We start from the raw sequence: 135,527 nt of genomic DNA, 5'->3' as shown, positions 1-135,527 counted from the left end.
TTGTATCCTTGTGGTTCGTTGGGATAAGAGTCCTGGATCCGGAGGGGAGGCATGACCTCTGTAGAGAAGAAGCTGCCTCCTGATTCCAGCACTTTCCCCTTTATGGGCCCATCCTGACACCTTCTCTGTGGAGCTAGGGGACTGTCAGGATCGGCTAGTGCAAACCCAACACAGAGCTTAGGGCTTTCCTTATTTACAGGCAGGATAACCTGTGCTTTGAATGGCATGGAGCTGTTGAAAGCCGTCTAGTGTGGCTCCCAGAGGTAGGCGTTTGGGGGATGCCACTCTCCTGCGTGCCACCGTTTAGCCTTTGCTTGTGGGAATGTTCTTGTTCCCATTACCTGTAAGAATGAGACAAGGCTCTCGAAGGTGTGAGCTCCTCTTGGACATGCCATGCCCCTTGAAGGTGAGAACCCAGGTAGTTTGCTTTTGCTGTGTTTTGCCATTTTGTGCCATTCTTCCTTCCTGGTGAAGTTCAGTTCCTTTGGACGAGAATAAGAGGACAATGGAAGGCTGGCCAGGCACAGTGGCTCACGCCTGTAATCCCAACACTTTGGGAAGCTAAGGTGGGTGGATCACCTGAGGTCAGGAGTTCAAGACCAGCCTGGCCAACATGGCAAAACTCTGTCTCTACTAAAAATTAGCTGGGTGTGGTGGTGGGCGCCTGTAATCCCAGCTACTTGGGAGGCTGAGGCAGGAGAATCGCTTGAATCCAGGAGGTGGAGGCTGCAGTGAGCCGAGATCATGCCACTGCACTCCAACCTGGGTGACAGAGCGAGACTCTGTCTCCAAAAAAAAAAAAATGAGGAAAGTGGAGGGCTTGCCTTCTCCCCAGCTTGTGTTGCTCCTTAATATTTGCAAAGATCTTTTGGAGAAATCTCGTGCTATCCGCCAAGCCAAGGAAGAACGGACCTTCCACATCTTCTATTATCTCCTGTCTGGGGCTGGAGAGCACCTGAAGAGTGAGTAGTTGGCCTGCAGCCTGACACCGGGGCTGCCGGGCTCTGGGCCTCTTGCCAGAATTGGACCGTAGACATCATTTGGGAAATGAAAACTTTTGGCCTTGGGTTTAACGGGGAGAAGTGAGAGTGACTCCTGTTCTCTGCGCCATCCTAAGGACTTGGTCTTCTGTTTCTGACCATGCCAGAGAAAAGCTAGGGTGGGTTGCACATGTAGCTGCAAATCACAGGACCTGGCGCTCTCCTGGGCCAGGAGACGGGAGTGTCAGAGTCTCAGACACTGAGGAAAGCTGAACGTCACTGGCTACTCTGCGGTTTCCAGGGTGCGTCAGGGCTCAGGGTCTGTCCCAGTCTCTCCAACCTTTGAGGTCACAGCGCTGATGGAGCCTCCACTTTCAGCACCTCGCTGAGGCGCCCTTGCCCTCCACCCCTTACAGCCGATCTCCTGTTGGAGCCGTACAACAAATACCGCTTCCTGTCCAATGGACACGTCACCATCCCCGGGCAGCAGGACAAGGACATGTTCCAGGAGACCATGGAGGCCATGAGGATTATGGGCATCCCAGAAGAGGAGCAAATGGGTACAGGGCTGGCCCTCCTATGGTCGAGTGTGGGGCAGAGGAAGGCTGGTACCCACGGCCTCGGGGCATCAGGGTAGCCGATGGGCCTGGGGAGCCTGCTAGAGGCCAGGGGAAGGGGAAGGCCTTCAGTGTATGGGAAAATGATTCCTCAGATTTGAGGTTCAAGGTTATTTGTTCCTGGTGGTACCACAGGCATTCAGAAAGGGTGCAAAGGACATGTTCTTAACTGCCCAGGACTCGGGTCCACTGCACAGCCCTTGCCATTTGCTGAAAGTAGAATATTCACGTCCTGTCTCGGGGAGTGTGGAAGAAGCTGGGGATAGATGGGTGCTTTGTGCTGGTGAAGCCCAGCATGAATGGCAGTGCGGACAGGCCATGTCGGCCAGGAGGGGGTGAGCCCTCTAGGGTGGCTGGGCCCACCGCACACCGTTAGACGCAGACCTGGCGCCCCTGTGGCCCCAGGGAGTTGGGGGGTGTCCCTGCTTGGCTTGTCTGGCTTGAGGATCCCTAGATGAGTGGCCCCCACCCCCGGGAATCACCATGACCCATGTCTGCTTCTGAGCTGCCTCTGATTGCACCCAAAGGCCTGCTGCGGGTCATCTCAGGGGTTCTTCAGCTCGGCAACATCGTCTTCAAGAAGGAGCGGAACACTGACCAGGCGTCCATGCCCGACAACACAGGTAACACCCGGGGCCTCTCGCTGGAAATAATGGGGCAGGTGCTTGGCCATGGATTTGCTCAGGAGGGAAGGTCTTGCGGAAATTCCGGACACTATTCTTTTTAATGTTAGTATCTGTCGGTATTTTCTATACAGATGTAAAACACACGTAAACATGACCCTGCTTTTTTTTCTCACCAAGTAAGCATTTCAGAATAACTTAAACTTGTGATCATGTGGACCAGGGCTTCCCTTATTCATTCCTGAGACCAAACCATTCGTCAGGACACCAATGATTTCTGCCGTAGCTCCTCCTTAATGGGAGCCTTGCCTGTGACTATGTCGAGATCTTGAAATTATGTCCTTGCCACACCCGATTCAGCCCCTTTGTTAGGGTTGCTGCAAATGACCCCATGCAAGTTATTCAGTCTTAATGTGCCCTCCTTAGGGTCTCTCTAAAGATGTAACGCATGGGTGTGTGGATTGTAAAAGACACTCCTGACCGGGCGTGGTGGCTCACATCTGTAATCCCAGCAGTTTGGGAGGCTGAGGCGGGCAGATCACGAGGTCAGGAGTTCGAGACCAGCCTGGCCAACATTGTGAAACCCCATCTCTATTAAAAATACAAAAATTAGCCGGGCATGGTGGCGTGCGCCTGTAATCCCAGCTACTTGGGAGGTTGAGGCAGGAGAATTGCTTGAAGCCAGGAGGTAGGGGTTGCAGTGAGCCGAAATCGCGCCACTGCACTCCAGCCTGGGCAACAAGAGCAAGACGCCGTCTCAAAAAAAAAAAAAGACATTCCTGTGGGATCCTGTGCTGTTCCGTGCCCCAGCACCAGGTTGGCCTGCTCCTCTCAGCCCCATTGGTGGGTAGGGACCTGCTTTTACACTCTGAGGAGTGCGGCTGAGAGTGGACAGAGGAACCACTGCTGCCGCTGTGGCCTCCAGCCAGGACGCCTTCCTCTCTGCCCCGTGGGGCTCAGGGGAGGTACAGCTGCCCTGCCCACTGACCTGTATGTGGCTGCTGAGTCTGGGGGGTGCTAGGTGTCTGTGGCCCTGCTAAAGAAGGGCCCAGATGCGGTTGTCCTGGTAATGATTGCTCATTCACCCCGTGGCTTTCTTCCTCTCTGCTCCCAAGTCAAGCAGAGGGACTTATTCTCTTGGGTCTAATTAGAACTTTCTCTCTTGGGTCTAATTAGGACTTTTTGTCCCTCTCTTATTCTCTGAAAAATCTTAGCTGCCCAAAAGGTGTCCCATCTCTTGGGTATCAATGTGACCGATTTCACCAGAGGAATCCTCACCCCGCGCATCAAGGTGGGACGGGATTACGTCCAGAAGGCGCAGACTAAAGAGCAGGTATGTCCTCTGGGGCCAGGGCAGCTGGCTGCCTCCTGGGTGAATGTCCCTGCAGCAGCACAGTTGAGGCTGTTGTGGGCCATCCTGGGGTGTCCGTGTCAGGCACTTTCACATGATTCCATGATGCAGTCCTCACAGCAACCCGGAGAGAGGTGGCATAACGCCATCTAGAGCACTGGAGAAGCTTCATGGCACACTCAAGGCTTCACGCCCAGGAAGTGCCATCCTGAGACTGCATTGTGCCTCTTTACATTGAGATGGTATTTTGGCTGATTGGTCATCAAGGATATAGGCATGTCCTGTCTGGTATAAAAGCAGGAACTTGATGCCACTGTAGCTGAACTCCTTCTGGTGCCAGGGTGGCGGCTCCCGCCATCCTCGAGCCTGTGCCAAGCGGCTGTTTCTCTACCACCTGCTGCCTTGGGCTTGCCACGTGTGCTGAGAGACGAGCAGCAGCGCTTGCTCCTTCCTGCCAGACTGATGTGCCTGCCTGCCCCTGGAGTGGAGGTCCCGCCCAGTGCGGACCGCTTTCTGCCTCTCTCCGGGGTTTCTAGTTTCTTTTATGGTGCTGGCCATGGGGGTTTTTAGGGTGCCAAACCCATCTCTCAAAAATACTTGGAAGCTCATTTTGTTAGTCTTTCTCCCATTCACTGTACACTGACAGCTCACGGCTGTTTCTGTGCAGAAGCATTGCATGAAAGACAAGACTGTTGTTTTCAAAAGACATCGCGTATTATTCCTGCCACCTGTTCGTTTCCCTGACCATTAAGGAGAAACCTCCATTTTCTATTACAAAAATACTACATGACTCTTAATACAGAAAAATCGAGAGAAGGAAAACAATTCCCAGTGATGAATATCATTGGGCAGCTCTTTCCTACAAGACTTAAAAAAAAAAAAGAATTAAACTTAGTTCTCCTTCTGGCTTTTAATTACAGAGCTTTGCAAATGTGCAAAACAAAGAAGAGGGGAGAGTGTAAAGAGCCCCACGTGCCCATCACGTAGGCGGCTTCAGCAGTTACTAACTCACGGCGAGTCTTGGCTCATCGTTTGTCTTATCTCCCCCTGCCCCTCTGCCCACTGCCTTATTTTGATGAGATCGGGCGCGTTTAGGGTGGTATGGCCGTAGACTGCTGCCTTATTTTGATGAGATTGGGCGCGTTTAGGGTGGTATGGCCGTAGACTGCTGCCTTATTTTGATGAGATCGGGTGCATTTAGGGTGGTACGGCCGTAGACCACTGCCTTATTTTGAAGCATCACTTTTTCTGTAAATCCTTTAGTGTGTCCTCATTTTATTTCAAAAGATCTAAGTTTATTGTCCCCATATTGTTAGATATTAGGTTGTTTCTACTTTTCATCATTTTAAATAACACCACAGTGAACATATTTGTGTACGAAGATTTTTTTTTTTCCCCCACATACTTAGGGCTGTTCCTCTAGGGGGAGGACTCTAAAAGTGAAATTACTGGGGCATAGGGTATGAGGGTTTTCAGATCCTTTGTATCTGACACCACGCTCCCCGGGTGTGCCCCGCAGGCTGACTTTGCCATCGAGGCCTTGGCCAAGGCGACCTATGAGCGGATGTTCCGCTGGCTGGTGCTGCGCATCAACAAGGCTCTGGACAAGACCAAGAGGCAGGGCGCCTCCTTCATCGGGATCCTGGACATTGCCGGCTTCGAGATCTTTGATGTGAGCCTTGCCCTTCATTACCCACCCTGCTGCCTCCTTGGCCTGTTGGTTGCCTTATCCTTGGTTAAGAACCCTGCTTCTCATGGTCCTGCATCGATCTGAGTTGGCCATCTCCTTTGCATGAAGACTTTGGTTGGGTGTGGGGTTGTTTTTTTTTTTTTCTTTTTTAAAAGATAGGGTCTCGGCTGGGCACGGTAGCTCATGCCTGTAATCCCAGCACTTTGGGAGGCCAAGGCCGGCAGATTGCTTGAGGTCAGGAGTTTGAGACCAGCCTGACCAACATGGAGAAACCCCGTCTCTACTAAAAATACATTAGCCGGGCGTGGTGGCGCATGCCTGTAATCCCAGCTACTCAGGAGGCTGAGGCAGGAGAATTGCTTGAACCCGGGAGGCAGAGGTTGCAGTGAGCCGAGATCACGCCATTGCACTCCAGCCTGGGCAACAAGTGTGAAACTCTGTCTCAAAAAAAAAAAAAAAAAAAGTCAGGGTCTCGCTTTGTCACTCAGGCTGGAGTACAGAGGTGCAGTCATAGCTCACTGCAGCCTTTGCCTCCTGGGCTTAACTGATCCTCGCACCTCAGCCCCCTTAGTAGCTGGAACTATAGGCACGCACCACCACTCCCAGCTAATTTTTAAATTTTTTGTAGAGATGGGGCCTCAGGTGTGGCCCAGGCTCAGTTAGATGTGTTTTAAGCTAAACAGAAGGGCTCATTTTCAACCAGAAATGCTGGAGAAAATGAGACCTTTTGTTTGTTTGTTATTTTTTTTTTGAGGCAGGGTCTTGCTCTGTCACCCAGGCTGGAGTGCAGTGGTGTGAACATGGCTCACTGCAGCTTCGACCTCCCGGGCATAAGCCATTCTCCCACCTCAGCTTCCCGAGTAGCTGGTACTACAGGCATGTGGCATGACACCTGGCTAATTTTTGTATTTTTTGTACGGATGGGGTTTTGCCATGTTGTCCAGGCTGGGAGGATGGGACCTTTTAGGTCACATTCTTGGAGGCTTCCTGGGCAGGTGCTTCCTGTTTATTCTTCCAGCAAATATTCCCTGAGCATCGGGATAAGACATCTCCCTTGCCCATGACAACTTTGAGGTCTAGTAGGGAAACCGATACTTACAGTAGATTAGAGGTTCTTAACCTGGAGTCCACGGGAGGTTTGAGAGGAGCCATGAGCTGGGATGAGAAAATTACATCTTTATTTTTTACTAACCTCTCATTGAAATCATGTATTTTTTCCAGTTGCGAACTGAACAAACTATACAAACCACAGTTGTATTAGCAGTACTTGTGATCTGTCACCAATAGAAATCAGATGTTTTCGTGTTACATTCCGGTTGTTGCAGAGATCTGGTAGTGTCATTTATGCATCGCTACCTCAAAATTTTGGAAGTTATTAAGCCCATGGCTAGTTCTTGTTAATAAGGAAGCACAGAGGCCGGGTGCGGTGGCTCACTCCTGTAATCCCAGCACTTTGGAAGGCTGAGGCAAGAGAATCATTTGAAGTCAGGAGTTTGAGACCAGCCTGGGCAACAAAGCAAGGCCCCATCTCTTCAATAAAAAAATAGAAGGGCCTGGTGCAGTGGCTCACACCTGTAGTCCCAGCACTTCGAGAGGTTGAGGCAGAAGAATTGCTTGAGCTCAGGGGTTCAAGACCAGCCTGAGCAGCATGGTGAAACCCCATTTCTACAAAAAATACCAATATTAGCCATGTACCATAGTGTGTGCCTGGGGTCCCAGCTACTAGGGAGGCTAAGCTGGGAGGATCACTTGAGCCCAGGAAGCGGAGGCTGCAGTGAGCTGAGATTGCGCCATTGTACTCCAGCCTGGGTGACAGAATGAGACTCTGTCTCAAAAAATAAAAAATAAAAAAAAAAAACAATGTATTACTCGATCACAATATTTTGATGATTATATTTCAAAATAACTACTTTCTTTGTAATCTATTGGATGCAATTTAAAGCACTATTCTGAAAAGGCTTTACCAGACTGCCCGCGGTCACTGGCTCCAAAGAGTAAATGTTGCCCACTGCTGGGTGGATAAAGGGAAGGCCAGGAGCATCCGGGCTCTAAAGGCAGCGGCATGGAGGTGCCCAAGGAGGCCCTTCCTGTATCCCTGCCCCACCCTCCTTCTCAAGGGGTGTCTGGGCCTCTTTAGTGCAGGGTTGGCGTCTCTCTGACATTGTTTTCTCTCCTTGCAGCTGAACTCGTTTGAGCAGCTGTGCATCAATTACACCAATGAGAAGCTGCAGCAGCTCTTCAACCACACCATGTTCATCCTGGAGCAGGAGGAGTACCAGCGCGAGGGCATCGAGTGGAACTTCATCGACTTTGGCCTCGACCTGCAGCCCTGCATCGACCTCATTGAGAAGCCAGTGAGTACCAGGCTTGCTTTGACCTCACACCTGCCTCTGGCTTTTCCCTTCCGGGGCACCCGCTCCTCACCTCAGCTCTGTGTTGGTTGTGGAGGTGTCTTAACTCCCCTTCCTTTTGGTGCCACCCGGAGGATGAAGCCCCAAGGCTGAGATCCAGTGCCTGGGAGGCCTGGGTGGGTGCCTCCATTAGAGGAGATGCTCTGGGCTGCAGCTGTGGGCTGGGCTTTTCCCAGCTGCCGGACCAGGTGCATATGTGGCGGGGGCCCTAGCATCCTGTTTTCAGTCCCAGAAGACCACCCAGCATCCTCCTGAAGGCTGGGCTCGATAAGCATTTCTTTGTCTTAAAGAAACAGCCATGCATGGATGTAGTAAGGCCCTATCGCGGGCTGCTTTCACTGTAGCATGGAACAGTGCAGACCCTGGGCATTGAGTGCTCTGCCCAGGTGTACACGTACCAAAGCTCAGCTCATCCCCCCCATAAAACCAGCAAGCAGCAGTGCTTTTATCGCCAGCATTAGCTGTGTGAAGATGGAAAAGAGGAACCCTTTCCAATGAGTTCATACTTAAACCTCTTGCCAGGTAGAGGTTGGGTCGCCTGTTTGTGTTTTAGGCTTGTTGAGGGTATGATCTGTAATGAAGCCTGAGCTGTTCCTGTGTCTGGGTTTTCTTCTTTTTTTTTTTTTTTTTTTTTTTGAGACGGAGTCTCGCTCTGTCGCCCAGGCTGGAGTGCAGTGGCCTGATCTTGGCTCACTGCAAGCTCCGCCTTCCGGGTTCATGCCATTCTCCTGCCTCAGCCTCCTGAGTAGCTGGGACTACAGGCGCCCGCCACCACGCCCAGCTAATTTTTTTGTATTTTTAGTGGAGGCGGAGTTTCACCGTGGTCTCAATCTCCTGACCTCATGATTTGCCCTCCTCGGCCTCCCAAAGTACTGGGATTACAGGTGTGAGCCACCGCGCCTGGCCTGTCTCTGGGTTTTCTTTTGATTATGGTTAATTGATCAGAAGGCCTAGGACAAAGTTTTTTCAGTTTGAAAAAAATTTCCTTTTTTTTTTTGAGACAGATTTTTGTTCTTGTCGCCCAGGCTGGAGTGCAATGGCGTGCTCTCGGCTCACTGCAACCTTTGCCTCCCTGTTTGAAGCGATTCTCCTGCCTCAGCCTCCTGAGTGGCTGGGATTACAGGCTTATTTTTGTATTATTAGTAGAGACGGAGTTTCACCACGTTGGCCAGGCTGGTCTCGAGCTCCTGACCTTAGGTGATCCGCCCGCCTCGGCCTCCCAAAGTGCTGGGATTACAGGCGTGAGCCACCGCGCCTGGCCAAAAATTTACTTTTGTAATGAGCTTTTTTCTTTAATCAGTTGAATTTTCCAACTAATAGGAACCCACTGGGCTTCAAGTTTTGTCAGCCTCTCTGCAGTGTCCAAACCTGCTTTCTTGTCTTGTAAACTCAGTGTGCAGAAGGCTGCTGGGTCCCTGGGACTATCTTCCTCAAGGGGCTCCTCCTACATATCCCATCTCATCATAGACATGCAGACGCAAAGCATGTGGGTTGGCATCTCCCGTGGCAGGATCACAGGGTACTTGTTGAGGGCAGCCTCCTGGGCAGACCCCAGTGCACTGTGAAGTCAGACTCTGGCCCCGCGGGTCAGCGGATGTGCACTTTTCATCAGACCCACTGAGGGTTTCACTAATGCTGGAGAACCACCGCGATGGATCCTTGGGTAAAGGTGTCAGCCGCAGCCTGGGCCCCAGAGGTTTCTTTAGAAGCTAGAAATCTTCAACAGTGCTTTGCTTCTCCTGGGGAGTGTGTCGCCCACCGTCTGTGGGATTCAGGGGATTCTGATGTCCGGGCTTTGGCTTCTTGAAGGGTGGGGTGCCCCTCCCAGGGTGCACTCACCTGTGCTGATGCTGCGCTTCCTCCAGGCAGGCCCCCCGGGCATTCTGGCCCTGCTGGACGAGGAGTGCTGGTTCCCCAAAGCCACCGACAAGAGCTTCGTGGAGAAGGTGATGCAGGAGCAGGGCACCCACCCCAAGTTCCAGAAGCCCAAGCAGCTGAAGGACAAAGCTGATTTCTGCATTATCCACTATGCCGGCAAGGTGAGGAGCGCTCACGGGGAGGTGCTGGCCAGATCTTCACAGGAGAGGTGGAGTCGAGGCTCTCTAGGACCAGGAGCCGGGCAGCTGCTGGGGACGCAGGGGTGTGACCTGAGTACGGTTCTTGCACAATGACTCACCCAGTAATGTGGCCGGTGACAGCATCATCATTTACACAGCTTACAGAGCCCCTTCACCTGCTCCATGCTGTTAGAAGCCTGCGGCACTCCACCGCGGTGCCCAGGCTGGTTGTCATCATGCATTATCGTTGGGCCTGTCTGCCAGGTGCAGAGCTTTGGCTAAAGGCATGTGCTCAGAGTTTGAATAGAGCTCTGCCACTCATAAGCTGTTTGACTTCGGGTCAGTTACTTAACCTCTCTGATCCTTGGTTTCCTCATCTGGAAAATGAGAATGACCACCCACCATACAGGATTATGTGGATTAAACAAGCTCTTGAGGCCCAACATGTGGCATGAATCAGTGCTCCGGGGCAGGGCTCCTCAACCTCGGCATTCCTGGTATTGCGGGCTGGGTCATTCTTTGTTGTGGGACCCTCCTGTGCATGCTAGGATGTTTACCAGCATCCCTGGCTGCTACCCACTAGAGTTAGGAGCACCGTCCTTAGTTGTGACAACCCAAAATGTCTCCAGACATCGCCAAACATGTCCTAGTTTCGGGGGGGGAGGTGCGGGGAATTGCCACTGCTGTGGGTGACAGCTGCTGTTGCCAAGTCTGCCACAGTCAGTCAGTGGTGGACCTGCCCTCAACACTTACCTAGCAGACATCTTCCCAGTCTGCATGTGACTGGGGCTTAGACCCAACTTAGTCCATAGAGGTGCATGCTTAGACAAAAGCTGGTTTTTCTCAGCATATCGTGTGCTTCCTGCACAAAGACCCTAACAGTTAATTGCTGTGATTAGGCAGGGGCTGCGCCATCTCCTTGTTGGTGGTGACTAGTTGGTGATGACTGGCGAGGAGATGTGGGAGCTTTCACAGGTCTGTTCCCAAGCCACAAGGAGTCCAGGCCCGGTTCTAGCACACCTGTGCCGGCCTCTTCTATTTAGCTTGGCTGGTTCCTGGGGCTGCGGAAGCAACTGTCTTAAACTACCCATGAAAAAAATAATAAAGCCAAAAAAGCGATTTACACCATTAACCAAGGAATGTTTCCCGAGCCTCCTTTCTCCACTCTCACCTTTGGGAAACGCACACGCTCATCAGTGCAGAAGCTTCCAGGAAGGCTTTTGCTGTGGGATTATTTGTAATGCTGAATAATTAGGAATACCCTAAAGCCCACCAAGGGGCCTGCACGATGGCATCAACTGTGGTGCGTCTTTCCGTGGGCTGTGCTGTGGCCGCTAAAAGGACAAGGATGTTGGCCTGGGTGGGAGGGTCTGAGCCTGGGGAAAGGAAACTGGCATCACCTACCTCATGATAAACAGCAACATGCATTCGCCTGCATGCTGAGGGGAGCACCCCTGGGATGCAGCAGCGTGCATTCGCTTGCATACTGAGGGGAGCACCTCTGGGCTGCAGTTTGTGTTGGGAAGAGGGAGGCCTAGGTCCCTGATGCTCTCTGGGTATTGTTCTGGGACCTTTTGCAATGAAGATGTCATGCTGTATTACTTGTTCTGTTAAGTATATATTTTAGCAGAGCACAGGGGCTCATGCCTGTAATCCCAACACTTGGGGAGGCCAAGGCAAGAAGACAGTTTGAGCCCAGACGTTTGAGACCAGCTTGGGCAACATAGTGAGACCCTATCTCTATCTTTTTTTTTTTTTTTTGAGACGGAGTCTTGTTCTGTTGCCCAGGCTAGAGTACAGTGGCACGATCTCGGCTCACTGCAACCTCCGTCTCCCAGGTTCAAGCGATCCTCCTGCCTCAGCCCCCCTAGGGGCTGAGATTACAGCCCTGTAGCTGGGATTACAGGCACGTGCCACCACGCCCGGCTAATTTTTGTATTTTTAATAGAGATGGGGTTTTGCCATGTTGGCCAGGCTGGTCTCGAACTCCTGACCTCAGGTGATCCACCCGCCTTGGCCTCCCAAAGTGCTGGGATTACAGGCATGAGCCACCGCACCCAGCCCCTATCTCTATTTAAAATGAGAAAAAAGGAATCTATTTCTGGGAGTCTCTCTGAACCCTCTAGTTTAGGAGGCTGCCCAATTAAAAAAATATATTTAAAAACAGAATATATTTCCAAAAAGATGAAACTGACACATACTCAGAGAAAATGTGAACATTCTAAAAAGACAAAGAAAAAACAAAAATTACTTGTCTTATGACTAAAAAGAAATAGTAACATTTTGTTGTCCTTCCAGGATTGTTTTTCTTTGTTCATATTACCTAAAAATTTTAAAAAAGCTGAAACCCAGCACGGTACTGTGTGGCCACCATGCCATGTCTAGAGCCAGGCTCCCGTTGTTGGCCATGCCTTGCTTTGAGGCTTTGGCTCTGCACGAGACGCCGCAGAGAACGTCTTGATGCCTCGCTCCCCTTATCCTCACCACTTCCTTCTTAGGGGTGGAAATGCTGGATCAAAGGGTCTTCACGTTTTCTGACTTTTCCATGCATGGGGTTAGCCTGTGCTCCGGAGACCCTGTGAGCACACATGTCCCCAGCGCAGCTTGTGACTCCTGCCTCTCTGACCCCGCCAGGTGGATTACAAAGCTGACGAGTGGCTGATGAAGAACATGGATCCCCTGAATGACAACATCGCCACACTGCTCCACCAGTCCTCTGACAAGTTTGTCTCGGAGCTGTGGAAGGATGGTACGCCCTTTGCCCTTCGCCCCCTGCCTCCTCTTGGCTGCGGCTGGTCATCTTCCCACCTCCACAGTGGGCCGAGCTGCCAAACAAGGGGTACACATGTGCCCCCTGACATAGGCCAGGTGGTCTCTGCCCTCTGTAGCTCCCATGAGAGAGGGCTCCTCGGACCGAAACAGGAGGCCACTGCCCTTGCGCACACACCGTGGCCGGGTCCTCCTGGGCGGAGCGCTTTCCGTGTGTGGGAAAGTCAAGGGCAGCCCCGAGCCTCGAAGCCCAGGCTCCCAGCCCCGCGCCATGTTGCATTCCCGCCTCTACTCCTTGGTAGGCTGGTTGCTTTGAGTGGTTCTTTTTAATTCTTTCTGTTGGTTTCTCCTTTTCCTTTGCCTGGGTTTTGCTTTAACCTCTCTGTTGCAGAGATGCAGAGCACTCAGAGAGCCTATTTCTATCATCGCTTTCCTATTCTCCACCTAGAACCAGGTGACTGGCCGCCCGAGTGGTGTCTCTTGTGTGTGTGGTGCGTCCAAAGCTGTGCAAGAAATGCTTCTGCCTAGGTTTTCTCGCGCCCCCCCTTGCCTTGGCTTTTCCTGCCTGCTTACACCCCCGTTCCCTGATCTGCCCCTGGGCTTCTGGGCAGGTTCCCCGCACTGTGCCTATCGCCGGCCTGTAGTAGCAAACTGGGCAAATGAGGGGCTGTGTCTGGAATTTGGAGACGTCACATTCAAATCTTAAAACACTGTAATCCCAGCAATCTGGGAGGCTGAGGCGGGAGGATTGCTTGAGGCCAGGAGTTTGAGACCATTCTGGGCAACATAGGGAGACCCTCATCTCTACAAAAAAATTAAAAAAAAAAAAATCAGCTGGGTGTGATGGTGCATGCCTGTAGTCCCAGCTGCTCAGGAGGCTGAGGCGGGAGGATCACTTGAGCACAGGTCAAGGCTGCAGTGAGCTGTGATTGCACCACTGTACTCCAGCCTGGGTGACAGGGTGAGACCCTGCCTCAAAAAAAAAAAAAAATCTTAAAACAGCAAAAATTGTTTAAAAATTTGTATCCTCCTTAGAGCTTCATGCCTAAAGACAGCGTCTTAAACTGCTTGAATGGCTGCGAGTGTCTTAGCATGAGGTTCAGGTATGCACACTGCTGTGTCTGTGCACCTGAAAGCTGAAGTGGCATCTGTGTGTTCATTCAACAGTTGCTCGGCAAGGTCTGCTCCATGGGGGTGGGGCCAGGACACACTCAGCTAAAAGGGCCAGTTATGATGAGGCCACATTAACCTTTCTCTGGACAACCTGAGTGGCTTTTGCAAGTTACCACGCCCAGGAAACCTGTGGTAGCCAGGAATATTGACCCTGTGGTGGGTACATAAGGTCAAAGATGACTCCCTTTTTTTTTTTTTTTGAGACAGAGTTTTGTTCTTGTCACCCAGGCTGGAGTGCCATGGTGCAATCTCGGCTCACTGCAACCTCCGCCTCCTGGGTTCAAGTGATTCTCCTGCCTCAGCCTCCCAAGTAGCTAGGATTACAGGCACCCGCCACCACGCCCAGCTAACTTTTGTATTTTTAGTAGAGATGGGGTTTCACCATGTTAGCCTGGCTGGTCTCGAACTCCTGACTTCAGGTGATCCACCCGCCTCAGCCTCCCAAAGTGCTGGGATTACAGGCGCGAGCCACCATGCCCAGCCACCTCCCATTTTAATTGACTGGTTTGTAGGCTCCATCCACACTCCTGGCTTCTGTCTTAAGCAAGCATCCTTTTTGCTGTCTTCAAGTAAATAATAGTAATCTGGCCGTGAAGGAATACGAAACGGGCTTCGTCAGTATTCTTCACTTTTATATCCAGTAATAGAAGGCTTCACATTTAACATTAGCTCTTGCTTAAACTGATCTCAAATCGCTGGCCACTTTGGTTTGGCTTGTTTGTTTGTTTTTTACCTTGGAGGATGCAATTGGTTTAATTGCTGCTGGGTGTGAGTTCCAGTGCTAGGGGCTGCTTCCCTTGAGGGTCGGTTTACATGAGAAAGACCCGTGCACCAGGAGACAAAATGAAATACAAGTACGTGAAGAGATCCCTAAACTTTGGAGTATTTATAATCAAGAGCAGTTCTTTGGAGCTCTCCCTTCCTGAGATGTCTGCGTAGATATAGAGGGGACCCTGCAAGGTTCTGCAGACAGTGACAGGGTGGCCCCAAGCTCTGCCTCCTGACTCCCAGCCGAGTGCTCTTATGACAGGGTCAGTGAGAATTCAAGATACTGATTTTTTTTTTTTCTAACTGTGACCATAGGACAGCAGGATTCCGTAAGCCAGGTTTTCACACCCCTCGTTAGAGCCAGGCTAGTAGAATTCTCACTATTCCAAAATACATGACTAGCTTCATTGAGTCTTTTTGGAAATAAGAGCTTCGAGAGTGGCTGAAGATAGGTGACAGGAAGGTGAGGTGGCCATGGCAGATGCATGGCTCCCCAAGAGACAAGCCCAGTGCCTTTGCATCCCCCTTGGCTTCCCGCTGTGTTTGGGGATGACCTTAGCACCCAGTGTAGGCTCCAATTGGAAAGGGTCCTGTTGTTTCATTCTGTCTCCTCTTTTCCTGTCCGACGTGTGCCTGTCTCTCTCTCCTACGTGCTCCCCCACCACCCAGCTGCAACTGTGTGGGCACTCACGTGTTCTCTGTGGTCTCCACAGTGGACCGCATCATCGGCCTGGACCAGGTGGCCGGCATGTCGGAGACCGCACTGCCCGGGGCCTTCAAGACGCGGAAGGGCATGTTCCGCACTGTGGGGCAGCTTTACAAGGAGCAGCTGGCCAAGCTGATGGCTACGCTGAGGAACACGAACCCCAACTTTGTCCGCTGCATCATCCCCAACCACGAGAAGAAGGTGCGGCTGCCTGGTGGGGTGGCCCGGGCAGGGCACTGTGGTGTGGGGTGCTCAGCCCTTGTCTGTCTCCCCAGCAAAAGCACCCCTCCAGCCCCCCAGCATGCACAGAGCCTTCAGTCGTTTCTCTGCAGGGTGGGCCTTGGCTCGCTTAGGAGATACGCTACATTCACAGCCTGCACTTCCTCTTGGTGGCATTGGCCCCTCCCAGACCTGGATCCTTTGACTTCATTGTCCAAACCTGTGGGCTGTAGCGACCCCCTCCCTTAGGCTCTTGCCCTGTCAGGTTCATAGGGGTTCCCTGACTATTCTCCGACTGTTCTAGGCACGGAAGTGAGACCGCATGCATGTGTTTTCTTCTCCAGGCCGGCAAGCTGGACCCGCATCTCGTGCTGGACCAGCTGCGCTGCAACGGTGTTCTCGAGGGCATCCGTATCTGCCGCCAGGGCTTCCCCAACAGGGTGGTCTTCCAGGAGTTTCGGCAGAGGTGAGCCAGGGCCCGGAGCCCGCTTCTCCTGGGCCCTGCTGTGCGTGCAGTGAGTCCCAGAGGTGGGCTGCTGCTCCCTGGCAGGATCCTGTCGTGAGGGAGCGACGTCCTCCATCCATGTAGAACTGAGTCTGGCCAGCTCTTCCCCACCTCCTTCTCTTTTCCACCCTTTGCAGGAAAGGAGACTTCCCCATTTTAATACCGAAATGCAGGTCATCATCATCCTGTTGACTTTTGCTCCTAGTAACTGCCGGCCCTGGTGCTATTTGCTACAGTTAGAGGAGCTATGAAAAGAAATGTAAAAGAATCAGCCAGAGACCTAGGATATTACAGGAACTTTGTGGAAATGAAACACGGCCGTGCGTTGCTGTGTGCGAAGACGGCGACACCTTCCTGTTTCTCTAATGACTGTGCTGAGTGTCAGTTGCTGTCGGGACGCAGCCCTTTATTTCTTGGGCCATCTCTGTTTATTAGCAGCTCCCTGCAGCGTCCCAGGGAAGCTGTGTGAACATGGCTGTCCCTGGGTGACAGATGAGGATCTCAGGCAATTAGCACTTAGTCCAACCTGAAGCACGCCCTTGAGTGATTGAAACGGTCCTACACGAGTTTCCATTCACTTTCCGGAAAACACCAAGGCTTCCTTGTCTCATTCAGCCGAAGAAAAGAGTGGGGTGGGATTTGCCTGTGTCTTCTTTCCTTAGGAGAGTTTGTGTAAAGAATTCTGTGTCTGTTGCATTGTAGAAATGATGTTAATCTCTCGCCTATATTCCAGGCATGTGGAATCGAGGCAATGGGTAAAATGACCAGGCTTCTCTTTCCTTCCTCAGATATGAGATCCTGACTCCAAACTCCATTCCCAAGGGTTTCATGGACGGGAAGCAGGCGTGCGTGCTCATGGTGAGTTGAGCTGCTGTCCCTGCCTCTCTGGATGGGCAGCCCCTTGTCTGGGGAGTGCCCACGTGGCCAGGGCCCACCTTGCTATATCAGTGGTCGGTGGATGCCCAGGCTGTGTCCCTTCTGATGCTCCGCGTCTGACTCTGCCGGGCGCCCTTTGCAGTAGCCCCTAGGCCTCAGATAGCCAGGGATGGTGTTTGGCACCAGGGTTGTGTGGAGGAGACAAGAACTGTAGCCATGGCCGGGCTCTGATGTAAGATGATGGCCTCTTTGGTTTGGGGGACATTCTCCTGCTTTCTTGCTCACGGGCCTGACTCCACATCCAGTGTGGTGAGCAGGGCAGCTCACAGCCAGGGCAGCAGGCCTGGTGCTCCGTGACCTGGGCTTCTCCTCCCTCCCTCCCCACTCCCAGCCCTAGCGCAGTGCTGGACGGGCTGTGCGCATGCTCTGAGTTCCGGTTGATTGAAAGCCCTGCGGTGACTCAGTGCCAAGCCAGGGCTGAATCCCACCCTGCTCCTTTTTTCCCCTTCCCAGCATCCTGTTGTTTCTGGCGTGTCCAGGTTAGCAGCTGCTACCTTTGGCCTTGTTTTACTTCACGTTCTTTCTAAAGAATCAGAAAGCTTTGGCTGCAGAGTAGGGAGTTGGTGGGAGGAAAAGAGAAGGAAAAATTCAACACCTACTGTGTGCACAGCCTGCGTTCGGTGACGGGGAGATAGGGAACAGGAAGAAGGAGGGAGAGGAGATGGCTTTCTGCTCTCCAGATGCTCGTCAGCCAGTGAGAAGAAGGGTGAAGGGCACACCTCCAGCTGTGCCTGGGCCACCCTTTCATGGAGCTGTGGCCAGTTGCTGGCCAGGTAAACGGCCTGCTCCTCCCACCTAGATAAAAGCCCTGGAGCTCGACAGCAATCTGTACCGCATTGGCCAGAGCAAAGTCTTCTTCCGTGCCGGTGTGCTGGCCCACCTGGAGGAGGAGCGAGACCTGAAGATCACCGACGTCATCATAGGGTTCCAGGCCTGCTGCAGGGGCTACCTGGCCAGGAAGTGAGTCCCGGGAGATACTCCTGCCCCGCATGCCAGGCCTTGCCACGCCCTTCTGTTGCCAAAGGGCACTTAGCAGGCCACCCCGCTGCAGCCAGTCACATGCCTGTCAGGGAGGCCCAGGTGGCTCTTCCTACCCCTGTTCCTGGATTTCTACCTTTGAGGAGTAGAATCGGGCAGTTCTTTTTTTTTTCTTTTTTTTTTTTTTTTTTTGAGACGGAGTCTCACTCTGTCGCCCAGGCTGGAGTGCTGTGGTGCGTTCTCGGCTCACTGCAACCTCCACCTCCCACGTTCAAGTGATTCTCCTGCCTCAGCCTCACTTAGTAGCTGAGGTTACAGGTGCACGCCACCACGCCCAGCTAATTTTTGTATTTTTAGTAGAGACGGGGTTTCGTCATTGTTGCCCAGGCTGGTCTCGAACTCCTGACCTCAAGTGATCCGCCCACCTCAGCCTCCCAAAGTGCTGGGATTACAGGCATGAGCCACTGCTCCTGGCTGAATCTGGCATTTCTGATTGGGGTTTAGAGTGATGGGTGGGAAGAGGCTGACTCTGCTTGGATTTGCCTGCCTGAAGGATCCTGCTTACCAGGACTCCTTACCGTGTGACCCTTGTGGGGACAGCACCCAGAGCCTGCCTGTCCCTAAAGAACCCTGTGATTCCAGGGGAGCAGGCCATCCTCGAGTCCAGACTCATCTTTGACTCCCTGGGGAATGACGGCTCCCCTGCTGCAGGACAGCGGCTGTGGGCACTGCACACTCGTCCCCTTGTGCTCGGGGATGGGGTCCTAGCAGGAGCGCCGAGCTCTGGGAGACGAAGCTTGAGCATTTGCACAGATGGAGGCTTGTTTATCCAAAAGCCCTCCAGCTGACACCTGCAGCCCACCTTCACAGTACATCAGCTTCTGACGTTCTCCCACCAAACAAAAGCTCAGATAGGGAACAGCACGAAGGGTGGGAAGCTGAAGTCCAGAGTCACCCAGGGCCAGTCAGCTTAATCACCAAGGGTCACGCTCAGTCCCCACACTGAGTAGGATCTGTGGTTACTTCACACGTGCCTTCACCCCCATGGGCACCTCAGTGGAGGGGTAGTCTGGTGACCTAGGTCCTTCACCGACTGTAAGATTAGTGCCTCATGGAGTCACACAGCCTGTAAGTGGGAGAAACTTATCTCAACCCCAAGGCCAGACCCCTTCCCTGAATTTCTTTCTTGAGGTGCCCCAGGCAAGGGTAGACCCCCAGAAAAGCTTGAGGACAAGACCAGGACTGTTAGGTCGGGTCTGCTGTCCACTGCTCCGCGCTGACCATGTTCCTCACCACACAGAGCATTTGCCAAGCGGCAGCAGCAGCTTACCGCCATGAAGGTCCTCCAGCGGAACTGCGCTGCCTACCTGAAGCTGCGGAACTGGCAGTGGTGGCGGCTCTTCACCAAGGTGCGTGCTAGAAGGGCCTCCTGAGTAGCTGGGACTACGGGTGCACACCACCATACATACCTGGCTAATTGTTTGTATTTTTTGTAGAGGTGTGGTCTCACCATGTCGCCCAGGTTGGTCACAAACTCTTGGGCTCCAGCAATCCTCCTACCTCAGCCTCCCAAAGTGCTGGAATTACAGGCATGAGCCACTGTGCCCGGCCCTTTTTGATTTTTAGTAGAGACAAGGTCTCACTATCTTGCCCAGGCTGACCTTCCTGGCCTTTAAAAAAAAAATCTCTTTATTTTTAAACTTGTCCGGGCTGCTTTTGTGTATAATACATAATTTATGGTAATGGCGAAAAACCAACTCACAAAAAGCCTAAAGAATTAAATAAAAATTCACACATAAACCCTTAGCCTAAACCAACAGCAGCAGCTATTTTAGTGTTTAATTTCTCGCTCTTTTTCTCACTGCCTATAAAACCTCAGCTATGTAAACAGTATACATTCTTCCATAGCTGAGTTTGACTCATATAAACAGTTGTAGTTCGTACGTTCCATTTATGATTCCTTCATAAGCATCGTTTTTTTAGAGGTAGTGTGCTGTTCCCTAGGGAACACATCATTATCTGGGTACTTTTTCAGAGATGGGTCCTTCCTCATTTTCTTGCTGTGATAAACAATGCCGAGGTGAACATCTTCACGCACACGCAGGGATAGTTTCCCTGGAATGTAGTTAGCGGGTCAGAAGCCCGTGGTACAGAGCGCCAGGAAGGATGTGCCTGCTTGCAGCCCCCACCACAGCGTGTCTTCTTGCCCCTCACTTTCATGTTTCCAGAGGTGAGGGAGAGGCCTCACACCTGTTGGCAGAGGCGGGCATCTTCCAGCCGAGCATGTCTCTACCTCTATCTCCTCTCCCAGGTCAAGCCGCTGCTGCAGGTGAGCCGGCAGGAGGAGGAGATGATGGCCAAGGAGGAGGAGCTGGTGAAGGTCAGAGAGAAGCAGCTGGCTGCGGAGAACAGGCTCACGGAGATGGAGACGCTGCAGTCTCAGGTGGGTGTCAGTGCAGGCTCAGTCCAGGTCGCACGACCTGCCTGGTGCTGCCACCTGCTGGCCATCGGTAGGCACGGCATGCTGGAAGTTTCTATTACTATAGGAGTTTTCTACAACTGAGTTTCCTATTACTGTAAACAGTGACCAGTCTCTCTGCAGACCCCATTGGGTGTTAAGTGATGTAGGGAGGCCACTTAATAGAGTGGAACGTTCACAAGTGTTGGGTTCAAACCTCAGCTCTACCACATGACTTGAGCCCATTTCCTGGGACCTTGCTCTGGAGCTCATGGGGTAGTGAAAAATCAAGGACACGATGTCTGGAAGGTACCTGGAAGCTTCAGAGCTCTCCAGATGAAAGCTACTTTTGTCTGCATGTTCCTTTCCCTCTGGGATCCCGAGCCATGGCGTCCGTCCTTGAGGATGGAGTGGCTTGAGGGTGTTGCGAGGAGCTTGTGTTTTCCACTTGTTGTTTGCAGCTCATGGCAGAGAAATTGCAGCTGCAGGAGCAGCTCCAGGCAGAAACCGAGCTGTGTGCCGAGGCTGAGGAGCTCCGGGCCCGCCTGACCGCCAAGAAGCAGGAATTAGAAGAGATCTGCCATGACCTAGAGGCCAGGGTGGAGGAGGAGGAGGAGCGCTGCCAGCACCTGCAGGCGGAGAAGAAGAAGATGCAGCAGAACATCCAGGTTCCTGCCCGCTGCACCCGGGGAGGGGTGGCGCCGGAGGGGCAGGGCGGGGCGGAGGAGCAGGAACCAGGAGCTGGGAGAACATGGAATTAGGGTCCAAGGAGGCTGCTCCTCACGCAATCTGCTTGGGGCTCTCAGTGAGAGGTGTTCCCTTTGGGCTGGTAGTTTGTGACATGTGCATCTGAGATCTCCATGAGCACTGCCTGGGCCAGCATCAAGGCCAATTTGATTTCCCTGCCATTAGCCCTGGCCCTGGCTAGCCGAAGGGGCACAGGGCCAGCACCTCTGCGTCCTGCCTGTTTCATGGGTGGGAGCTTGCTGCAGGAAACCCTTCAGAACATTGCACCGATGTTCTGGCCCTGTGTCCCAGTTTGAAATCTGGAATCCTACAAATGGGGCTTGGGCCCTGCCTCGGCTGTGGCCCTGGGCTGGCGGACCTTGCCGTCCCCACCTCAGCCATGGCCCTGGGCTCACAGACCTTGCTATTTTCTCCTTGGCGTTTGGATCTGGCCTTCGGACCTTGCTGCCTTCACCTTGGCCATGCCTCTGGGCCTGCTGTCCTTACCGTGTCTCTGGCCCCCGGCAGGAGCTTGAGGAGCAGCTGGAGGAGGAGGAGAGCGCCCGGCAGAAGCTGCAGCTGGAGAAGGTGACCACCGAGGCGAAGCTGAAAAAGCTGGAGGAGGAGCAGATCATCCTGGAGGACCAGAACTGCAAGCTGGCCAAGGTGAGGCCCGTGGCTGTCGCCTGCCGCTGCTCCAGGGGCGCCGTGGATGGGAGAGTGTGGTCACCCTTGCAGGGCCTGGCTCCCCGCTGCTGCTGCTTCCTGTCTCTTCTGCCTGCAGCATGAGGGCTTCTGCTTAACTGCAAGTGCTCCCTGGAGGTCCCATGGGCCTTAGTTGAGGGATTTCCTCATAAGCAAAGGGGCCCTGGGGAAGGGTTTGTCCTTTCCCCTCTGGAAAGCTCTTCTTTGCCAGCCGTGAGACCCGAGCCTGTGTAAAGGTGGCCATCTGTGCAGCATTGCAAGTGTTGGTCACTGTGGGGTTGGGGACACCTTGGTGGCTCTGTGTTGAGATACGGGGTACTCTTCCTCCACTGTCCCTGGGCGGCAGCTATTCCTCTTGAGAATGAGTTGGGTCCCTGTCGGTGTCTGCCCAGGGAGCAGATAGCAGCCGGGGAACCAGTTAGAGGAGAAGGCAGGAGAAGGCAGCCTCCCCACCTTTCGGGCCTCCTCAGAACATGGGAGCCCCAAAGGCTGGGGAGGCTGAGGTGGCAGGACGCCCACCCGGGACTGGGATGAGGGGACTCAGGTGCTTGTGCCGAGCTGTGGCCGCTGGGCAGGGGTGTTGCAGGGGCCACACAGAACAGAAAGCAAGGAGAGCAGCCCGGGGCACCGCGGGGCTGAAGAGGGGGAGGGGCCGTGGCCCACCTGGCAGGTGAGAGAGGGGCACGGAGAAGGTGGCCTGGTGGCGCAGGTGAGCGCCGTGTGGCAGCCTCTTGAAGGAGTGGAGCCATCTGTCCCTGCTGACACTAGCTGTCACCTGGAATCCTTTCTCACCCAAGCCCACAGGGGAAGGGGAAGGGCTTGGGCACCCACATTTTTTGGTTCTAAGGAAGCGTACCTCGCTGTTTCAGGGGAGCTCGTGACCTTTCAAAATTATCCTTTGATCTAGGAAAATCCTAATGAACTTGATCAAGCGTCTAAAGCCCTCTCCATTCAGCCCCAGATTTCCGGGCGAGTCATGCTTTGAGGCTAGCAAGTGTTCTGTGCTCAACCAACACTAAATGCCAGCCTACTCCCCTCTCCCCAGGAAAAGAAACTGCTGGAAGACAGAATAGCTGAGTTCACCACCAACCTCACAGAAGAGGAGGAGAAATCTAAGAGCCTCGCCAAGCTCAAGAACAAGCATGAGGCAATGATCACTGACTTGGAAGGTGAGGGGGTGACGAGCAGGAGGTGATGGGCAGGGGCTGGCGGGCAAGGGCTGGCGGTCAGGGGCCGGCCTGTCTGACCGGAACACCGAGGCCTTCTCAGCTCACGGGTGAGCCTGGGTCACACTACAGCACTGGCTGCTGCCCTTTAGACCTGAGGTCACCAGGTCGAGGGGAGCCGTGTCTGGTGCCTGCGGGAACCTGAGCCTCCAGGCCCCTGTTGCTCTGTGGCTAGATGCCCCCACTGCATGAAGCGTGTTTAGAGAGCTTTGGCATTGCTCTGTTGTGTGCCGTGGGTTTTGGAAGCTTCTGAGACTTCCTAGGAGGCTCCGGGTTTGACCCACAGGACTCACTAGCTCTGTCACTGACTAGCTGGCTCATCTTGCAGCTATGACTTAAGCTCCATGAGCTTTAGTTTTACCTAAAAAGGGGACACAGTGCTAGGGTGTCTGTGAGAATTTCATTAAATACATGTGAACACATATGTACCGTAAAGTCCTAGACGAATACTGCGGAAGTTCATTGCTTGACTTGGGGCAGGGTGACAAATCCTGCCTTGTCTCTGTGTGCCCTCGGGATCTGTGGCAGGGAGGGGGTGCTGGGGTAGAAGCACAGGTCCGTGGCTGTCTGAGGACCCCCAGCCCTGCCCCTTGAGAGGAGTGGACAGCTGGGGGAACAGGGGAACCCCGACTACTCTGGGAACTCTGAGCTCATACCCAGGGGAGGGAGACCAAAACCTGACCACCGGGAGGATTATCCCCAGCTTAGTTTCACAGTCTTGTCCGGCCCCCTCACATCTGCAGGGGATGAGGTGAGTCAGGTCCAGCAGAAGAGAGGTCCGGACACAGAGAGATCTCTTCCCTCACAGACACCCTCCCTCACCTGGGAGGAGCCCGGAAGACTTGGTCATCTAGGAGGTCTAGGGGTTGCCTTGCACCCACCAGATGGACAGACATGAAAGGTTGACACTAATAAGGGCTAACATAGACACGGAGCTGTCAGAGCACACATATGCTGCTGCTGGGACTGCAAACTGGTAGACGGCGTTAGAGAACGATCCGGCAGTCCTAGTGAGGTTGAAACTTAGCATGCCGGTGACCTGGCCGTTCCATCCGTCACTCAGCCGTGTGCACTGAGAGTGAGCAGGATGCTTGCAGCAGCGTTGATCAGAGCGTGCGATGAACACAGCCGCATGCCCGCCAGCTGCAGGACGGGTACATAAGTAAGTTGTGGTGTATTCTCATAATGGAATCCTAGACAAATGTCCTTACACATCTATTCCAGCGAAACTTCACGGGCTACATCTCAAGATCACGTGATGGGGTGGCAAAGGCACGGCAGGGAATAACCATCACGAGGCAGGCACTGTTCTAGGTGCTTTTTAAGATAGTAACTCATTGGCGCCTCACAGCATCCTAATGAAGTAGGCTGTCTCCTTTTGCTTATTATTCAGATGAGGTATAGAAAGTAGCTTTCCCAAGTGACATCACAGAGTTATAAAGCTAGACATAGAGCCCTGACCGTGCGATTCCAACTGTGGAATTCACACAAGGCAGTTCCATTATATAAGTTCAGATTCACACACAATTGAACATGTTTTTTAGAGATACAGACATGGTACAGCCTTCAAGGGAACCAAGGGAATTACAAACACCAGCTTTAGGAGAGTACTTAATTCCTGGCAGGGAAGGACAAGGGGTGAGTTGGAGAGAGACATGCCAGGGGCTAGCAGTTTGCAGTGATGTCCTCTTCCTGCATCCAGGAGTTGGGTGCGAGTGTCTGTGTGTTTGTGATGCTTTAAGCCTGACACACGTTTCATAACGAGTGCTCAGTATTTTGTATAAGTAATTGACACGGAGACAGAACCCATGGCACTGAGGGCTATGTGGGCTCCCCCTGCATTGCAGAGCGCCTCCGCAGGGAGGAGAAGCAGCGACAGGAGCTGGAGAAGACCCGCCGGAAGCTGGAGGGAGACTCCACAGACCTCAGCGACCAGATCGCCGAGCTCCAGGCCCAGATCGCGGAGCTCAAGATGCAGCTGGCCAAGAAAGAGGAGGAGCTCCAGGCCGCCCTGGCCAGGTGAGGACCCCGCCTGCCCGCCTGAGGCCAGGTGGCCTGGGCCAGCCCTTCCTGCTTGCTGCTGGCCCTAGTTCTCGGCACTAGTGAGCTGTGAGCATTCTTTCCACTGTTGTCTTAAAAGAGCCATTTATTTCATAGCAAAACAGTTCTTGTGCACTCAGGGCATGGTGAGGGGCCTCATTTGTCTTTTGTTTGTTTATAATTTGAAAAAAAGTCATCCACAGCTCTATCACCCACCTACAATAGTCCTTTCCTAATTTCTTGCTATAGGCACACTTAAAAAAAAAAAAAAAAAAAAAAAAGACTTGACCAGGCACGTTGGCTCACGTCTGTGATCCCAGCACTTTGGGAGGCCAAGCCGGGTGGATCACTTGAGGTCAGGAGTTCGAGACCAGCCTGGCCAACATGGTGAAACCCCCATCCCTACCAAAAATATAAAAAATTCGCCAGTGTGGTGGCACACGACTGTAATCTCACCTACTCAGGAGGCTGAGGCAGGAGAATCACTTGAACCCAGGAGGCAGAGGTTGCAGTCAGCCAAGATCGTGCCATTGCACTCCAGCCTAGGTGACAGAGCGAGACTCTGTTTAAAAAAAAAAGAAAGAGACTTTATTTTTTAGAGTAGTTTTAGATTCACAGAAGAGTCAGCAGAAGATTCTCCATCTATCCACTGCCCCACTCACGCACCGCCTCCCCTGCAGTCAACATCCCCTACCACAGTGCTGTGTCTGTTCTAATTGGTGAACCTACGTTGACCTGTCATAACCATCTAAAGTCCGTAGCACATTCGTATTTTTACTGAGTTGCAGTTGTCCTGTGGTGTAGCGTTTTATTTCCTTTTCTTCCCATTTAACACATCATTTGACTTTTAAAAATATTTGAAGCAGTGAATCTTACTTTGGAAATTGAAACGATTCCTCTATGAGGTTTTCTGCTTCTCAGAGGGGTGTTGCCCTTCAATCTGGTTGTCTCAGATGTTGTTTCTGCTGAGAGCCATCCTAAGTGCCATGATTGTGACCACAGGAGGCAGCTTTGGCTGCTGCAGCTCTCTCAGGCCTGTCCTGCAAACTCTGCTCCTTGGAGGTGAAACTCTCCTTATACTGATGTTGCTGGTCGCTTTGGCAGAGTGGAAGAGGAAGCTGCCCAGAAGAACATGGCCCTCAAGAAGATCCGGGAGCTGGAATCTCAGATCTCTGAACTCCAGGAAGACCTGGAGTCTGAGCGTGCTTCCAGGAATAAAGCTGAGAAGCAGAAACGGGACCTTGGGGAAGAGCTAGAGGCTCTGAAAACAGAGTTGGAGGACACGCTGGATTCCACAGCTGCCCAGCAGGAGCTCAGGTGTGCCCTGGGACCAAGTCCCTCGGGATGGGGAGGGCAGCCAGGGGGGCCTTGGCTTGGAGACATGGACCCCGGGCCTCTGCACACACACACACACACACACCGTGGCCCTCTTAGGCACCAGCAGGCATGGAAGCTGCTGGTTCCTCAGCGGTTTCTCTCTACAGAGTAGAAAGTCTGTTGAAGGACCTGGCTCAAAGTTGGGGGTGAGGCAAGGCTGGGCTTTAAAGCTGAAAGGCTACAGAAGCTCTCACAGGGCGTATTTGAGCCTGGGCTATGGGATAGATGGCTAGGAGGGGCCGGTGGGTAGAAAAGCTGCCTGGAGTGCCTGTGCCCTGGCCAGGCCTCTCTTTGGTCAGGGAAGAGCCCCAGGGACAGCCTCGCTCCAGCATCCCCGGCCTCCACTCTGAGGGGATTTCTCTGTCCAGGTCAAAACGTGAGCAGGAGGTGAACATCCTGAAGAAGACCCTGGAGGAGGAGGCCAAGACCCACGAGGCCCAGATCCAGGAGATGAGGCAGAAGCACTCACAGGCCGTGGAGGAGCTGGCGGAGCAGCTGGAGCAGACGAAGCGGGTGCGGAGCCTCCCTGAGACCGCAGGGGGAGGGCAGGGTTCCCCGTGCTGGGCCCACAGAATCCAAACCAGTCCTGCAGAGCAGTTGCAGGGTTCTACCCAACTGCCTGGTTCTGAGGCCAGGCTCCCCTTCTAAGGGGCTTTGTGACTCGTGCCTCAGTTTCCCTGTTCATAAGGGAGGATTATGGTATGTCTGTCTCGTGATTATTTGAGGGTGAAAACATTACATCGTTACTTTGAACATCAGACTTCAGACAGGCTTTATTGGAAGTCTAACTGCAAACAATTATAGTTCCCCTTATTGCGTTACAAATATTGCTAACATCTGCAACACCAATGCCATGCCCTAGAACCTGGCCTCTACCCAGGGCAGAAGGCTGGGCAGGTATTATTTTAGAGATGGGGAAGCTGTGAGATGTCCTAAGCAGTGAAGACAGGAACCAAGTGTCACCCACCAGCTAAGAGAGAAGAGGACAGGACAGATGAGGCCCGAGCCGTCTGAGTCCAGGACGCAGGCACACCGTCGTCAGGGCTGCAGAAGCAGCGATGTCTGGATCTAGGGTCCAGTGATGATAGACCAGCCAGCCTTGTGTCAGGAGGCCCCCACTCACGTCTTTGCTTTCTTCCCTGCTAGGTGAAAGCAAACCTCGAGAAGGCAAAGCAGACTCTGGAGAACGAGCGGGGGGAGCTGGCCAACGAGGTGAAGGTGCTGCTGCAGGGCAAAGGGGACTCGGAGCACAAGCGCAAGAAAGTGGAGGCGCAGCTGCAGGAGCTGCAGGTCAAGTTCAACGAGGGAGAGCGCGTGCGCACAGAGCTGGCCGACAAGGTCACCAAGCTGCAGGTGAGGCCTCCGCCAGGACCCTGGCGCGGGCAGTGGGCCCTAGCAGCAGTTGTGGCCCAGGTCCCCAGGTGCATGTGTGCTCTCTGTCTCTCTCTCTTCTCAAACTGGCTCCTCAGACCCTCATGGTTCAGCTTGTGACTCAGGTCCAGCTTTACCTAAAGGAGATGAGGTGGGGCAGGAGCAGTGGGGGTGGGTCCATGGTCCTTTGTGTCTCCCCGCCCGGTGCAGGTGGAGCTGGACAACGTGACCGGGCTTCTCAGCCAGTCCGACAGCAAGTCCAGCAAGCTCACCAAGGACTTCTCCGCGCTGGAGTCCCAGCTGCAGGACACTCAGGTAGGGGTGGCGCCAGGTTCCCAGAAGGTGGACCCCTCCAGAAAGGCCTCTGTGTCCACGCAACATTAGCTTCAGAGCCCATCGGATTGCCCATCCTCTCCTTCATCTGCTTCATCCTGTGGGTGGGTCTCTGCGTCCTCCCAGCTCCCTCCAGGTCTTTACGTGGCCATCCCCTAAATCAGCAGGACCAGCTCCTCCCTCTCCTCAAGGGTGTGGGGTTCCTGGGTTTTGGACACCACCCTCCTAAGCACCCGCACCCCTCTCAACCCGCGAGTAGGAGCTGCTGCAGGAGGAGAACCGGCAGAAGCTGAGCCTGAGCACCAAGCTCAAGCAGGTGGAGGACGAGAAGAATTCCTTCCGGGAGCAGCTGGAGGAGGAGGAGGAGGCCAAGCACAACCTGGAGAAGCAGATCGCCACCCTCCATGCCCAGGTTTGGAGGCCTGGGGGACCGGCCGGACTCTGCAGGCTGGGGAGCTGCTGGCCGGGCACTGGCCTGGGCACTGCAGGACAGCCCTGCCCGCTGGGCCGGCCCATTGCTGCTCTCCCCCTGGGAAGCCAACCGTGCTCTCCCACATCAGTGCTCTCAAGGAAAGGAATCCAGGGATCTGTGGACTTAGATGGGGGACACCACTATTTTCACTATTTTACACCTTTATTTTCACCAGTCTTTAGCTGAAATTCAGCATTGCTTCCATTATGGATGTAGGCAGCAAGCCATGGTGGTGGCAGTCCCTGTGCCGTCATCATCTGTAGAAATGGCCAGTTACCCTGTCAGGGTTGTGGCCGAGCTCCTTGGCCTCATGGGTCCCAGGCCTGCGCTGTTTGTTATCTGATGTGCTATCTAGCAGCACGTGGCTTCCTGAGCCATGGTTTTTTAGAATGTGTGACAACTGCATTTTTCTGTACTGGTTGCCCTGCTGATCCCATGTTTATTTCATGCCTGTTACAACATTGTCATGAGAAGGAGTCCCTTGGCCTCTCTAGACTGCGAAGGGGTCCGTAGCCTAATATGGTTTCAGAGCCCCTGCTCTAGATCCTATCTTGGGCCTCCATGTGCCAGGCCAGAAGGCCTGAACCACCTCGGGATGGGCTGGGAGTCCATTCCACAGTCAGGGTAGGAGTAGCCCGCGAGCGTGCCTGATTGTGGGTTTATCTCCAAGTGCAAGGATGGGGCTGGGTGATGGGGACCCCGTGGACACCCTACAGGGCACTGGCCCTGCTCTCTGGGAGCAGTCTCCGTAGAGCAAGAGGCTTGGTGTGGATGTGGGCTGGGAGCCCCCACAGCGGGCCTGGGGGTCAGCCTCCCCCGGGCTTCACACAGTAGACAGATGCCCCTTTGCAGAAGCTCCATTTGTCTCGCCCCTGTGGAGAGGGAAGTGACTGGGGGAGGCGGTTTCATAACTGGGCAGATCCCTGGTGCCCCTTCCACGGTGTGGCAGGCAGGCTCCCAGCTGCCCCAGGGACGGGTGTGCCACCTGAGCAGGTGCCATCTCGGGCATCTGCTTACTCCTTGCTCCTGCCCAGGTGGCCGACATGAAAAAGAAGATGGAGGACAGTGTGGGGTGCCTGGAAACTGCTGAGGAGGTGAAGAGGAAGCTCCAGAAGGACCTGGAGGGCCTGAGCCAGCGGCACGAGGAGAAGGTGGCCGCCTACGACAAGCTGGAGAAGACCAAGACGCGGCTGCAGCAGGAGCTGGACGACCTGCTGGTGGACCTGGACCACCAGCGCCAGAGCGCGTGCAACCTGGAGAAGAAGCAGAAGAAGTTTGACCAGGTGTGTGGCCGTTGGCCCCATCCTTTGCATTTCCTCTCCTTCAAGCACTGAGTCCAAAGCAAAGGGCCCATCAGAGAAAGCCTGGGCTCCCTCAGGGTCTCGCCGGGGAGGGGCCGTGCGGGGCCAGTGCTTAGAGGACCCTCAGGCTCTGGCTTGTTGAGGGTCCCAGGGAGAAGGCCAGCGGAAGAGGGCGTCTTCATGCGATGGGTTGAGGAGTGACTTTTCCTTTCTGATTTTTTACATTTTTCAGATTTTCTCTAATGAACTGGTTTGACTGTCTTTTTTTTTTTTTTTTTTTTTTTAATTTTTTTATTGATCATTCTTGGGTGTTTCTCGCAGAGGGGGATTTGGCAGGGTCATAGGACAATAGTGGAGGGAAGGTCAGCAGATAAACAAGTGAACAAAGGTCTCCGGTTTTCCTAGGCAGAGGACCCTTTGGCCTTCCGCAGTGTTTGTGTCCCTGGGTACTTGAGATTAGGGAGTGGTGATGACTCTTAAGAGCATGCTGCCTTCAAGCATCTGTTTAACAAAGCACATCTTGCACCGCCCTTAATCCATTTAACCCTGAGTGGACACAGCACATGTTTCAGAGAGCACAGGGTTGGGGGTAAGGTCACAGATCAACAAGATCCCAAGGCAGAAGAATTTTTCTTGTACACAACAAAATGAAAAGTCTCCCATGTATACTTCTTTCTACACAGACACGGCAACCATCCGATTTCTCAATCTTTTCCCCACCTTTCCCCCCTTTCTATTCCACAAAACCGCCATTGTCATCATGGCCCGCTATCAATGAGCTGTTGGGTACACCTCCCAGACGGGGTGGTGGCCTGGCAGAGGGGCTCCTCACTAACCAGTAGGGGCGGCCGGGCAGAGGCGCCCCTCACCTCCCGGACGGGGCGGCTGGCCTGGCGGGGGGCTGACCCCCCCACCTCCCTCCCGGATGGGGTGGCTGCCGGGCGGAGACGCTCCTCACTTCCCAGACGGGGTGGCCGCCGGGCGGAGGGGCTCCTCACCTCTCAGACGGGGCGGCTGCAGGGCGGAGGGGCTCCTCACCTCTCAGACGGGGCGGTTGCCAGGCAGAGGGTCTCCTCACTTCTCAGACGGGGCGGCCGGGCAGAGATGCTCCTCACCTCCCAGACGGGGTCGCCACTGGGCAGAGGCACTCCTCACATCCCAGACGGGGCGGCGGGGCAGAGGCGCTCCCCACATCTCAGACGATGGGCGGCCGGGCAGAGACGCTCCTCACTTCCTAGATGTGATGGCGGCCGGGAAGAGGCGCTCCTCACCTCCTAGATGGGATGGCGGCCGGGCAGAGACACCCCTCACCTTCCAGACTGGGCAGCCAGGCAGAGGGGCTCCTCACATCCCAGACGATGGGCGGCCAGGCAGAGACGCTCCTCACTTCCCAGATGGGGTGGCGGCCGGGAAGAGGCTGCAATCTTGGCATTTTGGGAGGCCAAGGCAGGCGGCTGGGAGGTGGAGGCTGTAGCAAGCCGAGATCACGCCACTGCACTCCAGCCTGGGCTCCATTGAGCACTGAGTTAAAATCACTTTAATTATCATTATATCATTACATTATTATAATTATTTAATTATAGTTTGGGTTTTTTTAAAATAGTTTGGGTTTTTTTTTTTTTTTTTTTTGGAGACTGTCTCTGTCTGTTGCCCAGGCTGGGGTGCCGTGGTGCAACCACAGCTCAAGTGATCCTCCCACATCAGCTTCCTGAGTGGCTGGGACCACAGGCGTGCACCACCACCACACCCAGCTAATTTTTAGATGTTTTTCATAGTGACAGGGATCTCACCATATCGCCCAGGCTGGTCTCAAACTCCTGCGGTTTGACTGTCTTTTAAACGATTTATTTATGCATTCATATCACTTCCTTATTCCAAAAGATCTGAGAGCAGCTGAGGGGGATGTGGACTCGGGGGCAGGATAGAACAGTAGAAGACATCGGGCAGCCAACTGTGGTAGCCGGATCCGGCCCCTGCATTTTGTAGGGAACGATAGACTGAACACAGCCACGCTCCATGGTTCTCATGTTGTCTCTGGTTGCTTTGTGCTGTGGTAGTGGGGTTGAGCCATTGCTGCAGAGACTGTAGGGCCTGCATACTCTAAAGAATGCACTATCTGGCCCTTTAGGAAATGGTCAGCAACCCATGGGATAATTAAGGTTTGGGCCAAAAGGAAGGGAAGGTGGGGAAATAGGATAGAGCCAGGTGGGTGCACACAGAGAACAGATGCCAGGGGACAGCAGCTGTCATTAGAGAAGACCACAAATGGGGTTCAGGCTTCTTGGCAGCCAGCTTGGCATTCACTTCGTGAAAAGTGCCAACCAAATGCCAGCTGTGGTTCAGGAGAACCAAAGCTCTTACAGGTTTGGAGGGCTCTCATGGAAGGGGCAGCGTGCCATAAAGGGTTGCGATTAGTAAGTGATGAAAATTAAACAGACGTTACAACATGGTGTTCGCAGTAGTGCCTGCTCCAGTCGGCAGTCATCCCATCATGAGGATGCACGGGACTGTGTGTATTGTCCTGGGCACAGCCCTGGGCCTGTGCTTCCTAGGCCTGCTCCTCTCCACCGTGGCCTCTGGGCTCCTCCTTCCCCAGGGAGCTTAGGCCCAGCTGCCCTGCCCTGCTGGGGGCCGTAGCTCTGAGCCTCATGGTGCCCACCTCTTTCCCAGCTCCTGGCGGAGGAGAAGACCATCTCTGCCAAGTATGCAGAGGAGCGCGACCGGGCTGAGGCGGAGGCCCGAGAGAAGGAGACCAAGGCTCTGTCGCTGGCCCGGGCCCTGGAGGAAGCCATGGAGCAGAAGGCGGAGCTGGAGCGGCTCAACAAGCAGTTCCGCACGGAGATGGAGGACCTTATGAGCTCCAAGGATGATGTGGGCAAGAGTGTGAGTCCTGGGCCTGGCAGCCAGGTCTTGGGAAGGGCCCGAGTGGGGTCATCACAGAGGGTCGGTGTGTGCACAGACTCCGGGTCGCGCAGACCCAGGTACCTGCCAGTCCCTTTGCTCCTGACTTGGGCTCTCTGGGGCTCAGGTCCACGAGCTGGAGAAGTCCAAGCGGGCCCTAGAGCAGCAGGTGGAGGAGATGAAGACGCAGCTGGAAGAGCTGGAGGACGAGCTGCAGGCCACCGAAGATGCCAAGCTGCGGTTGGAGGTCAACCTGCAGGCCATGAAGGCCCAGTTCGAGCGGGACCTGCAGGGCCGGGACGAGCAGAGCGAGGAGAAGAAGAAGCAGCTGGTCAGACAGGTGTGCATGGCCTCCTGCTACCCCATGGGTGCCCAAGGCTGCCTTGGCTTCACGCAGGCTTCTGTTCTCTCCTTCCACCTGGATTGTGTTAGGGCCCCTTGACCACGCCTCCCCTCCCATATTCCTTCTTTCTAGCCTCCTGTCTCGGGGTTCAGTGACTCACTTTCTTAGAGTTCTTATGGTCAGTAATCCCCACTGGTTTCCCGAGGCCCCATGGATCCTGCAGAACTGGCCTGAGGCTCCTGAGTTCAGAGCTAGGGCAGGGTCTCCCAGTGGGTCCAGCTTCCCAAGTTGTTGATGTTCCTTCCCCCAGGTGCGGGAGATGGAGGCAGAGCTGGAGGACGAGAGGAAGCAGCGCTCGATGGCAGTGGCCGCCCGGAAGAAGCTGGAGATGGACCTGAAGGACCTGGAGGCGCACATCGACTCGGCCAACAAGAACCGGGACGAAGCCATCAAACAGCTGCGGAAGCTGCAGGTAAGGGTGGGCGGGGCCCAGGTGAGGGTGGGCGGCACCCGACTGAGCCAACTACATATGAAGGTGCCAGGGCTCGGCCCAGGGCGGGAACCTGGCAGGGTGGCACCTCCTGGGAAGGTCCTGGGTGCTTCCAGCCCCATCTCACTGACAGAGACTCAGAGGCTCAGAGGTGAGTGGAAACATGATAGTCCAACAGCAAACTTGCAAAACGGTGTATGACTGGGTACATAAAACACAGAAGCAAACAAGTACAAGCCTAGACATGGGTGGAGTTCAAGAAGGTCTCACTTAATGCAGACTTCCAGAATCACCCGGGTCCTGACACCCTTCAGCCTTCTGGGCTCTGGGGCGATGGTTCCAAGAAGCAGCCCGGAGTGTGGGACACATACTTGGAAATCTTCACCTCACTAATAATTAAAGAATAATTAACACGTAAAAACAGCTCTGATACGCCATATCATGTAACAAGAATAACCTTAGTTTAACAAATTTTTTTTTGTTTGTTTGTTTGAGACGGAGTCTCGCTCTGTCGCTCAGGCTGGAGTGCAGTGGCATGATCTCGGCTTGCTGCAAGCTCCGCCTCCCGGGTTCACGCCATTCTCCTGCCTCAGCCTCCCCAGCAGCTGGGACTACAGGCGCACGCCGCCACGCCCGGCTAATTTTTGTATTTTTAGTAGAGACGGGGTTTCACCATGTTAGCCAGGATGGTCTCAATCTCCTGACCTTGTGATCCACCCGCCTCGGCCTCCCAAAGTGCTGGGATTACAAGCATGAGCCACTGCGCCCGGCCAAAAAAAAAATGTTAAGTGTAAAAAAAAAACCCACAAAAACTTTAAAACTTCATTGTGGTCAAGGTTGTGGGCATAGATGCTCTGATTGCTGGTGGCATTTTTTTACTGGTGTGGTCGGGCTGCACACAGCCAGTCACTCTCTTTGATTTGGGGAATCTCAATTTCGGATTTATCTGCAAAAGGAAAAAAAGGCTATTTGACAAAGGTCTTTAGTGTTAAAAGAAGTAACAGGAGAATAACAAAAGGAAAGGTGTTTCCTGCCTGTGGTGGGGATGGACCGGCAGGCTGGGCACTGGTTTTGAGTGGCAGGTGCGCATTAGGGGTGGCACCATGGGCACTGGCTTCCGGCCCACAGGAGGGGACAGAAAGTAGAAAATGAAGCTCAGCTTGGGCTCACGTCCACGGTGACGAACACTGTCAAAGTGTGCATTACGGGGTGGGATACACAGATGATTGTCTTTAGTTGCCTTTTTGCCCTGTCACCACGGTTAGTTGGTTAAATACAGCATTGAGTGGAGCACCAGCCATGAGCCCTGTTGGCGAGGTGACCCATGAGGGTTGGGGTGGAGGGCCAAGGAGCTGGGTGGGGTGCCAAGCCTCTGTCCCCACCCCAGGCCCAGATGAAGGACTGCATGCGCGAGCTGGATGACACCCGCGCCTCTCGTGAGGAGATCCTGGCCCAGGCCAAAGAGAACGAGAAGAAGCTGAAGAGCATGGAGGCCGAGATGATCCAGTTGCAGGAGGTGGGTGGGGCTGCAATGGAGAGCGGCACCGCTGCCCTGCGGCCAGCAGGTGGCAGCGTGGGGCTTTCAGCTGAGGACAGGGCTGGAGTCCTACTGGGCTCCAGGAATTGGCTGGGGATGGCTCTCAGGTTACATAAGGATTCCCTCCAGGGTTCCGTTTCATAGCGGGGCTCCCTCGTATGATCAGAGTGTGTGTGTGTGTGAAACTGGCATCCCTCACATGAGATGAGGCTTTGTGGCCACCACCACCTCCTGCTGTGAATGCTGCCTGGTGAGAAGGGGTCTGAGCGTCCCCTCGGCCGCCCTGCCCGTCGCACCTGAGCCCGTCCTGAAGTGTTTCCCAGGTCTGGAGGGTGCCCTGCAGCGTGATGTGCCGGCTGCGAGTGCGTCCAGGGTGTAGCCATCTGCCTGTGGCCTCCAGAGCTGACTCCAAGCTCTGGCTTACCCAGAACAGGGAGGGGCCGCCCTGAGTGACTCTGTCCACGTGGTCTCCCTGGTTAGGCCAGGACACTTCTTACTTATCGCCATACCCTGGCACCTGGCTTGATTCCTAGCACTTAAATGTAAGAGTTTTATAAACATATGGTGTTTAAGCTATATCTTCAGGGGGGCACCAGCCCTGTGAGCTAGAGGGTTTCTGGAGGAAGGGCTTCGTGGGGAGGTGGGCCTGGGGAAGGGCTTGAGGGGAGGGTGCCTGGGGCTGGGAAGGATGGTCTTGTGGGGCTGTGGCTGCCTTTAGGTCACACTCTGGGTCTTTGTGGCAGGAACTGGCAGCCGCGGAGCGTGCCAAGCGCCAGGCCCAGCAGGAGCGGGATGAGCTGGCTGACGAGATCGCCAACAGCAGCGGCAAAGGGTGAGCTGAGTGAGGGGGCAGAGTTGGGGGGGACCAGGTGTGTCCCCAGGGTAGGCCCCTCACTTCTCCCGCCCACCCCGCAGAGCCCTGGCGTTAGAGGAGAAGCGGCGTCTGGAGGCCCGCATCGCCCAGCTGGAGGAGGAGCTGGAGGAGGAGCAGGGCAACACGGAGCTGATCAACGACCGGCTGAAGAAGGCCAACCTGCAGGTGGGTGCCAGGACTTCTCCCACTCTGGGCTCTGGCTGGAGCCACCACGGCAGAGCTGGCCTTGGACCCAGCCGGCAGAAGCACAGGCCAAGTGCCAGCTGCTCCCCAGGCGCTTAGGGGAAAATGTCCAGGCACCTGGACCTGAAAGGTCCCCCTCTGGCTTCTGTGTTGGGTGTTCAGAAGTTTCTAATCTTCCCTTTTCTGGGAGACCCAAGACTCTGGACCCCAAGGGTTTGGTGGGATCCTGCTGCCACCTTCCTCTGGCCCTGCTCATGCCCTCCAGCCAGGGCCCCAGCCCTCCCCAAGGTCACTGGCCCTTCTTCTGCAGATCGACCAGATCAACACCGACCTGAACCTGGAGCGCAGCCACGCCCAGAAGAACGAGAATGCTCGGCAGCAGCTGGAACGCCAGAACAAGGAGCTTAAGGTCAAGCTGCAGGAGATGGAGGGCACTGTCAAGTCCAAGTACAAGGCCTCCATCACCGCCCTCGAGGCCAAGATTGCACAGCTGGAGGAGCAGCTGGACAACGAGACCAAGTACGTGCCCCTGGCCCCGCCCAACCCCAGCTGTCCTGGAAAAAACTCTGGCCCCCCTGCAGTCCTGCCCAAATCTGGGCCACAACCAGCTCTCTGTCTCCTGAGCCTGGGGCTGTTTCCCTCCCTCCTGATGGGGCCCTCATCCCTTCCACAGGTTGGGTGGTTGGGGGAGCTTGTGGGGTTTGAACAGGATTCTCTGTTCCACCTCTAAAGCCAGGAGTTTTGGTGGCTGTGTCTGAGAGTGAATCAGAGCAGGAGGTACAGGGGGGTCCTGCCCACTAGGACAGTTGTCCTATGGGCTCAGCAGGACTGAGACTTCCTTGGAGGGAATGGGGTTTACAGTAGGCCCCCAGACCTCTTTTCCAGTTACATAGATGCTCTTTGAGGTGTGTCGCTTCCCTTACCTGAGCCCATTTCCTCATCTGTAAATGGGGCTATTTGCAGTGCCCGTCGTAAGAAGCCGGGTACACATAGGTGTCTAGCAAAGGCCTCCCTACGTGATCCCTAGATGCCAGTGAGCCCCGGGGAATGGGTGGTCCTGGTTAGGGCTTGTTGGCCGGACCCTCTGAAGGAGGGTGTTCCCTCTGAGCCACCTTGTCTGTCATGCAGGGAGCGCCAGGCAGCCTGCAAACAGGTGCGTCGGACCGAGAAGAAGCTGAAGGATGTGCTGCTGCAGGTGGATGACGAGCGGAGGAACGCCGAGCAGTACAAGGACCAGGTGTGGGCGCTGGTGGGGCAGTGAGAAGGGCAGCGGGGCTGGGCAGCAGATGGGGTGACAGGCAGGGCAGTGGGGCTGACTGGCTGCACGCCCAGAGCCCCTAACCGGGGCCACGGGCCACACGTCCATCTCCGCAGGCCGACAAGGCATCTACCCGCCTGAAGCAGCTCAAGCGGCAGCTGGAGGAGGCCGAAGAGGAGGCCCAGCGGGCCAACGCCTCCCGCCGGAAACTGCAGCGCGAGCTGGAGGACGCCACTGAGACGGCCGATGCCATGAACCGCGAAGTCAGCTCCCTAAAGAACAAGCTCAGGTGAGCCGCCCTGCCCACCCGCCCCTTTGCCTCGGCACTTCTCTCAAAAGGTAGCTTGTTCCTCAACCAGAGCCCACAAGCAAGGCACGAATGTCACCAAGAAAGGACTGCACAAAGCAATCCCTGCCCCTTCTGGCTCCTTGCCTTTGAGGCTTTAGCTTAGTGTTTTGAACACACAGTAAACTCTAGGTAGTTTATTCCCAGCTGTCCTAAAAGTCTATTGTCTTTTGAATTGGAAGTTGCTTGAGGCCACCTGGCCCAGTCCTGGCACATGTTAGGTGCCTCAGTTAAATATCTGCAAAACGAATGTGAGCCTCATGAGCAATGCCTACAGAGGTTAAAAACGCTCCTTTGCGTTTCTCAGGGAGTGTTAACACTCAAGAAGTAGTGAATGTTTGAAGCAGAGGATCTTATTCTCTGAGATTCTCATTTCTTACGTGTTTTTTTGTGGGTTTTTTGAGACTCTCATTTTGTGTTTTTTGAGATACTCATTTCTTACATGTTTTTTTCTTATGTGTTTACGTGTTTTTTTTATTTTTTTTGTTTTTTTTTTTTGAGACGGAGTTTCGCTCTTGTTGCCCAGACTGGAGTGCAATGGTGTAATCTCGGCTTGCTGCAACCTCTGCCTCCCGGGTTCAAGCGATTCTCCTCCCTCAGCCCCTGGAGTAGCTGGGATTACAGGCATGCACCACTATGCCCGGCTAATTTTTGTATTTTTAGTGGAGACGGGGTTTTACCATGTTGGTCAGGCTGGTCTCAAACTCCTGACCTCAGGTGCTCCACCCGCCTCGGCCTCCCAGAGAGCTGAGATTACAAGGATGAGCCACCGTGCCAGGCCTTCATGGGGCTCTTTTTGTAAGCATAAGTAGTCAGTATTGTATATGAATTTTCTGCCATGTGGTAGAAAGAGGGTGCCTGTCTTTGTACTCTGTGTGAACAGGCACACCTGTTTACCTGTCTTGGTTTCACCGGTTTTATAGGAGTTGCAACAGAGGATGGCATTTTACACTTACTTTTGTGCCTTTCCTGTTGTAATTGGTCCTGTTTGCCTGAGCTGTTTTTGTGCTACTGTTGTGTGTGAAGATGTCCGACACCTAAACATTTTGCGGGAAGCTTTGCCTGCTTTCCTGAGAGTGGTCCTGTCTAGCTCAGCTGTGGCTCCCAAGACTCCACTTTGCTTCTTTCTGGTGGGAGCAGCCAGGCACCTGGTTTCCCTCTCGAATTCACTTTGAGATGTGTGGGCTGTGCTGTGGCCGCCCCTGGCCTGGCCGGGCCCGCTGACCCTCTGCTTCTACCTCTGCCCCCAGGCGCGGGGACCTGCCGTTTGTCGTGCCCCGCCGAATGGCCCGGAAAGGCGCCGGGGATGGCTCCGACGAAGAGGTAGATGGCAAAGCGGATGGGGCTGAGGCCAAACCTGCCGAATAAGCCTCTTCTCCTGCAGCCTGAGATGGATGGACAGACAGACACCACAGCCTCCCCTTCCCAGACCCCGCAGCACGCCTCTCCCCACCTTCTTGGGACTGCTGTGAACATGCCTCCTCCTGCCCTCCGCCCCGTCCCCCCATCCCGTTTCCCTCCAGGTGTTGTTGAGGGCATTTGGCTTCCTCTGCTGCATCCCCTTCCAGCTCCCTCCCCTGCTCAGAATCTGATACCAAAGAGACAGGGCCCGGGCCCAGGCAGAGAGCGACCAGCAGGCTCCTCAGCCCTCTCTTGCCAAAAAGCACAAGATGTTGAGGCGAGCAGGGCAGGCCCCCGGGGAGGGGCCAGAGTTTTCTATGAATCTATTTTTCTTCAGACTGAGGCCTTTTGGTAGTCGGAGCCCCCGCAGTCGTCAGCCTCCCTGACGTCTGCCACCAGCGCCCCCACTCCTCCTCCTTTCTTTGCTGTTTGCAATCACACGTGGTGACCTCACACACCTCTGCCCCTTGGGCCTCCCACTCCCATGGCTCTGGGCGGTCCAGAAGGAGCAGGCCCTGGGCCTCCACCTCTGTGCAGGGCACAGAAGGCTGGGGTGGGGGGAGGAGTGGATTCCTCCCCACCCTGTCCCAGGCAGCGCCACTGTCCGCTGTCTCCCTCCTGATTCTAAAATGTCTCAAGTGCAATGCCCCCTCCCCTCCTTTACCGAGGACAGCCTGCCTCTGCCACAGCAAGGCTGTCGGGGTCAAGCTGGAAAGGCCAGCAGCCTTCCAGTGGCTTCTCCCAACACTCTTGGGGACCAAATATATTTAATGGTTAAGGGACTTGTCCCAAGTCTGACAGCCAGAGCGTTAGAGGGGCCAGCGGCCCTCCCAGGCGATCTTGTGTCTACTCTAGGACTGGGCCCGAGGGTGGTTTACCTGCACCGTTGACTCAGTATAGTTTAAAAATCTGCCACCTGCACAGGTATTTTTGAAAGCAAAATAAGGTTTTCTTTTTTCCCCTTTCTTGTAATAAATGATAAAATTCCGAGTCTTTCTCACTGCCTTTGTTTAGAAGAGAGTAGCTCGTCCTCACTGGTCTACACTGGTTGCCGAATTTACTTGTATTCCTAACTGTTTTGTATATGCTGCATTGAGACTTACGGCAAGAAGGCATTTTTTTTTTTTAAAGGAAACAAACTCTCAAATCATGAAGTGATATAAAAGCTGCATATGCCTACAAAGCTCTGAATTCAGGTCCCAGTTGCTGTCACAAAGGAGTGAGTGAAACTCCCACCCTACCCCCTTTTTTATATAATAAAAGTGCCTTAGCATGTGTTGCAGCTGTCACCACTACAGTAAGCTGGTTTACAGATGTTTTCCACTGAGCATCACAATAAAGAGAACCATGTGCTACGAGCCGTGTCTGTAGCATTTGTCTGCGGCCAGGGGGCCCTGGACAGGACTAGGCCTGGCTTCTGCAGCCAATGCCGGCTCTGCATCGTCGGGAACCAGATTGGCTGAGGCGTAGGCTGAGCTAGCTGTGGGCGGTTGTGCAGAAAAGCTAAGATGGAAAGGTGGGCTAGGCCAGATCCAAGGAGGCTAAGAGCATCTTAGAAACCTTGGTTCAAGGCCGAGCACGGTGGCTCACGCCTGTAATCCCAGCACTTTGGGAGGCTGAGGCAGGGGGATCACCTGAGGTCAGGAGTTCAAGACCAGCCTGGCCAACATCTCTACTAAAAATACAAAAAAAATTAGCCGGGCGTGGTGGTGTGTGCCTGTAATCCCAGCTACTCAGGAGGCTGAGGCAGGAGAATCGCTTGAACCCGGGAGGCAGAGGTTGCAGTGAGCTAAGATTGTGCCACTGCACTCTAGCCTGGGCGAGAGTGAGACTCTGTCTCAAAATAAATAAATAAAAAAATTTAAAAAAGTGGACACTATCTGGGTCAGCTTAAGAAGGTGACCGATTTTTGGCAAAACAGCTGCATGCACATTCCCTGGCCCTTAGCTTCCTATGTGCCACCCTGCCCTGTCACCCTGGGCAAGTCACTCCCTTCCCGGCTAGCTTCCTTGTCTGTTAAGTAAAGTACACTGGATCTTTGCTGCTGGATGGCGGTCCTTGCACCAGAAGCGTTGGCTCCACGTGAGAACTGCTTAGAAACTATTTCAGACCCCGCCCCCAACCCTCTGAATCCAACTCCACTTTAGCAAGACAAGATCTACAAACGATCTTCATGGCATTTTGTCAGAATCTTTTTTTTTTTTTTTTCCCTGAGATGGAGTCTCACTCTGTCACCCAGGCCGGAATGCAGTGGCTCAATCTCAGCTCACTGCAACCTCCGCCTCCCAGGTTCAAGCTATTCTTCTGTCTCAGCCTCCCGAGTAGCTGGGATTACAGGTGCCCGCCACCATGCCTGACTAATTTTTTTGTATTTTTAGTAGAGACAGGGTTTCACCATGTTGGTCAGGCTGATCTGAAACTCCTGACCTCCAAAGTGTTGGGATTACAGGCGTGAGCCACCACACCTGGATTTTTTTTTTTTTTTTTCTGAGACAGAGTCCCTGTCACCCAGGCTGGAGAGCAGTGGAGCGATCTTGACTCACTGCAACCTGTGCCTCCCAGGTTCAAGTGATTCTCGTGCCTCAGCCTTCTGAGTAGCTGAGACTACAGGCGTGCACTACCACACCTGGCTAATTTTTGTATTTTTAGTTGAGATGGGGTTTTGCCATGTTGGCCAGGGTGGTCTCGAACTCCTGACCTCAGGAGATCCACCTGCCTCGGCTTCCCAAAATGCTGGGATTACAGGCATGAGCCACCACACCTGGCCGTTTCACCCCATTTGAACCTTAGTTTTCTCCTCTGGGAAGCCAAATTAATAAATGTTTTTATCACAGGGCCGTCGTTGAAGCATGTATGACTATGTGTGTGAAAATGTTCTGCAAACCAAAAAGGGCTCAGGTGCTATAATTTTTTTTCTGCAAAGGTTGGGCTTTGAAAGGACTTTAATTAAAGATTTTAACTGTAAGATATTCATAACCTAAAATTGCCTTTTTAACCATTTTTAGGTGAACAGTTTCGTGGAATTACATTCACATTGTTGCACAACCACCATCATCCACAGAACTCTTCTCTTGCAAAACTGACACTTTGTACCCAGTAAACATGAACTGCTCATTCTCCCTCCCCCAGCCCTTGACAACCAACACTCTGCTCCTTATCTTTATAAATTTGACCACCGTAAGAACCTCACATGAACGGAATCATACAGCATGTGTCCTTTTGTGACGGGCTTATTTCACTTAGCAGAATGTCCTTAAGGTTCATCCTTGTTACAGCATGGGTCAGAATTTCCTTCCTCTTTTAAGGCGGAATAATATTCCCTGTGGGTACACGTACCATTTTGCTTATCCGTTCATCTGTCAATGGACACCTGGGTTGCCTCCACCATTTGGCTATGGTGAACGATGCTGCTATGAGCATGACTGTACAAATATCTGGTCAGGTCCCTGTTTTCATGCTGTTGGGTATATTCCCAGAAGTGGAATTGAGGGATCCTATGGTAATTCTATGTTTAAGTTTTCAAAGAACCGTCATATAGTTTTCCACAGCAGCTAAGTGCTATTATTTTATTTATTTATTTATTTAGAGACAGAGTCTCGCTCTGTCACCCAGGCTGGAGTGCAGTGGTGCGCTCTCAGCTCACTGCAACCTCTGCCGCCCGGGTTGAAATGATTCTCCTGCCTCAGCCTCCCAAGTAGCTGGGACTACAGGTGCCTGCCACCACACCCGGCTAATTTCTGTATTTTTAGTAGAGACAGGGTTTCACCATGTTGGCCAGGCTGGTCTCGAACTCCTGACCTCAGGTCCTCAGGTGATCCTCCCACCTCGGCCTCCCAAAGAGCTGGGATTACAGGCGTGAGCCACCACGCCCAGCTAAGTTGCTATCATTTTTAAGGTCATGCTTTGGCACCGCAATGACTCCAGACAAGAGTCTCCTTTGTCTCTTGGCTGCTGGAGGGAAGGGGATAGAGGTTGGCGCATGTCCCTTGGTGCATGTTCCAGAGATCCTGTTGCTGTGGGTGCTCACAGCACCCTCCCTACCCTCCACTCCTCATTTCTCCTGTTTGGGATCCACTGAGCTAGATGCTTCTCCCTCTCCCTGGGCTAAAGCTTATTTGCAGCACCCTCAGTACCTACTAGCAGAGAGGCATTCAAGCTGAAATCCTGCATCTATATCAATTACTCGATTACCTATTTCAAATCTGAATCCAAAAACTACTCTGTTAACTCTGTGTATGAGTCCAGTTCTCTTAAATGTTATATGTGCATCAAAATGAAACACACATTTGTCTAGACTTCAGCAGGAAAATATGAGCTTGATTGTGTTTGTCATTTTTATACCTACTTCTGAACCTTCCTGAAGCTGACACCTGTTACTCAGGGCCCAATTTTTCCATATGAGGAAAGACAAAAAGGATTGTCCATGAGACACTGCTAGTGGCCGGGCTGTGAGTGGCCGGGACCAGTGGCTGCTCCCTCAGCCTCCTATGGGGTCCCCAGGGGCTGTGGGCATGAAACACAATTCCCTTCCCCTGCACTTTGCAGTCCTAGGCTTGTTTGTCTCCGCTAGCCACTGATGCCTTCAGAAGCCCCCATTGTCAAATGCCCAGCTTGAAGCTCGCCACCTCCTTCCAGGGTGCCTTGAAAAAGAGCAGAACAGGGCGCTGGGGTCCCTGTCATGGTGCACACAGACAATGACATCGGGCATGACCTGGCCAAGCACACCTCTCCATTGGCGGGGCAGGGCGGGGTGGGGGTGGTGGCTGTGAGGAGGGCTGTCCACACTTCCAGCTTCCACTAGGTGGTGCTGGCGATGTCACCGCACATCTTCCAAAGCAATTTCAGGGTTCATTTCCCCCTTCGAGTTGGGTTTGCCTTCTCAGTGGCCGAAATTGCATATGGACCCAAGATTTTGGCCCAAGCCCCCTCCTCTGGAGCTGCAGACATCCTGGGTGAATTTTCCTGCGGTGTTGATGGTGAAACTGAGCCCTATTCTTAGTCACTAGATCCTCGGAATCTCCAAATGGATGGTCTCTGCTCACGTCCCACGTCCCTGAAGTTAAGAGACACCTGATTCTCACCTGGATTTGAGTCTGCAGTCCCCATTCTGGTTGCTCCACTATGAGATTACGTTCAGGGAGTCTGTCGTCAACCTAAAATAACAACAGAAAGGGAGTCTCTGAAGATAACAAGTTTATTCTGGAATGAGCAGAAGGATTTGTAAATCTGGGAATACATGATGTGCCAGGACACCCCATGGTGGGACCACAGGCCGACTCAGGGAGACAAAGGAAAGCAGAGGTGGTGTTTTTTTTTTTTTTTTTTTTTTTTTTGCCCCAAGACGGAGTCTCGCTTTGTAGCCAGGCTGGAGTGCAGTGGCGCGATCTCGGCTCACTGCAACTTCCGCCTCCCGGGTTCCAGCAATTCTCCTGCCTCAGCCTCCCAAGTAGCTGGAAATACAGGCATGTGCCACCATGCCCGGCTAATTTTGTACTTTTAGTAGAGATGGGGTTTCTCCATGTTGGGCAGGCTGGTCTCGAACTCCTGACCTCAGGTGATCCATCCGCCTTAGCCTCCCAAAGTGCTGGGATTACAGGCGTGAGCCACCACGCCCGGCTGAAAGCAGAGGTTTTTAAAGCCAAAATGGGGAGAATTATGTAAGTTATTTTAAATAATGATCCCTAGGTACAAGAATTAATAACAAGGGTCACCTTAGCTCAAGGTTAAACAGACAGTTGTTGGGCAGATGTCCTCATAGAGGTGGCCTTTGTGCAGGGCTGTGATTCATTCTGCATGGTTGTGGTTTGGTGGGATCTCTTACAATAGTTCCTGTTATCCAGGAAACTGTGTGTGAGGCCCCCACTTCTTTTCTTTTTTTTTCTTTGAGACAAAGTCTCACTCTGTCTCCAGGCTGGGGTGCAGTGGTGTAATCATGGCTCACGGCAACCTCTGCCTCCCGGGTTCAAGCAATTCTCCTGCCTCAGCCTCCCGAGTAGCTGGGACTACAGGCACCCACCACGATGCCCAGCTAATTTTTGTATTTTTAGTAGAGACGGGGTTTCACCATATTGGCCAGGCCGGTCTCGAACTCCTGACCTTGTGCTCTATCCGCCTTGGCCTCCCAAAGTGCTGGGATTACAGGTGCTGGGATTACAGGCCTCCCAGAGGTGGGATCCATATCATTTAAAGGGACTACATGCTTCCCTTCCCAGCACTTCCATATCAGAGGCAGGCTTATTTCTCACTGGCACATGTTCACATTGCTCCATAACCTTCAAGGAAGGTGACACCAGAACCTAACTTGCTATTGAGGTTAGCAGTTACTAACTACTATAAACTGAATTCTGTCCTCTTAAATTAAAAAAATAAAGTAATAAGTGAGTGCAGCAGATGGTTAAGACCAATCAATTAGTACAGAGGGCTCTACTTACCCCTTCCCAATCAATCAATCAATTAGTACAGACGGCTCCACTTACCCAAATTAAGAGCAATTAGTCCCAATTTTAGCTTTTTCTTTTTTCTTTTTTTTTTTTTTTTTGAGACGGAGTCTCCCTCTGTCACCCAGGCTGGAGTGCAGTGGCGCGATCTTGGCTCACTGCAACCTCCACCTCCCTGGCTTAAGCGATTCTCCTGCCTCAGCCTCCCGAGTAACTGGGATTACAGGCACATGCCACTGTGCCCAGCTAATTTTTGTACTTTTAGTAGAGACGGGGTTTCACCATGTTGCCCAGGCTGGTCTTGAACTCCTGACCTCAGGTGATCCACCCACCTCAGCCTCCCAAAGTGCTGGGATTACAGGTGTGAGCCACCACGCCCGGCCCTAGCTTTTTCTTTAGGGAGTAAATAAATATATTTAAATAATTTTCTTATGCTGGGACATGAAATAGTGAGAGTGCATGCTCTGGAGATAGGAAGCCTGAGTTTGAATTCCGGGTGTCACTAGTTAGGTGCTGTCACTAGCTTAACTTCTCTGAGCTTCAGTTTCCTCATCTGAAGCATGCAGGTGATAATAGTATCTTTCTAACAGTTGTTGTGAGAACTAAAAATAAGTTAATGCCTGCAAAGCATTTAGAAGGTTCCTGGTGCAAAGCAGATGGTCAATAAATATAAGCTATTGCATTTTTATTTTTCTCCATTTTGAAATTTAGACATCACTATTTATTTGCTTCCTATTAGGATATAATTTTTTTATTACTATTTTTATTATTAATATTTTTATTCATTACTTATTATTTATTTATTATTATTAAGTTATCTTTACACTTCTAACTCCCCTCCCCACCTTCTTCTAATATTATATCGCTAGTTTTATAATCCCCATTAGAAACTTTGTAAACAATTTACTTGCAATGTTTTTCTTACGCCCTCACTATGGCCAGTGTTTCTTGACTCCCCATTTTATAAAACGAGGATATTAATCTTCCTTTTCAGTGCCTCCCTTCCCAAGCACTACCATTGTACTTTAATTTTGGTACTGATTGGCAACAAGTTTATTTGGTTCTCATATTTAAATGTTCTGTTTTGTGCTCAAAGTTAAAAATCAAACAAGCGTGTTTACATTTTTGTGATGTTTTAAATACTGTTTACTATAGAGTTGAGTTGTACAATATGGCTGCACATGCTTTGTGGCACAGCTTTAGTTTTTCCTGATGTTTCTAATTGCCTTTGTTTTCCCCCCCCTTGCACTGTTTGCCTTCATGATTTCCTCAGCTTCCCTCAAATTGTGAATCATATGAGGTACTCTGTGAAGTCCCCACAGAACCCTTCCCTTCTTATTCCATCCTGGACTGGTTGTTCTTTAGGCCTGCTGCATGCTCAGCCGTGATCCTTGGATTCCCTTCTCACTGGGTTGAGTTGCTTGTTTCCTGGATCCCATGTCTTTTTCTCTCTTGGTTATCCCCACCCACTCACCATGGGTGCACACACGTGCACACACACGCACGTCCTTCCCACTCCCTCTGTAGCTCTTTCTCAAGTAGCTTTCCAGGAAGTCATGATGTATGGTAACATTTCAATTCCGCTTTAGCTCCATTTCTCCTGTCATCTTTCTAGTTTATTTTCTGGAAGCTTTTCTAGACTTTTTCAACCCTCTCTTGAGTTGTTTATTTTGTCAATCATTTAATTCCCAAGAATTTTTTTTTGTTCTATTGTTTCCCCCTTCTTTTCAGTACATCTTGTTCTCAAGCATACAATTTTATTTTATTTTGAAACAGAGTTTCACTCTTGTTGCCCAGGCTGGAGTGCAATGGCACGAACTCAGGTCACCGTAACCTCCGCCTCCCAGGTTTAAGCGATTCTCCTGTCTCAGCCTCCCGAGTAGCTGGGATTACAGGCATGCGCCACCATGCCCAGCTAATTTTGTATTTTTAGTAGAGACAGGGGTTTCTCCATGTTGGTAAGGCTGGTCTCAAACTCCCGACTTCAGGTGATCTGCCTGCCTCGGCCTCCCAAAGTGCTGGGATTACAGGTGTGAGTCACTGCACCCGGCCAGCGTGAGTTTAAATCTCTCCAAGGACATGAGTTTGATTTTTTCAAAATTATTGTCCATTTTCAAAATTATTCATTTCTTCTGGACTCATTTTGCATTTGTTAGTCTTGGTCTCTTTTCCTTATTTTGTCTTTCTCATATATCTGATCCTAGATCCATTCCTATGTAGGAGGAAGACAAGTCCACTGGCAGGCTTACCTGTGGGGTGATTGGATGGGAACCCCCTAAAGTGTCAGAATACAAGGATATTATTTCTGGGGCTTTTTGATTGAGTCATGAACTCTCTGATTTTTTCATTGGTGTAGACTCGAGGCTGCCTTGAATCCTATATGGGTCATGGGGCTGGTGAACTTCTCCTCTCTCTGAGGCTCTGCCTAGCAGGTGATTCTTCTTGGCTGGATGTCCTCTCCATATTGCTGTGGATCGCAGCTGCCTTCACCCATCTTTATTCGGTTGTCATTTCTTCAGTCAGTTCTGTCTTCTAAATAGCTGTTGAAATCTCTGATCTCCTGTTGGTCTCATTCAAGTTTTTTGTCAGCAGAGAGGGTACCAAGGCAATGTGTGAGTTCTGGAATCCATATGACTGGGTCGGAACCGAGTCTTTAGCCATCAGTAGATTTCTGACCTTGGCCAAGTCATTGAACATCTGTTTCAGTTTCCTTATCTGTTAATGGTGGTACAAATGATACACACTTCAGAGGTTCTTGAAAGAGTACGGTGAGTTTTTTCTAACATCTTAGAGCAGTTAGTGGTGCAAAGTAAAGTCCACACATTGTTCGCCACTATTAGCATTAGTTGCTGTATTAGTCCATTCTCACACTACTGAAAAGAAATACCTGAGACTGGGTAATTTATAAAGAAAAGGGGCTTAATTGGCTCACAGTTCTGCGGGCTGTACAGGAAGCATGGTGGTATCAGCTTCTGGGGAGGCCTCAGGGAACTTCCAATCATGGCAGAAGGTGAAGGGAACTCACTATCAAGAGAATAGCACCAAAGGGGAAATCCACTCCCATAACCCAGTTGCCTTCCAGCAGGCATCACCATCAATGCTGGGGATTACAGTTTGATGTGAGATTTGGGCAGGGACCCAGCCCCAAGCCATATCAGCTGCTATTATACCTATAAGTGCCTTGACTGTGATTTTAGTCTGGTCTCAGAAGGGGTGGTTGAAAAATGCTCTTTTGTCTTCTTAAAGTAATGCCTAAACATGATCAACTTTCGCTCTTTTCCCTCATCTTTGCAGGCAGGATAATCACAAGCCGAACTTGAAAAACTTTTCTCCGTGTAAAGATCTGTTTTTCTTTTTAAAGAGAAAGAATACTGAGAATTCTTAAGACTGAAGGAATGAACACCCTCCTGTAAAGCTGGTGTGAGTGTAAATTGATACAATTTATTTGCATAACGATGTGGTTCTAGGTATGGAAACATTTTTCGATGTTAATACCCTCTGACCTAGTCATTCTGTTTCTGGAAATAGCTTAAGATAGGGTGAGATCGGCCAGACGTGGTGGCTCACGCCTGTAATCCCAGCACTATGGGAGGCTGAGGCGGGCGGATCATGAGGTCATGAGATCGAGACCATCCTGGCTAACATGGTGAAACCCTGTCTCTACTAAAAATACAAAAAACAAAACAAAAAAGCAGGAGCCTGTAGTCCGCTACTCAGGAGGCTGAGGCAGGAGAATGGCGTGAACTCGGGAGGCGGAGCTTGCAGTGAGCCGAGATTGTGCTACTGCACTCCAGCCTGGGAGACAGAGCAAGACTCTGTCTCAAAAAAAAAAAAAAAAAAAAGAAGATAGAGGGGAGATCTGGCAAGATGGCTGAATAGGAACAGCTCCAGACTGCAGCTCCCAGCAAGATCAACACAGAAGGCGAGTGATTTCTGCATTTCCAACGGAGGTACCCAGTTCATCTCATTGGGACTGGTTAGGCAGTGGGTACAGCCCACGGAGGGCGAGCAGAATCAGGGTGGGGTGTTGCCTCACCCAGGAAGTGCAAGGAGCCGGGGGCCTCCCTCCCCCAGCCAAGGGAAACCATGAGGGACTGTGCTATCCAGTCCAGATACTATGCATTTCCCAGTTTTTGCAATCCACAGACCAGGAGATTCCCTCATGTGCCTACACCACCAGGGCCCTGGGTTTCAAGCACAAAACTGGGTGGCTGTTTGGGAAAGACACTGAGCTAGCTGCAGGAATTTTTTTTTTGTACCCCAGTGGCGCCTGGAACCCCAGCAAGACAGAACCGTTCACTCCCCTGGAAAGAGGGCTGAAGCCAGGGAGCCAAGTGGTCTTGCTCAGCAGGTCCCACTCCCACGGAGCCCAGCAAGCTAAGAAACACTGGCTTGAAATTCTCGCTCCAGCACAGCAGCCTGAAGTTGACCTGGGCCACTAGAGCTTGGTAGAGAGAGGGGCATCCGCCATTACTGAGGCTTGAGTAGGTAGCTTTTCCCTGACAGTGCTAAGGAGGGTGGGGAGTTCGGACTGGGCGGAACTCACCACAGCACAGCAAAGCGGCTGTGGCCAGACTGCCTCTCTAGATTCCTCCTCACTGGCAGGGCATCTCTGAAAGAAAGGCAGCAGCCCCAGTCAGGGGCTTATAGATAAAACTCCCATCTCCCCGGACAGAGAGGGCACCTAGGGGAAGGGGCAGCTGTGGGCGCAACTTCAGTGGACTTAAACGTTCCTGCCTGCTGGCTCTGAAGAGAGCAGCGCATTTCCCAGCACAGCGCTCAAGCACTACTAAGGGACAGACTGCCTCCTCAAGTGGGTCCCTGACTCCCGTGCCTCCTGAGGGAGACACCTCATACAGGAGAGCTCTGGCTGATATCAAGTCAGTGCCCCTCTGGAACGAAGCTTCCAGAGGAAGGAGCAGGCAGCTATCTTTGCTGTTCTGTAGCCTCTGCTGGTGATACCCAGGCAAAAAAGGTCTGGAGTGAACCTCCAGCAAACTGCAGCAGACCTGCAGCAGAGGGGCCTGATTATTAGATGAAAAACTAACAAACAGAAAGCAATAACATCAAGATCAACTAAAAGGACCTCCCCTCCCCCAAAAGCCCATCCGAAGGTCATCATCCTCAAAGATCAAAGATAAATTCATGAAGATAAGGAAAAACCAGCACAAAAACGCTGAAAATTCCAAAGACCAGAATGTCTCTTCTCCAAATGATTGCAACTCCTCTCCAGCAAGGGCACAAAACTGGATGGAGAATGAATTTGACGAATTGACAGAAGTAGGCTTCAGAAGATGGGTAATGAGAAACTCCTCTGAGCTAAAGGAGCATGTTGTAACCCAATGCAAGGAAGCTAAGAACCTTGATGAAAGGTTACAGGAGCTGCTAACTAGAATAACCAGTTTAGAGAAGAACGTAAATGACCTGATGGAGCTGAAAAACACAGCATGAGAACTTCGTGAAGGATACACAACTATCAATAGCCAAATTGATCAAGCGGAATATCAAAGATTGAAGATCAACTTACTGAAACAATGTGTGAAGACAAAATTAGAGAAAAAAGAATGACAATGGAACAAATAAAGCCTCCAAGAAATATGGGACTATGTGAAAAGATTAAACCTACAATTGATTGGTGTACCTGAAAGTGATGGGGAGAACGGAAACAAGCTGGAAAACACACTTTAGGATATTATCCAGGAGAACTTCCCCAACCAGCAAGCCAGGCCAACATTCAAATTCAGGAAATACAGAGAACACCACTAAGATACTCTTCAAGAAGAGCAACCCCAAGACACATAATCATCAGATTCTCCAAGGTTGAAACGAAGGAAAAAATGTTAAGGGCAGCCAGAGAGAAAGATCACGTTACCTACGAAGGGAAGCCCATCAGACTAACAGTGGATCTCTCTGCAGAAACCCTATATAAGCTGGAAGAGAGTGGGGACCAATATTCAACATTCTTAAAGAAAAGAATTTTCAACCCAGAATTTCATATCCAGCCAAACTAAGCTTCATAAGCAAAGGAGAAATAAAATCCTTTCCAGACAAGCAAATGCTGAGGGATTTTGTCACCACCAGGCCGGCCTTACATGAGCTCCTGAAGGAAGCACTAAATATGGAAAGGAAAAACCAGTACCAGACACTGCAAAACCACACCAAAATATAAAGACCAATGATACCATGAAGAAACTGCATCAACTAATGTGCAAAATAATCAGCTAGCATCATGATGACAGGATCAAATTCACACATAACAATATGAACCTTAAATGTAAATGGGCTAAATGCCCCAATTAAAACAGACAGACTGGCAAATTGGATAAAGTCAAGACCCGTTGATGTACTGTATTCAGGAGACCCATCTCATGTGCAAAAACACACATAGGCTGAAAATAAAGGGATGGAGGAACATTTACCAAGCAAATGGAAAGCAAAACAAACAAACAAACAAACAAACAAAAAAGCAGGGGTTGCAATCCTAGTCTCTGATAAAACAGACTTTAAACCAACAAAGATCAAAAAAGATCTTTTAAACCAACAAACATCAGTGCAACAAGAAGAGCTAACTATCCTAAATATATATGCACCCAATACGGGAGCACGCAGATTCATAAAACAAGTTCTTAGAGACCTACAAAGAGACTTAGACTCCCACACAATAGCAGTGGGAGACTTTAACACCCCACTGTCAATATTAGACAGGTCAACGAGACAGAAAATTAACAAGGATGTTCAGGACTTGAACTCAGCCCTGGACTGAGTGGACCTAACAGACATCTACAGAACTCTCCGTCCCAAATCAACAGAATATACTTTCTTCTCAGCACCGTATAACACTTATTCTAAAGTCGACCACATAATTGGAAGTAAAACATTCCTCAGCAAATGCAAAAGAATGGAAATCATAACAAACAGTGTCTCAGACCACAGTGCAATCAAATTAGAACTCAGGATTAAGAAACTCACTAAAAACCGCACAACTACATGGAAATTGAACAACGTGTTCCTGAATGATTACTGGGTAAATAACAAAATTAAGGCAGAAATCAAGAAGTTCTTTGAAACCAATGAGAACAAAGACACAATGTACCAGAACCCCTGGGACACAGCTAAAGCAGTGGATAAAGGCCTCCATGTCTCCTCCCTGGAAACAAAGATTCTGAGGACGCTCCTTGAAGGCACCTCAGAAGGTCTCATTGCCCATATGGATGGCCCATTCAAAAACTTCTTGTATCAACGTTTCCTCCTTCCCTCCTGGATCCTCAGTTCTGCTCCTAGAATCACTTCCTAGAAACCCTCTGCACCAGAACGTTGCCTCTGGCTCTTCCTTCACAGGACCCCAGGCCGCAACAGGCTACTTTAGGCAGCATCATGGCCTACATCTTTGTGCTAAGAGTAATGGGAAGCCATTGAATGGTCAGAAGTGGGTGCTCGATCAAATCTATGTTCTTAGGTGGGCACGGTGGCTCGTGTCTGTAATTGCAGCCCATTGGAATGCCAAGGCGAACAGATCACCTGAACTCAGGAGTTTGAGACCAGCCTGGGCAATGTGGCACACACGGATGGTCCCAGCTACTCAGGGGGTCAAGGTGGAAGGGTAGTTTGAGGCCGGGAGGTCCAAGATGCAGTGAGCCATGCTCATGCCACGGGACGCCAGCCTCACAACAGAGTGAGACCAAACAAACAAACAAAAAACCCCCAAAAACCCAAAACATGATCTTGTTAAAGCCCAACCTGGCGCAGTGTGGAGAATGATCCAGGACATGGGCAGGGACGGGCAGTTGCACATGGAAGACCATTCTGGAAGTTCTTGCAGGAGTCTGGGCAAAACGTGAGGACAGACTGGATGGGGGTGTTTGCTGTCTGGATGTCCCTCTTTGCCCCTCTATTACTCGATAATCTTCTCCCAATCTGCACACAGGCCCCTCTGACACTAGTCAGCCTCGAGCGTCCCATGTCAATCCCGGGCTCTGACTCGCAGATGGAAACCACACCTGTGCTCAGCCAGAGCCAGACATGTACAAGCTTTCTGTGGGTGCCCCAGTGGGGTTGGTGGGGTTTTGAGGTCTCAGGGAAATGACCAGCTGGGAAAGTGAGAGTCCAGTGAGCAAGCAGGAGGGGCCATGGAAGCCTCGTTTCCCGAGACCCTGGAAGAAGGATCATGAGGAAGGGAAGTCAGGCACCCAGAGCCCAGGGGAGCCTCCATCGGCACCACAAAGGCACAGCCATCAGTCAGTGCTGATTGGACCCAAGTCTCCAGGACACAAGATGGGGAGAGCTGGGTGGACCTGAGACATCACCTTGTCCAGGTACCCTTCTACAGCTGATGAGGAAACTGAGGCTCAGAGAGGCGAGGTCTCGTGACCACAAGCGGGGTTGAACTCCTGGACACACCTCAAGGTTCCTTGACCTGTTCCTGGCATCTCCTTTCATTTTTCCTTTCTTCCCAAATTAACCTCTTTCCAACACAGCACTTCAAGTTCCCCTGGAACTTCATCGGTCCATCGGTGTCCCCTGGTCTGGAAGAGCACCGACCACTTGCCAAGGCCCCCACCACTCTGCTGCCATCACAACCACCATCACCACCATTACGAGAAAAACTTGAGACTGATGGCCCCCAAAGCTTGGAAAGAGCTGAGAGACCAAAGAATGACTCGAACAAGTCCAGCTTGATGAGTAGGTGAGTTTATTGGGACTTACACACAGGTCAATCCTGGGCGGCGACAAGACAGCTCTAGAGATCTGAGCTTCCTCCCAATGCTAAACTGCTTTCATGCTAATTTTCTGACTGTTTACTTACCGGGTAAGAGCGATGGGACTGTTTTCATTGGTTGGTTCTCACATACTCTCTGGGAAGTTTGGGTTCTCAGGGACACCTGCTCCTCAGCTGGGGACCATGGCCATGGCCCACCACCTGCCCTTCAGTGTTCAAGCAGGGGACATGCACCCTTTAGTAACCTGGAGGGGACCCATCACATGACAACCACCCCAATGACCATCATCAGGAAGCCGCTGCCTGACTGAGATATGCCCCCAGGAGGACAAGGGAGAGTGGATGCTGGAAAGACAGGGCAGGGGACCATCACCAGGGAAAGACTTCATTCTTCGGAGGACATTGAACCTGGGGCTGGGTCTGTAGTGGAGCCGCTGTTTCTTCTCCTGTATCCAACTGTTCTAACTCTTGGGCTTTCTCCATTTTCAGCTCTTTCTTTTCCTGGCCTTCTCATTGCTGGTTCCTTCAAGCCTCCTCTCTATTCTTCCGTCAATATATTCTTTTTTTTTTTTTTTTTGAGATGGAGTCTCGCTCTGTCACCCAGGCTGGAGTGCAGTGGCGATATCTCGGCTCACTGCAAGCTCCACCTCCCAGGTTCACGCCATTCTCCTGCCTCAGCCGCCCAGTTAGCTGGAACTACAGGCGCCCGCCACCATGCCCGGCTAATTTTTTGTATTTTTAGTAGAGACGGGGTTTCACTGTGTTAGCCAGGATGGTCTCGATCTCCTGACCTCGTGATCCGCCCGCCTTGGCCTCCCAAAGTGCTCGGATTACAGGCATGAGCCACTACACCCGGCCCCCCAATATATTCTTTAGTCTAAAGTAAACTGCTTCTTCCCATTCCCCACACTCTCCAGTTCCCATTTTTCCCTTATTGCAGGCTCCAATGTTCCTGCCTTCTCCTTGCTGCACTGCCATCTGCATTAACCCCTCCCCTGCTGTGCTCAGCTATGGAAATGCCAAAGTCCCTAACACTCAGTTCCATAAACTTTACCTCACCCTCTTTATCCCCCTAATAAAATGTTTGCATTTGGGTCAAAAGCGATGGCTCACGCCTGTAATCCCAGCACTTTGGGAGGCCAAGGTGGGCAGATCAAGAGGTCAGGAGATCGAGACCATCCTGGCCAACATGGTGAAACCCCATCTCTATTAAAAATACAAAAATTAGCTGGGCATGGTGGTAGGCGCCTGTAGTCCCAGCTACTTGGGAGGCCAAGGCAGGAGAATCGCTTGAACACGGGAGGCAGAGCTTGCAGTGAGCTGAGATCGCACCATTGCACTCCAACTTGGCGACAGAGCAAGACTCTGTCTCAGAAAAAAAAAAAAGTTTGCATTTTGTCCTGGCCCCTGCCAGGCATATCTCTCCTGGTGGCTGCCCTGCCCTGTGGTCACAGTTCTTGGTCCGCCTGCAGAATCTTATAATTATTGTTGAGAATGTTTAGCTTCTCCTCCAGCTCCTGAGCCACCTTCTTCAGCTCCTCAGCTGTCTCTGACTTTGCCCCCTCATGTAAGTGCTTTGATTCGTACACGAGGTAGACTACATCCAGCACAAGAAAGAAGCTTACAGGGGCCACATCCGTGAGCTTGACTCCTCTGCTCATTTCCAGGATGCTGGGTTCATTAACCCTCTCCACCTGTTCACCGCTTTCAGCTGAGATTGGCTCAGTGACCCGGGGGCGTGAGGCTGAGGCATGCGGTACTGACTGAAGATTGGCTCTGGCTCGTCTGAGGGCACGGATGTCCTTCCCAATGCCTCGTGTGAGTTGGTAAGTATTGCCAGCTAAGGAAAGAAAGTTGGATATGTTCTCACCCAAAAACTCCCTCACCTCCTTCAATTTGTCAAGGCTTTTGATGACCAGGTCGTGGGCTTGGGCTTGTGTCCACCACTTCTTTCCGTAGTCCATGGTACTGCTGGTAATCCCGGTCAAAGCGGCTGTGATTCCCAACTCCATCCCAGGTTCCAAGAGTACAAGGCTGCCTCCCTCTGTGAAGGGTGCCAGACCCATGCCGACGAGGGTCAGGATGCCAGAGGAAATGCTGAGAGAGCCAGACACCACATTGGCGATGGTGGTGCCTTTGTGGACCTTCTGAACCCCATCTGCAAGGGCACGGAGCCTTCTTATGTTATCCTCAAGCTCACTTTTCAACCGAGGAAACTCTTTCAGAAACCAGTTTCTGTACTGCTGGCCTTTATCGTGCCAGTTTTTGTCTTTCATGATCATTTGTCTTGCAAGGTTGTCCAGAGCTTTACGGAGCTCATCTGCCTCATTCCTGCACAAGGAAAGGTTAAAGGATTAAGAAATGCAGTTTTGGCTCGGTGTGGTGGCTCACACCTGTAATCCCAGCACTTTGGGAGGCCAAGGCGGGTGGATCACAAGGTCAGGAGATTGAGACCATCCTGACTAATACGGTGAAACCCTGTCTCTACCAAAAATTCAAAAAATTAGCCGGGCGTGGTGGTGGGCGCCTGTAGTCCCAGCTACTCAGGAGGCTGAGGCAGGAGAATTGCTTGAACCGGGAGGCAGAGCTTGCAGTGAGCCGAGATCGCGCCACTGCACTCCAGCTTGGGCGACAGAGCAAGACTCCAACTCAAAAAAAAAAAAAAAAAAAAGAAATGCAGTTTCCCTGTCTGTGAAATGAGCTCCATGTGATCTCTATCCTGTGTAAATTGCAGAGCTTTCACTATCGATCAAATAGAAACAAATTTTACAAATGGAATTAATTATCTTTCAAACTCAAACACATTTTGTTCATCATAGATACTCCTCAATATTTATTCCATATGGAAATAAATATCTTAAAGGCATCTCAGATGCTCTTTCATGGTAGGTGTTTGATAAAGATGCCTCCTCATTCAAGGGCAGGTCAACACCGTGACTGCCAAAGTGTTTGGAGAGGGAAAACTCTGCAGATGAACAAAGAGCAGTGAGAGTGAGACAAAGAGACCTTATTCCCAGGATGGCAGGAAAGTGAAGCATGAACTTTACCCAAAGAGAGGCCTTCCCTTTGTCCTCAGCTCCTGGGAAGTGATCTCCAGGCCCCTGGAATGTCCTGCCTGGTAGGAACATCTGTCTTTGCCTGGTGATTTGGCCACGGGACCGTATAGGAATCTGATGGATGATGGGGTTTGGGGCTATTTGGTGTCTTTCCTGATCCCAGAGGACCCGGGGACTAAAGGGGTTAGACCTCAGGGAGGGGCTGGAGACTCCAGGTCAGCCATGAGGGCAGCTTGTGATCCAGCCCCAGCAGATACTCTGGACACTAAGGCATGGGTTGAGAAAGAAGGACTTTCTCCTTGACCAACTCCAGCTGGGCTCTTCTGAGCCTCTTCTCCACTAGGCGCCGACCTTGGCCTTCCACAGCCACCCACTGCTTGCTGGACCTGCACCACCCAGCTCAGCAAGAATCTCCCCAAGTCAGTTTAGGGAGGGTCTTCCCCCCTTGCTGTCTGATTACGCTTTGCTATCTGATTATGCTCTTCACCCCCACCATTGATGGGTGAGTGTCTGACCTGCCTTTAGTGAGAATCCTGTTAGGCCAATTTAGCAGGAACCCCCCACTCTGGTGTCTCCTATCAGTCCTGTTCCATCTCCCGCCCCCACCCTGGTGTTGGCTGTGACTCCCCCTCTGTCTTTACTATATTTGGAGCTGGGCTCAGTCTCCCTCCCCTGTAACAACAATCCTGAAAAAAGGCTTCATTTCTGGTTTAATGTGATTCACAGGAATTTTTCCTTAACTGGGTGAGCTTCCCTGGTTGGCAACACCGCATGTGTTTTGTCCCACATTCACACAGGAGAACACAGCGTCCTGAGGACAATGAAGCTTCACACTTAAAACCCTCCCAAACTCTGCCCCGTGTGTCTCTTTCTTAGGCTGATTTTAATCTGTGTTCTTTCCGTGTGATCAACCACAATTGTGAAATAGCAGTTTTCAGTGAGTTATGTGAGTCCTTCCAGTGAATTACAAAATCAAAGGATGGATTTAGAAATCCCCTTAAATTTGCAGGTGGTGTCAAAGGTAAGGGTGCCCTCAGACATTGCAGTCTGGCTATCTCTGAGTACTTTGAATTCAAACAAAAACAAAACCCCGGAGAGACAGGAGTTCACTTTGCCTGGCATCTGCTCCCTTCCAATGCCTCATGCCCTTTCACCTGGCTGAAGGCTACTGGTTCTGGCCACTGCCCCAGCTGACTGGAGTGGGAGATCTGGCTATTCATTCTGGCTCCACATGGACGCTCCAGCCACCTTACTGCCTCCTGACCTACCACCTGCACCCCCAACCTTCCAGGTCTCACTCGCAGGTGTCACCAGCCTAACTGATGCCTTAGTAGTGACAGCTTCACCTGTGTGCACACCAAGGCCATTTGCAATTTTATGGAACCTCTAGAAGATTCAAAACACTTTCAGAACCACCTATATAAATTGCTAATGCTGAAAAGACCTGAATTTGGACAAGATGGTAGAGGAAGTGTTTTCCTCCTTGGTTGGGAAGTTGTGAGTCTGCTCAGTATCCCTGAAATTACACAAATTGGCAGCAACTAATTCTACTATGAAAATGGTCACTAAGACATACTGCTTGTCAATGTCAGGGGTTTCTCTGTGTAGAAGAGAAGAAGGTCTCAAAGGGTAGCCCAGAACTTGCCAGTTCCAAGGCGTGGTGTGAGAGACACAGGCAACCATGACCCTATATGCCCATGAGTGTTGGGATCATCCAGACAGGGAAGAAATATCCCTCTCCCACTCACATGTCCTCTGCAAGTTCATGACCTCCTTAAGTTTCAAGCCCTTGGTGCCTCTCTTTCCACACCCTAGTCCCAGCCCTGGTGCCCCAGCCTTCCTGCTTGTCCTACAACCAAGGCTGACTCTTGCTCCATCCTGACTCCAGGCTCTGACGCTGATCCCGGTCTCTCTGGGCCTTTGGGCAGGATCTTGGTGTTGGTTCCCCACCTTTGACCTGGAGTTGCCTCTAAGGCCTTCACCACACTCCTATCACATTGAGTTGCTATTCCTATTAGACTGATGACAGTTTCCAGTCTCTGACATAAGCCCAGAGCCCAGGGACTGGACACAGACAGAGCTGGAAAGAGACCCAGCGCTGTGCAACTCCACTCCAGCCTCTCGGCATCCTGGACCAGCAGAAGGGTCCTGCCGTGTTTATGGAATTCCTCAGATGAGAAAAAGGGCTCCAGCCAGCATCCCCAGGAACACACATTGGTTAGGTCAGGATTTTTCTGACTTGTCCCAAAGGTCAAGTCCTGCTGGGCTCCCATCTTCAAGAAGAAGATCCTTAACCCTGGTTCTGTTTCCACCAAGCTTGTAAGATGTTAACGTTAACTGTGCACCTACTGTGTGTCAGTCATTATGCTAAGCACTTTACATGCACGATCTCATTTTTCTCACAATAAAACTCCATTGATGAAGAAAGGCTGAAAGTGAGAAAGTAACTGGCAAAGTTCCCATCACCAGCAGATGGCAGAAATGACCCTGTTCCTGTGGGCTTCCTATCCCCTCAGCCTGAGGCTACTCACTGCCAGCGAAGGACATGGAGGAAATATTCTTCCTGGAGTGCCAAGAAGGTCATCCTCAAGCCCAGCAGAGGGGGCTGCCTGGAGGAGGTGTGCCTGTCAGGGAAAACTAGCCCAGGGGAGAGCTGGGTGGCATCGCCGGAGTGCCCAATGGAGGTAACCCCATGGAGCTTACCTGGGCAGTTCAGCAGCAGCCACGAATCCGTTCCAGGCCTCATTATCAGTCAGCAGGAGTAGCAGATTCTGTGTGCTCACTTTTTCCTTGAAATACTTAATGGCATCCTCAATAAAGATACTGCTCTCTAGTTGGAAAGAAGAAAGGATAAGGTTGGAGGAAAGTGTGGGAGTGCATAACAGCCATTGCATAAGAGATGACTACATGTTAATTTTCCTGGACAGCTGTGATGTGGGACTTGTTTTATGGAGTCATTAGTGCTATAGAGGGAATTGTGTGCCCCCAAAATTCATATGCTGAAGCTTTAAACTCAGGTGACTACATTTGGAGATCTGGCCTTTAAGGAAGCAATTAAGACTGAATGAGATCACAAGGGTAGGGCTCTAATTCTATTAGAGGGCTAGTGTCCTATTGTAAGAACAGAAAGGGACACAAGAAGACTGTGTGAGCACACAGTGCAAAGGCAGCTTCCATAAGCCAGCAAGAGAGTCCTCCCCAGACTCCAACCCTTTTGGCACCTTCACCTTGGACTTCTTGCCTCTGGATCTGTGAGAAAATAAAAGCCAGATGTTGAAGTCACCCAGCCTGTGATATTTTACTATGGCAGCCTGAGAACATTGAAACACCAGGGGAGTGCCATGGTGCTTTGGAGAGGAATGAATCCTTTTCAGCTCAGCACCAACATGAAGTGAGCCTTCCAGGCCAAGGAAGTGGAAACATCCCAGTGATCACTTCCATCTGCCACATGCCTGTTGGGTCAAACACTTTATACCAGTGTCTTCAAAATGTGAATATCAACACATCATTGGGTTATGAAATTATTGGTTCAAAAGCAGCATTTTAAAAAGAAAATCAATTTGAAAATATCAGAGTGTACCAAGCGTAGCAGGGGTGAGTATTGTTTTTGTGGGTTATTTCAAATATATATCCCTTAATGTAAATTCCTGGAATCCAGATGTGTTTAGGCATTCAGAATTTCCACTATTTTAGAAAGGACACGGGGTGCATATGGTATATTCCTGACCATTCCCAGCAGAGGCTGGACTGCTCCCTGTAATCACACCCACACATGTTTCAACAGTGAAACAAGCAAATATTCACATTAAATGTAAAAAATAATGGTAGGTCTACAAAGAACTCAAGTCAGTACAGAGCAGGATTACTCCTGAAGTCAGCTGCCACCAAAACGTGTGGTTTGCAGGGATCTGGGAATTATGGAATTGCAGATAAGGAACTGGGGACCAGTATGTATTTGTGTGTGCACTGAGGCATGATGTAAAATTGTTTCTTGCCGTGCACACACAAGAGACCTCATTCTTTTTTTTGGGGGGATGGAGTCTTGCTCTCTCACCCAGGCTGGAGTGCAGTGGTGCGATCTTGGCTCACTGCAAGCTCTGCCTCCTGGGTTCATGCCATTCTCCTGCCTCAGCCTCCTGAGTAGCTGGGACTACAGGCGCCTGCCACCAGGCCTGGTAATTTTTTTTGTATTTTTAGTAGAGACAGGGTTTCATCGTGTTAGACAGGATCGTCTCGATCTCCTGACCTTGTGATCTGCCCGCCTCGGCCTCCCAAATGTTGGGATTACAGGCGTGAGCCACAGTGCCCGGCCACCTCATTCTTAATTCACAGATGAAGAAAGTAAAATCCAGACAGCGAGAGTCACCGCCCAAAACCATCAAGCAGGAAGCTCAGGATTTGACTCCAAGGCCAATGTTTCTTTGACATTCTCCTTAAACTCCTTAACATTAAAACTCCTTATGTTTTGAAAATGCCTGTGGTCTCTGCATTCTCCCTTATAGCTTACCTGTGGGGCTATTTAAAGTTTAAAAATAATGTCTCAAACTCCACAGCATTGAGTACAACTACCATGCAAAGGAGATTCCTCCTGCTGGTCTTGGGCACTCTCAGATGGGCAGTGGAGGGGGTTCTTCGACGGGGCATGGGGGCGGGACCCTCAGCACTGATCCTTGAGGCACCTCCATGTTGCCTCTGTCCTCTGCAGGCTGGTCTCAGGGTACACGGCTCTCCACTGTCACCTCTGGACCCAGCTGGGCCTGTTATTAAACCACAGATCATCTTGTTTTGGGGGGAGAGTTTTTCCTCAGTCCCCCAGCCCAGCCCTTCGTAAGGATTCCGGGGTCGGCTGAGTGCTCTCGGCTTCTAATCTTCCCTGCCCTCCCCTCGTCTTGGACAGGACTCAGCACAGCCCAGTTTGCTGTCCAGGGCGGCTCCTGAGCAGAGCTGACTTGGTTGCCGTGGCAACTCTGTAAGGGGAGGAAGCCCTCCTGAGGAAATGGGGCTTAGGGAAATGAACGCAATGCTGACTTGGCTGGGCGAGCGATTGTCTTGTTTTTTCTTTTTCCTTCTTCACCAAAAGGAGGAAGGAAACCCAGGTTTGGATGGAAGGAACCTCTGGCACTAAATCTGTGTATTTCTTGATGTGGTGGGGCTGGTGGATATAAAAGCAAAATTAAAACAAAAACCAGCCCTGAAACATTCCTGGACAGGCAATACCTACGAGGCCTTTAGAACAGCTGTAACCCCCTGAAACTGCAAGCTATGGGAAACTCAACTGGGGTCATATCAGATGGGTACTTCTGTTAGATACAAACAAAACTTAAAGCCAGCTGACAGAGGGCCATGCTGAGATGTGGATACTGGGAGGTCACAGAAGAAACAAGAACTCCAGGCAGCAGGTTCACATGACAGACACAGAAGGAGTTGCTGAAACCACCTGTAGGGACAGGGGGAGGGGATGGGCCCACAGGATCCTGACAAACAGGAAGTGGCCAATTCAGCTAAGACCAGTGAGATCCAACTCGGCGCTGGGTCTGACCCACGTTTTGCCTCACACTCAATCATACCCTCCTTGTCTCACTAAACCCCACACCCACCCGCACCACAGCCGTTCCATGTATGCCCATGTTTGGTACAAAACTGCATTGCCCTCCCAATTCCAAGAAATCCCCACCTCTTCCCAGAAATCCTTATGCTTACTCCACACCTTAATTTAATAAACCAGCAAAGACAAGAACCCCAAACTCCACTGGGCCCGACTGGCTCTTCTGAGTCCGCCTGCACTCCCACCCCTGAGCCTGCACTTCTGTTTTGCACTAAAAGCTGATTTGCTTTTGCTTTGACTTTTTTCTCTCTTCAGCATCAAAAACCTGGGCAAGGCTAAGTTCCGGTCTCACCTGTATTCGGAGACCTCCCTAAACTCACACTGGCACCAACGTGACCAGGGATTTTCCAACAAGGTAAACCCAAACAGGCAGTTTTGTAAGTGCAACCAATCAAATAATGTCCTTACTGCAGTTTCATATTCACCCGATAAACCTTGTCTCCGACACTTTTTCACCATAGCACGAAGCCTCCTCCAGTTTGCTGTTTCCCAATTCAGCAATCCTTTCTTACTCAATTAACTCTTTAAAATTCTATTGGGCCTCAGATTTTTCTTTGACCGGGGGTATTTTAGATGACTGAACTCAGCCCCTGCCTGAGGCAGTCATCCCTGGTAAGCAGGTGCTTGTGATGGGCAGGGCAGGGCGGGTGCCCTAACACAGCTGGGGGGGGACGGGGTGGCTTCCACCTGGAATCAACAGGGGACCAGTAGAGGGGATGGGAACCAGCCCTTAGGGAGGCCCTATTGTGTGGCAGGCACTGGCCAGGCCAGGTAGCCGTGTTATATTTGATCCTCAAGACAACATGGGGAAATATTATTCTCATGGTACAGGAGAAGGGAGGTAAGGAGCGCCAGGTCACACAGAGGGGATGTGGCAAAGGACAGACCGGGGTCCAGTTAAGCTGGAAGCTGAATCAGGCCCGATACATTCCCACAGGGCCACTCAGAGCAAAGGGGCTAGGGCAGGGCAAGAGCTGGAGGGAGGGGACCAGCCTCAGGTGGAAACACCCCAGGGTCAGCTTGGAGCAGAGCGGGAGGTGACAGGTCGGGGCTGCTGGTCAACCTCCTCTCCCAGCCCTCCTCTCCTCCTGGACCCTGCTCTCCCCACACTCCCCCCCCCCCCCGCTGATTCCACTTCCCCAAGGATGTCCTGCCCCACTTGAGTCATTTGCTAGGTGCCAGGGTAGGGAGGAAGTGGGCACCTGGGCCGTGTCACCCTAAGGAGAGGTCAGGATGCAGATGACCCCCAGACCCCTGGGTCGGGGGACTCCACGTGACCTCTTCTGCTGCTTTGGGCAGACTCATTGGCCTCCTAGTCCATCCGGGTTCTTCTGGGGCTCACTCAGCTGTGGAGGTGCCACCCTCCATTCTAAGTGCGAGTAGGAACCAGCAGGGAAGAGGAGGTGAGCCTACCTGGGTCCATGGTGCCAGCAGCCCAGTCACCGAGGGGCTTACTTTGAGGATCTCCAGTATCTGTCCCACTTGGAACGTTTTGTTGCACCCTTGAGGAGGAGAAAACAAATTGTGGGATCAAATGTGAGCCACCAGTGGACAGAGGGAGGCTTGCTTGAGCAGCCGGGGCTCTGCAAATCTCTCTGGGGTGGAAGCAAACACCAAGACCAACCTAAACCAGATTGTTTGTCTATCACTGAGCCCCCATCATCTGCTATTTGCAGACACTCACCTCGCTCCAGCTTCCTCTGCCCTCACTCCCACACCAAGGAAAAGTGCACTCATCCTGTTGGGGTATGAGGAGAAGATAATCAGAGGACGGGCAGCCATCTGATCATTACAGAAACTACAGAGTCTATACACAGAAATAGAGATGGGGAGGAAGGTTCTGACAATGACCAGGGCCTGGGAGCATGTGTGATAACTAGCTGGTGATAGCCAGTGTGTATTGCATGTCTGCGATGTGCAGAGCCTCTTACATGTGTCTCATTCGATGATCACACACAGGCCAGGAGATGGGTACCACTTTCCCATTCAAACACAGAGGAATCCACAAAAGTTAGGGAACTTGCCAGTGTTTTTACAATAGTGCTAGAGCCAGGACTTCTGCTTCAACCCCATGTTTTCAATGACTGTGCTCTACTCCCTTAAATATACAATATTGAGTCATGTATACACGCTCATGGTAAATGACTCCTCATTGCAAATCCTTGTCTCACACTCTGTGCTCAACTCTTCATCTTGGTGAATTCACTGGTGCTGCACTGGACAGCCTGTGTCCCCGTTGCTTCTCTAAGATTCTTTGTCCCACAAAGACCTGGATCTTGCCAGATGCCAGCCCAGCCCCTGCTGTGGCTGCCAAGCCCTCCTGGTGCTGCCCTGTCCCCTCTGCTGTCTTTCCCTAGCTGATGGACCTCAGGGTGTTTCTAATTCCTCATATAAATTATGCTACAAAGAACATCCTTCTTCGCATAAAACTTTGCCCACATTTGAGATTATTTCCTTAAGATATTTGTAGGAGTAGAATGAGCAGGTCAGAGGCTATCAACAACTCAAAAGGCTTTATACCTAGAGCCACACTGCAGGCAAATTGTACCAATTCACACTCAAACTAGCAGTATATGAAGATGCCCTTTCTTTCAGTCTTACTGGCTCTCAGTAGTCTCTTGTTTAAGACAAAAAAAAACCAAAACATATACACAACATATAAATATGAGAACTAAATATACTTGTTATCAACACCAATTAGTACAAAATTTAAAGCACAAAGGTAGCAGTTGGGATGTGAAGCACTGAACGAAGGAGAAGGAGGATTAATATTATCATTTTTTTAAAGAGGGAAGTTAAGAAATACTGGGTACAACTGAGGGTATATGAAAGTTGTAAGTAAATTATTTACAGCTACAAAGTTGCTAATGGAAGACATAAAACTGGTGATAGAATGTTAGGAAAAGGTGGAGAGGAGAGATAGAGGGAGGGTACAAATAAGATGAAAATGACTAATAATGATACTATAAATAATAACAATACCATTTCAGGCCCATCCCAGTTAGGGGCGGCTCCAAGCATTACCATTGTTCTTTTCTCACCGTGTGTCTCTGCGCACTCCCTGGCACACCCACTTCCAGCAGCTGGTCTTTGTTTGCAGACTTTATTTTAACAGCTCAGTGGTTCCCGGGCCCCCTGATGGGGTTCCATCCTCCAGCTCTCATACTAAAGCCCCCTCCTCAAAAGCCACTCGCCTCCCTCTTTCCCTTTCCTGCCTTTGTCTCAGGGTTCAGACACACAGATGTTTGTCTTCTGGGGACTCCATGCAGCAAGGGTAAAAGGGGGACCCAGTCCTGGGCAGCAGTTCACCAGGGGAGTATGCAGAGGGGCGTCTGGGCCCTTCTTGCTGTAAGGGACAAGGGTGACAGGAGAGGGGCATCCCTTCGCCTTCTTCCTGCTTTGTTCACTGTGTGATCCCCTAGGCCAGGGGAGCCATCTCAACACCATCTCATGAGCCATGAGGACACAGGAGGACCAGGAGAGAGCAGAGGAGCAGGAGGGTAGAGAGAGCTGGTGCCTCGGATTCCCCCGACACTTGTGAGGAGCTGCACCCTGGATCCCATCCTCCTTGGTCATTGTTGGCCTGGCTCAGACCCTGACCTGGAGCCTCTGCTGAATATTGAGGCCGGATATTGACCGTTAGCCTCAACTAGGATACAGCGGGTCCTCCCTGGGCGAGTCTGCCGGTTGGTCAATTCCGGGAAGTGACTTTGGTTCCTAGAAGAAGCCCAGATGGCCCTGGCCCAGCCCAAGCCCAGTCCAATTGTGCAGCCCAGACAGGGAGCCCTCCCTCCCGCCTCAGGGCTCTGAGCCAAGCTCACCAGATGCAGAGGACAGAGACTCTCAGCAAAGCAGCTCCCTCCATGTCGCTGCAGGGCCTCCTCCTTGAGCAGGAAAAGAGGGGTTGAGACAGTGTGCTCCTCCTGAGAAATCACCATTTTCATTTCATTTTTTTTTTGAAATGGAGTCTCGCTCTATCACCCAGGCTGGAGTGCAGTGGGGCGATCTAGGCTCGCTACAAGCTCTGCCTCCCGGGTTCACGCCATTCTCCTGCCTCAGCCTCCCGAGTAGCTGGGACTACAGGTGCCCGCCACGACACCCGGCTAATTTTTTTGTATTTTTAGTAGAGACAGGGTTTCACCATGTTAGCCAGGATGGTCTCGATATCCTGACCTCGTGACCACCTGTCTTGGCCTCCCAAAGTGCTGGGATTACAGGCGTGAGCCACCGCGCCCGGCCTTTCGTTTAGTTTTTAATAAACAGTTTTGCTCTGTCACCCAGGCTGCAGGGCTTTGACACCATCCTAGCTCATTGCAGCCTAGATCTGTTGGGCTCAAGTGATCCGCCTCCTTCAACCTTCTGAGTAGCTGGGACTACAGGTACACACTACCATGCTGGGCTAATTTGTTAATTTTTGATTTCATAGAGACAGCATCTCCTGTGTTTCCCAGGCTGTCTTGAACTCCTGGCCTCAAGTCATCCTCCCGCCTCTGCCTCCCACAGCACTGGGGTTACAGGCTTCATCATCTCTTTTTGGTGAAGAACAAATAAGACCATGACTCAGATTTCACAGAAATTACCCCCCTGATTTCATGGACTTTTGGCAGCTCTATCAGGTTTTTTACAGGGGAAAATACTCAGGCTGGGAGGGGAGGTGAATTTCCCAGAGTCACACAGCTCTTGGAGGGCAGAGGGGAGGCCAACATCTGCCCTTGTGACTCTAATATTGAAGCAAAAATGTTTGATTTTAATAATCCAAAAGTTTCCAGGTTTGATTCTCCTTCTATGAACACAGAGATCTAAGCTCTCACTCCTGTAGTTATACTCACAATTCCACAGTGTGGCTTTTGAATCTCATGATTGCAAAGCTGGCATCATGCCACAGGCACCATTCTGCAACGCACCCTTCTCACTCCCCTGTCTCAGCCACGTTTCCCATTAGGGACACAGCACAGCCTGTTTCTTCTCCATCACCCCAGAAGTCTGAACAGAGGGACAGAGGTGAGGGCCAGAGACGTGGAGTCCTATGATCTACCTGCTCAGCCTCCTGACACGGGACCCTGGGCAAGTCATTCCGCTCCCAGGGCCTCAGTTTCCCCACAGGGCCTGGCACAAGTTGGTGCTCAGACTCAGGGTGGGTGAGATGACCTCTGAACTCCTTGTACCTGAAAAAAAATTCTGTTGCCCCCATTGGGCCTCAGCAGCAGCACCCTGGGGCCAGCCTTGGTGTGGCCTGGCCATAAGAACAGGCTGGGATCTGGGTCACCTCCTCTCCTCCACCTTCTTTGGTTCCTTCAAATTTCCCAAAGAGATGGGCACCCCCAACACAAACCTTCCTTCTGGGTTCACTCAGTCGTGTCTCAGCAGTCAAAACCAGGGCTGAGCCCAGGGAGCTTTGTGAACCCATCTGAGCTGTTTCCCCAACCCTCTATAGTTTAAGAGCCCAGCAGGAGAGGGGAAGCAATCAGACTCAAGCCTGGGTGCAAATCCAGGCTTTGCCGCTACTTTCCTGTCTATCTGAACCAGTCACCTAACCTCTCCCAGCTTATCTACAAAAGCTGTGAGAATAAGATGGAGGCAGGTCAACTGTCCCCAACTTACCAAGGAATCTTCCCCTGGCAGAGACTGAGCAAGATCCAGCTGTTCTGAGCTGTGTGGATCCCACCTCCAGTTATGCGTCTGTATAATAACCAGACAGGTCCTCCAGTCCCCAAGATATACCGAGGAATTCGAAAGGGAAAGTGAAAGTCACAACTTCCCAGCAGCTCATGACCAAGCACAGCAAACACGCTCCCCTCCACCTTCAGTCCAGCCCCACCCTCCTTGCTGCTGCCCTTAGAGGAGCAGCCTGAGACCAGACATCCAGATCCCTCTCATCCAACCCACCTGCCTCGCATCCTCAGGGCTGGGGGTCTGCTGTGGTCTCAAGGAGAAAGACCTGCCACTGACATACTATGGGACCCTGCAGATTACTCCCCATCCTCCCGTGCATCCACATTCCCCTGATGCCTGCCTTACTCCTGCCCGTGCCATCGGCATAAGCACAGTCTCCCACACATGCCTTGTGGATGCTTATTGTATATTTATTGTAATGCCGTTGGGGTTATTTTGGTTATGTTTTTGAGACAGGGTCTCAGTCTGTCACCAAGACTGAATTGCAGTGCCACAGTCATCGCGCACAGCAGCTTCAAACCCCTGGGCTTAAGCCATCCCCCCACCTCAGCCTCCTGAGTAGCTGGTTCTACAGGTATCAGCCAACCACCCAGCTAATTTTTAAAAAAATTATATTAGAGATGGTGCCTCACTATATTGACTGGGCTACTCTTGAACTCCAGGCCTCAAGTGATCCTCCCACCTTGGCATGAGCCACCGCACCAGGCCTGCTCTTGTTGAAGGCCATGCCTTGTGGCTTCTAGATATTTGCTTATATGGGGTCTTCTGCCGGGAGCACCTGCTTCCACCGCCTGGAAAAATCATGCTCATCGTTCAGTGACAAAATCAGGCATTGCCTCCTTTCAGAGATCCCCCAGCATCCTCCCCAGCAGAGGCCACTGCCCCGTGTTCCACTCCCGAGGCACACAGGGTGGAGGGACTAGAGACCACTGCTCAGCCACACTTCCATGACTAGGAAGTCATGCAACCAGATTGCTATTGGACTTTTGTGCTTTGCCCCAGGCAGAAGGGCCTCAAAGGCAGCTAAACCACAGAAGCCAACCTGACCCTTCCATGGGGGCCTATTTCATCCTGAGCAAACATCTCTGGGGGCATCGTGTCCACCTCACCCCACCCATACACACACACACACCAGCTTATGAGGCAGGAAGAGAATGGTGATTACACAGGGACTGCACAATACACTTTGCAATACATTCCATTTGCAAATGCTTCTCCATTTGATTGAGTTTTATAATCATCCCCTCAATGGGCCAGGATTATGATCTGATTTTGCAGATGAGGAAACTGAGGCAAGAAGAGAGGACGTTGCTTTCATCCAGCAACTCAGGGAGGAGGCAAGACTTGTAAACCAAAGAGGGTCTGGGACACGTCTCAGTCAGTTTAGATGTTTACTCTGCCAAGGTTGAGGATGCACCCAGGAAAAAGTCACACAAGTCACAGGAGGTTCTGGGGTCCACTCGTTTTTCACAGAGGGTTTTGAGGCCTCCAGTATTTAAATGTGTAAAATCAGGCAGGAGTGGAAGGAGGAAAGGAAAAAAGACAGGATAGGTAATGAGGTGAGTGGTCACATTCTTGTGAAGCTTTGATTAGCCCTCCTTGAATCCACAGGTTGTCTATGAAAGGAGGGGGTAGAGGAACAGTCAATTATTCATTCGTCTCATGCACAGTTCGTCTACATTTTATATAAGATAAAAATGAACATAGAGTAGAGGAAGCAGGCATATGTGCATTTTTCTGAGGGTGGGCAGAAGTCTTGTTATTTATCATGTACCAGTAAAGATAAGTTGCTAATTTGCATTGTCACAATGAAATTACACAAAGTCTGCCTCAGGGTAAAAACTGCTGGGACCCACAAGGAGTTTCCTTGTGAGCAATTTGTGAAGGAGGCTACCTGGGGAACATGTTGCCTTTTGTCTTCGCAAATATCTGCTTAGAAGCAAAAACAAAGGCAGGTTTTGGAGTGACTCCGTTTCTAAGCTTAACTGTTTCCAGTGAGTTTTGGGGTCCCAAGATTTGATTTTCCTTTCACGTTTTCTCCTTGTTCTTCAACAACTTTTTTTTTTTTTTTTTTTTTGACAGATTCTTGCTCTGTTGCCAGGCTGGAGTGCAGTGTTGTGATCTCGGCTCACTGCAACCTCCACCTCCCGGGTTCAAGTGATTCTCCTGCCTCAGCCTCCCAAGTAGCTGGGACTACAGGCACGCACCACCAAGCCCAGCTAATTTTTGTATTTTTAGTACAGACAGCGTTTCACCATCTTGGCCAGCATGGTCTCGATCTCTTGGCGTTGTGATCTGCCTGCCTCGGCCTCCGAAAGCGCTGGGATTACAGGCGTGAGCCACTGCGCCTGGCCGTTCTTCAACATCTTTTGGACAAAACACTGTAGAAGCAAATGAGTCTCTGGTCACGAGTTTGGTCTGAATTCTATTGTAGCAGGACGAGCTGCAGACAAAACCTCTCAGACACCGAGTAGTAGAAGGAAGGGCTTTATTCAGCTGGGAGCATCGGCAAGCTACTGCCTTAAAATCCGAGCTCCCTGAGTGCACAATTTCTGTCCCTTTTAAGGGCTCACAACACTAAAGATTTCACACGAAAGGGTCATGATTGATTTGAGCAAGCAGGCGGTACGTGACAGGGGCTGCATACACAGGTCGTCAGGGGGGAACAGAACAGGGCAGGGAGTTTCACAATGTTCTTCTACATAATGTAAGGAATCTATGAATAACATCGGCTTCTGAATCATAAGTTGATTTTTAACTAATGGGTTTAGGCCAGGCGGGCCCAGGCCTGGTTTCGGGCCTGGCGCCGGGCTGCCTGTCTTTGGTTTTACTTCCTTGTTGTTTTTTCTTAAAACAGGTACTGAGTACAAAACAATATAAAAATAATATGAGAGGGTCTTTCTCTTCCTTCACTATAACACAGTTTTCAAGCTTCAGTTTGCAGGACTTTAAGAAAAGCACAGTTTGGATTTCTGGTGATTCCAAGTCAGAAAAATGAGAGAAAAAGAAAAGCAAAATATTAGTTTGGAGACTTGTGGCCAGGAAAGAATTCAGTATGTAGTCCAGATAAACTGTGGACAAACAATACGGCTAGAAAACAATGGAGAAAGCTAGAATCCAATAACAGGCATTCTCTAGTTTCTTTTGAAACATACCTTTTCTCTCTCTAGTCCTGTATTTCTACCAAAGACAAATCATAGTAGGGCTAATTTATTTGCAACAGAAGTTTTAGTCTGATGGTTCTTGGCCTGATCATTTGTATAAAGTGCAGCAAGAATACTTATTTGGCATATGGGCTCCTTTTGGAAATTGACTTTGCTACAATATTTTCTTTTTCATAAGATATCTCAGAGTAGGCCTTTTAAAATCTCAAGCTCAGCCAGTGATTTATATTTGCCTGCAGATGCCTATATATATTAGGTGAGTTCCTTTCTCCTCAAGGTCCCAAGGTAACTTGGGCTTCCTGGGCCTGTCAGAAAGTGACATTCTTTACTTACCACAGGACAGGAACCCTGTAAAGGAACTGTATAGGCAAAGTTTGAGGAAAATTTTTCAAAGAGGCTTTCATCGGCTCTATAAGCCAGCCACCATTACTCAAAGCAGCCTACGTACATGTGGAAATATGCCATGCCAGTCAAAGCCTTGGTAAAATAACCAGTGTCTCTAGTTGTGTCCTGTTATGAAAGAAAACAGATTCCAACTGAACTTATGCAAATAACTCTATTGCCATGAACTAAGAATACTCACAAATAGTTTCCAAATTCTGGAGAAATCAGATAGTGAGAAAGAAATATGCTTCAAATTTTGCTCACAAGAGTATACTTTATTCAATTGTTAAAAGCTACATGGAGCCCAAAGGGAAAAAGAAGTTTTCTTGACTAAGAAAAACAAAACAAAAGAATCAGTCGTATATTAAACAAAAAGTCATTAAAAATTTATTTTTGTTCTCCATTAATTCATTCCCATGTAATAACCTTCTTCCACTTGATATTGGGTTAGCAATCTTCATGACCACATCAACTTTTGAATTACAGTCCTGGAAGATTTATTTTTTTCTTAGTCCGATGGCACAATCTGTAGCTGATCATAAACTGTTTTTTGAGATGTAAAGTAAACACTTTTTGCAGATAACAAAAGTATGAGAACAGCATTGGTAAAGACACATTCGACAAGGAAATTACTTTATTTCTGTGGCAAACAACTACTTAACATAATAATAATAATAGTTTCTGATAACATATGCCAAGACATATTAGACCTATAGAATCTCGTACAATTTTGGAACACATATTAATAACACATTTATATAAACATAATCCAAAGAATGTTAAACACCGTTTTATATTTGTCATGCTGGACCCCTATGCTAATGAGCTGACAGGACACAGACTTGGAGAGACAGAAGAAAAGACCTGGAGACAGCAGGTGAGACATAAGCTTTATTCAGGGAGCTTATGTACAGGTTGCCCAGGAGCAGCAGGCAAGACAAGAAATCCCCTCCTGTTTGTCAAATGCATGCAGGTTATATGATATTCTTCCCAGAGCAACCTCCACTTAGCACCTCTGCCAGGAAACCTCCACCTAGCCCAAAACAAAAGGTCTTGATTCCTTGCACAACCTCTGATCCAAGGAACAGAGTTCTTCATAAGTATGATGTAAACATCTGGATTGGCCATTCCCGGGATCCATACCTTGGAACACTGAGCAAAAATTCACCAAGGAATGTAGGGTTATTCTTAGGGGATGCTTCAGTTATTGCTGTCTGACGGGACATGCCCACCATGCTCTCCACACCCCTGCATAGCCTTGAATGGCCCTCACAATCTCATCACACTGTTTTTCTGTGATTTTCCTGGGGCCAGTTTTGTGGAAGAGCATTGCAGCCAGACACCCCAGCAGCAACACTAACCTCAACAAAGGATTATGAACGCAATTGCAATTACGCTAGATACAAAGTTTCTCCACGTGTCTGGGAGTTGATTAAACCATGAGGTGATAAGATCATAAGACAAAGACTCTGTGGCTGGACTCTGGGTATCTAACGTCAGCAGAGCCTGTGTTATGTTATGAGAGTAATGAGGGCTATATACACAACATTTTGTTTTAATTAATGCACAAGCTCCACCATGGGCAGCAGTTGTATGATTTTGGGTCATACGATTTTGCAGAGGAACATGCCTGATCTGGGTGGTTTCTTGATTGGGAAGTGTAAAACGATGGTGAGTATCATTGAAGGCTGCAGCTGTGTGTTTAGCCAGCACACGAATTGCAGCTCTGCATTTACAGTTGCCACTTTGGAGGCAAAGATGGCCAAGGGGTAGAACCACCAGTATGCACATATCTGGTAATCTCTAGCTTTTACCGTTTTCCAGTTACTGGGGGTCGTGTCTAAATGGGGAACTATATACTGTGGCAATTAAGGATGCCCTGAGATGCATCTGCCAGTCCAGTTGAATGGCAAATAAGGCCAAGGGTGGGTGACACAGGCCCACAGCCATCTCCATCTCCATGGGGATTGGTAGGCACCCATATGCAGAGACTTATTCTACCAACCCAGCCATGTATCATTGCTTAACCCAAGGGCTTGGTGACATTGTTGTACAGGTAGTCACCCCATATTGTGGGGTTAGCCGGTGATGTGCTGTCATTGTGTCTACCAATACACAGTTGCACAACTGACTACCTGTATTTGTACTATGGTTGTTCTGTCTGCTGTTATAGCTAAGGTGCAAGTTTACCCATGCCCCACTGCACCAAAGCAATTGCAAACCTTCCCCGGCCTCTGGGAATAGAATCTTCACTGCACTACAATTGCGCAGTGAAGAATTAACTTTATCCCAGGAGAGGTCTTCCCATTGTCCCCTACCCCTGCGAAGTGATCTCCAGGCCCCTGGAATGCCCTGCCTGGTAGGAATGTCTTTGTTTCCCTGGTGGTTTGGCTACAGGACAGTATAGCAAATGTGATGGATGATGGGGGTTTGGGGCTATTGGGTATCTCTTCTCACCACCAGAGGATCTGGGGACTAAAGGTGTGAGACCTCAGGGAGGGGCTGGAAACTCCAGGTCAGCCATGAGTGCAGCCTGTGGTCAAGCCCCAGCAAACACTCTGGACACTAAGGCATGGGTTGAGAAAGACTTTCTGTTTGACCAGACTCCAGTTGGGCTCTTCTGAGCCTCTTCTCCTCTAGGCACCAACCTTGGCCTTCCATGCCCATCCCGTGCTTGCTGGGCCTGCACAACCCTGGCTCAGCAAGAATCCCCCCGAGTCAGTTTAGGGAGGGTCCTCCCTTCTTACTGTCTGAGCACACTTGCTATCTGATCACTCTCCTCACCTGCCCCTTGATGGGTGAGTGTCTGACCTGCCTTTAGGGAAAATCCTGTTAGGCCAGTTTAGCATGAACCCCCGACTCTGGTGCCTCCTGTCAGTCCTGTTCCATCTGCTGCCCCTCACTCTGGTGTTGGCTGTGACTCCCCCTCTGTCTTTACTGTATTGGGAGCTGGGCTCAGTCTCCCTCCCCTGTAACAACAATCCTGAATAAAGGCTTTCTTCCTGATTTAATGTGATTCACAGGAATTTTTCCTTAACTGGGTGAGCTTCCCTGGTTGGCAACACCCCATGTGTTTTGTCCCACATTGACACAGGAGAACGCAGCCTCCTGAGGACAACGAAGCTTCACACCTGAAACCCTCCTAGACTCTGCCCTGTGTGTCTTCCTTAGGCTGATTTTAACCTGTGTTTTTTCCCTGTGATAAACCACAGTCATGCAATAACAGTTTTCAGTGAGTTACGTGAATTCCTCTAGTGAATTATAAAATCTAAGGACGGATTTAGGAATCCCCTTAAATTTGCAGTTAGTGTCAAAGATAAGGGTGCCCTCAGACATTGCAGTTTTGGTAACTCTGAGTACTCAGAATTCAAACAAAACCAAAAACAGACCTACACAAGATCACTTTGCCTGGCATCTGCTCTCTTCCAATGCCTCATGCCCTTTGACCTTCTGACTGATGGTCACTGGTTCCAAGCACCGCACCAGTTGACTGGAGGAGGAGACCTGGCTATTAGTTTTGGAGAGTCCACATGGATTCTCCAGCCACCTTACTGCCTCCTGACCTACCACCTGCACCTCCAACCTTCCAGGTCTCACTTTCAGATGTCACCAGCCTAATCGATGCCTAAGGAGTGATGGCTTCACCTCTGTGCTTGCCAAGGCCATGTGCAATTTTATGGAGCCTCTAGAAGACTCAAGACACTTTCAGAACCATCTATATAAATTGCTAATGCTGAAAAGACCTGAATTTGGACAAGATGGTAGACGAAGTGTTTTCCTCTTTGGTTGGCAACTTATGGGTTTCCTCAGAACCCCTGAAATTACAAAAATTGGCAGCCACCCATTCTGACTCCGGAAGTGGTCACTAAGCCACACTGCTTTCCCAGGGTCAGGGGCTACTCTATGTAGAACACAAGAGGGTCCCAAAGGGCACGCAAAAACTCCACAGTTCTCACAGTTCTCAGGCTTGGTGTGGGGGAAACCGTCACTCACGGCCCACTATGCCAATCACTGATGGGATCAAATCAGGGAGGGAAGAAATATCCCTCTCCCACTCATGTGTCCTCTGCAAGTCAATGACCTCCTTACGTTTGGTGTCCTTGGTGCCTCCCTCCTCTCACCCTAGTCCTGGCCCTGGTGTCCCAGCCTTCCTACTTACCTTCCAATTAGGCCCACTTATGCCCATCCTGACCCCTGGTTCTGCCCCTGGTCCAGGTCTATCTGGACTTTTCGGCAGGATCATGGTACTTGGTCCCCCACCTTTGACCTGGAGTTCACTCTAAGGCCTTCACCATCCTCCTATATGATTGAATTACTATTCCCATTGGACAGATGCCAGACGCCAGATGCCAGTCTCCAAGGCATAATCCTAGAGGCCCACAGCTGTGCAGGGACAGAAGCCAGGATCCATCCCAGCTCTGATCAACTTCACTCCAGCCTCTCCATGTCCTGGGCCAGCAGAAGGGTTCTGCTGTGTTTGTGCAATTCCTCAGATGGGGAGGAAATAGGCCTGGGCCAGAATCGCCAGGAACACACATTGATTTGGTCAGGATTTTTCTGACTTGTCCCAAAGGAAGTGCTTCTTGGCTTTCATCTCCAAGAAGGAGAACTTTGGCCCTGGTCTCTTCCCACCAAGCTTTTTAAAAGTTAATGTTAGAAGTCTGAGGAAGATGGCAGATAGGAGACAGGGCTAACATGCAGCTCCCACTTGGAAGGACCGGACAGCATGTGGAGACCCACATCATGTAATAATGTGTGCCAAGAACCACCACAGGAATGTACCAGGAAAACTGAAAGAATTCACAGATCCTTTGAAAGAAGTGGCATGCTCCTTGCCAATTCTATGAGACAGGCAAAAAACTGGGAGTTCCCAAAGTGTGAGGGAGGGAAAATCTGCCTCCAAACACACATCGCCCCTGGGGAATCTGAAAATCCAGATTACAGGAGAGGGATTTAACCTTACCCATAGCTGAAATGGATTCAGAGAACCATGCAAAATGTAAAAGTAGAAGCAGAAGTGGGAAGAATCCTGTAGGCATTCCCAGTGTCCAGCTCAAGCCCAGGGCACCATCCCTGGCGGTATCTCACAGAGGCCTTTGGGGAAAGCAGCCAGCAGAATTTGGGAGGGGTCACAGGGTGAAAGAAGCTTCCAGATGGATTTTCTAATAATTTCTACTGGGCTTGAATTTTCTTGAGCAGAATCCAGGGGGAGAACAGGAACTTCTGCAAATATGAGCCCAGGAGCCACCACTGACACTGTGGGCAGATGGGGAGAGGCAAGGCCTGAAAGCCATGCTTGCTTTCTCAGTGGAGAAGCTTATGGCCTGGGACAAGGTCTGAGTTCTGCGCACAGGCTGCCTGAATCTAAACTTGGCATTGTTAGTGGGGCACTGCGGGAGCAAGGCCAGCCTTGCCAACTGCATGTGATCTGGGTGAGGCCTCTCGCTGCCAGCTATCCCCCACTTCCCTGGCGAACTATATGGCACAGCAGAGGCAGCCATAATCCCCTCTGTAACAAACCCCATTGGCCTTAGGACAATCTGCATCCCTCACAGTGGCCGCAGCAAGCCCTGCTTAAGGAAAGTCTGAGCTCAGACCCAGCTAACCCTGCCCTCCACCTGATGGTATTTCTCTACTTATCCTGGTAGCTGAACACAAAAGACATAAACTCGTGGGAGCTTTATGGCCCTGCCAATCACCTGAGAAACTAGAATACTTACCCTGGTCAACCTAGGGCAAGCTTGTATCTCCCTTCTACTACCGCAGCTGGTGCTCTCTTGAAAGTGCCACTTCCTGGCTGGAGACCAACCAACTCAGGCCATTACAGCAACTCATGACAGAATAACCCTATTCCCAGGAAGGAGAAGACAAGAGCTAATACCACTGCCCGCAACATCCTGACTGACCAGAGGTCCTCAGTCTCTCCACATGACAGCTTCACTGCTAGCATAACCAGCATTGGAGAAAACAGCACACTAAAGAGAACTACAACCAATGACTCTCACGGAGTCTACTTCACTCGCCTGTCACCTACACCAGAGTAGGTGCTGGTATCCATGGCTAGGAGACCAGAAGATGATCACATCACAGGACTCTTTGCAGACATTCCCCAGCACCAACCCAAAGGCTGGTATAGCCCCAGTGGGTGGCTATACCCAGAAGAGCAATAACAATCACTGCAGTCTGGCTCTCAGGAAGCCCTATTCCTAGGAGAAGGAGAGTACCACATCAAGGAATAACCCGTGGGACAAAAGAACCTGAACAGAAGGAGTTGAGTTTCAGATCTTTCCACTGAAATAGTCTACCCAAATGAGAAGGAACCGGAAAAGTAATTCTGGTAATATGACAAAACATATTTCTATAACACCCCCCAAAGCTATTGCTAGCTCCCCAGCAATAGATACAAGCCAACAAAAAATCTCTGAATTGCCATATAAAGAATTTAGAAGGTTGATTATTAAGCTATTCAAGGAGATAGCAGAGGAAGGTGAAAACCAACTTAAAGAAATTTTAAAAAATACAGAATATGGATGAAAATTCTCCAGAGAAATAGATATCACAAAGAAAAAACAATCACAGCTTCTGGAAATGAAAGACACACTGAAAGAAATACAAAAGGCACTGGAAAGTTTCAACAATAGACTAGAACAAGTAGAAGAAAGAACTTCAGAGCTTGAAGACACAGCTTTCAAATTAACCCAATCAGACAAAGACAAAGAAAAAAGAATTTTAAAAAATGAGCAAAGCCTCCAAGAAATTTGAGATTATGTTAAATGGCCAAATTTAAGAATAATTGGTGTTGCTGAGGATGAAGAGAAATCTAAAAGTTTGGAAAACTTATTTGAGGGAATAATTGAGGAAAACTTCCTTGGCCTTGCTAGAGATCTAGATATCCAGATACAAGAAGTTCAAAGAACATCTGGGAAATTCATCACAAAATGATCCTCACCTAGGCACATGTCATCAGGGTATCTAAAGTCAAGAAGAAGGAAATAATCTTAAGAGCTGTGAGACAAAAGCATAAGGTAACCTGTAAAGGAAAATCTATGAGATTAACAGCTAATTTATCAGCAGAAACCATACAAGCCAGAAGGGACTGGAGTCCTGTTGTTAGCCTCCTTAAACAAAATAATTGTTAGTCAAGAATTTTGTATCCAGCAAAACCAAGCTTCATAAATGAAGGAGAGATAAAGTCTTTTTCAGACAAACAAATGCTGAAAGAATTCGCCACTACCAAGCCAGTACTACAAGAAATGCTAAACGGAGTTCTAAGTCTTGAAACAAAACCTCGAAATACACCAAAATAGAACCTCCTTACAGCATATTGTTTTATAAGCCTTAGGGCCTATAAAACAATAACACAATGAAAAAAATAAGGTATTTAGGCAACAACTTGCCTGATGAATAGAACAGCACTTTATATCTCAATACTAACATTGAATGAAAATGGGCTAAATGGTTCACTTAAAAGGTACAAGGGCTGGGTGCAGTGGCTCACATCTGTAATCCCAGCACCTTGGGAGGCTAAGGCAGGCAGATCACGAGGTCAGGAGATCGAGACCATCCTGGCTAACACAGTGAAACCCCATCTCTACTAAAATACAAAAAAAAAAAAAAAAAAAAATTAGCCAGGTGTGGTGGTGGGCGCCTGTAGTCCCAGCTACTCGGGAGGCTGAGGCAGGAGAATAGCATGAACCCAGGAGGTGGAGCTTGCAGCGAGCCAAGATCGCACCACTGCACTCCAGCTTGGGTGACAGAGAGAGACTCCATCTCAAAAAAAAAAAAAAAAAAAAAAAAAAAAGGTACATAATGGCAGAATGGTACCGGTATAAAAATAGGCACATAGATCAAGGGAACAGAATAGAGAACCCAGAAATAAAGCCAAATACTTTCAGCTAACTAGTCTTTGACAAAGCAAAGAAAAACGTATAGTGCGGAAAGGACACCCTATTCAACAAATGGTGCCAGGATAATTGGCAAGCCACATGTAGAAGAATGAAACAGTATCCTCATACAAAAATCAACTCAAGATGGATCAAAGACTTAAATCTAAAACCTGAAACCATAAAAATTCTAGAAGATAACATCGGAAAAACTCCTCCAGACATTGGCTTAGGCAAAGAATTCAGGACCAAGAACCCAAAAATAAATGCAACGAAAACAAAAATAAAGAGATGGGACCTAATTAAAGTAAAAAGCTTCTGCACAGCAAAATAAATAATCAGCAGAGAAAACAGACAACCCTCAAAGTGGGAGAAAATATTTGCAAACTGTGCATTTGACAAAGGACTAATATCCAGTTTCTACAAGGAACTCAAACAAATCAGCAAGAAAAAAAAAATAATCCCATCAAAAAGTGGGCAAAGGACATGAATAGACAATTCTCAAAAGAAGATATACAAAATGAAATGGCCAAAAAAATATGAAAATGTGCTCAACGTCACTAATTATCAGAGAAATGCAAATTAAAACTGCAATAAGTTGCCACCTTACTCCTGCAAGAATGGCCATAATTTAAAAATCAAAGAAGAATAGAAGGGTGCAGTGGCTCACACCTGTAATCCCAGCACTTTGGGAGGCCAAAGCAGGTGGATCACTTGAGGTCAGGAGTTCAAGACCAGCCTAGCTAAAATGGTGTGAATATGGTGACAAGGGAAAACTTTTACACTGGTGGTGGGAATGTAAACTAGTACAACCACTATGGAAAACAGTATGGCAACTCCTTAAAAAACTAAAAGTAGAATACCATTTGATCCAGTAATCCCACTACCGGGTATCTACCCAGAGGAGAAAAGTTATTATATAAAAAAGATACTCGCACATGCATGTTTATAGCTGCATAATTTGCAACCGAAAAAATATGGAACCAACCTAAATGCTCATCAGCCAACAAGTGGATGAAGAAAATGTGTGTGTATATACACACACACACACACACACACACACCCCTATATATGTATATGCCATGGAATATTACTCAGCTGTAAAAAGGAAGGGAATAATGGCATCCGTAACAATCTGGATGAAGTTGGACACCATTATTCTGAGTGAAGTAACTCAGGAATGGAAAACCAAATATTGTATGTTCTCATTTATTAGTAGGAGCTAAGCTATGAAGACACAAAGTCACAAGAAGGATACAATGGGCTGGGCGCCGTGGCTCACACCTGTAATCCCAGCACTTTGGGAGGCCAAGGCAGGTGGATCACTTGAGGTCAGGAGTTCAAGACCAGCCTGGCCAAGATGGTGAAACCCCATCTCTACTAAAATTACAAAAAATTAGCTGGGTGTAGTGGCAGGCACCTGTAATCCCAGCTACTCGGAAGCTGAGATGGGAGGATGGCTTGATTGTGCCACTTGAAGTAGCTATGATTGTGCCACTGCTCTCCAGCCTGGGCTACAGAGCAAGACTCTATATCAAAAACATAACAGAAAACATAACCTCAGAAGCATTACAATAAATATGCAATAAGCATCCACCCAGCATGTGTGGGGGACTGTGCTGATGCTGATGGCATGTGTGGGAGTAAGGCAGGCATCTGAGGAATGTGGGGGAACGGAAGGACGGGGAGTAATCTGGAGAGCCCCACGGTCAGTCAGTGGCAGGTCTTTCTTGAGCTCAGAAAGGTTAGGTAACTAGTTCAGATCAGACAGTAAAACAGGGGCAGAGCCTGGAATTGCACTGAGGCTTGAGTCTGACTTCTCTCCCCCACCTGCTGTGCCCTTAAACTGCAGAGATCGGGGCGGGGGTTGGGGGGCAAGCGGCTCAGATGGGTTCAAAAAACTCCCCAGGCTCAACTCTGGTTCTGACTGCCTGAGACATGGGCAGCTGACACAGCAGACCTTGAATCCTGAGGATGTGAGGCAGGTGGGTTGGATGAGAGGGACCCGGATGTCTGGTCTGCGGCTGCTCCTCTAAGTGCAGCAGCAAGGAGGCTGGGCCTGGACTGCAGGTGGTGCTGGGGAGCAGCGTGTTTACTGTGCTTGGTCATGAGCTGCTGGGAAGTTGTGACTTTCACTTTCCCTTTCGAATTCCAGGGTATATCTGGGAGGCCGGAGGACGTGTCTGGTTATTACACAGATGCACAGCTGGACGTGGGATCCACACAGCTCAGAACAGTTGGATCTTGCTCAGTCTCTGTCAGAGGAAGATCCCTTGGTAAGTTGGGGATAGTGTGATCTACCCCCATGTCCTTATTCTTGCAATAGCTCTATAAGGGAAGGATCATTCAGCTTTTGTAGATAAGCTCAGAGAGGTTAGGTAGCTGGTTCAGATCAGACAGGAAAGCAGTGGCAGAGCCGGGATTTGCACCCAGGCTTGAGTCTGATTGCTCCCTCCCTCCTGCTGGGCGGGTAAACTGTAGAGAGAGGTGGGGAAAACAGCTTAGATGGGTTCACAAAGCTCCCCGGGCTCAGCTCTGGTTCTGACACCCTCAGACACGGCCAGCTGACCCCAGAAGAAAGGTAGGTGTTGGGGGTGCCCATCTCTTTGGGAAATTTGAAGGAATCAAAGAAGGTGGAGGAGGGGAGGTGACCTGGAGCCCGGCATGTCCTTGTGGCCGGGCCACACCCAGGCTGGCCCCAGGGTGCTGCTGCTGAAGCCCAATGGGAACAACAGATTTCTTTTGAGACACAAGGAACTCAGAGGTTGTCTCACTCACCCTGAGTCTGAGCACCTACTTGTGCCAGGCCCTGTGGGGAAACTGAGGCCCTGGGAGGGGAATGACTTGCCAGGGTCCCGTGTCAGGAGGCTGAGCAGGCAGATCATAGGACTTCACGTCTCTGGCCCTCACCTCTGTCCCTCTGTTCAGACCTCTGAGCTGATAGAGAAGAAACAGGCTGTGCTGTGTCCCTAATGGGAAACATGGCTGAGACAGGGGAGTGAGAAGGTCGCATTGCAGAATGGTACCTGTGGCATGATGCCAGCTTTGCAATCATGAGATTCAAAAGCCACACTGTGGAATTGTGAGTATAACTACAGGAGTGAGAGCTTAGGTCTCTGTGTTTGTAGAAGCAGAATCAAACCTGGACACTGTTGGATTATTAAAATCACCCATTTTTGCTTCAATATCAGAGTCACAAGGGCAGATGTTGGCCTCCCCTCTGCCCTCCAAGAGCTGTGTGACTCTGGGCAAGTCACCTCCCCTCCCAGCCTAAGATTTTTCCCCTCTAAAAAACTTGATAGAGCTGCCAAAAGTCCATGAAATCAGGGGGGTAATTTCTGTGAAATATGAGTCATGGTCTTATTTGTTCTTCACCAAAAAGAGATGCCCATCAAGATAGAAAGAAAAATTAAATTCAATTTCTCAACTGAAAGTGAAACTGAAGCTGGGCCATGTCATCCAGAGGCTGGTTGCTTTTAGTTCAAGTAATGCCTCCTGCACCTGGGATTTCAGCCAGGCTGTGCCAGGGAGGGCGGAGGGCATCCAGGTCAGTCGTAGGGGGTGCAGCTGGGAACACAACAGTGTCCCCATTGAATGTTCAGAGTCTAAAGGGGAGACAGAGGCCCAAAGAGCCACATACAGGTAGAGCTCCCTCTGGAAAGCAGAGTGCTCAGGGAGCCTGGGGAGGGTTGGGGGCCGCCGCATGGACCAGGCAGCTTTGGGTGGGTCTCTGAGGACAGGTGACTTGCACATGGTGGGGACAGTGGGGGGGACATTCCAGGGCGAGGGAGCAGCTGAGTGAAGGCCTGAGGCTGGGGATGGGAGTGGGAGGAGTAGATGGGCTCCAGGAGGCACCGAAGCAGGGCGTCAGTGGGTGCCTGGACCTAAGGTGACTGTGGTGGCAGGGAGCGGTGAGGAAGGTGGGGTCCAGAGCATCAGAGGGCCTGTGTGCCCTGCTATGGGGTTTGAACTTGACCGTGGCTTTTCACTGAAGATTCCTCAGAAGGGTGCAGTGCCACGGCTGAGGCCTGTAATTCAGTGCTGTGGGAGGCAGAGGCGGGAGAATCACATGATGCTAGGAGCTCAAGACAGCTTGGGCAACACAGGAGATGCTGTCTCTCTGAAATGAAAAATTAACAAATTAGTCCTGCATGGTGCCGTGTGCCTGTAGTCCCAGCTACCTGGAAGGCTGAGGCAGAAGGATCACTTGAGCCCAGGGGCTCTAGGCTACAGCAAGCTGTGATAGCCCCAAAGCACTCCAGACTGGGTGACAGAGCAAGACAGTTTCTCAAAAATAAAATGAAAATGACGATTTCTCAGGAAATCATTTCGACTCCTCTTTCCCTGCCCAAGGAGGATGCCCCACAACCACTTGGAGGGAGATGCTTTGCTGAGAGTCCCTGTCCTCTGCATCTGGAGAGCTTGGCTCAGAGCTGAGGTGGGAGGGAGGGCTCCTCTTCCAGGTCGCTCAGTTGGACACCGGAATTGACCAGCCTGCAGGCTCACCCATGGAGTACACACTGTGTCCTAGTCAAGCCTGAGGGGCAGTATCCAGCCTCAACCCCCAGCAGAGGCTCCAGACAAAGGTGGGAGCCAGGCCAACAATGACCCAGGAGGATGGGATCCTGGATGCAGCTCCTCACAAGTATTGGGCAGGTCCGAGGCCCCAGCTCTGTCTGCCCTCCTGCTCCTCTTCTCCCTCCTGGTCCTCCTGGTTCTCATGGCTCATGAGATGGCGTTGAGACAGCTCCCCTGGCCTAGGGTGTCACAGAGTGAACAAAGCAGGAAGAAGGGGAAGGGAAGACCCCCTCCCGTCACCCCGTCCCTTACAGCAAGAAGTGTCCAGATGCCCCTCTGCATACTCCCCTGGTGAACTGCTGCCCAGGACTGGGTCCCCCTTTTAGTCTTGCTGCGTAGGGGCCCCAGAAGACAGATATCTGGATGCCTCGACCCTGAAACAGAGGTGGGAAGTGGAAAGAGGGAGGCGAGTGGCTTTTGAGGAGGGGGCTTTTGTATAAGAGCTGGAGGATGCCCGGGAACCACTGAGCTGTTAAAATAAAGTCTGCAAACAAAGACCAGCTGCTGGAAGTGGGTGTGCCGGGGAGTGCGCAGAGACACAAGGTGAGAAAAGAACAATGGTGATTTTGGAGCCGCCCCTAACTGGGATGGGCCTGAATCGGTATTATCATTATTACTTATAGTGTCATTATTAGTCATTTTCATCTTGTTTGTACACTCCCTCTATCTCTCCTCTCCACCTTTTCCTAATATTGTATCACCAGTTTTATGTCCTCCATTAGCAACTTTGTAGCTGTAAACAATTTACTTACAACTTTCTTTCTTATACTCTCAGTTTTACCTAGTATTTCTTGACTCCCCTCTTTAAAAGATGACAATATTAATCCTCCTTCTCCTTCGTTCAGTGCTTCACATCCCAACTGCTACCTTTGTGCTTTAAGTTTGTACTAATCGGTAACAAGTATATTTAGTTCTCATATTTATATGCTCTGTTCTGTTCTCAAAGTTAAAAATCAATCAAGAGTGTTTACATTTTGTGATGTTTTAAATACTATTTACTGTGGAGCTGAGTTGTACACCATGTTTGCACATGTTTTGTGGCACAGCTTTACTTTTTCCTGATGTTTCTAATTGCCTTTGTTTTTTTTCCTCCCTTGTACTGCTTGCCTTCTTCATTTCCTCAGTTTCTCTCAAACTGTGAATCCTTTGAGGTATTCTATTGAGTCCCTTTTTCCCACAGAACCATTCCCTTTTTATTCCATCCTGGACTGGTCGTTTTGTAGGCCTACTGCATGTCCCACTGTGATCCTCAGATTCCCTTCTCTCTGGGTTGATTTTCCTGTTTTCTGGATCCCATGTCTTTTTCTTTCTTGGTTATCCCCACCTGCCCTCCATGGATGCACAACACATACACACACACACACACACACACACACACACACCCACCCACCCACCCTTTCTTCCTCCCGGTGGCTCATTCTCAAGTAGCTTTCTTAGAACACCCTGTGACCCTGTGCCTGGTAACTTTTCTATTCCCCATATAGCTCCTTTTCCTCTGTCATCTTTTTGGTTTATTTTCTGGAGGATTTCCGTGACTTTCTTTCACATGGTCTCTCTAGACTTGTTTATTTGATCATCACCTTTTAGTTTCTAGAAAATCTCTTTTTTTGTTTGTTTCATTGATTTTTCTTCTTTTCTATATATCTTGTTTTAAGTTTATGAATAAAATATTTTTTAATCTCCCTGAGGACATGGGTTTGAGATTTAAAAAATTACTTGTTTGTTCTGGACTCCTTTTGTATTTGGTCATCTTGGTCTGTTTCCCCACTTTCACCTTTCTCCAATTTCTGATCCTAGATCTATTCATATTGAACGGGGTGGGGGGCAGGTCTACTGGCAGTCTTCCCTGTAGGGTGATTGAATGGGAACCCACTGAAGTGTCAGAATACAAAGATATTATTTCTGGGGCATATTGCTTCAGTCATGAACTCTCTGATTTTTTTCACTGGTGTAGACTCAAGGCTGGCATGAATCCCATATGGCACGTGGGCCTGGTGAACTCCTCCCCTCTCTGAGGCTCTGCCTAGTAGACCACTCTGCCTGGCTGGATGCCCTCTTGGCATTGCTGTGGTTCACAGCTCCCTTCACCCCTCTTTATTCAGTTGTCATTTCTTCAGCCAGTTCTGTTTTCCAACATCTCTTGGCATCTCTGATCTCCTGTTGCCCTCATTTAAATTTTCATTGGCAGCAGAGGGTGCAGAGGCAGTGCGTGAGTTCTTGAGTCCGTCTGTCTGGGTGGGAACCCAGTCTTTACCACGTAGTAGATTCTGAGCTTGGGCAAGTCACTGAACATCTGTTTCAGTTTTCTTACCTGAAAATGGAAATACCAATGGTACACACTTCCTAGGTTCTTGGAAGAGTTCTGTGAGTTACTATTTATAACATCTTAGAGCAATTAGTGGTGCAAAATCCACCAATGTTTGCCCACATTAACATTAAGTGCCATTATACCTGTAAGTGCCTTGACTATGGCTGTAGTTTGATCTCAGGAGGGGAGGTTGATAAATGCTCTTCTGTCTTCTTAAAACAGTGCCTAAAGATGATTAATATGATTAACATTTGCTATTTTCCCTCACCTCCCAGGGTAAGATAATCAGGAGCAGAATGTGAAGAACTTTCCTCTATATAAAGATCAGCATTTATTCAGGCCGGGTGTCGTGGCTCATGTTTGTAATCCAGCACTTTAGAGGGCAGGGTGGGAGGATCCCCTAAGGCCAGGATTTTGCCAGCAGCCTGGGCTGCATACTAGGAGTGAGACCTTGTCTCAAGGAATAATGTTTTGTTTTGTTTTGTTTTCCTGAAGAAAAGACTACTGAGAGCCAGTAAGACTGAAAGAATGGACATCTTCATATCCTGTTAGTTTGAGTGTGAATTTGTACAGTTTTCATACAGAGTGGCTCTAGGTATAAAAACTTTTGAGATGTTAATAGCTTTTGACCTAGTCATTCTACTCTTAAAAGTATCTTAAGGAAATAATCTCAAATGTGAGCAGTTTTACGTGAGGGAGGATATTCTTTGTAGCATAATTTATATGAAGAATTAGAAACACCCTAAGGTCCATCAGCTAGGGGAGGACAGCAGAGGGGACGGGGAAGCATCAGGAGGGCTCGGCAGCCACAGCAGGGGCTGGGCCGGCATCTAGCAGGATCCAGGTCTTTGTGGGACAAAGAATCTTAGAGAAGCAACGGGGACACAGGCTGTCCACTGCAGCACCAGTGAGTTCACCAAGACGAAGAGTTGAGCACAGAGTGTGAGACAGGGATTTGCAATGAGGAGTCATTTACCATGAGCGTGTATACATGACTCAATATTGTATATTTAAGGGAGTAGAGCACAGTAATTGAAGACATGGGATTGAAGCAGAAGTCCTGGCTCTAGCACTATTGTGAAAACACCCATAAGTTCCCTAACTTTTGTGGATTCCTCTGTGTTCAAATGGGAAAGTGGTACCCATCTCCTGTCCTGTGTGTGATCATCGAATGAGATACATGTCAGAGGCCATGCACATCACAGACACACAATACACACTGGCTATCATCAACTAGTTATCATACATGTTCCCAGGCCCAGGTCATTGTCAGAATGTTCCCTCCCATCTCTATTCCTGTGTATAGACTCTGTAGTTTCTGTAATGATCAGATGGCTGCCCCTCCTCTGATTATCTTCTTCTCATACCCCTACAGGACAAGAGGACCCTGCCTTGGTGTGAGAGTGAGGGAAGAGGAAGCTGGAACGAGGTGAGTTTCTGTAAATACTAGCTGGCAGGGCCCCAGGAGATAAACACTCTGGACATTTGCTGCTACCACAGAGGGATCTGCAAAGACCCAGCCCCTCCAGCCTCCCTCTGTACACAGGAGGCTCACCTTCGATCCCACAATTTGTTTTCTCGTTCTCAAGGGTTAAGGAAAACCTTCCAGTCTGGACAGTGACTGGAGAGCTCCAAGGAAAGCCCCTCGGTAACCCAGCCGCTGGCACCATGAACCCAGGTAGGCTCGCTTCCTCTTTCCTGGCTAGTTCCTACTCGCACCTAGAATGGAGGGTGGCACCTCCACAGCTGAGTGAGCCCCAGAAGAACCCAGATGGACTAGGAGGCCAATGAGTCTGCCCCGAGCAGCAGAAGAGGTCACGTGGAGTCCCCCGACCCAGGGGTCTGGGGGTCATCTGCATCCTGACCTCTCCTCGGGGTGACACGGCCCAGGTGCCCACTTCCTCCCTACCCTGTCACCCAGCAGATGACTCAAGTGGGGCAGGACAGCCATGAGGAAGTGGAACAAGCAAGAGAGGGGAGTGGGGGAAGAGCAGGGTCCAGGAGGAGGGGAGGGGTGGGAGAGGAGGTTGACCTGCAGCCCTGATCTCTTATCTACCGCTCTTCTCCCTGCTGACCCAGGGTTTTTTCCAGCACAGGCCGGTCCCCTCCCTCCAGCTCTTGCCCTGCACCAGCCCCTCTGTTCTGAGTGGCCCTATGGGAATGTATCATGCTTGACCCAGCTTCCAACTTAAATGGACCCCGGTCTGGCCTTTTCCAAGTCCCTTCTGTGTGACCTGGAGCTCCTTACCTCCCCTCTCGTGTACCATGAAAATAATATTTCCCCATGTTGTCACGAAGATTAAATATTATAAGGGTACCTGGCCTGGCCAAAGCCTGCCACACAGTAGGGCCTCCCTAAGAATTAGTTTGCATCCCCTCTATCTCCTCTATCTATCCCCTGTTGATTCCAGGTGGAAGCCACCCAGTCCCCTCATCTGTGTTAGGGCACCCGCCCTGCACTGCCCATCACAAGCACCTGCTGACCAGGGATGACTGCCTCAGGCAGGGCCTCATTCCCATGATCTCAGATACCCCTTGTCAAAGAAAAATCTGAGGCACAGTAACATTTATTTGAATAAGAAGGAATTCATGAATTGAGAAAACCAAACTGGAAGAGGCTTCATGTTATGATGAAAAAGTGTCAGAGACAAGTATTTATCGAGTAAATATGAAACTGCAATAAGGACATTATTTGATTGGTTGCAGTTACAAAACTGCCTGTTTTGATTTACCTTTTTGGAAAATTCCTGGTCACATTGGTGCTGGTGGGTTTAGGAAGTTCTCCGAATCCAGGAGAGACCAGACCTTAGCCTTGTCCAGGTTTTTGACTCCACTGAGAGAAAAAATTTGAGTCAAAGAAAAAACAAATCAGCTGCAAAGCAGAAGCACAGGCTCAGGGATGGAAGTGCAGGTGGACTCAGAAGAGCCAGTTGGGCCCAGTGGGGTTTGGGGTTTCTGTCTTTGATGGTTTATTAAATTAAGGGGTTGGAGCCTTGGGAGGACTCTCTTGCTGGCTTGCGGCAGCTGCCTTTGCGCTGTGTGCTTACCTGGCCTTATTGTTTCTCTTTCTCTTCTTACAATAGGACACTAGCCCTCTAGTAGGATTAGAGCCCTACCCTTGTGATCTCATTCAGTCTTAATTGCTTCCTTAAAGGCCCAATCTTCAAATATAGTCACTCGAGTTTAGGGCTTCAGCATATGAATTTTGGGGGCACACAATCCCTCTATAGCACTGATGACTCCATCAAACATGTCCCACATCACAGTTGTCCAGGAAAAATTAACATGTAACCACCTAATGTGCAATGGCTGTTATGCTCCCCTACACTATCCTCCAACCTTATCCTTTCTTCTTTCCAACTAGAGAGCAGTATCTTTATTGAGGATTACCTTAAGTATTTCCAGGACCAAGTGAGCAGAGAGAATCTGCTACAACTGCTGACTGATGATGAAGCCTGGAATGGATTCGTGGCTGCTGCTGAACTGCCCAGGTAAGCTCCATGGGGTTAACTCCATGGGGCGCCCCAGCGATGCCACTCAGATCTCCCCTGGGCTGGTTGTCCCTGACAGGCACACCTCCTCCAGGCAGCCCCCTCTGCTGGGCTTGAGGATGACCTTCTCGGCACTCCAGGAGGAATATTTCCTCCATGTCCTTCGCTGGCAGTGAGTAGCCTCAGGCTGAGGGGATAGGAAGCCCACAGGAACAGGGTCATTTCTGCCATCTGCTGGTGATGGGAACTTTGCCAGTTACTTTCTCACTTTCAGCCTTTCTTCATCAATGGAGTTTTATTATGAGAAAAATGAGATCATGCATGTAAAGTGCTTAGCATAATGACTGACACATAGTAGGTGCACAGTTAACGTTAACATCTTACAAGCTTGGTGGAAAGAGACCAGGGTTAAGGATCTTCTTCTTGAAGATGGGAGCCCAGCAGGACTTCCTTTGGGAAAAGTCAGAAAAATCCTAACCTAAACAATATGTGTTCCTGGGGATGCTGGCTGGGGCCTTTTTTCTCATCTGAAGAATTCCACAAACACAGCAGGACCCTTCTGCTGGTCCAGGATCCTGAGAGGCCTAGTTCCTGGGCTCTGGGCTTATGTCATGGAGACTTGGAACTGTCTTCTGTCCAATAGGAATAGCAATTCAATGTCATAGGAGTGTGGTGAAGGCCTTAGAGGCAACTCCAGGTCAAAGGTGGGGAACCAAGGACTAAGATCCTGCTCAAAGGCCCAGAGAGACCGGGACCAGTGTCAGAGCCTGGAGTCAGGATGGAGTAAGAGTCAGCCTTGGTTTGGTAGGACAAGCAGGAAGGCTGGGGCACCAGGGCTGGGACTAGGGTGTGGAAAGAGAGGCACCAAGGGCTTGAAACTTAAGGAGGTCATGAACTTGCAGAGGACATGTGAGTGGGAGAGGGATATTTCTTCCCTGTCTGGATGATCCCAACACTCATGGGCATACAGGGTCATGGTAGCCTGTGTCTCTCACCCCATGCCTTGGAACTGGTGAGTTCTGGACTACCCTTTCAGACCTTCTTCTCTTCTACACAGAGAAGCTCCTTACCATGGCATGCCTTAGTGACCATTTCCAAAGTAGAATGAGTTGCTGCCAATTTGTGTAATTTCAGGGGTACTGAGCAGACTCACAAAGTCCCAACCGAGGAGGAAAACACTTCCTCTACCATCTTGACCAAATTCAGGTCTTTTCAGCATTAGCAATTTATATAGATGGTTCTGAAAGTGTCTTGAGTCTTCTAGTGGTTCCATAAAATTGCACATGGCCTTGCTGTGCACACAGGTGAAGCTGTCACTGCTAAGGCATCAGTTAGGCTGGTGACACCTGCGAGTGAGACCTGGAAGGTTGGGGGTGCAGGTGGTAGGTCAGGAGGCAGTAAGGTGGCTGGAGCGTCCATGTGGAGCCAGAATGAATAGCCAGATCTCCCACTCCAGTCAGCTGGGGCAGTGGCCGCACCCAGTAGCCTTCAGCCAGGTGAAAGGGCATGAGGCATTGGAAGGGAGCAGATGCCAGGCAAAGTGATCTCCTGTCTTTCTGAGGTTTTGTTTTTGTTTGAATTCAAAGTACTCAGAGATAGCCAGACTGCAATGTCTGAGGGCACCCTTACCTTTGACACCACCTGCAAATCTATGGGGATTCCTAAAATCATCCTTAGATTTTATAATTCACTAGAAGGACTCACGTAACTCACTGAAAACTGCTATTGCACGATTGTGGTTTATCACAGGGAAAGAACACAGATTAAAATCAGCCTAAGGAAGAGACACACAGGGCAGAGTCTGGGAGGATTTCAGGTGTGAATCTTCATTGTCCTCAGGAGGCTGTGTTCTCCTGTGTGAATGTGGGACAAAACACATGCGGTGTTGCCAACCAGGGAAGCTCACCCAGTTAAGGAAAAATTCCTGTGAATCACATTAAACCAGAAATGAAGCCTTTATTCAGGATTGTTGTTACAGGGGAGGGAGACTGAGCCCAGCTCCAAATATAGTAAAGACAGAGGGGGAGTCACAGCCAACACCAGGGTGGGGGCGGGAGATGGAACAGGACTGACAGGAGACGCCAGAGTGGGGGGTTCCTGCTAAACTGGCCTAACAGGATTCTCGCCAAAGGCAGGTCAGACCCTCAACCACCAGTGGTGGGGGTGAGGAGCATGATCAGATAACAAACGGTGCTCAGACAGCAAGCGGGGAGGACCCTCCCTAAACTGATTTGGGGAGATTCTTGCTGAGCCAAGGTGGTGCAAGTCCAGAAAGCAGTGGGTGAGTGTGGAAGGCCAAGGTCGGCGCCTAGTGGAGAAGAAGCTCTGAAGAGCCCAGCTGGAGTTGGTCAAGGAGAAAGTCCTTCTTTCTCAACCCATGCCTTAGTGTCCAGAGTATCTGCTGGGGCTGGATCACAAGCTGCCCTCATGGCTAGAGTCTCCAGCCCTTCCCTGAGATCTCACACCTTTAGTCCCCAAGTCCTCTGGAAGTCAGGAAAGACACCAAATAGCCCCAAACCCTATCATCCATCACATCGCTATACTGTCCCGTGGCCAAATCACCAGGCAAAGAAAGATGTTCCTACCAGGCAGGACATTCCAGGGGCCTGGAGATCACTTCCCAGGAGCTGAGGACAAAGGGAAGGCCTCTCTTTGGGTAAAGTTCATGCTTCACTTTCCTGCCATCCTGGTAATAAGGTCTCTTTGTCTCACTCTCACTGCTCTTTGTTCATCTGCAGAGTTTTCCCTCTCCAAACACTTTGGCAGTCACGGTGTTGACCTGCCCTTGAGTGAGGAGGCATCTTTATCAAACACCTACCATGAAAGAGCATCTGAGGTGCCTTTAAGATATTTATTTCCATATGGAATAAGTACTGAGGAATATCTATGATGAACAAAATGTGTTTGAGTTTGAAAGATAATTAATTCCATTTGTAAAATTTGTTTCTATTTGATTGATAGTGAAAGCTCTGCAATTTACACAGGATAGAGATCGCATGGAGCTCATTTCACAGATAGGGAAACTGCATTTCTTAATCCTTTAACCTTTCCTTGTGCAGGGATGAGGCAGATGAGCTCCGTAAAGCTCTGAACAAGCTTGCAAGTCACATGGTCATGAAGGACAAAAACCGCCACGATAAAGACCAGCAGCACAGGCAGTGGTTTTTGAAAGAGTTTCCTCGGTTGAAAAGGGAGCTTGAGGATCACATAAGGAAGCTCCGTGCCCTTGCAGAGGAGGTTGAGCAGGTCCACAGAGGCACCACCATTGCCAATGTGGTGTCCAACTCTGTTGGCACTACCTCTGGCATCCTGACCCTCCTCGGCCTGGGTCTGGCACCCTTCACAGAAGGAATCAGTTTTGTGCTCTTGGACACTGGCATGGGTCTGGGAGCAGCAGCTGCTGTGGCTGGGATTACCTGCAGTGTGGTAGAACTAGTAAACAAATTGCGGGCACGAGCCCAAGCCCGCAACTTGGACCAAAGCGGCACCAATGTAGCAAAGGTGATGAAGGAGTTTGTGGGTGGGAACACACCCAATGTTCTTACCTTAGTTGACAATTGGTACCAAGTCACACAAGGGATTGGGAGGAACATCCGTGCCATCAGACGAGCCAGAGCCAACCCTCAGTTAGGAGCGTATGCCCCACCCCCGCATGTCATTGGGCGAATCTCAGCTGAAGGCGGTGAACAGGTTGAGAGGGTTGTTGAAGGCCCCGCCCAGGCAATGAGCAGAGGAACCATGATCGTGGGTGCAGCCACTGGAGGCATCTTGCTTCTGCTGGATGTGGTCAGCCTTGCATATGAGTCAAAGCACTTGCTTGAGGGGGCAAAGTCAGAGTCAGCTGAGGAGCTGAAGAAGCGGGCTCAGGAGCTGGAGGGGAAGCTCAACTTTCTCACCAAGATCCATGAGATGCTGCAGCCAGGCCAAGACCAATGACCCCAGAGCAGTGCAGCCACCAGGGCAGAAATGCCGGGCACAGGCCAGGACAAAATGCAGACTTTTTTTTTTTTTTTTTTTTTTTTTTGAGATGGAGTCTCGCTCTATCGCCCAGGATGGAGTGCAGTGGCTCAATCTCGGCTCACTGCAAACTCCGCCTCCCGGGTTCACACCATTCTCCGGCCTCAGTCTCCCGAGTAGCTGGGACTACAGGCACCTGCCACCACGCCCGGCTAATTTTTTTGTATTTTCACTGGAGACGGGGTTTCACTGTGTTAGCCACGATGGTCTCCATCTCCTGACCTCGTGATCTGCCCACCTCGGCCTCCCAAAGTGCTGGGATTACAGGCGTGAGCCACCGCGCCTGGCCAAAATGCAGACATTTTATTAGGGGGATAAGGAGGGCAAGGTAAAGCTTATGGAACTGAGTGTTAGTGACTTTGGCATTTGTGTAGCTGAGCACAGCAAGGGAGGGGTTAATGCAGATGGCAAGTGCACCAAGGAGAAGGCAGGAACACTGGAGCCTGCAATAAGGGAGGAGAGAGGACTGGAGAGTGTGGGGAATGGGAAGAAGTAGTTTACTTTGGACTAAAGAATATATTGGGCGAAGAATAGAGGGGGAGCTTGCAGGAACCAGCAATGAGAAGGCCAGGAAAAGAAAGAGCTGAAAATGGAGAAAACCAGAGTTAGAACTGTTGGATACAGGAGAAGAAACAGCAGCTCCACTACCGACCCCCCCCCAGGTTTGATGTCCTTCCAAGAATAAAGTCTTTCCCTGGTGATGGTCTCTCGCTCTGTCTTTCCAGCATCCACTCTCCCTTGTCCTTCTGGGGGTGTATCACAGTCAGCCAGTGGCTTCTTCATGATGGTGGTTGGGGTGGTTGTCATGTGACGGGTCCCCTCCAGGTTACTAAAGGGTGCATGTCCCCTGCTTGAACCCTGAGAGGCAGGTGGTAGGCCATGGCCACAATCCCCAGCTGAGGAGCAGGTGTCCCTGAGAACCCAAACTTCCCAGAGAGTATCTGAGAACCAACCAATGAAAACAGTCCCATCGCTCTTAGCCGGTAAGTAAACAGTCAGAAGATTAGCATGAAAGCAGTTTAGCATTGGGAGGAAGCACAGATCTCTAGAGCTGTCCTGTCGCTGCCCAGGATTGACCTGTGTGTAAGTCCCAATAAACTCACCTACTCACCAAGCTGGACTTGTTCGAGTCATTCTTTGGTCTCTCAGCTCCTTCTAAGCTTTGGGGGCCATCAGTCTCAAGTTTTTCTCGTAATGGTGGTGATGGTGGTTGTGATGGCAGCAGAGTGGTGGGGGCCTTGGCAAGTGGTCGGTGCTCTTCCAGACCAGGGGACACCGATGGACCGATGAAGTTCCAGGGGAACTTGAAGTGCTGTGTTGGAAAGAGGTTAATTTGGGAAGAAAGGAAAAATGAAAGGAGATGCCAGGAACAGGTCAAGGAAGCTTGAGGTGTGTCCAGGAGTTCAACCCTGCTTGTGGTCATGAGACTTCACCCCTCTGAGCCTCAGTTTCCTCATCAGCTGTAGAAGGGGGCTGGAAAAGGTGATATCTCAGGTCCACCTTGCTCTCCCCATCTTGTGTTCTGGAGACTTGAGTCAATCAGCACTGACTGATGGCTGTGACTTTGTGGTGCCGATGGAGGCTCCCCTGGGCTCTGGGTGCCTGACTTAACCTTCCTCATGATCCTTCTTCCAGGGTCTCAGGGAGCGAAGTTTCAAGACCCCTTCTGCTCGCTCACTGGACTCTCACTTTCCCAGCTGGTCATTTCCCTGAGACCTCAAAACCCCAAGCCCATTGGGGCACTCGGGGAAAGCTTGTACATGTCTGGCTCTGGCTGAGCACAGGTGTGGTTTCCATCTGTGAGTCAGAGCCCGGGATTGACACGGGACACTCGAGGCTAACTAGTGTCAGAGGGGCCTGTGTGCAGATTGGGAGAGGATCAGCGAAAAATAGAGGGACAAAGAGAGACATCCAGACAGCAAACACTCCCATCCAGTCTGTCCTCACGTTTTGCCCAGACTCCTGCAAGAACTTCCAGAATGGTCTTCTCTGTGCCCCTGCCCCTGTCCCTCCCATGTCCTGGACCATGCTCCACACTGGGCCAGGTTGGGCTTTAACAATATAGTTTCTTTTTTTTTTTCAGATACTCTCACTCTGTTGCAAGGCTGGCAAACCGTGGCACAATCATGGCTCACCACATCTTGGACCTCCCGGCCTCAAACTATCCTTCCACCTTGACTCCCTGAGCAATTGGGACCATCCGTGTGTACCCCAATGCCTCGTTAATTTTTGTATTTTTTTTTTTTTTTGTAGAGACAGGGTTTCCCTATCTTGCCCAGGCTGGTCTCAAACTCCTGAGCTCAGGTGATCTGTTCACCCTGGCCTTCCAATGGACTGCAATTGCAGGCATGAGCCACCATGCCCACCTAAGAACATAGGTTTGATTGAGCACCTGCTTCCAACCCTCTAATGGCTTCCCATTACTCTTAGCACAAAGATGTAGGCCATGATGCTGCCTAAAGTAGCCTGTTGTGGCCTGGGGTCCTGTGAAGGAAGAGCCAGGGGCAACGTTCTGGTGTAGAGGGTTTGTGTGGGAAGTGATTCTAGGAGCAGAACTGAGGATCCAGGAGGGAAGGAGGAAAAGTTGATACAAGGAGAAGTTTTTGAATGGGTCATCCATATGGGCAATGAGACCTTCCGAGGTGCCTTCAAGAAGCGTCCTCAGAATCTTTGTCTCCAGGGAGGAGAGAGGGAGGCCTTTATCCATGGCCTTTATCCCCATGGGCTTGCCTCAGGCTGAACTTCCAGCCAAATCTTCAGCTGTTACCTAAGAAACAATGCAGATCCTGGCCCGAGGACGCCGCCCCTTCCAGGCAGCCTGGACTGTGAGGTGTGCTCCATTGCTCTTCAGGAATCATCCTTGAGAGTTGTTCCACAGCAGTCCAGGTCTGGCTGGAGCAGGTGGATTGGGCGGAAAGTGCAGCAGAATTTGAGAGAGGCCTGTTCTTACAGTGATGACTCACTGTAAGCACCTGAATTCAGCCCTCATGGTCTTTTCACTGCTGTTAGTCATTCATCTCTATGTAGTTTTTGCAAACTAGAGGTAGATGTCTGCTTTCTACAATCAAAGATGTCAGCATTTAGGGCCCAGGGATGGAACAAAGTTGTTTCATGGGAGAGAACAGCATCCATTCTCCTCTTCCTAGTTCAGGAGGTCTGGGTTAACAATCTGCAGCTTCCAAGAATACGCACTCCAGTGATCCACCCAGGAACTGAAAACATGATGACCAGGTGAGGGGAGGTTCCTAATGGACTCACTGAAAGCTAAACTGAAATCAGGTATTCACTGATTACTTGTCCCCCTGTAATCTCCTCCTCTGACCGGAAGGCCACAGTGGCACTCTGAGTTATTATGGGTCCCAGGAGTTGGTGTCAGTGTAGCCAGGATCCAGAAGTCCTGGGGATGAGTTTCCTTTAAGCCGTCCCCTGTGATCTGAGAGGACGCTCCAGGTCCAGGGAGAACAGGTAGGAGGAACGCTTACAGGCTGCACTTAAGGGGAATGACAGGGCCTTTCGCAGACTCCTGACCTCCCTTTCCTTCAAGGGCTCTGGGTCTGTCCTATGAGTCAGGCCTGAGAATTGGGTGACAAGCAGGGGCCATCCAGCATGATGACCTGTGACAGGTGTCTGCCCACCAAGTTGGTGGTTGTGCAAAGTCAGTGGACTCTCCGCCGGCTCTATTTTGGGACCGTGTGCCTGTGGAATTTCCCTGAGCCGTGATCATGTGCACTCCCTGCTGCCTGACCTGGTGCCCACACTCTCTTTTCTTCTGGCCATGACCTGCCTCCCCAGGAGTTGGCCTCTTGGAATTTCTCCCACCCTAAAGATACCAAGGTCCCAGCCCGTCCCCCATTCCAGAGAGTTCCTGGTTATCCATTGATTCTTCTCACCAAAGGAAAGAGAAATCTCCTGGGCCCTCACAGGATGCAGTGTGGGCAGGAAGGACCTGAGAAATCCAATCTAACCTTCCAATCTCCTATGCACGTTGAGTCCTCCTTCTTCTTTGTCATACCAAGTCATTTCTGAATTTTTGGCGTCACAACGAAGTGGCCAGCATTTACTTGAGGGTGGCTCATCCAGCCCTGGGCACAGCTGGCATCCCAGCCTGCTGCTGGAGCAAACCATGCCAGCTGAGGACAACTATGGCAAGGAACCCAAATGATGTTTCCCCTTCCTTGCCGACCTTTCTCGGACTCCACCGCACAAATGGTCTCCAGCTCTTTGGAGTTTGATGGTGGGCTCCTTCTCCTGCTGCAGCGTCTCACTCCTTTCCATTCTGCAGTTCACTCTCATGCCACACTGACTTGAACACTGGCTGTCTAGAAACTCATGGGGGGCAGGGGCAACAGAGATGGAGCAGCTTCCTCCATCAGGGGCTGCACCTTGGAAGCGTCCTTAGATGTGGCTTGGAGTTGGGATTCTTCAATCCCCCTCCGACATCCCTATTGCAATTTTCTGGATATATCTTGTATTAGGCTGAATAACAGCCCCCCACGGATGTGCGCATCCGAATGCTGGAACTCGTGATTATGTCACCTTCCATCATAAAAGGCACCTTGCAAGTGTGATCCAGCCAAGGATCTGGAGATGGGAGGTTATCTGGAATTATCTGGGTTGGGCCCAAGGTATCCACAAGGGTCCTTATAAGGCAGAGGCAGTAAGGTGACAGGGAGAAAAGGAGATGTGATGATGGAAGGGGAGAGAGACTGAGAGAGATCAGAGGACACTACAAGGCTGGCTTTGAAGATGAAGGGAGGAGCCAGGAGCCAAGGCCAGCAGGTGTCTCTAAAAGCTGGAAAAGGCAATGGAATGGCTTCTCCAGGAGCCTCTAGAAGAAACACAGCCATGCCCACACCTTGATTTTAGGACTTCTGACCTCCAGAACTGGAAGAGAGCAACTTTGTGTTGGTTTAAGTGAACACAAAGAAAAAATGGATTACCAGGAACTCTCTGAAATTGGGGAGGGGCTGGGACCCTGGTCTCTTTAGGAGAAATTCTAAGAGGCCAACTCTGGGAGAGGCAGGTTATGGCCAGAAGAAAAGAGAGCGTGGGCACCAGGTCAGTGGTGCTTTGTTACAGCAGGGGAGGAACTAATACACCACTCTCCCCATCAGGGCCCTCAGCTGCACTTAGAAGATCTGGCTAGGATGAAATTTATCATGCAACCAGAAACCTACAGAATCAGTCTCTGAATTTTATTCTCATAGGAGGAGAGTCAGCCAACAACATCGACAGCCACAATTTATTTGATGCCTTCAGGAAACATTTCAAAGCCAGATGTTTGTTTGAAGTGTAGGTCCTGCTTCAGGTCCCAGCGTTCCTTGTCTCAGCCACGTTCCACCAGGTGGCAGCAGGTGCTATGCTGGTCGGCGTGGGGAGTTTCACTGTTGTTCCCCCTCCCTCTCAGCCTGAACGCTAATTCCACAAATACCAACCATCCTGAGGGTCTGTTATCTGCAACCAACTGGTTGGTATCATTTTTTTTTAAATCAGTCAAGATCCTTTGGATGCAAGCAGCACACAGCAAAGCAAAACCAAGACAAAAGCAAATGCAAGAACAAAAACAAATTAGACTTAAACATCCTCTGACCAACTGAAGAGTAGAGGTATGTATTGGAATGATCCAGAGAGAAAGGACACAGAATTAAAGATTTCAAAAAAGCAGAAACCTTTTCTCTGTGATGGACAGAAGACTCAGTTTCCCAAAGAATAAGACATCATATAGACAACATGAGGCCAACTGAATCTGTTTCTCTCTCTCATTTCTTTCTCTTTTATAGTTTGCTCAACAGGCAAACAAAACTCTTCCATCATGTTTTGATATTACACAAAAATCTTGTTCAAAAGAGAAAAACTAAATGTTACCTTTGTATTAATGGATTAGTAATGCTGAAGCTCATTTTATACAATCCTATAAACAAATCTATCAAATTTTAATTAGTTTGATCATGAGGTAAAATTTCCATAAATCTTTTATAGCTTTTAAGATTTTTCTGTTAAAGAGCAGATCAATATACCGAGTATTCCCTATTACTCTGACACAGAGGTTCAGAGGCTGGCCCAGCATCCATGTGCTATTTATGTTCATGTTCAATTTATAGAAAAACTAAATGATTTCTTTTAAATTTTAGCCAAACTTCATCACACATGGTTTCTTTTATGAGATCAATCTTCCACAAACCTACTACAATTTGCTTAAAATTTCTTTTTTGCCATATCTTTCTTTTAACTTGAAATGATCCTTAAAACCTCTAAACTAAACAAAATGATGTTTTCTTAAAAAGAACCACAGTCCCATGCCCTCTTTCAACCCTTTTATCAAAACACATCCTATCTCTTTAATACATTCATTAGTCAGAGTTCTCCAGAGTGACATGGTCAATAGAATACATGTACACACAGAAATACACATAGAAGTGAGTTTATTAGGGAGAACTGGCTCACATGATTACGAGCAGAAATCCCACAACAGGCTCTTGGCAAGCTGGGGAAAGACAGAAGCCCGTAGTGTGACTCAGTCCAAGTCTAAAAGCCTCAAAACCAGAGAAGCCGACTGCGTAGGTCTCGGTCTTAGGATGAAGCCCTGTAATCCTCCAGGAGGCCGCTGGTGCAAGTCCCAGAGTCCAAAGGCCAAAGACCAGGAAGTCTGATGTCCAAGGGCAGGAGGAGAGGAAGGAAGCATCCAGCACGGGAAGACAGAGAGAGTGATGAGCAAGCTGCTCACCCTTTTCTCTTCTGCTTGCTTTGTTCTGGCCTCACTGGCAGCTGATGGGATGGTACTGCCCACATTCAGGGTGTGTCTTCTTCTCTTAGTTCACGGACCCAAATGTCAATCTCCTTTGACAACACCCTCACAGACACGCCCAGAAACAATCCTTTACCAGCCATCTAGGCATTCCTCCGTCTAGTGATGTTCACACCTCATATTAACCATCACAATACACTTTGTGTATAGCCAGAAGGTGGTCTAGGCAGCAATAGATGTAATGTTTTAATTACATACATTAATTGTAATGTGAACTCTTGGTAACTCTTATTTTTATTGAAGAATCTAGGAGGTAAACAGTTTTAATTATGCACCAGATGCGTATCCCAGGATGAAGGGCAATGCCTGGGGTTAGTCCAAAGGCTTGATTCTCAAGACACATAGGTTTACAGATGAGATAAGCAAGCTTTAAAAGTATTACAGAAGCAAACTTTTTTATCCTAATACATCTAGCAGACAATAGTATCTGACCTGCTTGACTAATTCAGCCCAGATATCTAAATTAAGTTTTGAAGACATTTCTATTTTACCAATAATTTTTAAACTGTCTCTAGCAAAGATTATTAAAGTCACATGAAGTGAATGCTATTCAAATGAAAGTTTCTATTTTTCTGATAAAATATTGGATTTAAGTGCTTTTTTTGGCAAGCCAATTAATTAGACCCTTCTATATATTTTGATGGGGAAATATTATATACCTATAACACATATAAATACATAGACACACAGAGATGCGTACAGACCCAGATCCTGTAGATTTGTAAGATTTTTTATTTGTCACTTTTCCAAATTTTTCTCCCCCACTTTAGATTACTAATTTCTTTCTTTCTTTTTTTTTCTTTCTTTCTTTCTTTCTTTCTTTCTTTCTTTCTTTCTTTCTTTCTTTCTTTCTTTCTCTCTCTCTCTCTCTTTCTTTCTCTCTCTCTCTCTCTTTCTTTCTTTATCTCTTTCTTTCTTTCCTTCTTTCTTTTTTTTTGAGACAGAGTCTCACTCTGTCGCCCAGGCTGGAGTGCAGTGGTGCCATCTTGGCTCACTGCAGGCTCCGCCTCCTGGGTTCACACCATTCTCCTGCCTCACCCTCTGAGTAGCTGGGACTACAGGCACCTGTCACTACGCCCGGCTAATTTTTTGTATTTTTAGTAGAGACGGCATTTCACCGTGTTAGCCAGGGTGGTCTCGATCTCCTGACCTTGTGATCTGCCCACCTCTGCCTCCCAAAGTGCTGGGATTACAGGTGTGAGCCACCACGCCCAGCCCACCAATTTCTTGATAACCTGTTTTATTGCCTCAGCAATTGTCAGCCAGATGGCCCAAAGTTCGCACTCTAAAGGAACAAATCTTAGGTGACATCAGATAGAGATTTTACATCTCAAAGTAGAACTAAAACATTTGGCCTAAATATTGTATCATTTTGCTTAAACCAAGGGAAGAAAAACAACTGGAAGCGAACGCAGGTCTGGATGCTCCCCACCTGGATCATCCAATTAACAAGAGCGAGGTCTGCTAGAAAGAAAGTGTTTTTATTAACCAAAACGAGTAAAGGGGAAGTGGCTGGATTCCCTTGGAAAGCAATCACTTTTGCAATCTCTCCATATGACAAAGGTCTAATATTCAGAGTCTACAAGGAACATAAGCAAATTAGCAAGAAAAAAAAACCAAACAACTCCATTATAAAATGGGCAAAGGACATGAACAGACAGTTCTCAAAATAAGACATTCATACGGCCAACAAACATGAAAAAAAGCTCAACATCACTGACCATTAGAGAAATGCAAATCAAAACCACAATGAGATACTATTTCATGCCAGTCAGAATGGCAATCATTAAAAAGTCAAGAAACAACCGATGCTGGCGAGGTTGTGGAGAAAAAGAAACACTTTTACTTTGTTGGTGGGAGTGTAAATTAGTTCAACCATTGTGGAAGACAGGGTGGCAATTTGTCCAAGAAACCCCTTTGACCCAGCAATTCCTCTGCTGGGTATATACCCAAAGAAATATAAATCACTCTGTTGTAAAGATACATGCATATGTATGTTCACTACAGCACTATTCACAATAGCAAAGACATGGAATCAACCCAAATACTCATCAATGATAGACTGGATAAAGAAAATGTGGTACATATACCCTGTGGAATACTCTGCAGCCATAAAATGGAATGAGACCATGTCTTTTGTAGGCACATAAACGGAGCTGGAAGCTGTCATTCTCAGCAAACTAATGCAGGAACAGAAAATCAAATACCATATGTTCTCATTTATAAGTGGGAGTTGAATGATGAAAACGCAGGGACACATCAAGGGGAACAACACATACTGGGGCCTGTTGGCGCAGGGGGAGGGAGAGGATCAGGAAGAATAGCTAATGGATGCTAGGCTTAATACCTCGGTGATGGGTTGATCTGTGCAGCAAAGGACCATGGCACACATTTACCTTACATCCCGCACATGTACCCGGAACTTAAAATAACAGCTGAAGGAAAAAATGAAACTTTTCACTGGAAAAAAAAAAAAAGAAAGAAAGAAACCAGTTTGATGTTTTTGGGTAAAGGCCGGGGCTTAAAAAGGAAAGCTTGATAAGGACAGCATGCTAGAATTGTGTATGTGTGTATGTCCTGTCCCTGTGGCTCTCCTGGGTCCCAGTCCACCTGGATCTTGGGCTGGCGTCATCTCAACGATGGCTGGATTGCTAACTAGCTGCCTTGAGTACTCTCTGGAAATTTGTAGCTGGGTCTCCAGGCTTGGCCTGTGTGTCTCAAGATTAACCTATGGAACTTCTGAGAAAGCACATGATTAGACACTAGCACAAACTTAGATAAATATAGGGGGTATATATGGTGAGAAAGGGAGGGGCATGGACTCTATTTTAAGTCTAAGAAAAAAGGCTTCTGCAGTTTGCTTCAAGGTTAAATCTGGAAACCAAAGAAGAAGGAAAACCCAGTTTAAAATGCAGTTTGAAGTTAAGCTGCCTGATTACAAAACGATATAAGCAAATTTTAGTTAAGAGGTCCAGGAAAAGAACTTTAAACAGAGATATGCCTTAGGATAGAAGAGAACAGTTTTGAATTTGCCAGGAATCTGTCCACTTCCAACTCTTGAGGTCGCATGAGGAAAACAGAGGTTCCTCCCCAGCAGGGACTCTGGTGCTTTTTTCTGTTTTTCCCAAAGGATCTCAGCTGTTAGAAACTACTGTAGGTCCTCTCTTGATTGCATGGAGGGTGGCAAGAGGAAGGAGGGAAAGACAGAAGTAAACAGAGAAACAGACAGAATTGAGGTGACTGAGACATAGAGAGAGAATAATGGCCATAACTACTCTCTCTCTCTCAATAAATAGATAGATAGATACATATATACATACACAGCCTTAATATCAGTTTCAGTGAAGTTGACTTGTGACTTTAGAGCTCTGAAAAAATCCTTTCACACCTCTTACTACCAGATGTTAGCCAGGACATACAGGTGATATTTCTGGTGTTTGAATTCTACCAAAGGCAACCTTCCTAGTGAAACCAATAAGCCTGAAGTAAGGTTGTGACTTAACCATGGGCGCCCGAGGGATCTTCCAGGAGGTGGCAGGGAGGTGTTTTTTTGTTTGTTTTTAAGATACAGAATAGCTGATCTCCTATACACAAAGATAAAAATTCCCTCTATGTCCCCCACAGAAAGAAGACAGAAATCAATAGCTATCCATGGAGGGGAGAAGGATCAGTGAAAGGCAAAATCACACAAATATCAAACCAGAATCCAGAACAGGCGGTAAAACCTGCAATAGATTTTAATGTGTGGTTTTTTAGTTTTTTATTTTTTTTATTTTCTTTGAGATGGAGTCTCTCTCTGTCACCTAGGCTGGAGTGCAATGGCGGGATTTATGCTTACCGCAATCACTGCCTCCCAGGCTCAAGCAGTTCTCCTGGTTCAGCCTCGTAAGTAGCTGGGATTACAGGCACAGGCCACCACATCCAGCTAATTTTTATATTTTTAGTAGATACGGGGTTTCACCATGTTGGCCAGGCCAGTTTTTGAACTCCTGACTTCAAATGATCTGCCCACCTTGGCCTCCCAAAGTGCTGGGATTACAGGCATGAGCCACTGCGTCCTGCAGGGATTTTAATTTTTATGTGAGATTTTTTGGAATAGATTTCTCAAAGCTAGCTGTGATACTATGTGTCCTTTTTCAATGTTGAGTTTTTCATCAGTTGTTTAGAAAATCATTTTTATCTGTTTTATGGCCATTAATGATTAGAATTTTCCCTGGTGTCCTTTATTCCAATAGACCATAAAGTACCAAATGTTCACCAGAGTTGCTAGACCAAGATGAGTCACACACAAACCTTCCCCCGCTCGCACCCCCATTAATCAAAACCTTGCAGATGAGGCCAACAGTGATTTTTACCATCTGTTCACCTGTAGTACACAGAGAGAGGCCAGGAGCCTGGCTGGTAGAAAATTCCTACCCTTTAGCTGGCAGATCAGGTGCCTGGGTTCTCATCACTATGACTTCTGGGAGACAAGAACAGCTCTGATCACTATGAAAAAAGCATTGGCCTGAGGTTGATTAATTCATGGCAAAAATGGCTAGCAAATTTATTGAAGGTGTATACATGAGATATCAGGGATCTCTGGAAGGAAAAGCTCCCAGATGCCAGCAAATCATCCTATTTGTTTGAGAGATTAAGATAGTCCAAGACAATACCAGGCACCTACAGGAGATTTGCCCATATCAAGGGCAACTTCCACTCAGAACCTCTTTGCAGTTGCCCAATTGTAAACCCAAAATGTGTCTGAGGGAGGTCTCCAGCAATTTAGAGGTTTATTTAGCCACGATTGAGGATGAGCCTGGGTAGAAGAGACACGAGGTGCTGTAGGTTCTGGGGCTTGCACTTTTTCCTAAGAGGGTTTTGAGAGCTTCAATATTTAAAGGGAGAACAGTGGGCAGGAGGAGAAAGAGGAAAGAATAAAAAGAGAGGGAGGGCACGTAGTGGGTGAGTGTTCACTGTCTTGTGAGGGTTTGATTAGTGCTCCCTAAATCCACCTGCTGCTTGTGAAAGGAGCAGGCAGAGGAACAGTCAGTTCTGCATTCGTCTCATACCCAGTCCATCCGCATCGACAGGAGATAAAGTCAACATAGAGCACAGGAAGCACTGACATATGCATTTGTGTCGGGGTGGGTGGCGGGATGGTTTCCAGTGTCGTCTTGTGTCACGTACTTGTGAAGATGAACTGTGATTTTACAGTGTCAGGGTGAGGGCGGCCACCCTGGGAGACACATGGCCTTCTGCCTAGCACCTGTCTATCGGTTTAGGATGGAAAGGAAAGGCAGTGTGTTGTGTGACTCAGTTTCCAAGTGTCACTTTTCCATCGTGAGTTTAGGTTCCTGAGATTTTGTTTTCCTTTCATGAGGGGATCCTGTGTTTCCTCATGGGATCCCAGCAGTGGTCAGCGGACAGATTCAGTCAGGTCTAAAACCTCTTCTCTCTTTTCTGTTGTGTTACCTGATCTTTTGGCTTTTGGGTGTATATCAGAAATCACTTTGCATCGCAAGAAAATACCCTTGGTAAGTGTAATACTTCGGGAAGAAATGCATTGTTAAAAATGGATCATGGCAGTTGCTTACAGTGAATAATTATCCCCAGAGGGTGCTGGCTGTTGTTTGTTTTTTATTTTATTTTATTTTTTTGCAGTTTTAGATTTTTAAATAAACATCGCTGAAGAACTAAACACACACACACACACACACACACACACACACACACACACACACACAGAAGCATGCTTTACTGACCCTGTTCCTTAAAGGGCTCCACTCTAAAGCCAGGAATTTAATTAAGATAAGTTAGAAAGCCAAAACATAGCTTCCTAGTAGTTAGCTGGCCTTCTTAAAACTCTTTCCTAAGATAAATGTACATCTTCAAGGGAACCTTGTTCTGTAAGGGTATCTGCCTGTGAACATTAGGAAACTCTTACCATTTTGCTTTAAATACATAAGTCATAACGCTGTTCAAACTACTTTTCCTGATCGTCTTGACTAAGGCCATTCTTCCCCGTGGTTAGAGCAAATGATAGTACAATACTTAGGCCTGCTAGCTTAGCTCTGTACTTTTAAAACAAATATTCGATCTCAGGTGACCTAAGAGCTGTCCGTTGAGAAATGCAAAATGGACTGATCCTCTGTCCCAAACTTTCCCATGCCATAGGTGCATTGAGGAAGTGCTAATTATAGCCTTGAGGAAGAATAAGTAAGGCCAGGAGGCCACACTGACTTGTCCCCTTGCGTGAATCCCCACAGGTTCCTTTCACATCCCTTGCACCCTCCTGCATCAGCCCCTAACTTTTTTCTGCAAAATACGTGGTCCTACAGCATGCCAGCCGACTGCCAGATGGTTCCAAGTTCCTGATACCTACACTGCCTGAGAGAGAGAAGGAAAGCCCCTTATTCAAGTTGTGGATTTCCCTGTCACCAGCCAATCAGCACCAAAAGCCCAAGAAGCTATTAGCTACCTATTCCTACTTTGGGGGAGCTAGGGACTTCTCCCTGGCCCTGCCTGCGTAACGAGGCTCATGGTTTAGATTCTACTGATGTTTTCCCCACTTTAATAGTAAAAAACACATCCCTAGGTGGAGATTGTATATATGGTAATGATATGTGCAATGCTTGTTAGAGCAGAGAGACGCTGATCACATGCGCCAATCCCAGGTCCACCTTTGCACACTTGACCTCACCAGTACCTTATGAATATGCATGCCCAGCTCCCATAAAGGGAATTCCACTTAAGGCACTAGGGGCTGTTTTTCACATTTAGCAGCCTGCTCTGCCTCTCAGAGCATATTTCACTTTGCAGTAAACTTCTCTGCCTACTCTTGGGCACTTTCCCATGCCATACTCTCAAAAGTACTCTCAAATCCTTTTGTGCAGCAAAGTCAAGAACCTCAACCTGCCCAGCGACAACCTCGGAAGAATGTGGGACTGCTTATCTCACTACCTTCCCTCTCTCTTGCTTTCTTTCCTCTGTCCCCTCCTGCCCAATTTTTCCCCTTTAAATACTGAGAGACTCAACACCCTCTTTGGAAAAAGCGTGGGCCCCACATCCTACAGTGACTTGCGTCCGTTTCTCCCAGGTGTGTTCTCAACCTTGGCCGAATAAACCTCTAAACCAATTGAGAACTGTCTCAAACGCTTTTTGGTTTACAAGTCTTGGCTCCTCTCTGAGTTGATGGATGAAAGCCACTGCCCTGCCCTTTGCCTCAGTTTCCTCACCTGCAAACTCAGATCATGATCCTGGTTCATTGAGGGATGATTACAAAACTGCAATCAAAAGGGGAAGTATAAATGCATTGCAATCTACAGTGTGCAGTTCCTGTGTGATTGCCTTCTGTTCCTCCCTCAAAAGCTGGTGTGTGTGTATTGGGTGGTGGCCAGGATGTCCCATGGATGTTTGCCCTGGATGAACTAGGACCCCCTGGAAGGGCCAGGTTGACCTCTGTGGTCCAGCCCCACTCCAGCCCTTCTGCCTGGGACAAAGCAGAACTGTCTGACAGCAATCCAGCTGCATGACTTCTTAGCTGTGGGACTGTGGCCCAGCAGTGGACTTAGGTCCCTCCCTTCAAGGTGTCATGGGAGTGGGGCATGGGGCAGTGGACTCTGTGGATGCTGGAAGGCTTCTCAGAGGAGGCAATGCCATAATTGAGCTCTGAAGGAAGAACATGATTTTTCAGTTGGTGGAAGCCATTGCTCCAGACAGAAGAACCCACATAAGCAAAAGTCCAGAAGCCACAGGGGCATGGTGTTGAAAAACAGTCATAGAGTTCAGCATGCAGTAAGCACCTGGTATGTCTGAGAGATTGTGCTAATGTCGATAGCATGGGGGAGAGTAAGGCAGGCATGCTGGGAGTGTAGGGGGCACAGGCAGAGGGGGAGGAATCTGGGGGGTCCCACAGCCTGTTTCTTCCCGAAGACCATAACAGACCCCCACCCTGAGGATGTGAGGCAGGTGGGTTGACAGAGAAGGTTCTGGAACACTGGGTCTGGGGTTGCTCCTGTAAGTGCAGCAGCAAGGAGGGTGGGACCGGGCTGAAGGTGGTGCCGGGGAGCAGTGTGTTTAGTGGGTTTGCGTGATCACGAGCTGCTGAGAAGTTGTGACTTTTCGTTTCCATTTCAGGTTCTCCAGGTGGCAAAAGATGAAAATTTAAAAGTTATAAAATTGAGCATTTTACCCGTTTTTATTTCCTCTCTTTTTTTTCGTCTTTGATCATCAGGCTGCTGAGTTTCCACAGGCACAGGACTGCCCAGTATCCCTGGCAACTCCATGGGGTCTTCTTCCTAAATTGTGGCCAATGGAAGGTGAGAGCAGTGATGTCTGCAACTTGTAGGTGTTTCTCTTAAGGGGAAGATTCCTGTGTTTTGTGTCCTCTTCTGTTCTTTGGGCTGGGATGTATGGGTAAGCGCCAGCTTCCACGTGGAAAACAACAACTCCCTCTGAGTGGCAACCCCTGGTCGACCTTCGGGAGCAAAACCACCTGCCACTGAAACTGCCTAGCAACGTTGGTGTGAATGTCTCAGTTCAGCAATCTCCTATATCATTGATTGAATATATCGGTAATTGGGAGCTCTTTGTTATGGCAGCTTGGCATCGGTGACCTAAGTAACTCAAGGCCCACCCCTAGGTTCCATCTCCACCCTTGGCTCTAAGTCTCTTCCTCCTTCTGAATTCTGCCTTTGTGACCATCTCCTTTGGGCTGACCACAGCTTGGAGGTGGCTTTGATGTTGACTTCTCCTAGGACCTTGTCATCCCCTCTAAGGGAGCGCATGGATAAGTGACCACTTCAGGCAGCTGAGACTGAGTTTCCAGACCAGCCCAGTCCAGCTCCTACATCAGATGAACTGGAGGACCGTTGGGGGAAACTGGGCAAAGAGTCTGCAGGGCCTCTCTGTGCTAGTTTTGCAACTATTTTTCCAGCTGTGCTGTTTTGTCTTGTGAGTCTATCATTATTTGTCTTAGAAATGAAAAAATTTCTATAATTTAAGCACTGAATCGTGAGGATCAGTAGGTGAAAAAGGGAAGCCATGCTGGGTGCATTGGCTCCCTCCTGTAATGCTATAACTGGCTCAAGTCCAGCTGCTCACCACTCAGTGGCCAAAAACACAGGAAGTGAGTTGCGGTGAAGGGAAAGCAGCTTCATTCAAGTGCTCACAGTGGGGGAATGATCAGGCTCATGCTCTTAAAAGATCATTTCTACTTTAGGCTGGAGAGAGGGGTTTAGAAAGGGAAAATTGGAATTGGAGGTGTGTGGGAGTGGTGCAGGAGGGTGCAGGTCTGTGTCTTGTTCCAATGGCTGTCTTGAGAAGTAGCCCGTCAGGAGGTCCAATTGGCATCATTTGGACTTTACCCTGTTGGTGGTGGATTAATTGTTGGTAACTCCCCCTAAGCCGGAGAATTTTGCACCTGGGTTTCTCTGCCTGTTTTTTTTTCAAAATTCACTCCTTGAATTTCTATGCACCCACATCATTAGATAAGTGAGCACTGTGCACAAGAGAGCTTGGTGAGAAAGGGAGGGGAAAGGAATTTTGAAGTACATTTTAAAGCTACATTCTGAGATTAAGACAGAAAGAAAAATAATGTTAAAGTACATTTCAATGCTGGGTTACTCGATTACAACTCCAGTACATTGGGAGGCTGAAGCAGAAGGGTTACTTGAGGCTAGGAGTTTAAGACCAGCCTGGGCAACATCATGAGACCTCATCTCTACCAAGAAAGTTAAAAAATTAGCCAGACATGGTGGCACATGCCTGTAGTTTCAGCTGCTTGGGTTCCTGCAGTGGGGGGATCACTTGAGCCCAGACGTTTGATCTGCTGCTGCACCCCAGCCTGGGCAACAGAGTGAGATCCTGTCTCTAACAAAAAAGGAAGCCAAGGCCAGTTGTGTGGCCTTGGGGAAATGATTTTATTTTCTGAGTCTGTTTCTGGTCTGTACATGGGGATAGGAGAAACATCAAGAGTACTAGAGAGTGCATGGAGAAGATGAAAATGTAACCAAGTATCCCATTTTATTTTTTGTTTGTTTGTTTCTGGTCTCCTCTCTTTGTCCATTTCTTGTTTTGCTTTTAGTAATGTGTGAATCTTTGTTCTCCTTTTCTACTAGGAACTCCCCTCCCATGCACTGTATTTTATTTAATCATGTTAGATTGCTTAGAAATTCCAGGGAAGATGTTGCAGGAAGTCAGGGAGCCCGAATGGAGGGACCGGCTGGAGCCGCAGCAGAGGAACATAAATTGTGAAGATTTCATGGACATTTATCAGTTCCCAAATAATACTTTTATAATTTCTTATGCCTGTCTTTACTTTAATCTCTTAATCCTGTTATCTTCCTAAGCTGAGGATGTACGTCACCTCAGGACCACAGTGATAATTATGTGAACTGTACAAATTGATTGTAAAACATGTGTGGTTGAACAATATGAAATCAGTCCACCTTGAAAAAGAACAGAATAACAGCGATTTTAGGGAACAAGGGAAGACAACCATAAGGTCTGACTGCCTGCAGGGTCGGGCAAAAAGAGCTATACTTTTCTTCTTGCAGAGAGCCTATAAACAGATGGGCAAGTAGGGAAGATATTGCCAAATTCTTTTCCCAGCAAGGAATATTAATATTAATACCCTGGGAAAGGAATGCATTTCTGGGGGGAGGTCTATAAACGGCCGCTCTGGGGATGTCTGTCTTATGCGGTTGAGATAAGGACTGAGATATGCCCTGGTCTCCTGCAGTACCCTCAGGCTTATTAGGGTGGGGAAAAAGTCCACCCTGGTAAATTTGTGGTCAGACCGGTTCTCTACCCTCAAACCCTGTTTTCTGTTGTTTAAGATGTTTATCAAGACAATATGTGCACCGCTGAACATATCAGTATTTCTGCTTTTGCCCTTTGTCCTGTTCCCTCAGAAGCATGTGATCTTTGTTAGACCCTTATTAGTAGTTCTGCTTTTTGCCCTTTGAAGCATGTGATCTTTGTACCTACTCCCTGTTCTTACACACCCTCCCCTTTTTAAAACCCTGAATAAAAACTTGCTGATCTGAGATTCAGGTGGGCATCACAGTCCTGCTGATATGTGATGTCACCCCCAGCAGCCCAGCTGTAAAATTCCTCTCTTTGTACTGTCTCTCTTTATTTCTCAGCTGGCCAACATTTATGGAAAATAGAAAGAACCTCCATTGAAATGTTGGGAGTGTGTTCCCCCAGTAGAAGAAATCTTGAAACCATCCAGGAAGCTACAGAATTGCCTCAAGGCTACATTGAATTTTCAACCTGGCTATCCTGGAGATGTCCCCAGTCCATACACCCGATGGGGCAATAACTCAAGATGGTCATTGGACAAGTCATGTAGACTGGCACTTCTTCACCACTCTTGCATGCCTTTCATATCAAGTTTCCCTTTTGAAACACCTGCCCTCAGTTCAAAATCTGAAATGGTTTCTCTAAGGCACTAGCCTGACCTCATCCCCAGATATGGGCTTTTGGAATGAAGTCACTTTCCTTTCACTGCTTCTCATCCTTGTTCATTTGCCTTTGCAAGCAGTGAGCAGCTGAACTTTTCTTCAGTTACAAATGGAGATAATGCAGACATCATGATTGCTCACTGCCCTGTATACAGAGTGAGTGCTCAGAAATATTGATTCTTGTTTAATGAGCATCTACTATATGCCATGCATATTCCCCACCCTGCCTGAATTTATTCTCTTAGGAATTCTGAGAGGTAAATTCTATGATTAGCTTTATTCTACAAGCAAGAAAACTGAGTCATGAAGCCAAAAACTGGGGAAAGTGATTTCCAGCTGTCTGATGCCAAATATCCTCTCCAGCTCATGGGAGGGACAGAAATCTGGACAGGACATTGGGGCACACTCTATGATGTCAACATTTCAGGGTAGGTTTTGCAAATTTCTGGACATGGGGTCTGTTTCAGGAGCATGTTAATCCTTGATGGGGTTACAGTTGGTCATAACCAGCCCAGCCATACCCAGCTCCCTGTGGCCATCAGCCATAGAACAGGTGGGACTTGGGCAACACATTCTGATGGTATTTGGAGTTTTGTGATTCATCTTGAGCCAACAGGGAGAAAGTGAGGAAGAAAATTAGATTTTCAGAATACTTGAGAAATTTCAGGAAATCATTTCCTTTAGGGGAAACAGGATGGTCCAGAAAATGAAACAAAACAAGAACCAGAAAGGTCCAGCTACAAGCCCAGCTCTGCCTCTTTCTGAGTAACTCATTTCACCCCATTTGAACCTTTGTTTTCTCTTCTGGGAAACGAGGCTAGGAAGAAAATGTTTTCATCACAGGGCTGTTGTTGAAACTTGTATGATTATGTGTGTAAAAATGTTTAGCAAACCAGAAAAGGCTCAGGTGCTATTATTTTTTTTTCTGCAAAGGTGGGTTTTCAAGGATTTTAAAAACTTTTTTAATTGGGCCTGGTGCAGTGGCTCACTCCTGTCATCTCAGCACTTTGGGAGGCCAAGGCAGGTGGATCACAACATCAGGAGATTGAAACCATCCTGGCTAACATGGTGAAACCCTGTCTCTACTGAAAATACAAAAAATTAGCTGAGCGTGGTGGCATGCACCTGTAGTCCCAGCTGCTGGGGAAGATGAGGCAGGAGAATTGCTTGAACCTGGGAGGTGGAGGTTGCAGTGAGCCGAGATTGCGCCACTGCACTCCAGCCTGGGTGACAGAGCAAGACTCCATCTCAAAACAAACAAGCAAACAAACAAACAAACAAAAATTAAATTGTGGTAAAATATTCCTAACCTAAAGTTGATCATTTTAACCATTTTTAGGTGTACAGTTCAGTGGAATTACATTCACATTGTTGTGCAACCGCTATCATCCACAGAACTTTTCTTCTTGCAAAATGGAAACTTTGTATCCAGCAAGCCATAACTCCTTATTCTCCCTCCCCTGGGCCCTGACAGCAAAACTGGAAAAAAAAAAAAAAAGCTGATGTGTTCAGGAAGGTTGCTAAGCCAATATCAAATGGAAGAAGGTAATTACATGGGACTGAATTACTAAAGGACTGAAATTAATTTCAGTCCTTTATTAAGTCCTTTGCCTATAGAGTTCCTTTACAGGGTTCCTGAACTGTGGTAAATAAAGAATATCACTTTCTGACAGGCCCAGGAAGCCCAAGTGATCATGGGGCCTCGAGAAGAAAGGAACTCACCCAATTCATACAGGTATCTGCAGGCAAACATAAATTCGTGGCTGAGCTCAAGGTTTTAAAGGGCCTACTCTGAGATAGCTTATGAATACGAAAATGGCCTAGCAAAGTCAAATTTTAAAAAAGACTCCTTATGCCACAAGATTATTCTTCTGCACTTTATGCAAATAATCAGGCCAAGTATTAGAAGACTAAAACTTATTTTGCAAATAAATGCGTCCTACTATGATTTGTCTTTGGTAGAAATAGAGTACTAGAGAGAGAAAATGTGTTTTAAAAGAAACTATAAAACGTCTGTTATGAGATTCTAGCTTTGTCCATTGTTTTCCAGCTTTATTATTTGTCTACAATTTATCCGCACTAGATATTGAATTCTTTCCTGGCTACAAGTCTCCAAACTAACATATTCCTTTTGTTTTTCTCTCATTTTTCTGACTTGGCATCACCAGAAATCAAAACTGTCCTTTTTCTAAACCCCTGCAAGCAAACGGAAGGTGGAATACTTTGTGTTACAGAATTCAGACCAACCCCGTGACTGGAGATTCTTTTGCTTCTACACTGTTTTCTCCAAAAGATATTGAAAAACAAAGAGAAAATGTGAAAGGAAAATCAAATCTCAGGGCCCCAAATTCACTATACCAGTGGAACCAGTTAAGCCTGGAAACAGAGTCACTCCAGAACCTGCCTTTGTTTTTGTTTCTAAACAGATATTTGCAAAGATGGAAGGCAACATATACCCCAGTTGGCCTGCCTCACAAATTCCTCACAAAGAAAATCCTTGTAGGTCCCCAAATTTTCACCCTGAGACAGACTTTGTATAATTTCACTGTGACAATGCAAACTGGCAACTTATCTTGACTGGTACCTAACAATGACAAGAGTGGAAGTGACCCTTCTGCCCACACTCAGACAAATGCACATATGCCTACTTCCTCTACTTTCTGTTTATTTTTATCTTATAGAAAATGTAGATTAACTGTGCACAAGAAGAATGAATAATGGACTGTTCCTCTAACCCCCTTTCACATGGAACCTATGGATTCAGGGAGGGCCGATCAAAGCCTCACAAAAATGTGACCACTCAGCTCATTACCTATCCTGTCTTTTTTCCTTCCCTCCTTCCACGCCTGCCTGATTTTACACATTTAAATGTTGAAGCCCTCAAAACCCTCTGGGAATAATGAGTGGGCCCCAGATCTTCCTGTGACTTGCGTGTCTTTTTCCTGGGTGCATCCTCAACCTTGGCAGAGTAAACCTCTAAACTGACTGAGACGTGTCCCAGACCCTCTTTGGTTGACAAGTCTTGGCTCCTCCCTGAGTTGCTGGATGAAAGCAACTTCCTCGCCCCTTGCCTCAGTTTCCTCATTTGAAAACTTAGATCATAATCCTGGCCCATTGAGGGGATGATTATAAAATTCAATCAAATGGAGAAGCATTTGCAAATGGAATGTATTGCAAAGTGTATTGTGCAGTCCCTGTGTAATCACCTTTCTGTTCCTGTCTCAAAAGCTGGTGTGTGTGCGTATGGGTGGGGGGAGGTGGCCACGATGCCCCCAGCGATGTTTGCTCAGGATGAAATAGGCCCCCATGGAAGGGTCAGGTTGGCTTCTGAGGTTCAGCTGTCTTTGAGGCCCTTCTGCCTGGGGCAAAGCACAAAAGTCCAATAGCAATCTGGTTGCATGACTTCTTAGCCATAGAAGTGTGGCTGAGCAGTGGTCTCTAGTCCCTCCACCCTGTGTGCCTCGGGAGTGGAACACGGGGCAGTGGCCTCTGCTTGGGAGGATGCTGGGGGATCTCTGACAGGAGGCAATGCCTGATTTTGTCACTGAACGATGAGCATGATTTTTCCAGGTGGTGGAAGCAGGGGATCCCGGCAGAAGACCCCACATAAGCAAATATCTAGAAGCCACAAGCCATGGCCTTCAACAAGAGCAGGCCTGGTGCGGTGGCTCATGCCAAGGTGGGAGGATCACTTGAGGCCTGGAGTTCAAGAGTAGCCCAGTCAATATAGTGAGACACCATCTCTAATATAACTTTTTTAAAAATTAGCTGGGTGGTTGGCTGATGCCTGTAGAAACAGCTACTCAGGAGGCTCAGGTGGGAGGATGGCTTGAGCCCAGGGGTTTGAAACTGCAGTGCACTATGACTGTGGCGGTGCACTTCAGCCTTGGCTACAGAGTGAGACCCTGTCTCCAGAACAAAACCAAAATAACCCCAATGGCCTTACAATAAATATACAATAAGGATCCACTTGGCATGTGTAGGAGACTGTGCAAATGCTGATGGTATGGGCAGGAGTAAGGCAGGCATCAGGGGAATGTGGAAGCACGGGAGGACGGGGAGTAATCTGAAGGGTCCCACAGTATGTCAGTGGCAGGTCTTTCTTCCTGAAGACTATAGCAGACCCCCAACCCCGAGGATGCCAGGCAGGTGGGTTGGATGAAAGAGACCTGGAGGTCTGGTCTCAGGCTGCTCCTCTAAGCGCAGCAGCAAGGAGGGTGGGGCTGGACTGCAGGAGGTGCTGGGGAGCAGCGTGTTTGCTGTGCTTGATTGTGAGCTGCTGGGAAGTTGTGACTTTCATTTTACCTTTCGAATTCCTGGGTATATCTTGGGGGCTGGAGGACGTGTCTGGTTATTATATAGGTGCACAGCTGGAGGTGAGATCCACACAGCTCAGACCAGCTGGATCTTGCTCAGTCTCTGTCAGAGGAAGATCCCTTGGTAAGTTGGGGATGGTGTGACCTCCCTCCATCTCCTTATTCTCGCAATAGCTCTATGAGGGAAGGATCATTCAGCTTTTGTAGATAAGCTCGGAGAGGTTAGGTAACTCGTTCAGATCAGACAGGAAAGCAGTGGTAGAGCCGGGATTTGCACCCAGGCTTGAGTCTGATTGCTCCCTCCCTCCTGCTGGGCCCTTAAACCGTAGAGAGAGGTGGGGAAATAGCTCAGATGGGTTCACAAAGCTCTCTGGGCTCAGCTCTGTTTTAGACTGCTGAGACATGGCCAGGTGACCCCAGAAGGAAGGTTTGTGTTGGGGGTGCCCATCTCTTTGGGAAATTTGAAGGAATCAAAGAAGGTGGAGGTGGGGAGGTGACCTGGAGCCCGGTCTGTCCTTATGGTCTGGCCACAACCAGGCTGGCCCCGGGGTGCGGCTGCTGAGGCCTGATGAGGCAAGAGATTTCTTTTGAGATACAAGGAACCTAGAGGTCATCTCACCCACCCTGAGTCTGAGCACCTACTTGTGCCAGGCCCTGTGGGGAAACTGAGGCCCTGGGAGGGGAGTGACTTGCCCAGGGTCCAGTGTCAGGAGGCTGAGCAGGTAGATCATAGGACTCCATGTCTGTGGCCCTCACCTCTGTCCCTCTGTTCAGACCTCTGGGGTGATGGAGAAGAAACAGGCTGTGCTGTGTCCCTAATGGGAAACTGTAGGGAGACCCCCTGAAACTATTGCTACGGAATAAAAGATGAAATGCTCCTGATTATTGTAAATACAAAATTGCATGCAGGATTGTGTAAAGACAATGCCAGGTTGGACTGCCAGAACGAACCAACAGCACGTGATGTGCTTCCCCCTGCAGAGAGCCTATGAATGGATGCAGGGGGGCGCCTGTCCATATGGACAAGCTAGGGCTATAAATGCTATCATCTTGCCGTGGCTCTTCTAGGCATCTTTAGGGTTCAGGTATACTCCCTTCTGAGAATTTCTAGTCTAACCGGTTATCTAGCTTCACGTCCTGTTTCCATGGATTGTCAGTAACCAGCTTTTGTTGCAATTGTTACTGCTGATTAATATCTTGCTAATCATAGGTTATGGAAAGATTGTGTTTCTGTTTTAAGGCTCTGTTAGAAATTACTGACGCACACACTATATTGTAAATTCTTATCTCTGTATACTGTACTTCTACATACAAATGCACTGTACTTCTACATACGAATGTTATGTTAAAGAATTACTTCATCCCCATGTGACCATCCCACCTCGTAATCAAATGACCCTAAATCCCTCACTAACCTACCCCCGCCCTCACTAAACTGAATAATAAATGCTGGTATATCCAGTGCATTGTTGACCAGAAGGCGGTGACCCCCCTGGACCCAGCTTTCACTATCTTGTGTGTGTCTATTATTTCTCAACCTGCCGATCCGCCTAGGAGCAAAGAGAGAGCCCCGTTGCACTGGGGGCTGCTGGCCAGATCCCGCAATAGGAAACATGGCTGAGACAGGGGAGTGAGAAGGTCGCATTGCAGAATGGTGCCTGTGGCATGACGCCAGCTTTGTAATCATGAGATTCAAAAGCCACCTGTGGAATTGTGAGTGTAACTACAGGAGTGAGAGCTTAGATCTCTGTGTTTGTAGAAGCAGAATCAAACCTGGACACTGTTGGATTACTAAAATCACCCGTTTTTCTTCAATAGCAGAGTCACAAGGGCAGATGTTGGCTTCCCGTCTGCTCTCCAAGAGCTGTGCGACTCTGGGCAAGTCACCTCCCCTCCCAGCCTAAGATTTTCCCCTCTCAGAAACCTGATAGAGCTGCCAAAAGTCCATGAAATCAGGGGGGTAATTTCTGTGAAATCTGAGTCGTGGTCTTATTTTTCTTTTTCTTTTTTTTTTTTTCTTTTTTCTGAGATGGAGTCTCGCTCTGTTGCCCAGGCTGGAGTGCAGTGGCGCAATCTCTGCTCACTGCAAGCTCCGCCTCCCGGGTTCACACCATTCTCCTGCCTCAGCCTCCCGAGTAGCTGGGACTACAGGCGCCCGCCACTACACTCGGCTAATTTTTGTATTTTTAGTAGAGATGGGGTTTCACCATGTTAGCCAGGATGGTCTCCATCTCCTGACCTTGTGATCTGCCTGCCTCGGCCTCCCAAAGTGCTGGGATTACAGGCGTGAGCCACCGCTCCCGGCCTGATTTTTCTTCACCAAAAAGAGATGCCCATCAAGATAGAAAGCACTATAGCTGAAGCCTGTAATCCCAGTGCTGTGGGAGGCAGAGGCGGGAAGATCACTTGAGGCCAGGAGTTCAAGACAGCCTGAGAAACACAGGAGATGCTGTCTCTATGAAATCAAAAATTAACAAATTAGCCCAGCATGGTAGCGTGCACCTGTAGTCCCAGCTACTCAGAAGGTTGAAGGAGGAAGATCACTTGAGCCCAGCAGATCTAGGCAGCAATGAGCTAGGATGGCGTCAAAGCCCTGCAGCCTGGGTGACACAGCAAAACGGTTTATTAAAAATGAAATGAAAATGGTGATTTCTCAGGAGGAGCACACTGTCTCAACCCCTCTTTTCCTGCCCAAGGAGGAGGCCCCGCAGCGACATGGAGGGAGCTGCTTTGCTGAAAATCTTTGTCGTCTGCATCTGGTGAGCTTGGCTCAGAGCCCTGAGGTGGGAGGGAGGGCTCCCTGTCTGGGCTGCACAATTGGGCAGGGCTTGGGCTGGGCCAGGAGCCATGTGGGTTTTTCTAGGAACCAAAATCACTTCCCGGAATTGACCAACTGGTAGACTCGCCTAGAGGGGACGCACTGTGTCCTAGTTGAGGCTAACAGTCAGTATCCAGCCTCAACATTCAGCAGAGGCCCCAGATCAGCGTCTGAGCCAGGCCAACAATGACCAAGGAGGATGGGATCCTGGGTGCAGCTCATCACAAGCGTCGGGTGAGTCCGAGGCCCCAGCTCTCTGCCCTCCTGCTCCTCTGCTCTCTCCTGGTCCTCCCAGTTCTACTGGCTCATGGTGTTGAGATGGTTGCCTTGGCCTAGGGGGTCACACAGTGAACAAAGCAGGAAGAAGGCGAAGGGATGCCCCTCTCCTGTCACCCCTGTCCCTTACAGCAAGAAGCGCCCAGACGCCCCTCTGCATACTCCCCTGGTGAATGCTGCCCAGGACTGGGTCCCCCTTTTACCCTTGTTGCATGGGGGCCCCAGAAGACAGACATCTGTGTGTCTGAACCCTGAGACAAAGGCAGGAAAGGGAAAGAGGGAGGCGAGTGGCTTTTGAGGAGGGGGCTTTAGTATGAGAGCTGGAGGATGGAACCCCATCAGGGGGCCCGGGAACCACTGAGCTGTTAAAATAAAGTCTGCAAACAAAGACCAGCTGCTGGAAGTGGGTGTGCCAGGGAGTGCGCAGAGACACACGGTGAGAAAAGAACAATGGTAATGCTTGGAGCCGCCCCTAACTGGGATGGGCCTGAAATGGTATTGTTATTATTTATAGTATCATTATTAGTCATTTTCATCTTATTTGTACCCTCCCTCTATCTCTCCTCTCCACCTTTTCCTAACATTCTATCACCAGTTTTATGTCTTCCATTAGCAACTTTGTAGCTGTAAACAATTTACTTACAACTTTCTTATACCCTCAGTTGTACCCAGTATTTCTTAACTTCCATCTTTAAAAAATGACAATATTAATCCTCCTTCTCCTTTGTTCAGTGCTTCACATCTCAACTGCTACCTTCGTGCCTTAAAGTTTGTACTAATTGGTATTGATAACAAGATATTTAGTTCTCAAATTTACATGTTGTGTATATATTTTTTGTCCTGATAAAGAGACTACTGAGAGCCAGTAAGACTGAAAGAATGGGCATCTTCATATACTGCTAGTTTGAGTGTGAATTGGTACAATTTGCATGTAGTGTGGCTCTAGGTATAAAACATTTTGAGATGTTGATACCCTCTGACCTAGTCATTCTACTCCTACAAATATCTTAAGGAAATAAAATCAAATGTGGGCAGTTTTACGTGAAGGAGGGTGTTCTTTGTAGCATAATTTACATGAAGAATTAGAAACACCCTAAGGTCCATCAGCTAGGGGAGGACAGCAGAGGGAACAGGGCAGCGCCAGGAGGGCTCGGCAGCCACAGCAGGGGCTAGGCCGGCATCTGGCAGGATCCAGGTCTTTGTGGGACAAAGGATCTTAGAGAAGCAAGGGGGACACAGGCTGTCCACTGCAGCACCAGTGAATTCACCAAGACGAAAAGTTGAGCACGGAGTGTGAGACATGGATTTGCAATGAGGAGTCATTTACCATGAGCGTGTATACATGACTCAATATTGTATATTTAAGGGAGTAGAGCACAGTCATTGAAGACATGAGGTTGAAGCAGAAGTCCTGGCTCTAGCAATAGAAAACACTGGCAAGTTCCCTAACTTTTGTGGATTCCTCTGTGTTCAAATGGGAAAGTGGTACCCATCTCCCGGGCTGTGTGTGATCATTGAATGAGACACATGTCAGAAGCCCTGCACATCACAGGCCCGGCGCGACCGCTCACGCCTGTAATCCCAGCACTTTGGGAGGCCGAGACGGGCTGATCATGAGGTCAGGAGATCGAGACCATCCTGGCTAACACGGTGAAACCCCTTCTCTACTGAAAATACAAAAAATTAGCCGAATGTGGCGACGGGCACCTGTAGTCCCAGCTACTCGAGAGGCTGAGGCAAGAGAATGGCGTGAACCTGGGAGGCGGCGCTTGCAGTGAGCCGAGATCGCGCCACTGCACTCCACCTGGACGACAGAGCGAGACTCCGTCTCAAAAAATATAAATAAATAAAAATAAAAATAAAAAAAGAAGCCCTGCACATCACAGACACTCAATACAGACTGGCTATCATCAATTAGTTGTCACACATGTTTCCGGTCATTGTTAGAACGTTCCTTCCCATCTCTATTTCTGCGTATAGACTGTGTAGTTTCTGTAATGATCAGATGGCTGCCCCTCCTCTGATTATCTTCTCCTCATTCTCCAACAGGACAAGCGGACTTTTCCTTGGTGTGAGAGTGAGGGAAGAGGGAGCTGGAATGAGTTGAGTGTCTGTAAATAGCAGATGATGGGGACTTGGTGATAGAGAAAGAATCTGGGTTAGGTTGGTCTTGGCATTTGCTGCCACCTCAGAGGGATCTGCAGAGGCCCAGCTGTTCAAGCCTCCCTTTGCCCATAGGTGGCTCACATTCAATCCCACAATTTGTTTTCTCTTCCTCAAGGGTGCAGCAAAACCATCCAGGCTGGACAGTGGCTGGACAGTTCCAAGGTAAGCCTTTCAGAGACCTGGCTGCTGGTAGGCTCGCCTCCTCTTCCCTGGCTGGTTCCTACCCACAGCTAGAATGGAGGGTGGTGTCTTCAAGGCTGAGTGAGCCCCAACGGAACCCAGACGGAGGTGGCTGATGAGGCTGCCCCAAGCCCCAAGAGAGGCCACGTGGAGTCCCCTGACCCAGGGTTCTGGGGGGCATCTGCATCCTGACCTCTCCTCAGCGGGTCATGGCCCAGGTGCCCACTTCCTCCCTACCCTGACACCTAGCAAATGACTTAAGTGGGGCAGGACAGCCTTGGGGAAATGGAAACAGCAGGGTTGGCTTTTGAGGGTTGGCCAGGAGTAGCGGAGGGGTGGGAGAGGAGGTTGACCAGCAGCCCTGACCTCTCACCTCCCTCTCTGCTCCTGGCTGACCCTGGGGTGTTTCCAGCAGAGGCCGGTCCCCTCCCTCCAGCTCTTGCCCTGCACCAGCCCCTCTGCTCTGAGTGGCCCTGTGGGTAGAGTGACCCAGCTTCCCACTGAACTGGACCCCATTCTGGTCTTGGCCATGTCCCCTCTGTGTGACCTGGAGCTCCTTACTCCTCCTCACCTGCACCACTAGGATATTTGCCCATGTTGTCATGAGGATCAAACATTACATGGGTACCTGGGCCAGCCAGTGCCTGCCACACAGTACGGCCTCCCTAAGGGGTGGTTCCCATCCCCTCTACCTGACCCCTGTTGATTGTAAGTGGAAGCCACCCCCTTCCCGAGCTGTGTTAGGGCACCCACCCTGCACTGCCTGTCACAAGCACCTCTTTATCTGGGCTGAGTCCAATCATCGAAAGTACCCCTTGTCAAAGAAACATCTGAGGCACAACAACATTTATCTGAATAAGAAGGAGTTCATAAATAGAGAAAACCAAACTGGAGGAGGTTTTGTGTTATGATGAAAAACTGTGGAAGACAAGTGTTTATCGGGTGAATATGGAAGTGCAATTAGGACATTATTTGATTAGTTCCAGTGATAAAACTGCCTGTTTTGCTTTACCTTGTTGGAAAATTCCTGGTCATGTTGATGCCGGTGGGTTTAGGGAGGTCTCTGAATGCAGGTGAGACCGGACCTTAGCCTTGTCCAGGATTCTGACAACGAAGAGAGAAAGAATTTGAGGCAAAGCCAAAGCAAATTAGCTTTTATTGCAAAGCAGAAGCGCAGGCTCAGGGGTGGGAGTGCAGGCGGACTCAGAAGAGCCAGTCGGGCCCAGTGGGGTTTGGGGTTTCTGACTTTGTGGGTTTACTAAGTTAAGGGGCAGAGTAAGCATAAGGATTTATGGGAAGAGGCGGGGATTTCTTGGAACTGGGGGGCCACGCAGTTTTGTTGCAAGCATGGAACTTCTGTGGCACAGGTGGGTGTGGGACAAGGAGGGTATGATTGAGTCTGGGGTGAAAGGTGGGTCAGACCCAGTGCTGAGTTAGATCTTACTGGTCTTAGCCAGATTGGCCACTTCCTGTTTGTCAGGGTCCTCTGGGCCCATCCCCTCCCCCTGTCCCTACAGCTGGTTACAGCAGCTCCTTCTGTGTCCATTATGTGAACCTGCTGCCTGGAGTTCTTGTTCTTTCTGTGACCTCCCAGTATCCACATCTCAGCATGGCCCTCTGTCAGCTGGCTGCTCATGACTGGCCGAGGTTAAGCTGTGTTTGTGTCTGACAGAAGCGCCCATCTGATATGACCCCAGTTCAGATTCATAGCTTGCAGTTTCATGGGGGGTTACAGCTGTTCTGAAGGTCTGGTTGGTTTTGTTTGCCCGGGAATGTTTCAGGTCTGGTTTTTATTTTAATTTTGCTTTAATATTCACCATCCCCACCCCATCAATAAAACACAAATTTAGTGCTGGAGGTTCCCTCCATCCAACCCTGAGTTTCCTTCCTCCTTTTGGTGAAGAAGGAAAAAGAAAAAACAAGACAATCCCTCGCCCAGCCAAGTCAGCACTGCGTTCATTTCCCTAAGCCCCATTTCCTCAGGAGGGCTTCCTCCCCTTACAGAGTTGCCATGGCAACCAAGTCAGCTCTGCTCAGGGGCCGCCCTGGACAGCAAACTGGGCTGTGCTGAGTCCTGTCCAAGATGAGGGGAGGGCAGGGAAGATTAGAAGCTGAGAGCTCTCAGCCAATCCCAGAATCCTTAGGAAGGGCTGGGCTGGGCGGCCAAGGAAGAAGCTCTCCCTCTGAAACAAGATGATCTGTGGTTTACTAACGGGGCCAGCTGGGTTCAGAGGTGCCAGTGGGGAGCCGTGTACCCTGAGACCAGCCTGCAGGGGACAGAGGCAACACGGAGGGGCCACAAGGATCAGTGCTGAGGGTCCCACTCCCCTGCCCACCTAAAGAACCCCCTCCACTGCCCATCTGAGAGAGCCCATGACCAGCAGGAGGAATCCTCTGTGCAAATAAAATGTTTAAAACCCCACAGGTATACTACAGGGGAGAATGCAGAAACCACAGGCATTTTTTAAATATATGGAGTCTTCAAAGTAATGGCAAGGGAACGCTGGCCTTGAGTCAAATCCTGAGCTTCCTGCTTGCTGGGTTGGGTGGTGTCTCTCGCTGTCTGGGTCTCAATTTCTCCTTCTGTGAAATGAGAATGAGGCCTCGCACGTATGAGCACAGCAGGAAACAATTATACATCATGTCCCAGTGCATACATAAATACAAACTGGTTCCCAGCCCCTTCTCTGGAGTTCCATAATTCCCAAATCCCTGCAAACCACACATTTTTGGGGCAACTCATCTGGGCAGTAATCCTGCTGTGTACTAAGATGCTTTGTAGTGATAATATTATGTATGCCACTTAAGGTGAATATTCATTGGTTTCCTGGTTGAAACATTTGTACCTTTGATTACAAGGTGGGGCCCAGTCCCTGCTGGGAGTGGTCAGTGATAAACCATATGCACCCTCTGTCCCTTCTAGAAGATTGAAAATGCTGCCATCCTAAACACATCTAGATCCCAGGAATTTACATAAGGGTCTATAGGTATATTTCAAGTATCTTACAAAAGAATACTCACTCTTGCTATGTTCAATATACTCTGATATTTTCAATGCTCTTTTCTTTTTAAAATGCTGCTCTTGACACAATGAACTATTGTCATAACCCACTGATGGGTCAAAATTCAGATTTTGAAGACACTGGTGTAAAGTGTTTGACAATAGGCACATGGCAGGAGGAAGCGATCACTGGAATATTTCCCGTACATGGGGAGAAAACATGGTGGAAAGCTCACTTTCTGGTGATTCTCAGCTGAAATAGATTGGTTCCTCCACAAAGCATCGTGGCACTTCCCTGGTGAATCACTCTTCTCAGGATGCCTTAGTAAAATGCCACAAGCTGGGTGGCTTCAACAACTGACGTATTTTCTCACAGTTCTAGAGGCAAGAAGTCCAAGGTGAAGGTGCCAGCAGGGTTGATGTCTGGGGAGGGCTCTGCTCCTGGCTTACAGAGGCTGCCTCAGGGCTGTGTCCTCACATGGCCTTCACAGTGGTGTGTGTGTGTGTGTGTGTGTGTGTGTGTGTGTGTGTGTGAGAGAGAGAGAGAGAGAGAGAGAGAGAGAGAGATCATCTGTCTCTTTTTTTTCTTTTAATTGGACACCAGTCCTATAGGAGTAGGTCCCTACTCTTATGACTCCCTTTAAATTAATGACTTCCTTAAAGGCTCAATCTCCAAATACGGTCACTGGGGTTTAGAGCCTCAGTATTTGAATTTGGGGGGCACACAATTCAGTCTATAGCACTGGTGCCTCCATCAAAAATACCCCATGTGACAGCTGGTTCAGGAGGATTAACACCGAACCACCTTATACTCAATGCCATTTATGTGGTAGCAAACTTTCTTCCAATCTTATCCTTTTTGTTTCCAACTAGAAAAGAAACGCTTCACTGAAGAAGTCATTGAATACTTCCAGAAGAAAGTTAGCCCAGTGCATCTGAAAATCCTGCTGACTAGCGATGAAGCCTGGAAGAGATTTGTGCGTGTGGCTGAATTGCCCAGGTAACCTCCATGGGGTTACCTCCTTGGGGCACCCCGGTGATGCCACCCAGATCTCCCCGGGCTAGTTTTCTCTGGCAGGCACACCTCCTCCAGGCAGCCCCCTCTGCTGGGCTTGAGGATGTCCCTCTCAGCAGTGCAGGAAGAATATTTCCTCCAAGTGCTTCGCTGGCAGTGAGTGACCTCAGGCTGAGGGGAGAAGAAGCCCACAAGGGCAGGGTCAGTTCTGCCATCTACTGGTGATGGGAGCTTTGCAAGCTACTTGACTACTTTCTGCTTTCCTTTCTTCATCCATTGAGCTTTATTGTGAGAAAAATAAGATAATGCATGTAAAGTATTTAGCATAATGACTGACACACAGTAGGTGCTCAGTTAGCGTTACCTTTTACAAAACTTGCTGGCAAGAGACCAGGGCCAAAAGTCTTTTTCTTAGAGATGGAAGCCCAGCAGGACTTTCTTTGGGAAAAGTCAGAAAAATCTTGACCTGATCAATGTGTGTTCCCGGAGATGCTGTCTGGGGCCCTTTTCCTGAACTTCTGAGGAACTGCACAAACACAGCAGAATCCTTCTGCTGACCCAGGACACAGAGAGGCTGGAATGGAGTTGGACAGAGCTGGGGTGGATCCTGGCTCTGTCCCTGCACAGCTCTGGGGCTGTTGGTTTATGTCTTGGAGACTGGGACCTGCCGTCTGTCCAATGCTATTAGTAATTCAATCAGATGGGAGTGTGGTGAAGGCCTTAGAATGAACTCCAGGTCAAAGGTGGGGAACCAAATAGCATGATGCCGCCCAAAGACCCAGAGAGACATTGCCAGGGGCAGAGCCAGGGGTCAGGATGGGGCAGGGGTGGACCTAGATTGGAGGAGCAGCAGGAAGGCTGGAGCATCAAGGCTGGGAGGAGGGTGAGAGAAGGGAGACACTGAGAGCATGAAATGTAACATGGTCATGGACTTGCAGAAGACCCGTGAGTAGGAGAGGGATATTTCTTCCCTCCCTGATTTGATCCCATCACTGATGGGCATAGTGGGCCATGGGTGACTGTTTCCCCGACACCATGCCTGGGAAATGGGGAGTTCTGGGCTGCCATTTGAAACCTTCTTCTGTTCTACATAGAGTAGAGGCAATGTTTCTTCAGGCCAACTTCCAGAGTGGGGACGAGTGGCTTCAACTGGTGTAATTTGAAGGGTTCTCGGAAGACTCACAAGTCCCCAACCAAAGAGAAAAACACTTTCTCTACCATCTTGTCCAAATGCAGGTCTTTTCAGCATTAGTGATTTATAGAGATGATTTTCAAAGTCCTCATGAGTCCTCAAGAGCTTCCATGAAATTGTACAGGGCCTTGACCTGTATACACATGAAGCTGTCACCTGCTAAGGCATTAGTTTGGCTGGTGACATGTGAGAGTGAGACCCTGAAGTTTGGAGGTGCCAGGTCAGGAGGCAGTAAGGTGGCTTGAGAGTTTGTGTGCAGCCAGGACTAATAGCCAGGTCTTCCACTTTTCAGTCATAGGTGGCAGTGGCTGGACCCAGTGGCCTTTAGTCAGAACGTCAAAGGGCATGAGGCATTGGAAGAGAGAACATGCCAGGCAAATTGACACCTTCTAGTCTGAGGTTGTGTTTGAATTCTTAAGGACTCAGATTTAGGTGAACTGCAACGTTCGAGTGCACCCTTACTTCTGACACCAGTTGCAAACTTGAGGGGCTTTCTTAAGCCCCCCTCAGGTTGGATAATTCACTACAAGGACTCACGTAACTCACTGATAACTGTTATTGCACGATTGTGGTTTATCACAGGGAAAGAACACAGATTAAGGAAGAGACATACAGGGCAGAGTCTGAGAGGGTTTCAGTTGTGAAGCTTCATTGTCCTCAGGAGGCTGTGTTCTCCTGTGTCAATGTGGAACAAAACACATGGGGTGTTGCCAACCAGGGAAGCTCACCCAGTTAAGGAAAAATTCCTATGAATCACATTAAATCAGGAAGGAAGCCTTTATTCAGGATTGTTGTTACAGGGGAGGGAGACTGAGCCCAGCTCCCAATACAGTAAAGTCAGAGGGGGAGTCACAGCCAACACCAGGGTAAGGGGCGGCAGATGGAACAGGACTGACAGGAGACACCAGAGTGGGGGGTTCCTGCTAAACTGGCCTAACAGGATGCTCCCTAAAGGCAGGTCAGACAGTCGCTTATCAAATGAATGGGTGAAGACCGTGATCAGAGAGCAAGTGTGCTCAGACAGCAAGCTGGGGGGATCCTCTCTAAATTGACTTTGGGGGATTCTTGCTGAGCTGGGGCGGTGCAGGCCCAGCAAGCACGGGATGGGCATGGAAGGCCAAGGTCAATGTCTAGAGGAGAAGAGGCTCAGAACCGCCCAACTGAAGTTTGGCCAAGGAGTAAGTCTTTCTTAACTCATGACAATGCAGAGCTCTTCCTGGGGCTGGATCACAAGCTGCCGTCATGGCAGACATGGAGTCTCCAGCCCTTCCCCAAGGTCTAACCCCTTTAGTCCTCAGTTCCTCTGGAAGGCAGATGAGACACCTAATAGCCCTAAACGCCCATCACCCATCACATTGCTATACTGGCCTGTAGCCAAACCACCAGGGAAACAAAGACGTTCCTACCAGGCAGGACATTCCAGGGCCCCAGAGATCCCTTTCCAGGGGCCGAGGACAAAGGGATATGCTCTCTTCTAATAAAGTTAATTCATCACTGTTCTATGATCCTCTGAATGAAGGTCTTTTTGCTCTGAACCCACTTCTCTTTGTTTTTCTACAAAGTTTCCCCTCTCCACACACCCTGGTAGTGATGGCATTGACCTCCCTTGCATGAGGAGCCATCTTTATCAAACACATAGCCACTAAAGAGCATCGGAAGATGACTTTAACTTATTTTTTCCCATACTGAATAAGTACTGTGGCATATCTATGTTGTACAAAACATATTTAACCTTGAGTAGAATTATTATTATTATTTTTTTTTGAGATGGAGTCTCGCTCTGTCGCCCAGGCTGGAGTGCAGTGGCGCGATCTCGGCTCACTGCAAGCTCCACCTCCTGGATTCATGCCATTCTCCTGCCTCAGCCTCCCAAGTAGCTGGGACTACAGGCACTCACCACCACGCCTGGCTAATTTTTTGTATTTTTAGTAGAGACGGGGTTTCACCGTGTTAGCTAGGATGGTCTCGATCTCCTGACCTTGTGATCCACCCATCTCGGCCTCCCAAAGTGCTGGGATTACAAGCATGAGCCACCGCGCCCGGCCTTGAAAAGAATTATTTATCTTTTAGAACTTTACTTCCATTTGACTTATAGAAACAGCTCTGTGATTTATGCAGAATAGATCTTATTGAGCTCATTTTACAGGTAAGTAAGCTGCCTTTCTTAATCATCTGTCCTTTATTGGTACAGGGAAGAGGCAGATGCTCTCTATGAAGCTCTGAAGAATCTTACACCATATGTGGCTATTGAGGACAAAGACATGCAGCAAAAAGAACAGCAGTTTAGGGAGTGGTTTTTGAAAGAGTTTCCTCAAATCAGATGGAAGATTCAGGAGTCCATAGAAAGGCTTCGTGTCATTGCAAATGAGATTGAAAAGGTCCACAGAGGCTGCGTCATCGCCAATGTGGTGTCTGGCTCCACTGGCATCCTGTCTGTCATTGGCGTTATGTTGGCACCATTTACAGCAGGGCTGAGCCTGAGCATTACTGCAGCTGGGGTAGGGCTGGGAATAGCATCTGCCACGGCTGGGATCGCCTCCAGCATCGTGGAGAACACATACACAAGGTCAGCAGAACTCACAGCCAGCAGGCTGACTGCAACCAGCACTGACCAATTGGAGGCATTAAGGGACATTCTGCGTGACATCACACCCAATGTGCTTTCTTTTGCACTTGATTTTGACGAAGCCACAAAAATGATTGCGAATGATGTCCATACACTCAGGAGATCTAAAGCCACTGTTGGACGCCCTTTGATTGCTTGGCGATATGTACCTATAAATGTTGTTGAGACACTGAGAACACGTGGGGCCCCCACCCGGATAGTGAGAAAAGTAGCCCGGAACCTGGGCAAGGCCACTTCAGGTGTCCTTGTTGTGCTGGATGTAGTCAACCTTGTGCAAGACTCACTGGACTTGCACAAGGGGGCAAAATCCGAGTCTGCTGAGTCGCTGAGGCAGTGGGCTCAGGAGCTGGAGGAGAATCTCAATGAGCTCACCCATATCCATCAGAGTCTAAAAGCAGGCTAGGCCCAATTGTTGCGGGAAGTCAGGGACCCCAAACGGAGGGACTGGCTGAAGCCATGGCAGAAGAACGTGGATTGTGAAGATTTCATGGACATTTATTAGTTCCCCAAATTAATACTTTTATAATTTCCTATGCCTGTCTTTACCGCAATCTCTAAACACAAATTGTGAAGATTTCATGGACACTGATCACTTCCCCAATCAATACCCTTGTGATTTCTTATGCCTGTCTTTACTTTAATCTCCTAATCCTGTCAGCTGAGGAGGATGTATGTCACCTCAGGACCATGTGATAATTGCGTTAACTGCACAAATTGTAGAGCATGTGTGTTTGAACAATATGAAATCTGGGCACCTTGAAAAAAGAACAGGATAACAGCAATTGTTCAGGGAATAAGAGAGATAACCTTAAACTCTGACCAACAGTGAGCCTGGTGGAACAGAGTCATATTTCTCTTCTTTCAAAAGCAAATGGGAGAAATATCGCTGAATTCTTTTTCTCAGCAAGGAACATCCCTGAGAAAGAGAATGCACCCCTGAGGGTGGGTCTATAAATGGCCTCCTTGGGTGTGGCCATCTTCTATGGTCGAGACTGTAGGGATGAAATAAACCCCAGTCTCCCATAGCGCTCCCAGGCTTATTAGGAAGAGGAAATTCCCGCCTAATAAATTTTGGTCAGACCGGTTGCTCTCAAAACCCTGTCTCCTGATAAGATGTTATCAATGACAATGGTGCCCGAAACCTCATTAGCAATTTTAATTTCTCCCCGGTCCTGTGTTCCTGTGATCTCGCCCTGCCTCCACTTGCCTTGTGATATTCTATTACCTTGTGAAGTAGGTGATCTTTGTGACCCACACCCACACCCTATTCATACACTCCCTCCCCTTTTGAAAGTCCCTAATAAAAACTTGCTGGTTTTGCGGCTTGTGAGGCATCACGGAACCTACCGATGTGTGATGTCTCCCCTGGACACCTAGCTTTAAAATTTCTCTCTTTTGTACTCTGTGCCTTTATTTCTCAAACCGGCCAACACTTAGGGAAAATAGAAAAGAACCTACGTGACCATCGGGGCAGGTTCCCCGATACCCAATGACCCCAGAGCAGTGCAGCCACCAGGGAAGGTGAGCCAGACACAGGCCGGGACAAAACGCAGACATTTTTTAGGGGAATAAAGAGGGCGAGGTAAAGTTTATGGAACTCAGTGTTAGGAACTTTGGCATCTGTAGCTGAGCACAGCAGGGGAGGGGTTACTCAAGATGGCAAGTGCGCCAAGGAGAAGGCAGAAATGCTGGGGCCTGGAATAAGGGAGGAGAGGGGACTGGAGAGTGTGGGGAATGGAAAGAAGCAGTTTACTCTAGACTAAAGAGTATATTGGGGGAGGAAGAGAGGGAGGCACGTAGGAACAAGCAATGAGAAGACCAGGAAAAGAAAGAGCTGAAAATGGAGAAAGCCACAGTTAGAACTGTTGGATACAGGAGAAGAAACAGCGGCTCCACTAAAGACCCGCCCCCCGGTTGGATGTCCTTCCAAGAATGGAATCCTTCCCTGGTGATGGTCTCTCACCCTGTCTTACCAGCATCCACTCTCCCTTGTCCTCCCGGGGGTGTATCTGAGTCAGCCAGTGGCTTCTTGATGATGGTGGTGGTGGTTGTAGTGTGACAGGTCCCCTTTAGGTTATTTAAGGGTGCATGTCCCCTGCTTGAACCCTGAAGGCCGGGTAATGAGCCATTTCCATGGTGCCCAGCTGAGGACCAGGTGTCTCTGAGAATCCAAACATCCTGGAGAGTATCTGAGAACCAACCAAGTAAAAGTCTCGTTGCTCATATATAGTAGACAAAGAGCCAGAAAATTAACTGAAAAGCAGTTTAGACATTGGGGGAGGCTGGATCTCTCGAGCTGTCTTGCTGAGTGCCCTGTGTGTAAGTCCTAATAAACTTAGCTACTCGCCAAGCTGGACTTGTTTAAGTCATTCCTTGGTCTCATGGCTCCTTTCCCGCTTTGAGGGCAAGTTCCTGTCTCAAGTTTTTGTCCTAACAGTGGTAAAGGTGATTGTGGTGATGTCAGCAGACAGCAAGAGGACTTGACATGGGGTCGGCCCTGCTTGGGGCCAGCGTACACTGAGGGACCGATGACATTTCAATGAAACTCCAAATGCTATATTGGAAACGTTGATGTGTGAAGAAAAATAAAAGCAAAACCAGATGCCAGGAACAAGTCAAGGAATGTTGTGGTGCATTGAGGAGATGAACCAGCCTGCAGTCAAGAGACCCCATCTCTCTGAGCCTCAGTTTCCTCATCAGCTGGGAAAGGGGGGCTGGACAAGATGATATCTCACATCCACCTGGCCCTCTTCTCTTGTGTTCTAGAGACTTGTGTTCAAGCAACACTGACTGATGACTGAGCCTTTGTGTGTTGATATATGGGCTCCCCTAGGCTCTGGGTGCCTGACTTCTCTTCCTCATGATTCTTCTTCCAGGCTCTCAGGGAGCTAGGCCTCCATGGCCCCTTCTGCTTACTCTCCAGACTGCTCATTTCTCTGCGAACCCAGTGCCCAGTGGCCCCTGAAGCACTCAGGGAAAACTTGTAGACTTCTGGCTTGGCTCTAGTACAGGCGTGGTCCTGATCTAGCAGCCAGGGCCCAGGATTGACATGGGTCACATGAGGCTAAGATCAGAAGGGCCTGTATGTAGGTTGAAGGAAAATCCATGAGACATAGAGGGACAGAGAGAGACAGCCAGACAGCAAATACCCTCATCCAGTCTGCAAACACCCTCATCCAGTCAGCCTTCTCACTTCGCCCAGACTCCTGCAAAAGCTTCCAAAATGGTCTTCGCTGATACACAGCCCTTGCCGCTAGGCCAGCTCTTCCTCCACATTGGGCCAAGTTGACCCATAAAAACACAGATTTCATCAAACACCGGCTTCCATGTCTTCAATGGCTTCCTATTACTCTTAGCACAAAAGCCCAGAGCCTTCATGCTGTCTAATGTAGGCTGCTGTGGCCTGAGTTCCCCTGAAGGGAGAGCCCTAGGCAAGGCTCCCAGGCAGAGGATTTGTTTGGGAAGTGATTCTAGGAGCAGGACTGGGGTACTGGGAGGAGTGACACAGAGAAGGACAGAAGGCTGATGCCGGGAGAAATTCTTGATAGGGTCACCCATGTGGGCGACTGGAGACCTCCTGAGGAGTCTTCAAGGAGCGTCTTCAGAATGTTCCTCTACAGGGAGGAGAGAGGGAGGCCTGTAACCACTGCTCCTGTCCCCCATGGCCTTGCCCCAGTGGACATTAATTATCTGTATTTCCATGCATAGAATATAGAACTGCTGGGCGCCTCAGCTGGAGCCCAGAGCAGGGGCAAGAGATACAGAATGCACAAAATCACCCCAGAACCTCTCCTAAGTCACTCGTAAAGTGCACCCAGGGCCTACTTAGTCCTTTTTTATGTAGCATCCTGCAGAACACTTGCCTCAGTCCCTGTAACTCTCCATCAGCCAAGGCTTCCCTGACCTTCAGTTGATTCATCTATTTCTTCCTGAAGAAGTCAACAGAGCAACGGCCACCGACTTGCCTAACGCCAGAACATTGTGTTTCATTTGTCTGTCAATTGTTCATCAATTCCTGGATAATTCCCATTCTTTTCATACATTTCACTTAAGCTTTGAATGTTTCTGGCACTGAGTAATTTACTTCTTCAGTGATCCAGCCAGCATTTGCCCTGACACTTAGAGTTGAAATGCCATCAGGCTACCTGCATTTGATGCAATTCCACTGTACTGCTAGTATTGTTTAAAAATTTTTCAATTGCAAGCAACAGAAACAGAAACTATCTGTCTTAAACAAAATAGAAGATTCATTGGATGAAAACTAGAGCAGGTCAGAGGATGGAAGGAAGAACAAAATCTACAGAATTTGGAAGGACAGGAGCAGACCATTACCAACATCAGGAATATATGGTTTGCCCTTTCAGGGCTCTGCCTGCACCTGGCTTAGCTCCACACACTTTGATTCCTAGTGTCTCTGATTAAAGTTTCACATTCTCAAATGAGAGGATAGCTTGGGTCAGTGACTGTTCTTGAACCAATCAGTCAGGCTATGGTATCAGGAACAGCGATGAGTAACAGAGACACAAACCCTAATGGGAAGCCTCTGGCCAAACAGTCACCTGAATTTGTGCTTATTGTATATAGTCAACTGCTTGCTACCACACACACGTACCCTTCTTCTCATACAAACAAAAAGAACCCTTTTCGACTGGGCACAGTGGCTCACGCCTGTAATCCCAGCACTTCGCGTGGTTGCAGCGGGCGGATCATTTGAGTTCAGGAGTTCAAGACCAGCATGGCCAACATGATGAAACCCCGTCTCTACTAAAAATACAAAAATTAGCCAGGCATGGTGATACATGCCTGTAATCCCAGCTACTCAGGAGGCTGAAGCAGGAGAATTGCTTGAATCCGGGAGGCAGAGCTTGCAGCGAGCTGAGATCACGCCACTGCAGTCCAGCCTGGTGAAAGAGCGAAACTCCGTCTCGAAAAACAAACAAAAAACTCTCTTTACCTGTTATGAATCCAGCCATCCGAACGACAAAGACAAATGCACTTGCTTCTTCTCCAAAGAGAGCCACACACACCATCGCCCTCTTCTGCATGCTGAAGTTATGTCACAGGAGGAAGGCCTCGGCACACTGTCAATTTTTCTCTTGGTCCATTGGCAGCTCCTATCTCAGCATTTTCTGTGTGTATATTTGTAGGAAACAGAGAGGTGCGGTCAAGGCTACAACCACCACTGACCATTGCTGCCACCGTCACAAGTCTTTGACTGTTCCACTCAATGTTCCTCTTACTTATG

The 135,527-nt window shown here is 49.4% G+C and overlaps 4 protein-coding genes and 1 non-coding gene across 19 annotated transcripts in view, besides 16 other annotated features; 4 read left to right on the top strand and 1 right to left on the bottom strand.

The window, feature by feature from the left end:
* Nucleotides 1-40,480, top strand: part of MYH9 (myosin heavy chain 9) — a 106,688-nt gene extending 66,208 nt beyond the window's left edge. Inside the window, exons 7-41 of the mRNA NM_002473.6 lie at nt 1-2; nt 864-962; nt 1,397-1,540; nt 2,125-2,220; nt 3,435-3,553; nt 5,091-5,243; nt 7,442-7,615; nt 9,538-9,711; nt 12,364-12,478; nt 15,153-15,346; nt 15,709-15,830; nt 16,658-16,727; nt 17,605-17,765; nt 19,084-19,192; nt 20,095-20,226; nt 20,703-20,909; nt 21,496-21,633; nt 22,718-22,841; nt 24,746-24,917; nt 26,043-26,255; nt 26,684-26,828; nt 27,462-27,668; nt 27,897-28,001; nt 28,279-28,431; nt 29,526-29,774; nt 32,463-32,675; nt 32,821-33,033; nt 33,347-33,508; nt 34,914-35,042; nt 35,807-35,895; nt 35,979-36,102; nt 36,431-36,639; nt 37,249-37,357; nt 37,495-37,667; nt 38,975-40,480. The exon at nt 1-2 is cut by the window's left edge and continues 62 nt beyond it. Coding sequence (NP_002464.1) covers nt 1-2; nt 864-962; nt 1,397-1,540; nt 2,125-2,220; nt 3,435-3,553; nt 5,091-5,243; nt 7,442-7,615; nt 9,538-9,711; nt 12,364-12,478; nt 15,153-15,346; nt 15,709-15,830; nt 16,658-16,727; nt 17,605-17,765; nt 19,084-19,192; nt 20,095-20,226; nt 20,703-20,909; nt 21,496-21,633; nt 22,718-22,841; nt 24,746-24,917; nt 26,043-26,255; nt 26,684-26,828; nt 27,462-27,668; nt 27,897-28,001; nt 28,279-28,431; nt 29,526-29,774; nt 32,463-32,675; nt 32,821-33,033; nt 33,347-33,508; nt 34,914-35,042; nt 35,807-35,895; nt 35,979-36,102; nt 36,431-36,639; nt 37,249-37,357; nt 37,495-37,667; nt 38,975-39,092 — 5,116 coding nt within the window. The 3' untranslated portion in view covers nt 39,093-40,480. The remainder of the gene's footprint in view (nt 3-863; nt 963-1,396; nt 1,541-2,124; nt 2,221-3,434; nt 3,554-5,090; nt 5,244-7,441; nt 7,616-9,537; nt 9,712-12,363; nt 12,479-15,152; nt 15,347-15,708; nt 15,831-16,657; nt 16,728-17,604; nt 17,766-19,083; nt 19,193-20,094; nt 20,227-20,702; nt 20,910-21,495; nt 21,634-22,717; nt 22,842-24,745; nt 24,918-26,042; nt 26,256-26,683; nt 26,829-27,461; nt 27,669-27,896; nt 28,002-28,278; nt 28,432-29,525; nt 29,775-32,462; nt 32,676-32,820; nt 33,034-33,346; nt 33,509-34,913; nt 35,043-35,806; nt 35,896-35,978; nt 36,103-36,430; nt 36,640-37,248; nt 37,358-37,494; nt 37,668-38,974) is intronic.
* Nucleotides 20,605-21,804: an enhancer, noted in NCBI's record as "CDK7 strongly-dependent group 2 enhancer chr22:36696002-36697201 (GRCh37/hg19 assembly coordinates)". NCBI's record gives its function as "activates an origin of replication core promoter dependent on BRD2, BRD4, P300/CBP, MED14 and CDK7 cofactors, with strong dependence on CDK7, by STARR-seq in HCT116 cells {active_cell/tissue: HCT116}" and the evidence as "EXISTENCE:reporter gene assay evidence [ECO:0000049][PMID:35650434]".
* Nucleotides 34,852-35,364: an enhancer, noted in NCBI's record as "H3K4me1 hESC enhancer chr22:36682442-36682954 (GRCh37/hg19 assembly coordinates)". NCBI's record gives its function as "activates a minimal SCP1, AML or CMV promoter by ChIP-STARR-seq in naive H9 embryonic stem cells {active_cell/tissue: H9 hESC(naive)}" and the evidence as "EXISTENCE:reporter gene assay evidence [ECO:0000049][PMID:30033119]".
* Nucleotides 34,853-34,913, top strand: MIR6819 (microRNA 6819). Its single transcript, NR_106877.1, has one exon. It is a non-coding gene; the product is annotated as a microRNA 6819 (primary transcript).
* Nucleotides 54,235-68,627, bottom strand: APOL1 (apolipoprotein L1). Of its 5 annotated transcripts, NM_145343.3 has the most exons (7): nt 68,541-68,627; nt 67,769-67,922; nt 66,761-66,823; nt 64,624-64,677; nt 64,353-64,441; nt 60,038-60,164; nt 54,235-56,609 (listed from the first exon to the last, which is right to left on the bottom strand). In NM_145343.3, the coding sequence occupies exons 2-7, from the start codon at nt 67,795-67,797 to the stop codon at nt 55,727-55,729; spliced, it is 1,245 nt and encodes a 414-aa protein (NP_663318.1). In that variant the 5' UTR covers nt 67,798-67,922; nt 68,541-68,627; the 3' UTR covers nt 54,235-55,726. The 5 variants fall into 5 exon arrangements, with proteins under 5 accessions (NP_663318.1, NP_001130012.1, NP_003652.2 ...); NM_001136540.2 differs by lacking the exon at nt 67,769-67,922 and having other exon boundaries at nt 66,761-66,862; NM_003661.4 differs by lacking the exon at nt 67,769-67,922.
* Nucleotides 62,768-63,559: an enhancer, noted in NCBI's record as "H3K27ac-H3K4me1 hESC enhancer chr22:36654247-36655038 (GRCh37/hg19 assembly coordinates)". NCBI's record gives its function as "activates a minimal SCP1, AML or CMV promoter by ChIP-STARR-seq in primed H9 embryonic stem cells {active_cell/tissue: H9 hESC(primed)}" and the evidence as "EXISTENCE:reporter gene assay evidence [ECO:0000049][PMID:30033119]".
* Nucleotides 62,858-62,947: a silencer, noted in NCBI's record as "silent region_13662". NCBI's record gives its function as "represses an Ori minimal core promoter by ATAC-STARR-seq in GM12878 lymphoblastoid cells {active_cell/tissue: GM12878}" and the evidence as "EXISTENCE:reporter gene assay evidence [ECO:0000049][PMID:35858748]".
* Nucleotides 66,266-66,765: an enhancer, noted in NCBI's record as "H3K4me1 hESC enhancer chr22:36651041-36651540 (GRCh37/hg19 assembly coordinates)". NCBI's record gives its function as "activates a minimal SCP1, AML or CMV promoter by ChIP-STARR-seq in primed H9 embryonic stem cells {active_cell/tissue: H9 hESC(primed)}" and the evidence as "EXISTENCE:reporter gene assay evidence [ECO:0000049][PMID:30033119]".
* Nucleotides 68,515-68,574: an enhancer, noted in NCBI's record as "active region_18920". NCBI's record gives its function as "activates an Ori minimal core promoter by ATAC-STARR-seq in GM12878 lymphoblastoid cells {active_cell/tissue: GM12878}" and the evidence as "EXISTENCE:reporter gene assay evidence [ECO:0000049][PMID:35858748]".
* Nucleotides 81,806-95,551, top strand: APOL2 (apolipoprotein L2). 5 transcript variants are annotated; one of them, XM_047441285.1, is made up of 7 exons: nt 81,806-82,028; nt 82,199-82,319; nt 87,425-87,524; nt 88,305-88,358; nt 88,519-88,607; nt 90,294-90,420; nt 93,480-95,551. In XM_047441285.1, exons 5-7 carry the CDS (start codon nt 88,598-88,600, stop codon nt 94,354-94,356), a joined length of 1,014 nt encoding a protein of 337 aa, XP_047297241.1. In that variant the 5' UTR covers nt 81,806-82,028; nt 82,199-82,319; nt 87,425-87,524; nt 88,305-88,358; nt 88,519-88,597; the 3' UTR covers nt 94,357-95,551. The 5 variants fall into 5 exon arrangements, with proteins under 5 accessions (XP_047297241.1, NP_663612.2, NP_112092.2 ...); NM_145637.3 differs by lacking the exon at nt 87,425-87,524; NM_030882.4 differs by lacking the exons at nt 81,806-82,028; nt 87,425-87,524 and having other exon boundaries at nt 82,233-82,319.
* Nucleotides 81,945-81,994: an enhancer, noted in NCBI's record as "active region_18919". NCBI's record gives its function as "activates an Ori minimal core promoter by ATAC-STARR-seq in GM12878 lymphoblastoid cells {active_cell/tissue: GM12878}" and the evidence as "EXISTENCE:reporter gene assay evidence [ECO:0000049][PMID:35858748]".
* Nucleotides 82,005-82,254: an enhancer, noted in NCBI's record as "active region_18918". NCBI's record gives its function as "activates an Ori minimal core promoter by ATAC-STARR-seq in GM12878 lymphoblastoid cells {active_cell/tissue: GM12878}" and the evidence as "EXISTENCE:reporter gene assay evidence [ECO:0000049][PMID:35858748]".
* Nucleotides 82,792-83,306: an enhancer, noted in NCBI's record as "H3K27ac-H3K4me1 hESC enhancer chr22:36634500-36635014 (GRCh37/hg19 assembly coordinates)". NCBI's record gives its function as "activates a minimal SCP1, AML or CMV promoter by ChIP-STARR-seq in primed H9 embryonic stem cells {active_cell/tissue: H9 hESC(primed)}" and the evidence as "EXISTENCE:reporter gene assay evidence [ECO:0000049][PMID:30033119]".
* Nucleotides 93,919-94,597: an enhancer, noted in NCBI's record as "H3K27ac-H3K4me1 hESC enhancer chr22:36623209-36623887 (GRCh37/hg19 assembly coordinates)". NCBI's record gives its function as "activates a minimal SCP1, AML or CMV promoter by ChIP-STARR-seq in naive H9 embryonic stem cells {active_cell/tissue: H9 hESC(naive)}" and the evidence as "EXISTENCE:reporter gene assay evidence [ECO:0000049][PMID:30033119]".
* Nucleotides 99,513-99,672: an enhancer, noted in NCBI's record as "active region_18917". NCBI's record gives its function as "activates an Ori minimal core promoter by ATAC-STARR-seq in GM12878 lymphoblastoid cells {active_cell/tissue: GM12878}" and the evidence as "EXISTENCE:reporter gene assay evidence [ECO:0000049][PMID:35858748]".
* Nucleotides 116,927-132,632, top strand: APOL4 (apolipoprotein L4). Of its 7 annotated transcripts, none has more exons than NM_030643.4 (6): nt 116,927-117,132; nt 119,705-119,767; nt 119,872-120,060; nt 122,384-122,430; nt 126,323-126,449; nt 129,848-132,632. In NM_030643.4, exons 3-6 carry the CDS (start codon nt 120,026-120,028, stop codon nt 130,683-130,685), a joined length of 1,047 nt encoding a protein of 348 aa, NP_085146.2. In that variant the 5' UTR covers nt 116,927-117,132; nt 119,705-119,767; nt 119,872-120,025; the 3' UTR covers nt 130,686-132,632. The 7 variants fall into 7 exon arrangements, with proteins under 7 accessions (NP_085146.2, NP_663693.1, XP_047297461.1 ...); NM_145661.2 differs by lacking the exons at nt 126,323-126,449; nt 129,848-132,632 and adding exons at nt 122,152-122,204; nt 123,929-124,305 and having other exon boundaries at nt 116,954-117,132; NM_145660.2 differs by lacking the exon at nt 119,872-120,060.
* Nucleotides 119,476-119,975: an enhancer, noted in NCBI's record as "H3K4me1 hESC enhancer chr22:36597831-36598330 (GRCh37/hg19 assembly coordinates)". NCBI's record gives its function as "activates a minimal SCP1, AML or CMV promoter by ChIP-STARR-seq in primed H9 embryonic stem cells {active_cell/tissue: H9 hESC(primed)}" and the evidence as "EXISTENCE:reporter gene assay evidence [ECO:0000049][PMID:30033119]".
* Nucleotides 124,131-124,649: an enhancer, noted in NCBI's record as "H3K27ac-H3K4me1 hESC enhancer chr22:36593157-36593675 (GRCh37/hg19 assembly coordinates)". NCBI's record gives its function as "activates a minimal SCP1, AML or CMV promoter by ChIP-STARR-seq in primed H9 embryonic stem cells {active_cell/tissue: H9 hESC(primed)}" and the evidence as "EXISTENCE:reporter gene assay evidence [ECO:0000049][PMID:30033119]".
* Nucleotides 124,131-124,677: a biological region, named in NCBI's record as "Sharpr-MPRA regulatory region 479".
* Nucleotides 124,383-124,677: a silencer, noted in NCBI's record as "tiled region #479; HepG2 Repressive non-DNase unmatched - State 23:Low, and K562 Repressive DNase unmatched - State 8:EnhW". NCBI's record gives its function as "represses a minimal TATA promoter and a strong SV40 promoter by Sharpr-MPRA in HepG2 and K562 cells {active_cell/tissue: HepG2 | K562}" and the evidence as "EXISTENCE:reporter gene assay evidence [ECO:0000049][PMID:27701403]".
* Nucleotides 131,158-131,659: an enhancer, noted in NCBI's record as "NANOG hESC enhancer chr22:36586149-36586650 (GRCh37/hg19 assembly coordinates)". NCBI's record gives its function as "activates a minimal SCP1, AML or CMV promoter by ChIP-STARR-seq in primed H9 embryonic stem cells {active_cell/tissue: H9 hESC(primed)}" and the evidence as "EXISTENCE:reporter gene assay evidence [ECO:0000049][PMID:30033119]".

This window comes from Homo sapiens, chromosome 22 (genome assembly GCF_000001405.40).
Source record: "Homo sapiens chromosome 22, GRCh38.p14 Primary Assembly".
NCBI classification, from domain to species: Eukaryota; Metazoa; Chordata; class Mammalia; order Primates; family Hominidae; genus Homo; species Homo sapiens.
The sequence above is the reverse complement of the archived record's forward strand: the minus strand, read 5'-3'. Positions and strand labels throughout refer to the sequence as shown.

Bases quoted from the DNA above. Each gene is read 5' to 3' on its own strand.
- APOL1 (NM_145343.3), bottom strand. From the start codon at position 67,797: ATGAGATTCAAAAGCCACACTGTGGAATT. The intron at 66,824-67,768 runs GTGAGTATAACT...TTCCTGCTCAAG, and splicing joins AAAAGCCACACTGTGGAATT to GAGGAGGCCCTGCAGCGACA. The intron at 60,165-64,352 runs GTAGGCTCACCT...CTTTCCAACTAG, and splicing joins TGCTGGCACCATGGACCCAG to AGAGCAGTATCTTTATTGAG.
- APOL2 (NM_145637.3), top strand. The intron at 90,421-93,479 runs GTAAGCTCCATG...TTCCTTGTGCAG, and splicing joins GCTGCTGCTGAACTGCCCAG to GGATGAGGCAGATGAGCTCC.
- APOL4 (NM_145660.2), top strand. From the start codon at position 119,724: ATGGAGGGAGCTGCTTTGCTGAAAATCTTTGTCGTCTGCATCTG. The intron at 119,768-122,383 runs GTGAGCTTGGCT...CTCTTCCTCAAG, and splicing joins ATCTTTGTCGTCTGCATCTG to GGTGCAGCAAAACCATCCAG. The intron at 122,431-126,322 runs GTAAGCCTTTCA...GTTTCCAACTAG, and splicing joins AGTGGCTGGACAGTTCCAAG to AAAAGAAACGCTTCACTGAA.